Source organism: Rhododendron vialii, chromosome 8a (assembly GCF_030253575.1).
Source record: "Rhododendron vialii isolate Sample 1 chromosome 8a, ASM3025357v1".
Classification (NCBI taxonomy): Eukaryota; Viridiplantae; Streptophyta; class Magnoliopsida; order Ericales; family Ericaceae; genus Rhododendron; species Rhododendron vialii.
Window position 1 is genome coordinate 1,910,512 of NC_080564.1, and position 140,997 is coordinate 2,051,508.

General features: G+C 37.8%; 13 protein-coding genes, 3 long non-coding RNA genes and 2 other non-coding genes across 27 annotated transcripts; 8 read left to right on the forward strand and 10 right to left on the reverse strand.

The window, feature by feature from the left end:
* The first annotated feature begins 7,955 nt into the window (after positions 1-7,955).
* On the forward strand, positions 7,956-10,319 carry LOC131298290 (DELLA protein GAI-like). Its single transcript, XM_058323669.1, has one exon. The coding sequence runs from the start codon at positions 8,237-8,239 to the stop codon at positions 9,944-9,946; it is 1,710 nt and encodes a 569-aa protein (XP_058179652.1). The 5' UTR covers positions 7,956-8,236; the 3' UTR covers positions 9,947-10,319.
* A 6,988-nt stretch (positions 10,320-17,307) lies between these two features.
* Positions 17,308-37,057, forward strand: LOC131298288 (valine--tRNA ligase, chloroplastic/mitochondrial 2). Of its 5 annotated transcripts, XM_058323664.1 has the most exons (29): positions 17,308-17,552; positions 18,021-18,105; positions 19,133-19,259; positions 19,393-19,476; positions 19,806-19,900; positions 20,911-21,002; positions 21,342-21,395; positions 21,998-22,050; positions 22,146-22,213; positions 24,158-24,233; positions 25,626-25,709; positions 26,459-26,607; positions 26,704-26,821; positions 26,936-27,052; positions 27,300-27,517; positions 28,326-28,415; positions 28,874-28,985; positions 30,901-31,011; positions 31,114-31,251; positions 32,100-32,150; positions 32,227-32,339; positions 32,562-32,709; positions 33,637-33,741; positions 33,863-33,964; positions 35,330-35,402; positions 35,526-35,692; positions 35,967-36,097; positions 36,196-36,248; positions 36,768-37,057. In XM_058323664.1, exons 1-27 carry the CDS (start codon positions 17,414-17,416, stop codon positions 36,093-36,095), a joined length of 2,898 nt encoding a protein of 965 aa, XP_058179647.1. In that variant the 5' UTR covers positions 17,308-17,413; the 3' UTR covers positions 36,096-36,097; positions 36,196-36,248; positions 36,768-37,057. The 5 variants fall into 5 exon arrangements, with proteins under 5 accessions (XP_058179647.1, XP_058179646.1, XP_058179648.1 ...); XM_058323663.1 differs by having other exon boundaries at positions 35,967-36,248; XM_058323665.1 differs by lacking the exons at positions 17,308-17,552; positions 18,021-18,105 and adding an exon at positions 18,264-18,282 and having other exon boundaries at positions 35,967-36,248.
* On the reverse strand, positions 31,268-31,924 carry LOC131298297 (uncharacterized). 2 transcript variants are annotated; one of them, XR_009190486.1, is made up of 2 exons: positions 31,670-31,924; positions 31,268-31,629 (listed from the first exon to the last, which is right to left on the reverse strand). It is a non-coding gene; the product is annotated as an uncharacterized LOC131298297 (long non-coding RNA). The 2 variants fall into 2 exon arrangements; XR_009190485.1 differs by having other exon boundaries at positions 31,268-31,637.
* On the forward strand, positions 34,912-35,019 carry LOC131299373 (small nucleolar RNA snoR100). Its single transcript, XR_009190759.1, has one exon. It is a non-coding gene; the product is annotated as a small nucleolar RNA snoR100 (small nucleolar RNA).
* LOC131298291 (pentatricopeptide repeat-containing protein At1g66345, mitochondrial) lies at positions 37,003-39,941 on the reverse strand. The gene has a single exon (XM_058323670.1). The coding sequence runs from the start codon at positions 39,386-39,388 to the stop codon at positions 37,706-37,708; it is 1,683 nt and encodes a 560-aa protein (XP_058179653.1). The 5' UTR covers positions 39,389-39,941; the 3' UTR covers positions 37,003-37,705.
* An 814-nt stretch (positions 39,942-40,755) lies between these two features.
* On the reverse strand, positions 40,756-45,995 carry LOC131298292 (uncharacterized). Its single transcript, XM_058323671.1, has 6 exons — positions 45,340-45,995; positions 43,835-44,148; positions 42,863-42,921; positions 42,601-42,729; positions 41,767-41,902; positions 40,756-41,575 (listed from the first exon to the last, which is right to left on the reverse strand). The coding sequence occupies exons 1-6, from the start codon at positions 45,722-45,724 to the stop codon at positions 41,237-41,239; spliced, it is 1,362 nt and encodes a 453-aa protein (XP_058179654.1). The 5' UTR covers positions 45,725-45,995; the 3' UTR covers positions 40,756-41,236.
* Positions 45,996-48,572: 2,577 nt separating this feature from the next.
* On the reverse strand, positions 48,573-51,779 carry LOC131298295 (histone H2B-like). Its single transcript, XM_058323674.1, has one exon. The coding sequence runs from the start codon at positions 51,349-51,351 to the stop codon at positions 50,968-50,970; it is 384 nt and encodes a 127-aa protein (XP_058179657.1). The 5' UTR covers positions 51,352-51,779; the 3' UTR covers positions 48,573-50,967.
* Positions 51,780-55,115: 3,336 nt separating this feature from the next.
* LOC131298296 (uncharacterized) lies at positions 55,116-56,900 on the reverse strand. The gene is made up of 2 exons (XR_009190484.1): positions 56,604-56,900; positions 55,116-55,875 (listed from the first exon to the last, which is right to left on the reverse strand). It is a non-coding gene; the product is annotated as an uncharacterized LOC131298296 (long non-coding RNA).
* A 2,217-nt stretch (positions 56,901-59,117) lies between these two features.
* LOC131298298 (glucan endo-1,3-beta-glucosidase 2) lies at positions 59,118-62,949 on the reverse strand. The gene is made up of 4 exons (XM_058323676.1): positions 62,718-62,949; positions 60,242-61,495; positions 60,094-60,118; positions 59,118-59,598 (listed from the first exon to the last, which is right to left on the reverse strand). Exons 1-4 carry the CDS (start codon positions 62,770-62,772, stop codon positions 59,448-59,450), a joined length of 1,485 nt encoding a protein of 494 aa, XP_058179659.1. The 5' UTR covers positions 62,773-62,949; the 3' UTR covers positions 59,118-59,447.
* LOC131298299 (uncharacterized) lies at positions 59,681-60,072 on the forward strand. Its single transcript, XR_009190487.1, has 2 exons — positions 59,681-59,872; positions 59,903-60,072. It is a non-coding gene; the product is annotated as an uncharacterized LOC131298299 (long non-coding RNA).
* A 3,604-nt stretch (positions 62,950-66,553) lies between the features above and the next one.
* On the forward strand, positions 66,554-73,513 carry LOC131298300 (uncharacterized). Of its 3 annotated transcripts, none has more exons than XM_058323679.1 (13): positions 66,554-66,752; positions 66,862-67,097; positions 67,844-67,889; positions 68,857-68,899; positions 69,001-69,340; positions 69,614-69,647; positions 70,155-70,879; positions 71,033-71,081; positions 71,168-71,287; positions 71,671-71,775; positions 71,922-72,013; positions 72,114-72,267; positions 72,990-73,513. In XM_058323679.1, the coding sequence occupies exons 2-13, from the start codon at positions 66,874-66,876 to the stop codon at positions 73,254-73,256; spliced, it is 2,199 nt and encodes a 732-aa protein (XP_058179662.1). In that variant the 5' UTR covers positions 66,554-66,752; positions 66,862-66,873; the 3' UTR covers positions 73,257-73,513. The 3 variants fall into 3 exon arrangements, with proteins under 3 accessions (XP_058179662.1, XP_058179661.1, XP_058179660.1); XM_058323678.1 differs by having other exon boundaries at positions 66,555-66,752; positions 66,827-67,097; positions 68,815-68,899; XM_058323677.1 differs by having other exon boundaries at positions 66,556-66,752; positions 68,815-68,899.
* A 9,772-nt stretch (positions 73,514-83,285) lies between these two features.
* LOC131298301 (transcription factor MYB20-like) lies at positions 83,286-85,938 on the reverse strand. The gene is made up of 3 exons (XM_058323680.1): positions 85,583-85,938; positions 84,759-84,888; positions 83,286-84,076 (listed from the first exon to the last, which is right to left on the reverse strand). Exons 1-3 carry the CDS (start codon positions 85,713-85,715, stop codon positions 83,479-83,481), a joined length of 861 nt encoding a protein of 286 aa, XP_058179663.1. The 5' UTR covers positions 85,716-85,938; the 3' UTR covers positions 83,286-83,478.
* Positions 85,939-97,606: 11,668 nt separating this feature from the next.
* On the forward strand, positions 97,607-103,588 carry LOC131298302 (ADP-ribosylation factor-like protein 8c). Its single transcript, XM_058323681.1, has 7 exons — positions 97,607-97,855; positions 101,198-101,279; positions 101,382-101,414; positions 101,512-101,633; positions 102,424-102,585; positions 103,113-103,275; positions 103,309-103,588. Exons 1-6 carry the CDS (start codon positions 97,818-97,820, stop codon positions 103,228-103,230), a joined length of 555 nt encoding a protein of 184 aa, XP_058179664.1. The 5' UTR covers positions 97,607-97,817; the 3' UTR covers positions 103,231-103,275; positions 103,309-103,588.
* A 2,087-nt stretch (positions 103,589-105,675) lies between these two features.
* On the reverse strand, positions 105,676-108,982 carry LOC131298304 (probable inactive receptor kinase At1g48480). The gene is made up of 2 exons (XM_058323682.1): positions 107,465-108,982; positions 105,676-106,603 (listed from the first exon to the last, which is right to left on the reverse strand). The coding sequence occupies exons 1-2, from the start codon at positions 108,810-108,812 to the stop codon at positions 105,981-105,983; spliced, it is 1,971 nt and encodes a 656-aa protein (XP_058179665.1). The 5' UTR covers positions 108,813-108,982; the 3' UTR covers positions 105,676-105,980.
* A 7,166-nt stretch (positions 108,983-116,148) lies between these two features.
* Positions 116,149-117,006, reverse strand: LOC131298305 (uncharacterized). The gene has a single exon (XM_058323683.1). It carries the CDS (start codon positions 116,846-116,848, stop codon positions 116,456-116,458), a length of 393 nt encoding a protein of 130 aa, XP_058179666.1. The 5' UTR covers positions 116,849-117,006; the 3' UTR covers positions 116,149-116,455.
* Positions 117,007-118,659: 1,653 nt separating this feature from the next.
* LOC131298306 (15.7 kDa heat shock protein, peroxisomal) lies at positions 118,660-119,518 on the reverse strand. Its single transcript, XM_058323684.1, has 2 exons — positions 119,163-119,518; positions 118,660-119,070 (listed from the first exon to the last, which is right to left on the reverse strand). The coding sequence occupies exons 1-2, from the start codon at positions 119,293-119,295 to the stop codon at positions 118,775-118,777; spliced, it is 429 nt and encodes a 142-aa protein (XP_058179667.1). The 5' UTR covers positions 119,296-119,518; the 3' UTR covers positions 118,660-118,774.
* Positions 119,519-124,042: 4,524 nt separating this feature from the next.
* On the forward strand, positions 124,043-140,209 carry LOC131298307 (uncharacterized). Of its 3 annotated transcripts, none has more exons than XM_058323686.1 (18): positions 124,043-124,263; positions 125,283-125,393; positions 125,551-125,738; positions 126,963-127,067; positions 128,419-128,519; positions 130,489-130,567; positions 131,504-131,515; positions 131,628-131,693; positions 132,901-132,969; positions 133,069-133,125; positions 133,862-133,939; positions 135,794-135,891; positions 135,988-136,033; positions 136,806-136,933; positions 138,318-138,426; positions 138,873-138,935; positions 139,394-139,459; positions 139,668-140,209. In XM_058323686.1, exons 1-18 carry the CDS (start codon positions 124,152-124,154, stop codon positions 139,836-139,838), a joined length of 1,659 nt encoding a protein of 552 aa, XP_058179669.1. In that variant the 5' UTR covers positions 124,043-124,151; the 3' UTR covers positions 139,839-140,209. The 3 variants fall into 3 exon arrangements, with proteins under 3 accessions (XP_058179669.1, XP_058179671.1, XP_058179670.1); XM_058323688.1 differs by having other exon boundaries at positions 124,043-124,262; positions 125,294-125,393; XM_058323687.1 differs by lacking the exon at positions 131,504-131,515.
* On the forward strand, positions 126,200-126,307 carry LOC131299350 (small nucleolar RNA snoR100). Its single transcript, XR_009190736.1, has one exon. It is a non-coding gene; the product is annotated as a small nucleolar RNA snoR100 (small nucleolar RNA).
* Positions 140,210-140,997: the final 788 nt, after the last annotated feature.

Genomic DNA, 140,997 nt, shown 5'->3' on the forward strand with positions numbered 1-140,997 from the left:
GACAGAAAATTAACAAATATGAATCCTTTTAAATAAGGACAAAATCTCAAAGTGAAATGAGCACAAAGTGTAGAAATGTTTGTATTTTATATTTTATAAATGAGAGGGGTAAAGAGTCTGATGAGAGTAGTGTAAGTATTGTAAAAAGTATAGTACAACATCACTTTTTCCATCCATTTTCTAACGGAAAGTTAACGGCAGGGGGGTCCCTTGATATTGTCGGGTAAAGGAGGGGAGGGCAGTGTCATTTCAGAAACCTCAGGGGAGGTTTCTGTTCGTGTCAGAAACCTCAGGGGAGGTCAGTGAAATTTGCCCAAATTTATTCGAAAAAGCTATTTGCACCGACGGTTCCGTAGGGAAATCGAACCGACGGCCACGCGTGGCTGTCTCTGGCTACTGGACGGCCAATCTGAGCCGTCCAAAATTTTTTTTAAAAAAAACCGAGGGGGCCTTCGCAGGAATCAATGGCATCCGATGTGTGTAAGGTGCTTTGATCTGAACACTCTTTTTTCGTGTACATATGTATTTTTTTTTTAAAAATTGAACGACTCGGATTCGCCGTCCGGTGGCCGTCGGTACTTTTTATTTTAGAAAATAAGCAAACAAATGGAGTAATACTCCCTCCATTCAAATAAAAAACGTGAAAACCAATTTCTAGAGTATATATATACTACTGCGTTACTTTTTCATAATTCTTCCGTCCTAAAGTGGATGTCAATTTTTGATATCCGTGTCAATTTTTATTTCTTATATATTTCAATATGAATCTTAAAAAATATATAATATGAATCTTATTTGATAGTTCTCGATTAGTTCTGTTATACAAAATTTTCAAACTCATAAAAAATATTATAAATTAAAAGATATAAGAGATGAAAAATGATACAAGTTTCAAAAGCTGTCCTTCTTTTCGGGACGAAGGGAGTACTTTTATTAGGGGGAGAGGAAAGAGTGATTTCTGTATCATTTGAGGCCTCTGTTGACCTCTACCCATCCCGCGCTTTCTTTCGAAAGGGATCATGCCTCTACCTGCGGCCTTTTTTAAAAAATTGTAAATAATATATGAGAATTTTATTAATTGATCTTCAGAAGAAAAAATATTTAATACTAGATCTTAATCTTCCTTTGCAATAAAAAGAGTACCTTCCAACAATCGTGCCTAGTTATTACCATAATCAATCATCGTAATTATTAGGTTACAAAATTGTTATTCTTTTACATAGACTCATGTAATTTGGCGAAAAATCATTTGCAGACTTATACTATTTATGCAAGCAAATGTTGATTTTTTGGGGGTGTATTTTCTTCCTCATGAATGAGCAATTGAAGTATGTCAACAAACATCTTAACTTGTAATTTATTTTTGTGTGTGTATTTCTATTATTTGATACCATTTCCAATAAATCAAGTATTAGGATGTAATGTATTCCGTATTGAATACGGCATTCTACTCTTCAAAGTACTACTTTAATTAAAGTGATCGTAGTAAATTGAGTTCATTTGATAATCATGCAAATATGACTTAAAATTCCAAGTGCCACGAATATGTGTGCTAGAAGTCATGATAAAATTCTAGGTATTGGTCTTTTTTTAGTCAACTTGTGTGTCTCAACTTATTTTGAAATTTAGAAGTTTTCAATTTGACAAATTTAATAACTCCACTTCTACTAGCTGAGGTGGTGATGCTAGTAGACTGGTAGAATTGACACCTCATCCCCTATGTAAATATCATCACTACCGGTCTAATAACATCATCACCGCTACTATCTATTCGCTATCATATCACAAGCGGGACCATTTGGCATTGTAATTAATCAAATTTGTTTTAACTCATCAGTTCAATTCTCATCAAATCAGCTTTCCACTTAAAAAAGTTACTCCATTTTTTGGGTCATGCTTAAGTCTTAACTTATGGGAATTAAATTCAGTGGTTTCCCACAACGCCTAATTGCTCGTGTGAACACAACCTGGAATATTGTAAATTACAAACAATTTAAATTACTACTACTATTTGCACATTCACGAGATTATTGCCTCCTTGCTCTTTATTGCTCCAATTGGTAGTTATTCCACTGTAACTACGTTAACTAATCACCTACCTTAGTTCGTTCTGGGGACTTAAAACCTTAGACACGGTCTTCAATAAATTTTATCTATTTATTTCTATACACTCATTATTCTACAAAACCCCCCAAACAAACAAGATCAACTAAATGAACTGGCAAAGCAATTGATGATGGGTTCCCTTAAAAAGTTTGTCTATAACTTTAAGAACTTTATAAACAAATATTATCTCCGCTAAATAGACTTTTACGTTTATGTGTATGAGAAAAATGACATTTCAAAAATCGTGTTTTGTGGTCTTTAATCCGTTTAGGCCCCATTCCAGAAACCTTTTTAAAAAATAAGCAGTTTATTTCATATTTTTAAATTAAAAAAATGTAAATGAAAAGTATTCATTTTTTGATTTTTTTGCACTGATTAAAAAATCTCAATGAGATCTATCAAATAAAATCCATATTGATAGAAAAATTATTTACGTAAATACATAAATTTTGAACTTAAAATTATATTTTTTAAAAATAAATATTTAATTTACTTTCTGGGACGGGCCTTAGTCCATTTAAATAGTATAATAGAAGAACCCCAACCTGAGATGATAAAAACCTACGGGGAAGAGTCTCTCCGGGAGACCGATCATTATCGGGATTCATCGCACGTCCGATATATTTTCACTGTGTTCGGTTGCTAGTTTAGTTTTAATTTTAGTTTTGTTTCCAATCATTACCATATATCTTTCTTCAATCATTATCCTATATCTCCAATTATTAATTTCATTTCTTTATCTATCTCTCTCCAATCATTACTCTTCTCTCCAATCATTACCCTATTTATCTATCCATCCACTACTAAAACTAAATTAAACTAAATTACCAACCAAACGAAGCCTGGTTATATACCCAGAAGAAAAGATAGCCCCCTCCACCGTAATTTTGGAATAGCTAACAAAAAGAGAAATACTCATCTCCAATTTCTCGATTATTTTTTCAATTAATAAAAAATATCATTTTACATTAGATATAAATTTTATAGTACAAACTCAGGACACTACATCAATGCTGAGAATCCATGAGACAATCAAGTTCAACAACTCAACCAATACAAAAAATAAGCCTATTAAAGCATCCGCAATGGTACAAATCAAAATCAATAATCAAAATGTGTCACGTCAACATTTGATTATCCATGTAATCCATAATCAAACTTAACAATCTCTACCTCCACATTGGTTATTTTTGTATCTCTAACAAAAAAAAACCCCACAATACACAAATGCACATTTGTCCAATCGCAAACGAGTTTTAATCACGCACCCGACCACATCAAATTATTCGTCTCATCGAGACGATTCCAATATGGGGTGTTTTTGAGTTATTGAGTTTTGAGTTTAATTGTTGAGTTTGGTTATTGGTAAAAGTTGTTAAGTTTGGTTATGGAATGAGTGGAATTTGGTTATATACTAAAAGACTTGTAACTTTGGTTATTACAATGTATGGAATTTTTTGAGCATTGTTGTTAAATTTGCTTATTCACATCCATTTGCTTGTTACAATACGGATGCTCTTATAGAGTAGAAAAAAAGGAAAATCCCTCTAAGAGCATCCGCAATGGGAATAATCAAAATCGATAACCAAAATGTGCCACGTCAGCATTTGATTATCCATTTAGTTCATAATCAAATCTAACAAACTTGATATCCACATTGATTATTTTTGTATCCCTATAAAAAAAAACCCCCACAATACGCAATGCATCTATGTCCAATTGCAAATGAGTTTCAATCACGCACCCAACCACACCAAATTATTCGTCTCGATGAGACGATTCTAATGTGAGGTGTTTTTTAATTTTTTTAGTTTTGAATTTGGTTATTGGGTTTGGTTATTGAGTTTTGGTTATTGGTAAAAATTGTTAAGTTTGGTTATTCAAATATCAAAATTTGATGAGTTGCTAAGAGGTTGCTAAGTTTGGTTATTACAATGTGAGCACTTTTTTTAGCAAACATTGCTAACTTTAGTAACTTTTTAGTTTTGATTATTACATTGTGGATGCTCTAAGGTAAGAATACCCAAACGCAAATGGAAAGACTCAAACTCTTAGTAAGATGCAAGAGTTATGACGTATTTGGACTTCAAGCACAATCAAAGAAAACGCACAATGATACATAAGATCGATGCATGATTCATTCCCGTTCAAAAATACTTTTACGTATATCTGTGCGTTATTTGTTCCGTTGCTTTCTGGTTGTTTGATTGGTTGGCATTTCGGTTGGTGGATTTTCGATTAGGAATTCCTCCCTAAATATCGAATGCGATCTAGGGCTTTTTGGGTAAGCATTTTTCTGTTTCGGAAAAGACCCCAAAGGAGACTCAAACAAGACCCATCCCGGTCCCCCCGCAAAACAAACTCCGTTAACTTCTTTTCAACGTCGTTCGTACACAAGTCCGTTAACTTTTTAACACCCCCACTCTACCCCTCAATTCTCTTCCCCCGTCGCTCTGGTACGAGCGTGTGCTACACTCGCTAAGCCTCTGTTGTTCCCTTCCGTTAAAGTTAATTGGAGTGTGTAGTCACGTGCTGTGGATACGCGTCAGAAGTAGTAAAGTTGACCCTGCCCCCCTCCTGTTGTTCATGTGGGTCAGGACCATGTACCAATAAAATGCTGTACTATTTTTCTTTTCTTTGGTGGTAAATAGGAGTGTACCATAATGTCCCCTACTGTTTTTTATACTAAACTTTTTCCCTCACGCGGTTCAATGGAGCGTGTCCAGCACCAATGGAGAGGAATCATGTAGCGGAGGAAAGTGTGAAGAAATAGGAGGACCGGTGGTGCTGCAACACCAGTTCTAAGGGGGCCGCAAACAAACCGAGCTGTTTGCGAGTAGCTATCGAGGCTCCGCTCGCTAAGATCGGTTTGTCTCGTTTATCAATTGGGTTGAGCTTAAACTTGAATTCTAAGATCTTATGATGAATGAGTTGAGCTTGATCTCTGCACTTTTTCACCCATGTTCGTAAGTCATCATTTTAGTTTTACTGAACTTTATGAAAATGTTTTTCGCACTGGTTCTTACCGTATATTTTCGTGTTAAAATACTCCCCTTGCCCCCATGTTTTTAAGTCCCTTTTGAGGATTTTAATTATGTAAGAGAACATAATCACATGTCTAATCACTACATTTTTTCATTCTATCCTTCAATCATTGTTTTTTTTACAAAATTTTTTTTTGGTGCTATTAATTTAAAAATATAAGGGTAAAATAAAACTGTCATTGATTATAACCCTTTTGGTTCGGAAGTGGGATAGTATTTTTAGGACAGTAAAAAGTACTAATTGCGACTAAAAAATGCGGACTATGGGAATAATATACGGGGTACTTTTAAATATTATGGACATAAGTTTAAAATAAATTTATAAAAAAAAAAGAGTGTGAAAATTATTATTTTTCTTATCCTTTGCAATTTTGCAAATGCATACACCAATTGCACAATTACTATCACGTTATTGTTGTAAGAAAAGAGAGAGAGAGAGAGAGAGAATTTGAATATAAATCCGACCTCATGACACATATAAGATGACAATGACCGATTAAACTTCTTTTTATTTAGTGATTGAGAAGATCTCGTTTTTATTAATTCTAAGATTGTCACCTTGACCATTAACACGTGCATAGCGGCATAGGGTTTGATATAATGTATGCAAAAAGTAAACTTGTCAAAATATGATTTTATTCCTAATTTTTAACATCTTTTCAATCTTACTTTAAAAGTCTACACACACATACAATCTGTGCACAGATTGTGCACAGATTTTGTTGTGGGGCCCACCACGGGTTCCACACAAATCATCTGAACCGTTCATTAAATGTAAAATATTTTTTCAAAGGTCCCCGTAAAAAATAATCTCAATCCGATACCTATAGATACTCGATCCAATCGTATAACTTTTCATTATCCGAAAATCTGAATGAAAAGTTAGATGGTTGGATGAAGCACATATAAGTATTGGATTGAGCTTATTTTTTACGGGGACCCTTGAAAAAATGTTTTACATTTAATGAACGGCTTGGATGATTTGTGTGGGACCCATGGTGGGCCCCACAACAAAATCTGTGCACAATCTGTGCACAGAAATCTGTGTGGATAGCACAGCTGTAAATTATATCGGTATTAAAAAGAACCTTTTAAAAGGAAAATAAATCAAGTTGAGTTTATTAAGAGTGTGATAAATACGAGTAAATTTCTGGTCTTTTTGAAATGAGGAATCTTTGAAAAACTATCAAGATTTATGTACAGGATTAATTTTCAGACTTCATGCTAAGTTTTAACCCTTCCTTTTACTCTTTTCTCTTAAAATAGTACTAGTACTGGTAATTTTATCATTCCCCAGCAGTAGAGCGCTAAGTCAAATAATTTGCGTGTATGTACTTGAGCGAGAGCAAGAGCGAGAAAGCATCTTCGGAACATATTCCAAATTATACTACTAAAATCCGGAAGACTGATGATTAAGAATGCTAGCGCAACGTGAGAATTGAGAGCGAGAGTGTATGACATTATGTACCTAGGGTCGAGCGTGGAAGCATGACAAATTGGTGGCGCGTGGTCAAGAAAAGCAATCCTCTGTGATCAGATGGAGCCCACAATTCATTCTTACCCTTGATCAGTATCCCAACTGATTAATAACCCGTACGGACCCCACCCCATCCCTTATGATCCTGAAACAACTGCATGGTCTTTGATATGCGTGAGGCGTATGGTATCGTGGCATCTCCTCAGCATTGCGGTGCTGACACGGCTCTTTTGATGCTTTCAAGTTGTTGCCGGGCCAAATCCCCCAAAATAAATGGATTTTTATAAATTTAAAAAATCTCATTTCATTTTCAAATAAAAATCTGAAAATGTCACCATCGAGTTAATTATTATACTCTTTTCGTGATAATTGGTTAAATATTTTATTTAGAGATCTTGTAAAATGATACTCCTCTGTCGGCGTTTGTTGGTTTATTTTCAGCATTCATATTGTGTTTTAAATTGTATGTATCTTTTAATTTATAATTAAATTTTATTGATTTTAAAAAAATTATATAATAAAACTAATTGAGAGCTACCAAATAAAATTACCTTGCATATTTTTAGAGATTTGTATCGAAAGATATGTACAATATTTTTAAAGAGAGTGTAATAGTGGAAGTGGACAAACAAACACATACGGTGGTAGCAGTAGTTTGTATATAAAAGTCAAAATAAAATTAGGAAGTTTCCTCACCTATTAACAAAAAATAACAATATAAAAACATTGAGATAATATTTTATCGCCAATGATACAAATAAAAAACATTTGTAGTGCCTCGCTTGCTAAAACATACTCAAGAACATCACATACGACCCTCTTGCTAATTGATTAATACTAGTACTTTAAAACATATATAGGTGACGTTCCTTTGACACTTAAAATGACATATTACTAATTGTTAATAATGTCTGGCAGCGCTTCAAAGACAAAGTTAAACATGTTGTATCTAAAAAATAGTCATTCTATTAACAATTCAGTGAACTGTTAATAAATTACCCAAATATCAAAATGAACACAAATTTCAATACTTTTTTTTAAAAGTTTTATTTATTTTTTACACGACTTCATATACTTTCCATACCTTAACCACAGCTCAATTAGCTTTTTTTTAATATCTTCTCTTTAAATAGGAGAACAATAGCATCTACATAAATTTTTATTTTTGCCCAAAAAAGAGTTTAGCAAATAGTACTACTAGACTAGATGTGAAAACAACCGAATGTGTATAAAAATAAAAAAAACTTTTAAAAAAGATGTCACCATCAAGCAATCGATTTAAAAATAAGAAATAAAAACAAATTATATAAATTTAAAAAAGAGAACATTATTATGGCGTCCGTTCTTCCTTATCTCCTCCCCAGTTCCTCTCTTGGAGCTCGCGCCCTTCATCACGAGCCCTTGCCCACTACTCTATCAAGTATCAATCCAGTCTCTCAGACTAGAATAGAAAAACCCAAAAACAAAACCCCAAAAAAAATCAAAATCAAAATCAAGAAAAGTGTTGCGAAAAACCACGCAGTTTTGCACTGGTGGTTCAGAAATCCGATTCCAAATTTCATGTTTCTAGGAGAGCGAATCCATTCAACACCCCCACCTCAAAAAAGAAATGAAGCGAGATCGTGAAAGGGGCCAGAGTTCTTCCTCTCCTTCAATGGCTTCGGCCAAGGGCAAGAAGATGTGGGAGGAGGACAACGGCGGCGGCATGGACGAGCTCTTAGCGGTGTTGGGTTACAAGGTAAAGGCGGAGGACATGGCCGACGTGGCCCAGAAGCTGGAGCAGCTCGAGATGGTCATGGACCAAGAAGACGGGATTTCCCTCTTATCCGATTCAGTTCACTTCAACCCGTCCGATCTTTCCGGGTGGGTCCAGAGCATGCTCTCCGAGCTCAACGCCGGTCAAACCCAGCAGTCGTCCACCGTCGTTGACGACTCCTCCCTGTTAATCTCCGCAGGCGGTAATAACTCATCCTCCTCCCCTTGTTTTCCCCAACCTCGGATTTTCGAAGATAACTCCGAGTACGACTTGAGCGCCATTCCCGGTGGTGCCATCTGTAAACAGAAACAATCGCCGGTGTTATTACAAAACCAGAACAATAAACGGATTAAAACCAACAGATCTGACGACCCTGTGTTACTACCCCCCGAGATTTGTCCCAGTTCGACGGCGGCTCGACCGGTGGTCCTTGTCGACTCGCAGGAAACCGGAGTCCGACTCGTCCACACCTTAATCGCCTGCGCGGAGGCGGTTCAGCAGGAGAACCTCAAGCTCGCTGATGCTCTAGTGAAGCACATCCGGTTACTCGCGGTGGCTCAGGCCGGGGCCATGAGGAAAGTCGCGACCTACTTCGCCGAAGCCCTAGCCCGTCGGATTTACAACTTTCACCCTCAGGATCTGAATTACACCGACCTCCTCCAGATGCACTTCTACGAGACCTGCCCGTACTTGAAATTCGCTCACTTCACGGCCAATCAAGCGATACTTGAAGCCTTCGAAGGAGAAACTAGAGTCCACGTCGTCGATTTCGGTTTGAAGCAGGGGATGCAGTGGCCGGCGTTGATGCAAGCCCTGGCATTACGCCCCGGTGGCCCCCCGAAGTTCCGGCTCACAGGTATCGGCCCGCCGCAGGCGGACAACACCGATGCGTTGCAGGAGGTGGGGTGGAAGCTGGCGCAATTAGCCGAAACTATTGGGGTTGAATTTGAGTTTAGAGGATTCGTAGTGAACAGTTTGGCCGATTTGAACGCTGAGATTTTGGACATACGGCCGAGGGAGGTGGAGAAAGTGGCTGTGAACTCCGTTTTCGAGCTCCATCAGTTGCTGGCCCGGCCCGGTTCGATCGACAAGGTTTTGGATTCGATTAAGAGGATGAGGCCGAAGATCGTTACGGTGGTCGAGCAAGAAGCGAATCACAACGGGAGTGTTTTTGTTGACAGGTTCAACGAGGCGTTGCATTACTACTCGACGATGTTCGACTCGCTGGAGGGGTCCGGGTTGGCTCAGGCGAACAGCCAGGACGTGGTGATGTCGGAGGTGTACCTGGGGCGGCAAATTTGCAACGTGGTGGCGTGCGAGGGGGCGGACCGGGTGGAGCGGCACGAGACGCTGAGCCAGTGGCGGGCCAGGATGGGCGCGGCCGGGTTCGAGTCGGCCCACCTGGGTTCGAACGCGTTCAAGCAGGCGAGCATGTTGCTGGCGCTGTTTGGCGGCGGGGACGGGTACAGGGTGGAGGAGAAAGACGGGTGTTTGATGCTGGGTTGGCACACGAGGCCGCTCATCGCCACCTCGGCCTGGCAACTCGCTGCCGGCGAGTCTTGAACGTGTTGACTCGGGGTGGTTCTGCTTTTCTGGTCAACGGGTTAAGTCCAACCCGGCTACTTGAGTACTGAACCGTCAGCGCTTGGAATGGGTTGATGAGCTGGATATGAGAGAGAGAGAGAGAGAGAGAGAGAGAGAGAGTGGGGGGGAAATTGGCGCGGTAAAATTTCATCCTTCAAGTTTTTTTTTTCCTTTTTACCTCACAGTGACTCTTCTCTTCCATTATTGTTGTTGCGTTTTGGTTTTTTTGCTGCCGTGGTTATGTACTGTTTTTAGGGTCTTTCTTTGTTTCCTATTTCAAGAGAAGACGAAGACCTGTGCAATGTGTATTTACCTGACCTTTCAATAAGACTTGTGCCTGGTTTTTTGATCATTTTTTCTAAGCATTCGGGTCAGTTTATGTGCACCGTGACTAATCTTAGGAGACCAAGAATTACCAACGCCCGCTGATCTTATTGGTTTACGAGTTTGTTTGTCCAAAAAAATTGCTTTATTTCCCTTTCAAAAACTTCTACTGGATTTGCTTAGGAGTATTTTTTTGCAAATGCAATTGCTATCTGGCTTGCAGTACAATGTTCACTTGCATTGGAAATGGACGTTTTTTCTTTTTTCTTTTTTTTAAAAATAATACTCTGGATAACTTTTTAAAAAGAGTCTTGTGGGTTCTACGAAAGGCGAGGTGCATGTATCTGTCCATGTCAATGGGACATGTGCATGTGTTATAATTTAATGAAATATTCATCCTCAATAATGGATGTCCAGAGTGTAAGAACTGAAATGAAATAAATTAGGGAAATGATTATATCACTTCATTTTTTTTGTTAACGTTACTTCTTTGCAAGTGTATTTTTAATTAAAAAAATACTTACATTAGAGTAGCGTTAACAAAAAAATGGAGTGACAAGATCAGCATGAATTACTCCATATATGTATCATTGGTTTTGTTTCATTTATTTTTAATGAGTTTTATTAGTAGTATGTTATATAGTATACTAATTGCTTGGGCTTTGTTTGGATTAGTTTTCTTTCCCGAACTTTTAGTAGATCTCATATGGACATCTTAATTGACATTAAATTTTCAGGCTTATTCTGGTCAGACATGGCTTTTACTTGATGGGGTAGTTAAAAACTATATTTTGTTGAAAATCACAAAAATTATACAGAAACTAAGGTCCCGTTCTGCTAAGGTTAAGTGGAATGCACCCTAACCATATTGAACAGAAGTTGTAGGGAAGTGCTACAATACACATTCTTTATTTGGGTGTGTATTATATGCACCCTCATTGAAACACACTAAAATGTTATGATTCCCAAAATGTTATGAATGTATTACTCAAAAGTTACGAATCATATGATGAAAAGTTACGAATTTTTAGTATAAAAGTTACGATACGAAATAAAATGTTATGAATGATCGGTCCTACAAGTAATTTTTTTATGAGGTGGCACAATATGAACCATACAATAGGTGCATATGGTACACACCTTAAAATGGTGTATATTGAAGACTTTCCCGAAGTTTGTAATTTCCAAAATAGGAGGAAAAGAAAGAGTTGCCCTTAGCAAATGGTACAATTTCAACCAACATTGGAGATTTTCAACCTAATGGGTTTGGGAAAGTGGGTGTGATTCATGAGAAACCAATTAAAGAGCGTATCCCAAAGTTGCAGGTTCGAATCCCACTAGGCCAATAATTTCAAAACTTGGAACTATTAGGGGTTTTTTGGTCCGTTAATTTTAGTTTCTTGATTTGTCGAGGTGCGCGCAAGTTTGTCTGGACATTTGATTATGGAAAAAACATACGGAGATTTTCAAAGAAATGGATAAGACGAGGTTAATTGATGGTGACAACAGGTAACTTTAGAATATTGGTGAAGATATTTAATTTAACTCCATGCTTATCTCATGTTAGCTTCTTTTTTTTTCCGGGCAAAAGTAATATTTTATTAAAAAGAGGAAAAGAGATTTCAACAAAAAAGTTGAAAAATTCAGCCAGAGCGACAAAATCCAATACAACACCTGGGAACCTAAAATGCTCAGATTAAAATAAAATATAGCTCAAACATCCTAAATGGCCTAAAAAGCTCAAATTAAACATTAAATCCCAATTCAAAGAAAACTCAAAACCTAGCACTAAGATCAACGCCGCCGCCCACCGATCAAACAAACTGTCGGTTAGCCACCACTGAAAACCAACCTAGCCACCCCAATCGGAGATGCATCTCGGATCCCACCACACCAAACTACCGCAGAAACTACACTATACCATTAGACAAGTACCGGACCGTCCATAAACGGCTACGACAGGAGCCACGCCAACCGCTCCCATGTTACTCTGTTAGCTTAGGCCATAGCCCCAGAGAGAACACCCCATCCTAGCATAATCCTTCAAAAAAGTAGCATTCCGGCCCCCCCCCCCCCCCGGCTGTAGTTCTTGTAATTAAGCTTGGTTCTGCTGATTATGGACTTTCTTCCTCCATTAATGGATATGAACTGAACCCTACTATAGTTTTCCAAAAACGGTCCAAATCCTAAGTTTTGGTACAATTAACATTTAATCAACTAGCCATGTTTGCACTTAAACGTTCGTAATGCTATATTTACTGGATTTTAAATAAAAGAGAATGGAAAATGAACCCCTCACAGTGCATTACATGTGAACTTTTATCAACTTCCTTCTTACAGTATTTTCCTAACGCAACAACATAAAAAAGTAGGGCCCGGATTGCTCTCAATAAACGGACCGCACCGTTTTAGGCTAGTGGAGTCCGCCACGAATTCTACTTTGATTATTCGAAATACTTATTCATTGATTCTGATGTTATATAAGTATCATCGACGTACAAAATCAAATTTGATCCATTAATCCTAGCATATGATTTCATCACGAACATCGTCGTAAATACTAATCACGTTCAATTAAGATCCAAAAAATACCGTGAATTGAAGCCAAATTTCTCAACCGGAGGGAGGACATAGTATTATTTGTGCCCCACTCTCTGTGGGAGGAAGTGGCTGAATTTTTATGCAAATTTCCTGCAAATCAATTTGGACCCCAGTGTCAATCATCCCGTCACTCTTTGTCGGCAAGTGGCAACCCAGCAAAGCAAAACTATCCCTGATCATTTCATCCGTGAACCAGTAGGCTCTCTTCCATGTGAATCATGCTCCCGACTGCATCAATTTGTTTCAAACCAGGTCCACCAAGCTTCAATTTTGGAGCAGATGTTGTACTGCGGTACTACCACCAAACACGCACTCACAATTAAGGCGGCAAACGGGTCAAATCGAGACGAGCTTTAGTATGTTCAGGTTCGTTCGTTATGTTTTAAGCGAACTCGAGCCAAGCTTGAGCTTAATGAAAAAAGAGAGGCTAAAATCGAGACTTAGGTTTGTGAGCCTAATCGAATCGAAGACTGTTAAGTTCGAGTTTGGCTCATTTATTGAACTAGCCTCAAATTGAGACTTAGGTTCGAGACGTTTAATACCCAAATCAAGCTCGAACGAACATTTACCGAATCGAGTCTCGAACAGTTCACAAACGACTCTGTGCATTCGCAGCTCTACTCACAAGGAAACAAGAGTCCGGGTTTTTAGTGGATGAATTTGTGCGTCACGAACAACAAAAGGTTGCAGTCACAAAGATGGCCTCACCTCATGGAAGCGGTGGTGTGAACCTGGAATCATATAGCCAAGCAAGCCAGTGGCGATTCCGGGATTTTCATAAGAATGTGTTAAAAAATTACTTTGATTTTACTATCTCTGTTAACCAAAAATTTATACACAAGATCTCAAACATTATGTATAGTGCAATAAAAAACGCGAACATTCAAGAAAACACAATTGTCCTTTCATGAGTTTTGAGCAAACCAATATTACGCTGACGCATTAATCCACTAATATCCTTATGAGGAAAATAGGTAGGCATAGACCTCTTTTCTATAGATGTATTCTTCTTATTTCATTCCTATCGTTAGAATTATGTGACAAGATGTTTTTCATCGTCCTGAATCCGGATGAAAATTGCTCAAGTCAGTGGGGATTCAATTAGAAAAACCGTAAGTGATACTATCAACAAAAGGTTTCGTACGTAGAAGATGAACCTTGCAACATCTTTCAATTTCTTTTAAAGAAATTTGTTGTTACTTTCATAAACTGAACATATATAGAAAACTAAAAATAGTTAATTGAGTTGATAGTCTTTTAGAGAGAAACAGAGCACGATACTAGCTAATACCAATAAGATTATCATTTCTTTTTTTCATCTTTCTTTTCTTAAATGTTTGTTATTGTGAGGGCAGGCTTTGTTTGGGCTATTAGGTGTTCAAATGTGAGTTACCTGAGACGATGGACTTTCATAATGTATCAACTATCAAGCATTGTGTTCAAAAAGAATTTAACATAAAATTACTAGTAGCAAATATTACAGGGAAAAAAGTGTAGTGTGTTCAGCTGCCACTGAACCACGCAAAATACTTCCATGTACTATTTTTTTTATTCAAAAACGGAAAAAGAATCTTTTTGATATTTTAATCATTTCAAGGAGAAATAATATTACAACTTATTGAAGATGAGTTTTTTTTTTTTTTTTTTCCTTTTTCCCAAACTAAATTCCTGGAAAACAAGTTTCGAAATCATCAGCGAACCAAGTTTTTCCCCCCTCTAATAGAGAATGAGGCTAAGGAAAATAAATGTGATGTAATATAAAAGAATGACCTGTCTCATAAAACGAAAAATAAGTACTTTAAAAATAAAAACTCTAACGAAACGGGGCTTGTGTGATAAAACAGATTGTAAAAACTGCAAAGACATTTTCATTGACAGATCATAATATCTATTTTAATAAAGCTATGGATACATATGAGTTTGTATATACCATGTATATATAGGTTTTGTGGGGCCCACCTTGGGTTTCACAAAAATGATTCGAATCGTTTATTATTTTTAATTTTTTTTTATGAAATTTTTTAAAAAATCAACTCTATCCGATATCTATTTTATGCTTGTTGTTCTTAAGGCAGCATTCGCCTGAACAAAGGAGGTGAGGCAGAGGCACGGGATGAGGTGGGTCTCAAATATTGAGTGCCCCGGCCTGTTGTGTTACTTATCAAAACAAACCCCCCACGTGGCCACATGTGGTCGCCTATGGGTTTTGGGACAGGGGAGAGGTCCCCTCAAGTGACAATACAGGCCTATTGTGGCCCCCCCACCCCCTAGAATATAAAAAGTGGTAGCTAAAATTTACCCCCCTGATGTGATGAATTCTACTCTATTAGTAGGTCAAACTTTTGGTGGTGAGAATTAAGAATATTTCTCTTTTAAGTGGGTGCACTTATGAACTGTTAAATTCCCTTAAATAGTTTTTTTTTTGGGTCATTGCAATGGAGAGTGGTTTCGAAAAATGATGATGGATACTACTGGATAGTGGTCAAAGCCTGGTTTCTGGTCAGGGACTCTAAGGATAAGGTGGAGACCCGTTTTTTCCTTAGGATCATGAGCGATGAGAGATTTTTGAGGATGTGTTATTATCCGGTTCATGTTTGGAATCAAATGCATTGGATTTTACAAAATGCTATACGTGACACAATTTTAGAAGCACAAAAAAAAGAAGAAGATAGAAAATATTTTTGCAAAAATAAAGTGCAAAAATCATCCTGGTTTAATATAGGGTGACCTGGTTTAATATAGGGCGACAATTTTAGGATTACAACACTTTGTTTGGTTTCGAGTTATGAGAAAAAAAATTGGTGTAATGAGTGGAGATAAATAGATAAAAACTTATTGAGAATCGTGCAGAGAGTGGATAAAGATAGATAGAGAATTTTTTTGAGAATTGTGCAAGGAGTAATTTTTTTTCCTCAAAACTTGCAAAAGAATTCGGCTTCGTTTTGGGATCTCAAAACTCCTGAGTACGGTCTCCAATAAATTTTCTTTACTCTCAAAAATCATCTTCAAAACCCAAACCGCACCATGCATCGTGTTCGTCATTTGCATTTCGTCTTCTGACTACTTTTCTAAATGCAACTGTGACAAATTCTTTTCACACCTCCCTCCTCTTTTTTCAGTACCCACACCTAACACAGTAGAAATTTATTTCTCAGTATGTGAGGGGTGGTTTTTGATTACAACGCTGCTACCCCATATATATAAAATAAGTACATAATTTACACAGTTTTTTTTGGGCCCCAATTTAATAAATAGTTAGATGATTGGATCACTTCAATTCAATAGTTATAAATACTTGATCCAATCATTTAATTTTTCATTTTGATTTCAGGATAATGAATAGTTAGATAATTGGATCAAGCATTTATAGATATTGGATTGAGCTAGTTTTTAGCAAGGGCCATTGAAAAAATATTTTACGTTTAATGAATGCCTCAGATCGTTTGTGTGAGACTCGAGGTGGGCTCCACAAAAAATCTGCATAGAATATGTTCCCTATTTTATATGTGTGCTTAGACTGATTATCTATCAGTCAAAGGATGAGAAAGGGAAAGGGCTGTGTAAATAAATTAATTAGCAGCAGATGGTGGTTAAAACCCAAGTTCTCTACCTGGGCTTCCTGTGGCCCATTGGTAGCCGTAATGAGGTCCAATCCGATACGTTTATTTCCAATCCAATCCCATTGATTCAGATAATTAGGCCCAGTCCAAAAATTTTGAGCTTCCTGGCCCATTGATACATGTCACTACTATGTTTAGAGACCTTTTTTTACCATATCCTAACTATTTTATCCTAAAGGTAAAGGAGAGTGAAAGTGAGATTCGAGCCCTACCAAAAGAAGCGTCACCTGCCCTACTAACTGGCTACGAGGCAACTTCACGATTAGAGACCATTTGTTTGACGGGACCAATTGTAAAGAGTGTAAGATTATAGGACACATAATCTAGTCAAGAAACTAACAATACCACATCTTTCATAGTATTTCATGTGGTACTATCTTTCTTGTTGTTGGGATAAAAAAGCTACCCAATACTGTAGATTTGGCCCACAAATCACAATGCGATCCTCTTCTATAACTCAATAGGTTGTTATTATTGAAAGTGTGGAAAAGTAAAGAGTTTACTCAATCAAGCAAGCAAGTTTGGCTCACACCATCTGTAACAAGTTTTTGAAAGGGCTATTTTAGTCTATGATCATGTCTATAATCTTTTTTCATTCGAAAACCAATAATTTAAAAAAAAAAGAATCCAAAATATAAAAATGAAAACTGATTTTCGCGCTCTATTTTTTACTGATGGCGCTCCAATTTTAACGTGAAGTTACTATGAACAAAGTGGAACTCCAACAGTAAAAAGTGAAACGTGAATATCAATTTCCTAATGAAAACCCACAACTCCAACTCCATACAAGGCCGGGTTTTGGACTGGCCCGTGTAGGATTTGGGCCCGTTAAGGGTTGCCGCTAAACCCAACGTGATAATCCCAAACTGCCGCAGCAGTCGTCACTCCACCGCTGCTTCACATGGCGTTCTCAAATCCTTCTTCCCTCTTATCTTCTTGCTCGGTTCACAGACTCAATCCCCTCCTCTTCACTCACCGCCGTCAAACCATCATACTTTCTCGTTGGCACATCAATCGCTCGCGCCCTAGGTTCCTCGCTGGTAATGCTATTGCCTTATTCCCTCTCTTTTTAATTCTTTTGCGCGCACCCAACTAATTTCGGGACCTGAATTTAATGACCGGACAAACCCTCTAGTGCCCGAAGTTTTGGCGAACATCCAACCTCATAAATTCCGAGCACTTATTAGCCTTCTCATTCCCACTTGGCCAGACCCTTGGGTTCTCTTGTTTTTTACTGAGCAAAAAACAGTAAATTCCAAGAAAGCTTTTTGTATAGTTATTGCAATTTGCAGCCAATTTGAGACTATGTAGAGCTTTTTTTTTTAGTCTAAGATTTATGGAATTTTGCAATTTTTCGTTGCTCCAATTCTGCTGATTGGAAGTCGGAAGACTGTGTAAACTGGATTTGTTGGTCTTGGAATTTGTTTTACTATGTTTTTAAGAAAAGTTTATTAATTGAGTGTAATTCTACTGATCATGAATTTTTGTTTTTTCAATGGAAATTCCAGTTGCTGCAGCAGAGAACGGTGTTTTTACTTCACCAGAGATTGCAAAGTCCTTTGATTTTTCTTCGGAGGAACGGATATACAACTGGTACTTATAATTTTATGAATTGTGGAATTAGAATTAGTAGATTATTGTGCAAAGGAATGTTTACTTTGGTTTTTGGTGACTTGGAGAATCTGGACTCTTATTGGTTCGGGGCATTGCTCCGGCTTTAATTGGGCCCCTGCTGGTGGACGGTGTGATTAGTTGCCAGGCTTATTCGAGGTGTGCGTAATCTGGCTGGGCACCTAAGTTATAAAAAATAAGGTCTCCTATTTTACCATCATGTTGAAATCCATTTACAATTCTAAGGCAGAAGAAGCTTCAACACTATCTTTAAAGTCCTATACATTTGGGAATGTCTGCCCAATTGGCTCAGGTTGTGAATTTAATGGTTTTGAAAACTCTGAGTGTTGTTTTAGCAATGTGCTGCAGCCCAAACAAGCTTGATGTATTTTTGTTATTTATAGATGAATTATAAGCTACACAGGCAGTTTTTTGACATTGGATTTGTGCTGGAATTAAAAGACTAGTGGTTATGCGATTAGTTGAATAGAATTTGTTTAGGGTTGCATAAATTAGTTGTTTTAGATGCAAGTGTTGAAGTAATTTCAGTTCTTAGTCTTCCCAAGACTTGGAATAGAATTTGTTTGATGTCTTGGAAATCTAAGACACGTGAATGAAAGCTATAATTATACTGCACTATACATTTGAAGTAAATTGAATGAAAAAGATAATTCTTTTGGATTGCAAAACACTAAAGTTTGGCATGAAATACGCGATGCTTCTGTGTGCAGATTTACTTGCAAACTAGTGGTGACACTGTCTGTCACTCTACTACTAGAGTAATCTTTTTGTCGTAATCAAGCTGCTTACCAGTTTTGTGCTTCTATCTTCAAGTTTATGCACACCTGTTCAAAGAAGAGTATAATTTCATCTGTGCTTTCCATTGCTTACCCCGTGTAATAGATGTTATTACAACCCATGATTTGGAAAACATGTTGTTACTGCTTCTGATAAAGTCCAGTGACAACTCATTGCATATATTGTATTAATGTGTAAATTTTGGTGTTAGGTGGGAGTCTCATGGGTATTTCAAACCAAAATTTGTCAGAGGAAGTGATCCTTTTGTAGTTCCGATGCCACCTCCTAATGTTACTGGTTCGTTGCACATGGGGCATGCTATGTTTGTCACACTTGAGGTTGAGGAAGTAGTTGCTGCACTTGTTTTCCCAATTTCTTTCATACATGGGGCTTGCTGTGAATGAATCGTACATTTTTTTATATGGTTGTTCATTGGGTTCTAAGCATTTTCTAATGAAATTGATTTTTCAGGATATTATGGTTAGATACAATCGAATGAAGGGAAGACCTACACTCTGGCTTCCTGGAACCGATCATGCTGGTATTGCAACTCAGGTTTGCCTCTGGAACTATGGGATACTATTTTCACTTCAATTCACTCCTTAATAGATGTCATCTATACTTTGGGCAGCCTGCCTTGTTTTGAATCTTGGTGAACTAGTGGCACTATAATTCTTGCCTACATGTTTGTTTTAAGTGTTGAATTCATAACGTTGTGTACATAATGCATAGAGAAACATTGCCTTCTTTTGGAGGAATACTTCATGTACATGTTGTATTTTGAGGGTTACTATATTACTTTTGTGGAAATGGAGACAGATTTTGTTTTCCAGAATTTTTGTTCGCTAACATCTCTCATTGAAACTAATAGTGCTTACTTTCAGTTGGTTGTAGAAAGAATGCTGGCAACTGAAGGAATAAAAAGGAGTGAGTTGGGCAGAGATGAGTTCACAAATCGAGTTTGGGAGTGGAAAGAGAAGTATAACTCCTTGTTGATGTCTTAGGCTTATTGCCTTTAATTACTTATTTTGATTTCCTTGTTGATGTTTTTTCTTAATATAAGACTTGGTAAGCATAGCAAAGTCCACTGAAAGTGCTCAACCTCTGTAAACCAGAGTCCCGGACATATTCAAAGCTAGCTATGGGCCTTTGCAAAAACTAAGCTCTTTTATGAAACAAGAGAAAATCTTGTTTCATAAAAGCCTTTCCAACACAGAAACATAGGATGAAATATTTATAGTAGGGACATTTTCAATCTATGTACAATCAACTCTATATCCGCAAAAGTGCTTGCGTTCCGCTTCTCATTTTGCCCTGAATCAAAGCCATAGGTGTCATCCTCCCAGCCTTTGTCACCCTCTTTGAATAGCACTCGTTTTCCCAAAAACCAAAGAACGCATGTGCTGAGGCAAGAATAGTCTAATGGGCACCAAACTGAAACGGAAACTCCGTAAGTCTCTTGTAATCTCTTAGCAAAGTAATGAGTGATGCAGTGCGTCCTCGGATGTGCAGCACATGCAACACTTACTAGTGAGTGTTTCTTTCCTCATGCCTAAGTTTCCAAGATTAAGGATGGAGTTAAGGGCTGCTCTTCAAATGAAAAAGAACACCTTTGCTGGGACCTTGTTTCCACGTACTTCTCCAAGTAAACAAGTTCTCTTCTTTCCCTCCCAAAAAGAAACTTTTCCTTTTTTCCAAAAATGTTCTCCAGTTCCCTAATAGGAAGAGAAGGAGACAATTCGCTAGCGAATCTCCCCTTTCCCCTTTCCCCTTTCCCCTTTCCATCTCTCCTCCCTATTCCAAAACATTGAACTTACACTTGGGTAACCATATTATAGGTACATATGTAGCAGATACCTACTTTTTGTTTCTCATAAGTGCTAATTTTTTATTGTTCACACGTGCTGGCGTTGAAGATTGATCAGCTATATGTTCCATTGTGCTTTTGTGTTTTCCCTGATTGATGATATATTTAGTCGTTCATATTAGGTACGGTGGAACCATTGCAAATCAGATCAAGAGACTTGGTGCTTCTTGTGATTGGTCCAGAGAACATTTCACCCTTGATGAGCAGCTAAGTCGTAAGACAGTTCTCTATTCAATAGAGCTTAGTGAGTCTAACAAGGATGCGTGCGGTCTTCCAATGATTCAGTGCTGTTGGGAGACAAGAATGAGAGTGAATCTAGTTTCAAGAGCATGCCTTGCTTAAATATGAGGGGTGATACTGCATTATATGTATTGTGCTGAATTAAATAATCATTGATACGGTTTTCATTGTTATTTCCATCATGTTTGTCTACCTTCTGCTAAATATCCTTAAATCTTGTCTGTGACTGTTTACTTAGTAGTGTAGACTAGGTGTTTTACTGTGTATTGTAAATTTTAGGCATGTTCTGAGTTCAAGATTTTAATTGTTGCAGGCGCTGTAATTGAAGCTTTTGTTCGGCTTCATGAGAAAGGCCTAATATACCAAGGTACGTAGTTAATTTGATTTCTTGGTGCTGTGCGGTTAATATTGACAAGTTCAAATCTCTCTCTCTCTCTCTCTCTCTCTCTCTCTCTCTCTCTCTCTCTCTCTCTCTCTCTCTCTCTCGCGCGCGCGATTTTGGTGTTCTAAAATGATTCCATGTACAATCCTTAGTTTTGGTCTTTTGGATGACTCCTTTTAATTTCATGTTTGGGAAAGAAGAATGGCTTAGCAAAAGGTATGCTTAGGATAGATGTGTTACTGATATTGGTAAATAGGTGTGGCTGTGGGATTCAGGAATGACCGCCTGGAACAATTTATAGGTAGGGTTTATGTAAAAGGGCTGGAAATAGTAGGTGGTGGCCTTTTATTGATGTGGAAAGTGAGGTAGAGATGCCACCCAAGATGGTAAAAAATAGGGTAGAAATATATGTTCAGCCTACTATTACAGTTATTGGGCATATCTAGATAAGCTAATGGTGGTGAGTGGAGCTGAATTCCTAATGGAGCAGGAGAGTCTCCTCACAAGCAATTGGCTTAAGATTTGGAACATTTTTTCCCAATCCCATTGATATTCTTTCTCAAATGAAGTGATGGTTTCTCTTGCAGGATCTTACATGGTCAACTGGTCCCCTAGCTTGCAAACTGCAGTCTCAGACTTGGTATGTTGAATCTGGTGTAATAGGTCCACTACTATGGTGATGCGTTGATGTTTAATATCTTGGCAATTCATGTAAACGATCTTGATTGTGCCTAGGAAGTAGAATATTCTGAAGAACCTGGTACTCTGTACTATATAAAGTATCGTGTTGCAGGAGGCTCAAGGTATGTATTTGTAAGTTTATTAGTTGCTTGTTTTGTATTTTGTTCTTGCTATTATATATGTAGTGATGGTAAACTGAACGGTCATGTCAAGTATCGCTGGTGTAGATTAACTGGCATGTTCTCCAGCCAACACAATTTATTGGTCTATTCTGAAAAATTAGAACTAAGAATTGACTGGGAAGTTGTTCATCAGGTTTAAACCTAGGTGCAGCAGAGTTGGTGCCAACTTTGCTTTTATGAGTTTAGGTTTCAGTTCTACTTCAGGTGGCTTTCATTTCGTCATTGGTAGAGTTAAAAATAGTTTTTTGATTAAGTTTGTCACTAGAAGTAGAAAAGAAAAGAAAAGAAAAAAAACTTAGCAGGACATGCTTAGGACACGGCCAAGATTCTTCATAATTTTTTTAAACTCATTAAGGACACAGCCAGTACATGCATGTCCTTTATAACTTAGGTTCTTAGGATGCGGATCATGCTTGTTGTTTATTGGCATGTTCATAATTGAGATATCAATTTAGTTGCAATAGTTTTTTTAGCAAGGCTAATGAATTTGTGAGTTGCACTTCTGTGCTGCATACTATGTATGAGAGTTGCTTTAGATGGGTATGATGTTTGAAAATGCATTGAAAGTTTTTTTTGGGTCTTGAAAATAGTGGTATTTCTTGTTGCTTTTGGTGTGGTTTGAATATTACATCGTATGCCTAACGATTGAGAGTATTATAGAGCGTAGATGATATAGTTTCTGTCGTATGCCAGCCTTTTCTCGTACCCTGATTGTGGAAATAGGTGTGTCGTGTGTCTGCACCCCTATTGTATTCGCGCTTGTTGTCCGTGCATCTGCATGGGGAGTCATTCATTCTACTGCATTAATTTTCTGGAGGTCGTGACCTGACATGGTGGAAGGTCCTTTCTCCCTTCAATGTTGTGGCTCCACGGAAAAGTGGCTGTAAGTTGCTTACCTACTGCTCCTGGACCCTGTTGTGAGCAGGAGCCTTGTGCACTATGTACAGCCTTTTTGTACTTAGCGTTTGTCTTAAAGAAATAGGATAGAAGAGGTGAAATTGCATAACTACCTTTTAAACTGCAAATGGTTTCCTTTGCCTTTCTTTCTCAACAACTACAATATCTTTTTTTTTGAACGGCAATTTTTTTATTTATTAATCCTTGAAATTGTTACCTAGATTAAAAGGACAAGGAATGATGACATCAAATCCTAAGCTAAGCTAAGGACTATCCTCTGCCCACCCAAGACCCAAATCCCAGGTTAGTAAGAAACCAACCCTGGAAAACACCCAAGGCAAAGCCCCATTACACCCATTGGGCCAAGCCCAGAAAACCTATGGGTAGGAAACCCAGATCTACAACAACTACAATATCTTAGTATGCTTATGATCATCCTGATACCATACACGTCAAAACCTTCAGATCCCGTTCGTTTAAGGGTTTTGGATTCTAATTATTATCCTATTTCTCTCCAATTATTACTCTCATTTTTCTCTCTCTCTCTCTCCCATCATTACCCCTATTTCCAATCATTACTCTATTTCTCTCTTCACTTATTACCTATAAATCCAAATCCAAAATCCCAAAACGACAGGGCCTCAGTCTTTTGAATTGTGGACACATGTATAGTTATCAGAATTGCATGATACGCGATTCGTAATGATTGATTCTTTGATTCAACACTTAAGCGGTTCGAAACTGTCATAGGATTCACAAATAGAAGGTAATTCGTAACCTCAATTGCAGATGCAGAGGTTGACTGCTGAGTCGGAGATTGCTCTATACTGATTAACTTACTTACTTAGGCTTACCTTTCCTCATGAATTCTATTTCCAATGTGTCTATTCGCTGTAATCTACTATGACATGTCTGTGTGATATTCAACAGCCTTATCAAGATTTCTGTCTCATGCTTGATTATGTTATCATTTTCTTCACCTTGTAGAAGTGACTATGTCACGATTGCGACGACACGCCCAGAGACTTTATTTGCCGATACAGCTATTGCAGTGAACCCTCAGGTAGGATTTCCAACTACCATGTAGGAGATGGGCAGGCTGGTTTAAGACGACCCTGCTCTTTTGATTACATATTAGGCAGGCTGTATGTTTTCGTACTCTTTGTATAGCAAAATTGAACTTATCCCGTGGAATGAAGGGTGAATTCTCTTTTGTTTTCTCCTCCAGTTCCCAGGTTCCAAATCTCGTTTACATGTTGGGATGTTTCCTTAGTTTCGATTGGAAAATTTTGAATTTCTTATCCCATGGTATGCAGTTCTCGTGTCTTAGATCTAGTCATAATTTTTTTTTATCAGCAAAGAAAGGTTTACATACCATTAAAAAATGATGCAAAAATAGAAACCTTGTAGTGATACACCAGGAGCATCTAGTAAATAATTATGACTACATCTAGTCATAATTATTTACCCTTTCCATAGCTTTTTCTTGAAACCAACAAGATTAGTTGAGATTGAATGCTAGGTATTATTATTTTAGGTGAAATTAGGTGTTGTGGCTACTGTGCTGTGGATGGCGGTGGCAGTGCTCCAGCTCCAGTGGCTGCAGCAGCTGATTAGTCAGGGTTAGGGTTTTGTTTTTCTCTGGGCTTGGGCTTGGCCCATCAGGTGTTTGGGCTTCGGCCCATTAGGTGTTTGGGCTTCGGCCCATTAGGTGTTTGGGCTTCGGCCCTTGAGGTGTGGGCTTTTGCCTTTTGGGTGTCTTTGATTGGTTCCTTGCCAATCGAGGGATTGGGTCTCGGACTGGGCAAAGGATTATTCTTAATTTTTTAGGAATACAATGCTGTTCTCCTTGTCCTATTAGTCTTTGTAACAATTTCAAAGATTAATGAAATTTTTTTTCTGTTTAAAAAAAAAGGTATTACTATTTTAGTGTTCAATGTACCTTCCTAGTATTTTCATTTTGAAAGTTTTGGTTGTCTGTTTTGAAAGTTTTACTATTTGTTGAGAATGTAGTTTTATTCGTATTTTCTGCCTGTTCTACTTTAATAAATTGGGTTTCATATGTTTTGAGTTTTATTTTGGAGGTAAGGTAAAATGACTTTTCCTGCCTCCTGAAGGATCAGATGAATGGGCTAAGTGCACAAAGCCATCGTAATATTGTATACAATTAAACAATGTCAATGTCATGACGCATACTTTTCTGATGTTAGACATAGTGTTCTAATCTTTGGTAGATGGTGATGACGAAGTTGAAATACCATCTGCTTTAGGTTGGCTGTTCAATTTGTGGACATGATAGAACTTTGTTTGAGGAGCCGTCAGTCCTTGTCTTTGGCTCAAAGAATTAGTGTTCCCCATTTCTCTTTTTGTCTGGTGTTTGTTAGCTTTGTATGATTTCCGCAGCTTTTGTTTGACAAGGTTCCCTGAATTTTTTTTAGTGATAACTGCAATGCAGGATGAGCGTTACTCGAAGTATATTGGAAGGCAGGCTATTGTACCGATGACATTTGGTCGTCACGTCCCTATTATTTCTGACAAGGTAAAATCGCTATTGGTCATTGAGTTATAGTATTCTTCAGCTGTCAACTCGAGGCTGCTTTTTCCTGAACCAAATGATTTCATTGCTTAGCATATTTTGAAAATGACCTAGGATAAAGTAACTAAGACATGAAGATTTATAAGCGCATGCGGAAGCCTCAAAGTGAGAGCACAATGATGGTTTTTATAAATAACGACTTTGAATTCCTAGAAATGCCGTCTTTTGGTGAATCTTGCTTCTATTTCAGGCCAAAAGAAACACAGGAAAAAAAATGGGAGGGTTTCTGAGTTGATTATCTTTTTAACTTGCGTAATTGAGAATTTGAGATCTTATGTGGTGCAAGAGTGGAACATATGTGTCTTTCTTATTTCCATTTGTGCCTATAAGCAAAAGGTCGTTAAAAGGAAGCACTACTCCTTCACAAAGTAATACATTGTAATTTGCTGAAGGGTCATGCTAACAACTGTCCACTGGACAGTTACTTTGGGAAGAAAAATGCCATAATAGGCAGAGTTTTGAGGAAATTTGTGCACATTCTCAGGCATTCTACACATTTGAAAACACTTTTCTCCCATTTCAAAGCACTTTTTATTAATGCACATAGAAGCTGATGACCACCTCCCATTGGATGGATAAGCATTTCATTTCGCTATCGATGTCATTATTCGATGTTCTTTCTCTCGTTTTTCTATCTTTTTACATGTTGTGAATACTTGGTTTCTGAATGTAGTTTCTCGCTGATGTCACAGTACGTTGATAAAGACTTTGGGACTGGTGTGTTGAAGATAAGCCCCGGTCATGATCACAATGACTACCTTCTTGCACGAAAGCTTGGTCTTCCCATACTTAATGTGATGAATAAGGATGGCACGCTCAATGAAGTTGCTGGATTGTACTGGTAACTTTGTGTTGGTACATTATTAGGTCATTGAGACACTAATGACTAATGGGAGCAATATTTTTAAATCTACCTAATCAACATTTCAAAAATCAGTGGCCTTGATCGCTTTGAGGCACGGAAAAAGCTATGGACAGATCTTGAGGAGACAGGTTTAGCTGCCAAAAAGGAGCCCCACACACTGCGAGTTCCCAGATCACAACGTGGTGGAGAGGTGTGTTTCTACAGCTATCTATTTTTGTTTTTTTTAATCTAACCAAATAAGCTCTGTAGAATAGATGCGTATTTTTATTGGGATTGTTCTCACCCATAATTTTCAACTCATCAGATAATAGAACCTCTAGTGAGTAAGCAATGGTTTGTAACCATGGAGCCCTTGGCTGAAAAGGCCTTGAAAGTTGTTGAGAGTGGAGAATTGACAATTATGCCTGAAAGATTTGAGAAGGTATGTGAATTGACAATTATACATCATGATTACTTTTGGCTTCATTTTCTGTTTTCTTATTTTTTCAGTTGTCACCATCTCTTTTTGGGGTACATCAGAAATGTCAGTTGTCGCCGTCTCATCATTCCGGTGGCTGGACATCATTCCAGTCTACCTTTAGTTGTTTCTTGTACCTGAACTGCATTGTATTTGCTCTGAACACTACCATCATTAGCTAACATTTGTTCATTTGGTATTTTGGCTATAGATATACAACCATTGGCTATCGAATATCAAAGATTGGTGTATAAGCAGACAATTGTGGTGGGGACACCGTATACCAGTTTGGTACATTGAGGGAAAAGACTGTGAAGAGGATTACATTGTTGCTAGGAGTGCCAAAGAAGCTCTTGACAAAGCTCGTGAGAAGTATGGAAACGTTGACATATATCAGGATCCTGATGTTCTTGACACTTGGTTCTCAAGGTTGACACACGAATCCAAACAAATCTGTTGGCACACTTTATTCTACTTATACGAACAGCTAAATAATTAGCTGAGGCTATGTTTTCTAAATCTGGAGACTCTTCATCCCAAGTTGGTGTTTAATTGTCCTTTTATAGGTAGGATTTGAAGTTGAATATACTTTTTGTCACCTACTTGGGTCATTTTTTTAGCTACCCAGTTTTCTTTAGATAAACAGACATTCAAATTGTCAATCTTCTAACAAGTGTTCCCTCTTTTGAAACTGTGTGGATTATTGCATATTAAGCTGTTTTTTATGGTGTGCGTGCACGTGCGTGCGTGTGGATTTGTCCTGTGCTTAATTTTTACGTATGTTTTGACCAATTTGTAGTGGAAAAATTAGTTGTAGCATGTGGATGTAGGAATATTACTGCAGAAATGTTTAGTCAATTATACGTCCTTGGTTCCAAAGCTCTCCATGTTTCATAAAGAATTTTTTCCTCTAAGCTCGTGAAAATTTTCTTAATGCGAGTTAATTGAATCACTGCTGAATACCATTATTGTCTTAGATTTTCTTGATATTGAGTAGTAGTGGATTGTTGCATTTGGGGACACAAGCCAGTTTCCTCATTCTCGGCATTTACTTCATCGAGAGATTCCAATTTTTTTCTTTTTTGTAACATGTAGGGCTCGCATAACTATTCTAGATCTTGATCAGGAACAGTAAATATAGGTTTCGCACATACTAGTTATGTATGTCTATCTTTGTAAATCATTATATAACTGCTGAAGTGTTTGACTAAACACATCTTCTTGCTTTTGTCTGTAGCGCGTTATGGCCGTTTAGTACCCTGGGATGGCCAGATGCTTCAGCTGAGGATTTTAAGAACTTCTATCCAACCACAGTACTTGAAACTGGGTATTCTCCTCCTCTTCTGTATTCTGACGAGTGAAATTCTTGCCTTTCCTTTTTCTTTAATGCTGTTTGTAGTTTCATTATGGTTCATGATTTGAAAACTCTGGCCCAAACTCAAGGCCATTCATGTAAAATACATTGAACTACCCTTTCCAAGTGATGGAAGCTTTGGGATGTCCTGTAACTCAAAACTTAATTTCCATATAGATAAAAGACTGTCAGCCTGTTGGTAATATGTGGTAAACGAAGTACATTGATGTTAGACTTTCATACATTTTTTTGGTTCATGGCTGAGGACAGTAACTTTAGCACAGGCGGAACTTTTGTGCAATGGAAGATACTGAATTTGAAGAGCAACCGTATTTATGTTATTACCTCTATTTTCTCCACCTCGTTTAGGAGGTTGATTTTCCTTCTTTATGCTTTCCTCAAGACTAACATCGACTTCCACATTTGGACAGGCATGACATATTGTTCTTTTGGGTGGCACGCATGGTGATGATGGGGATTGAGTTCACCGGGACAGTTCCTTTTTCGAATGTTTACCTGCATGGGCTTATACGAGATGCGCAAGTGAGTAGAACGCTTATGTCAGGCTACTTGTTCCATGATGAATTGTTAATGCAAAGCTATTTTTTAAGCAATTAAAGAGAAAGAAAACAGTTTTTAAGGTCATACCCTGGGAGCTTCATATGACATCCTTCATTATTGCTGCCCTCGTTTGCCTTCATCATTATGGCAATCATCTTAGCCTTCGTATGGAAAACCTGGTTGATAGATGCTCCCCTTCAAATATCTAGCAATTCCCGTAAACATTAACCTCTCTATGTAACCAATTCATATCTAGATGATGACCATTTAGTTGGAAGTAATAGACTGGATAATGTCAGTAATAGATACAGTGGTTGACTTCATAGAGTTCCCTCCTATCTTCCTGACACCAAATAAGTGTTACTTGGTGTTTTCTGCCCTCCTACCAGTCAACTAGCTATTCCATGCCATTTTTCTTATGGCCGGCGATGGTTTGGTGAGTATGTGCTTAGGGACCCATGCTTGTTGTGGGCTTCTGTAAGCCGTGTGTTAGATATGGGAGAATTTGGGAGTGCTTTAAACCTCTGTCCAGTGTGGCGTGTCTATGATGGGGCATGATTTCGCATGACAAACTTTCTGTGAGCTTGCCCTTTGGGGGTTGTCTGGTCCACGGGAATGTGAAAGACTATGTTTTGTTTTTGTCTCCGTCTGAAGAGATTGTATGTGGTGTGTGTTGGAGCTTAAATAGAGGTCTTCTATAGCTGAAGTACATGAGAATTGTTTGGAAAGTGGATCATTCATGTTTCGATAACTTACCTAACTACAGGTGATGTGAGTTCCTCGTACCTTTTAGCCATTATATTTACAGGATTGAGGTGAAGATGTTGGGGTTTCTCTTAGCCTAAGTGTTCTGCTCCTTTTTTTTCCTTCTCTTAATCTCTATGGACCACATGTGTCACCTCAAGGAATAAAACATGCATTTTGTAACCTCTGAGAAAAGTGGATTTGGGCAATGTGAAGTGAAGCTCAAATTTATTGTATCATGCAATGCACTGCTACATCATGTTGGACCGGGGGAGTTTGGTCAATGATCCTTTTTACATTTGTTGCAAGTTCAACCTTATTCTTAACTGTAGCGCACGCTGTGTACCACCTTGGTTTGCAGTTAGAGTGGAAAACGATCATGACCAGATTTCTGTCATTGCTTGCTTCTTTTACTCTGCGATAATATTAAAAGTTTTAGCATCAGAAAGGGCTATGAAGTGTATTAATACAAGTGTAACTTTTGAGCTCATCAATTCACCAGCTTAGATTTTGGATGTTAAATGGCGGCTGAATTGTTTTGAGCTTTTGGATTCTCGATGTCCCTCAAGCAGTCTGTTCCTTTCTTCCACGTTGTTAATACTTTCCTGAGTTGCACTTGTCTCCTTGTTACCACGTTACTTCGAAATATAAAAATGCATTTTTACTTTTCAAGCTGATGAAAAGCTTTTTAGAATCCCATAGAAGAGTAACTTCAAGCTTCTCCCCTCCATTTCAGAAGCAGACGTGATGGAGCCTAGGTTTCCAATAGATGTATGTACTGGAGTACTATTTCCGATTTGTTGCCTGCTATACGAGTCGGGAGATAATATGTATATTTAGACTTGCTTGTGAGATGAACCTATGAAAATGAGTCTCTTTTACTTTCATGTGTGGGTAAAGTAGTCACAGCATGGTGCTCTGTACTTGAAACTGCATGTAAGCACAACTCCAAATGATTTCTGGTTTCACATCAACCTACGATTGTTAGCTGTAGAAACAGACATCATTGTTCTCTTATTTTAGTCTCTTTTCAACCTTCATTTGATGTCATAACTACCCAATACCATTCCAGATTTGACATTGACTCGCTCTTTGCTCTTTTTTCCCTTTGTAGTCGTACCTGTTTAAATTAGTTATGTGCCATTATCCTCAGGGGCGGAAGATGTCTAAAACATTGGGAAATGTCATAGATCCAATTGATACAATAAAAGACTATGGCACCGATGCTTTGCGATTCACACTTGCATTAGGAACTGCTGGTCAGGTTTGTCTTTCGTCTCAAATAATACCTGCATGTCCATGGCTTGCTGTATGTGCACATGCCTGGTTTCTAACCAATACAAACTATGCCACTTACTTCTTGCAGGATCTGAACTTATCAATGGAGAGATTGACTGCCAACAAGGCGTTCACTAACAAATTGTGGAACGCTGGCAAATTTGTGTTGCAGAATCTGCCAAGTCAAAGTGATAATTCTGCTTGGGAAACTTTGTCGTCTTATAAAGTGCGTTCTTTCTCCCATTAAATTTGTCTGAGAACTTACCTTAGGTGCAAATAACGTTAGGTTAATAAGGTGTAAATTATGTTCCCAATATAATCATAAAGCATCAAAATTATATGGCAGATGGTACTGCTTTTTGGTAAGGTCTTAAAAGCCGACATTCGGAAGCTCTTCTATTTTTCTGGTACTGCTTTTCATGTCTGTCTATAGGGCGGAGAGGCAATTGTAACTTTGTAAGCTTATAGTAATCTTATATATGGTTGGACATGAAATAGGTACCCTATGTGTTGATAGGGTTAGGGGAGCCGATGGCTAAAGCTTGGGATTTATTGGTTTTAAGTGTTCTTTTCCAATCAAGTGCATCTCTCTCTCTCTCTCTCTCTCTCTCTCTCTCTCTCTCTCTCTCTCTCTCCCCCCTTACCTTGTGGTATCAGGGAATTGCTCCACTCTGGTGACACAATAGCAGATCAGGCCACATGCTCTTTAAACCGGAAAGAATGATGTAACTACTAGTACTTGGTGTCAGCATTTGAGTGAAATATGATTTGTTGACAAGTGAGATAGAAATGAGCCTTTTCCTATATAATAATGAACCATAACGTGTCATAAGTTATTCATTTTGTGCCATGTGATTGATTAGGTGTCCTATGTATTTATGAAACTGGGTCAGGTTTGCAATTTAATAGCCAAAATGACTTGTGCATCGGGTACGGCTGTACAGCATTCTTTCATGCATATTACCAGTTGCTGGGGAGTTTCTAGTTCCTTGCCCGTCACATGAGATCACTAGGTAGGGTAGGACATTGCTCTAGGCTTTTGTTGACAGTTGACACAGTTAAATATTTTTGCAGTTTGATCTCGAGGAATCTCTGCTTAAGCTACCTTTACCAGAGTGTTGGGTGGTAAGAAAGTACCATTCTATGCTGTGGAAATCCATGCTTCCTCTGTGATTAACTCACTAGTTTGTCAAATAATCAGGTCTCAAAACTTCATATGCTTGTTGACTCAGTCACCACAAGTTATGACAAGTACTTCTTTGGAGATGTTGGAAGAGAAATATACGATTTCTTTTGGGGTGATTTTGCTGATTGGTATGTTCTTTTTACTGTCTCGATAGCTTCACCGAATAACAGTCATGTAGTTATTAAATCTAAATAAAACTAGTCCTGGTTCAATGAAATTTCCTTGCTGGCATGTCTATGTAAATATACACAGTCTGCATCCATGCTTCTTAGGCCTCTTACACGTGCAATTCGCACTTCACATTATCTCTTTCTTCTTGAGATGATTAATACTTTTCCGGTTTTTCCTAGGTATATTGAAGCCAGTAAAGCTCGCCTTTACCAATCAGAAGATCAATCTGTTGCTTCAATAGCACAGGCAGTTCTTCTGTACGTTTTTGAAAATATTTTGAAAATGCTTCATCCGTTCATGCCATTTGTAACTGAAGAACTGTGGCAGGTAAACTTTTTGATTCTGGCTGTAAGAATTTAAGATCTAATGGCTCCTCCTATTTAATCTACGACACTGTCGGAAGTAGATTTGTATATACCGTCATAGTTGGTAGTATTATGCCAACCATGAACTGTATTGATATGGGATGATGTGGTTGAAATGGAGATATGATATCGATTAGTTGATAAATGGTCCTGATTATCAACACTACTGAAGATTACAAGGTGCACAGAAAACTAGTTATATTTTTTCTACTTAAGAGTTAACAAGTCATGTTAGCGGTAGTTTCCTACTAGCACGTGCCAATAAAGATACAAGACAAGTCGACAGCAATAACAAATATCTGACTTATGCATCTATACAGAACTGTGATGCAAATTAATGTCTTATATTTGTTTATCTTTTTGTGATAGAGCATAAGATTCGACTTGAATTTGTTACAGTAATTTATTCAATGTCTCCAGCAGGCATTTGAAAAAGTTAAATTTGCAGATAATTTGTTCATGATGTTTAACACCAGTGGGTGGACTTACCTTTTAGGCATGGGATGCTGCTGTTACAAAAGTTATCTATGTGTGGTCTGGGGCTTATGTATAACAAACTTAATGAGACCTTAGAGTGAGGAATGAGAAATACCAACAAATAGCTACCATATTAACACCTTTTGGTACTCCTTATAATTTAGAGGTGCATTCATTGCTTCGTAGCTAAAGCGAACATTCATATGTGGCTCTTGAAGCGCATTGCATTTTCCTTTTTTATCAAAGCGAATTTACTGTCTCTCTCTTCCTTAAGAGTTGTGGTTAACTTTCATCTCTGAGATGCTTTTGTTAGTGCCTTGGTACTTTCTTCCTTGATGTTGCATTGTTTCTCTTTTTCTTTTCACTTCTTTGGACGTTTCAGTAATTTCACAAGGTCTTTAATCATCTACAGGCGCTCCCAAATAGGAAAGAAGCTCTTATAGTGTCATGCTGGCCACAGACTTCACTTCCAAGGGACGTAAACTCAGTAAAACGATTTGAGAATTTACAAGCTCTGGTGAGTTCAAAAACCTATTTTTACTTTTCCCTGAACATCTCCTCACTTGCACACTGCCCTTGTGGAAACATTTTTTGTGGAAGTTTAGTAATCATTGGCTATTTCGTTTTCTGAGACTCAGACAAGAGGAATTCGCAATGCTCGAGCAGAATATTCTGTTGAGCCGGCAAGGCGTATATCTGCATCTATAGTTGCAAATTCTGAAGTCAGACAGTATGTTGCGGTAAGTATCTGCTTTTACTTGCTAGTTATTGTGGTAGACTGGTTAATTAGGGAAGAACAGCAAAAGTACTTGTTAAACTCTCACTGGAGAAGATTAGTAAGAGTTTTCTATTTTTTTTTTACTGTCTATTTTAGTTTTTTGGAGGGATAGGGAGGGGACAAGAGGGGAAGAACCAGTGGTGTTTGTTATGTGGATTCAGATTGCAGAATCAGAGGCAAATCCTGTAGGCTTCTGGTCCATGTGATGCTTAATCTAATATGTGGAGGATGGTTTTGGCGGATACTTCAAGGGTATATGCACCCGTGGAAAATAAGTGAGTCAGAACAGCAGAGGAGTTGGCAGCCATTTGTTGGAATTTCCTTTTGGTAGGGTGTGGGAGATTGCAATGTCTTCAATTCCTTTCAGGGTGGTTGAGCCGTTGATGTGCGTTTCTGATAATAGGGCCATGGAGTTTCCAAATGTACTCAGCTGAACAGACATCCTGTTTCTGAACTTCAATGGCCTGTCTATTTTTGGCCAACCGCTTTTTGGTTTGTGGATAAGGAGGAGCATTTTTGCGAGGTGGTAGAGTGCGCTTCATCGAGGCCAGTGCTAGATCATGTCCCTCTTTTTTTTTGGTTGAAAATGGGGGAACATAAGAGGGAGGATTCCCCTCCATTTTGAGAATACGTGGCTTTATATGGCAGTTTCAAGAGATTGTGGGGAGTGGTGGAGAACTCCACGAGTGGGGTAATCCTGGTCTTTATTCTGCCTAAGAAATTGGAGGAGGGAGAGTTGAGGAAGTTGGATAAGAATTTCGAAAGTGAGGGTTGTAGAAGGAATTTGGGTGTTAGAGAAGCATACATTGGCCTCTCGGAGACTGAAAACAATAGGTGGGGACATTTTGGCTTGATTAATAAATTTGTGATCAGAGTTGAGAGCTTTCGTCATAGTGCATACTGGACTATCAATGAAGGAAGCATGGTAATGAGCACAGAAATTGAATTGGGTCTCTAGGCCTGTCCTCTCTTATGCCATTTGGCTTTGATTTGGGGGCATGGTCGGTAGCAAAACAGGTATAGGGGGGCCACTGTTTCAGTGGTATTCTGAGAGCAGCCACTTTGTGCATATTGCCAAAGGTTAGGTTTGTCTCCAATCCTCCCCCGCCCATACCCCCAATGATTGGCGACTACATGGGTTCTGTTGTTATTGTTGTGAGTTGAGAGCTTTAGGTGGTTGGCCGGTAGCTATACTTCCTAGTGATTTCACCAACTTGCTGGCATTTCATTTAGAAAATCATTTAGCTTTGTGCTTGGTTATATACCTGTGTGGCCATTGAAAGAACATCAATGTGAGTATATCAATCATGAAAATTGCTTCTTGCAGAATGAAAAGGAAGTTTTAGCTCTTCTTTCGAGGCTAGATTTGCAGAATGTCCATTTTGTGGAATCTGCACCAGGTGAGTTTACCTGAAGTTACTTCTATCTTGACCTAACTTTGGTGTGTGTTCTTTACCTTTTGACTCTACTTTCACTCATTGATTCAAGTGTATATGTTTGTAACCCCAACAATAATGCCACAGGTGATGCAAATCAATCAGTCCATCTTGTCGCTGGTGAAGGTCTAGAAGCATATCTTCCTCTTGCTGATATGGTAGATGTTTCATCTGAAGTGGAACGCCTCACCAAGCGCCTTTCAAAGATGCAAGCGGAGTATGATGCACTTGTTGCTCGCTTGAAGTCTTCTAACGTATGAACTCTTATTGCATTTATTTCCATAGTATCTTTCCTTCAAGTGCATGAAAAACAAACTTGCTTTCCTGCTTTTACACAATTGTGATTTGCGATAATGATAAATCTGCAGTATCATAAAGGGCACAAACCTTTTACTTTTTTTGGTAAATTGACTAGGAAAAAGACAGGCTGATTGTTCACCCTGAATGCAATGTAATGAAATATGGTTTCTTTTCCTTGTTCACCTTCCCTTACTTCGCCTCTCACAAAATCTATGTTGCTTTCTGCAGTTTGTAGAGAAAGCTCCAGAGGAAATCGTACGCGGGGTTCAAGAAAAGGCAGCAGAAACAGGAGAGAAATTAACTCTCACTAAAAAACGCTTAGATTTCCTCATATCAACAGTTTTGGTCTCAAAATAGGTGTAAGTTGGGGATATTTTGCAGAGCTGCACATTTTCCAATGGAGCACCTGTCCGCAATCTCATTTTTAAGCATTTCAGTTGTGCAACTTTTGTGGCAGTTGCAATCCAGATAATCTTCTGGAGGCTGAAGCGCCCCCGTCAATTCATACAGGTAGCTGCATTGAATCAAAACTCCTTTGCCTTTCTTGTTTTCTTTAATTCAAGATTTAGTACCCAAAGCACTGGGAGAAGTGTTCTAGGTTGACACTCTAGAGTTTATCGTGGATTGATTAACTAACATCCCAAATAGATGGAACCAAAGGCTCTCTCACATGCTTAGATCACCAATTGCACCGAAAGCCGTCTGTGTATATCAACCTATCTAATGTCACTGATCACAAAAAACCTATCTAACATCAAGTTTGGTTCTGGATTTGGTGCACTAATTTATCTCTATATCAAGTTTGGTTCTGGATTTGGTGCACTAATTTATCTCTATATCACTTAATCCGCTATTTCATGTCTGACTAAATTCGTGTGTACCTATTATAGGATTGTCTTTCACTAGGTTTCCTCGACTTATCAAGATTATTCATTTTTTCGTTCTATGGAGTAGTTAAGAGTTTAAAGTAAAGCCTCGCAATCTGAAGTCTCTGGAGCTCACTACTAATCAGTTCTTTTGTTGCCGCAGGTCACAAAGTGACGATCTCCTTAACAGTGATTAAATGGAGCCAAGACACAATTCATGCTAGATTGTGGGATGATTCTGGCGTCGAAATTTTGGATTTGTCCATTTTTTTGTAGTCATTGTTAACTTAAAAGCCCAAATATTAGGCGTGAGGTTTAGGCAGGTTGAGCTCAGCTCCAGGGCTCCTCATGTATTTATTGCATCTTTCTGCTTTAAGCAAATATTTAGGAAACGCAAGAGAATACAAATTCGTAAGCAAATATTCCCATAAAATTTACAGTTCATTCTCACAAGTATACAAGTCTAGCCGTTTAAATTTCCAAGACTAGCATGTTCCGATCATGCAATTATGGATGTCCAATCAATTTTATTTTCTGCACGGTCTAAGAACGGCTCCAATCAAGTCAAGAAGTCTGGATCGGCCAAACTCCCTCACAGCAGGCCCCTCTGGTCCCTCGGAATCTAAATATAGGTTTGTGTCCTCGAAACTACCCGAAGAGGCAAACATGAAAGCACATAATTCCAACCCAAATTAAGAGCAACGTTTAGCCCATAAAGAAGAGTTCGGACTGAACATGCTTGTTACCATCCAGTGTGCTTTATGGAAATTTTCCTCTCCAATATGACTTCTCAACACCAGCTAGCATTGCTATTCAACTAAATTGCGTAAATACGCTTGTGCATCCCTTCAGAAACCCAGATGAAATTCAAAGCCACCGTTGAGCAGATTTGCCTGGAATTGAGTTACAAGTGTGCTGCTTGTTTGTATTGCGTGACAGCCAGTACAAAGTCGCTTGACACCAATATGGAAACCTCCGACAGCTGAAAAAACGCAGAGGGATCGTCTTGGTGGCTGACTCAATCTTACAACCAGAGAGAGAGAGAGAGAGAGAGAGAGAGAGAGGCAGCTGGAAGAAAAGTACTCCACTAAACTGCTAGCCTTACAGACTGTTTGCACTAATACAGCAAACAGGACTATTAGGGTTCAATCCATCTGCAACCATTTCACTATAAAGCTGATGAGCTCTTATCTTATTCCCTTTCATATGGTGGCGGGAAATCATTGTCTCATAAATACATGAAGATAGTGGTATTGATCGATCCTTCATCACCTTCAGATATCTTTCAGCCTCGTCCAAATTCCCACATTGACTAAGGCACCTTACCAAAGATTCAAAAACCATTGAACCAGGAGAGAGCGATTTGTATTCCATTTCGTAGTACAACTTTAGAACTTCCTGCATGTTTCCTTGTTTACAATAGCCAGCAATAAGCTGTGAATACGTGATCTCATCAGGTTGAAACCCTTTATCCAACAGATTGGTCAATATCTCATTAGCTTGCTTTGCTCTCCCCGTTTCACCGAGCTTTCCAATCATTTCGTTGAACGTGAAACAACTAGGAACAAAACCCATCTGCATCGACTTCTCACAAAATTTTACACTCTCTTCCACTTTTCCAACCCGAGAACAACCCTCGATGAGATGATCAAAAGTCTCGTTATAAGGCTTCAAACCCGCATTTTCCATTTCTTGCATCAAGCCAATCGCGCCTTCAACTCTCCCCTCCTTACAATACGCCCCTATGAAGACGGTATACACGAACGGATTTGCATGAAAACCTTTCTTGAGCATTTCCTCATACACCTCCCATGCAGAGTCTAAATTCCCAAGCACCCTAGCATAAATAATTAAAGAAAAAGCAATGGTGTCAAGAATCATGTTCTTTTGCAACATCCTCTTCAACACCACCATTCCTTCCTCTACTCTTCCCTCCTCCAATACCCTAAAAACCAAACTTGTGTTAACAATCACAGCAGGAGAGCATCTCTTCCCAAGAATTCTGTCCAACATGTCAATAGATTCTTGCAACTTCCCTTCCTTACACAATGCACTAACCATGATTTTCACCGTTCCCTCATTTGGGTACGTTCTCTTTTGGATCATATGCTCGTAAACCTTCCAAACCAGATTGGCCTGGTCAGATTTTTGAACCACCTCAATCAATGTATTGTAACTAATCACACTTAAACAAAACCCATGTCCATCCAAATACTGACAAACGTCAAAACCAACATCTACCATCCTCAACTTGGCATAAGTTTGAACCAATAAATCAAACACCAAAGGGATAGACCCAGTAATGCTATAACTACCAAGAAGTGAATCAACAACTGAGAAATCCAAAGAAATACCCGAAACCCGTTTCGACACAACCGATTCAAGCAGGGTTCGAGCATCCCTGATGAGCTTTGATCGGACTAATAAGTGAATAGCAATGCAGTAGGTTGAAACCTCGTGTTTGAATTGCTTTTGCTGAGCTGACCAGTGGAAGAAACCCAGAGCCCGTTTTGCATCTATTGGTTCCTTCAGTTGTAATAGTACTTTTTCGACCATCGAATTCGTTAACTCAACTGAACCGAATTTCCTGCTCAGTGAGTCCCAGTTAAGGCCTTTACGCAGAGAAGTACATATGGTGTTCACAACTGCATCTGGGTCTTCTTTTAGAGTGTGAACGAATTTGGGTATTGTTAGAAAACGGTGAGTGACAAGGAGGGGGTGGGGAGAAATGGTGATTGAATTGGAAGATGAAGATCGAATGATACGAAGCAATGTTTGCTTCATGGATCGATGGAGTACTAGATATTCAGGGGAGAGAACCTAGGAGGTTGGCAGGCTGGCCTGGTGGTAAGGTCGGTACTAGTTTGCTCCGTGGTATCATATGAATGTCAGATTGGGCAGTGTGGAATAACATCAAACACCTCACCTGCACTTTCCGATTGGCTCGCTGTTACTTGCAGCAGTGATAATTGTGGTGATGTTCATGTTCATGTTCATGCTATGGGAACATGTAGATGATTGGCTGCTGTCGGACTGTCGAGGTGATTAATCAATGGGTTACTCACGAAATTTGTGGAATTTTTATGGTGCTTTGGTTAACATCGTGAGAACCCCGGTCGATAGAGAAAGGAAAGGAAAGGAAAGTGGGAGGAAAATTCTTCCTTGTTCTGTTATTTTCCTTTTAGTTTCCTCTCCAACCAAATAAGGAAAAATTATTTTTCCATCTTTTCTTTTATATTTTCTATAGATTTCAAACAAAGCCGAAATGTTTGGGCTCTCCAATGTTTCAGTTGGATAACTTGGATATGATGTTTGCGGGATCCTTCATCAATTTTTTTCTTTCAAGCTCAGTTTGTGGTGCAATTTATTGGATCTCACTAATCAACTTCCTTATTTTTACGGAGTTATTGAGCAAGAAAACAGGGATTCGGTCAATAGAAATAGGCTGACAAGCGCTTACTTGCACTTGGTTAGGAATCTTTTTAAAAATCGAAACTCTATCTTTTGTCGTCCACCCCTTTCGAGAGCATATTAGCCCGTGTTCGCTCTGAGTAGGAAGCTTTTCAAAAATCGAAACTCTTTATCTTTCGTTGTCGTTCACCCCTTTTGAGAGCATATTAGCCTGTGTTCGCTATGGGAGGAAGTTTTTCTAAAATCGAAACTCCTTATCTTTTGTCATCCATTCCTTTCGGGAGCATATTAGCCAGTGCCGAGGCCCGAGAGCGAGCAGATACCGGAGCACCCCTATGCTAGTTTGTTCACTTCACCTGAAAAATGAATGGAGAATTATTCATTTTATGTAGAGCTCCCTCATCTCACTTTGATAATAACATCTGTTCAGTTTGTAAAACCGGATTTGTTGCTATAGATGCAAAAAAATAATAATAATAAATTCACTCAACTATATACAAGTTTGGTCAAGTCATTTAAATAGGCCAAATGGAGAGCACATTAACCAAGACAAGTGGTATTATTGATCATATATAGGCCAAAAAATAACACCTTTAGTTTGTCAAAATCAAAGTAAAATCTGGTATGAGCAATGTTACGGACACAAGTGAATGTGTCTCGATTTGTGCACATAGATGTCTGTTCGCAGCATTTGTTAATCCATTTTACTCTTTCGACAGAACGGTAATGTGCATCCACTGTTTTAGGCGGGCAAAACTAACCCTCTGCATGGGAGGGGAAGTGCTTCTGTTTTCCATGCACAAACTAATACACCGGCAATCAAATCAAACAATCTACACATTATTACAAAACAGATTAATAGTCTTTGAACAACGGGAGTTGGGGTTGGTGCTCTACGAAGTGAACATTTCCGATCATCGGAACAAGACCGCGTTCGAGGGAGACAGCACGGTGCTGGCACCAACCCAGCCTTGAACAAAAGCAACATCTTCTGTGGTTTCTCTATTACTTAATATACAAAAACTACCCCTCCTCATGGGCAGTAAACCCCCCACCCAGGGTTGACCTCAACTCAGCCTATGCTTTTAACAAGATAATGCAAAAACTATACCATTCAAAGAATTGACACCGAGAAAACAAAACAAGAGCGAAACTCTCTTCAAGATCTAACCTCTATAAACTATATCCCCAACAGAACGATTTACCATTGCAAAACAGTTGTTATCGGTGAGTACTTCTGTCTTTCTCCAATAGGAGTTCCCCTGACTCATTTCTCTTGAAAAGCTCAAGCACTGTATCCCAGTTGGTTCTTCCACTACGGGGTGGCGACTTAGGTTTCCTCTCACTTTTGCAAGACTCGGCATCCTTGCCGGCACCTTCCGAGGAGTTTTCCTTCCTGTTTAAGGGCTCCTCTTCAGAGTCGGTAACGGCATGAGGGATCTTCAAACTGACGGCTCTTTCCAAAGCATCCTTGTGTTCTTTTCGTATTGTATTCAGCCTCTCGAGTTTTTGTACTTTTGGGGCAGTTGTTATGGTCTCGGAATTATTCTCCCTCATCGTCTGCAAAAATGGCACAAGTTTAGCAGGGTAAAATTTTCCAGCAAAATATCCATTTAAAAGAGTTCCTTTTTTGTCCGCTAATTTCATGATATTGATGTACAAATATGCTCAAAAAGAAAGGTCGCGCACTTAGTGTGTAGGAAAAATGAGACTAAGTTAAACTGGACTGGTGCATATTGCTTGCCACTTACATCTAGAGCCTTCTCCGCTTCTCTTTCTATCCATATAATTGCATGATCTGATGTAGCATTGCACGACAAGACAATGTGTTCAAATCTTCCATCTACTGGGATGGCAGTTCTAACCTCTGGAGGATATCTACCACATCTGCGTGTACCAAGTGAGGACACAGTTTCAGGTCAAGCACAACTATTTCCCCAGCAAATCAAGTATAAGTTGTCTATGAATAAATACACGACAATTGACACAGTGCCGAAAAACTATCAAAAGTTTAGGATTTTCTTCTGGAACAAAAACCAAGTCTGAGAATTGGACAAAAGAAATTTTTTGATCTTGATTTAAACTGGAACATAAGAAGAAGGAACCGTCATCAGGAATTGTATAATATACCATGAACCATGAGGTCCATGACCATCAGAGTGTATCGTTAATCATTTCAAAGGAGCAAAATTATAATCTATCCACAAGGAAGCAGCAATAAGGTCTCTACTTAAAACTGTACAGAGAGAAGGCAAGTCCAATATGGAGAATTTTTCTGAGATTTCTTCCTCATCTGGACACAAACAGCCTTGGGGCAAAGCAGGCAAACTCGGATATCTCCTAAAATGGCATAATTTGCAAAAATTGGTGCCCCAAAGGTGTGCCATTTTTGGCTTTGGCCATTTATCTTGCCACTTTTTCCCAAAAATGGCACAAAGAATGGATTTACCATTTGTGCCACATCATCAAACCCAACAAACAATTCCAAATGACATTACACTATTGCACCATTGATGAAAGTTAGTAGAAAAAGGGATAAAAAGGGAATTTTGCAAATAATAAAAATGGCTCAGAGGAGTTGTTACCGGCAAAATTTTCTCTCTACAATATGATACATTCTTCCAGGGGCGTATAGTCTTCTAGGATCACTAAGCTTCCTACCTTCTGGTATGAAGGTATCCCTCAAGCAAATCCCAAATAGTAAGCAGGGCAAACTGTCCAAGGCATTAAGGCCTGGTTTAAGAGATAATTATAAAACCTTACTCCTCTAAGAGGTAGAAAACAAAAACAAAAGATTGAAAGGCTTCATACGGCCATTGGGATCAACATCAAACGAACACAACTCACCAGAAGATCGATCTAAATATATCCTCTAAAGGGGTTGCCGTTCTTGGTAAGAAATCATCCTGGATATAGTGGCAAGGTTAGTTCAATCAATTGGAGAAACTAAATAGGATTTAAATGCATGATATGCAGGTTTGATGCACATTACCATGAAAAAATAAGGCGGCATGATTCTTTAAACATATGGACAGGTAGAGGCTACGTCACAGTAGTAGACTGTCTCAGGTAGAATGAAAACTTAAAAAGAAAATGACAAAAACTAAAATGTATGAGATACAACAATTGGGGACCATTAACTCAAGCCCTTAACCTGCATAGGTGGTATTGTCCCCAAACACAGTTTATGAAGCCTGCTCAAAGCTTCGCATAGTGAAAAGCACAACTAGAATCTAGATATAGCTCCTTTTATTTCAGTTATTCATTTTTTTGTCTACCGAATTGCAACACTTTTGGGCATGTGTATCTAAATTTGACCCAAAGGATTGACAAATCCAAACTGTTCTAAGCATCCAAAACAAGAATGGAAAAGTAAAGAGGAGCCTTGGGATGAGAACCAAAAAAGAAAGGGAGCCATCTTTTGAATGAAATGGGATTACCCAGGAAGGTATATCCTAATATCCCATATCCAGTGATGCGGTATCCTCTTCAAACAGTTTTCACAATCCTGGGATCCTGTGTTAGGGAAGATGGTGGTTACTTGAGTGAAAACGTAGCCGCAAAAGTATCGACTGAACACCGGATAGAAGACGCATCAAAGATAAAAGAATCAGTTCCATTGTTCAATTGTATCGTCAACTTGAAAATGTTACTCTTATACTATCAACGTGGGGTTTATTACGTAACTCTAGGACGATACATAGACACTTGAAATAAAAGGGACTACAATAACATTATCTCCAAAGTTATTGTCCACTTGGGCAGTTTAAGGAACAACAAAAGCACAATAATCTGAGACGAGAAGGGTCAATTCCTCACCTGCAACACCACGGAATATATAACATCAGCATACTTCACCGCCAAATTGAGTGACATACACCTTGCTGGGGCCACGGCGTAACATCCTATTTTATTTCTTGGAATTCCGCCGAGCTGGTCGCAGTGGTTCACCACAATCACCGTCAACAACGCTGCAACACCAGCGCCCAATGAGTGGCCCGCAAAAACCATATCGTATGACGACCCATTTTCAACCCAGAGTCGCCGGAGAGTCTCAGATTCCTCGTTCAAAATCCAGATCGCCGACCTCAGTAGCCCGCGGTGAACATATCCTCCGTCAAACATCTGTATACCTGAAATTCAACAGGAATAGATTACTACTTAACATATTTGTCCTTCACCTAGTTGGTTTAGAATGAGTAATGACCTATAATATACATGTTGCACCTCTCCCAAACTTCATACCATTTCTTATCCCGACACTGAATTTGAAGGATGGTACTATCAAATCGACTCCAACCACACTCCTCTAAGTCTTCCTTTATCATTCAAACCTCATTCATTTCTATCCAAAAACTTTCCCACTTTACTCCAATATTTACACTCCTTTTCAAGATTCATTTGTTAGCCAATCTCCCTCCAAAAAGTTATCATTCATACTTCAAATTTTGTTATAAGCACATTTGATAGTCATATAATTTTAAAGTAAAGATTAGTATCTTTCCAACCTGTGCAAATTTCATAGAAAAGAAGAAAGATAGTAATGTACTATCAACTAAAAGTCGTAGGCATGTGAAGATCAAAATCTCCATCCTCCAAAGTAAGGGACCATCATGTACATTCATGTTAATCTTCTACAGTTATCGGACGAGACTTCTAAACGACAAGTTTGGAGCCAGACAATAGCACTCCCCAATAGGAGAAAGGATTTAGATTTCTGTTAAACAGTAATCACCAATGCATTCATGTTCAGCTTGCATGTGCCGGAGGTGGAACACGAGGCCGAGTCAGCCTACCACTCAATATATACTACCAGCTCGGCCTCGACCCTGCTCGGGGCACACAATGCCGAACACGAATGACGACGTCAGCGCGCCACATGGGGCTCATAAAAGTAGTACTTTCGAAAGTGTGTTGAAGATGCTGTAGGGAAGATATGCTGTGGAGAAAATCTTGAAGCACCACGAGGCATCGGGCGATGCTCCAAGAACGTTGAATAATCACTCCTCACATCTAGGAGAAGGTACGACTCTGTCCTACTTTCCGAATTTGTCTCTCAAATATTTTTTTTTATTCAAGAAAATATTTTCTATTGTAGCCTAGAAATACCTAGGGGAAAGGACTTAAAAAAAACAAGTATTGCGATTCTCATACAGAATTTATCAATTTTTTCGCGGGGAAAAAAAAATATTTTATTTTAAAAAAAGCTGAATAATTATTTCGCGGGTAAAAAAAGTTCCGGAAATAGCATTCAGCCGTATTTTGCGCAAACCATAATATTAAATTAGAAATTCTCAAAATATCGCGAAAACATTCTTCAGTACCTAATCGATTATCAAGCAGGAGCTTGTAATCGCTCTCTTTCGCCATATTGAGTCCCCGTATAGCAAGCACAATCTCACGGTGGTCGTGATCAACGTAAATCAAATACGGCGGCGCGTTGCCCCGAGTCTGCTCGTACGTCACGCGCTTAACAACCCAATCTGGATTAAGCTTGTAGCCGCCTTTGGGGGCAAATTGGGGATTTCGCAGGTCCTCTTCGTAGACGGCGAGGATTATGCGGCAGATTCGCGGGACGGGTTCGAACTCGTCGGCGGAGGCGGGCGGCCACGCGGCGCTGTCGTAGGAGCCGACGTAGGTGCACCGCTTCCACGCCCACCGCAGGCAGCCGAGCACCACCACGCACTCCACGCCACACGACACTGACATGTGTGATGTGTGTCTCTGTAGCTGCTGTTGTTTTGCTCTTTAGAGAGAGAGAGAAAGGGAAGTCATTTGCTGTAATTTGTAGCAGCGGTAATAGTATAGGTATGCATGCGTGTGTATAATTGTGAGTCTATTGGTTATGCTGGGGAATAATATCACGTGGGGAAGACGGTGGTGGACTGGTGTGCGGGTGGTGGTGGCGGTCTAGAGGGGGAGAGATGGTGGAAGAGAGACAGAAGTTTTAAGAGGAGAGAGGGGTTGCTCGAATATTCACACGAGAATAAATTATATACGGAATAAATTATTTACACCCCAAATTATATACGTTGACGGTGTAAATAATTTAAATCTCTTCGCATATCCTTCACATAAAAACCAAAAGGTGCGAATCTTGAATAAATTAAGTTGTTGGGATTATTTTATGGAAAATAGATTCTCAAAAAGGGTGAGGTGAGGTAAAATAAAAGAAAATAAAATTTGTTTTTCTGCGTGTGTTCTTTTGACAAAAAATCTTATAGAAAAATTAAAATTACTCATTTTTGCAAAACTTTTGCAGAAAAGTGTTCTCCAGTGAAAAAGTTAAAGTCATGAGTCCTATAATTTTTCTGATAACTGAACACATAGAAAATTACAAGAAATTTGATTTTTCAATTATTTTCCATCTTTTCCGTGAAATAAACGGAAACTAAGATGTTAGAGAAATTTCTTAGAGGATCATTTTACGTATACCTCAACTGGTTTTTGAAAGACTAATCTTGGAGGGGGCTATTTAGAGAGGGGGGCTATTCAAAGACAACGCGAAGTTCCGACTTTAAATTGAACCCATTTGAATCGATTGTAAATTTGTAATTAACAACTTTCTAACTAAAATCTAGGAAGTAAACACAGTAATTTATTATCCTTAATTTTGTCAAAAACTTTTTGCCCCCACAATTTCCTACGTTTGATTCTCATTTCGGTAGATTGTAACATAAAACTCCTTCATCCATTATGTCGAGAGTTCAACTTTTGTCAACCCTTTCTCCTACCCCTTAAATTAGATACTCGCAGTCAAAACTGGCTTGACAAGTACATTAGGAATTCAGGATAGTAATCAAAACTGGCTTCACAAAAGAAATAAATACACAAGAGTGAGCATAATGGCCAATAAACAAATCAGGTTATTCGTGTTTGAGCTCGTATTCATTCTTGAAAATAAAAGGTCGTTCATGATTGATTAGCTACATCAACAAACAAGGCTTGAACCCTTTTTAAATATTCGTTAATCTTTCAAACCAAGGTAGAGGCTACTAATTGGATCGTTCAATGCCGTTCAAAAAAAAAAAATGGATTGTTCGACTTACTATGCGTAAAAACTATGAAGTTAATCAAAACCAACTCGTGTTTGACAGGATTTAAAATAAATCTCCAACATTATAAGTATGAAGTTAAGTTGATTTGTTGCTGTATAAACATCGGAGCGGTTCCTAGGACACCTAAAAAATATCCAAAAAAAATATCCCAAATCTCAATCTCATAATTCCCTTCAAATTTTGATGATCCGAGCCGCTCAATGTGTTCAGAACATGATTTTAAGAGTACCCGCGAGAAAATCGGCAAAAAAATGACCTGAAATGGCAAGATTTGAGCAATTTCTTATTAAACCGTTCAAATAAGAAGATAGTATTGCCTATTAAAAGAACTATTCTTGTCAAACTAGAATAGAGTATTTTGGAGCTTCCTTTTCCCAAATAGATCCTAGCCAATTCGGCAATTCTTTTTTTATTCCAGTTTTTGACTATTTCAAAATAATTAATGATCGAACGCGTGAAATGTCTCGCTTGTTGATCAAGTCATAATAAGGGAAAACCTTTCTTCTTATTTTCTAGTATATCATTCAGTTGTCCAGACCTGTTTATAAGCACCTTCACTAATGGAGATTATAATTCCACCGTTCCAAGGAAAGATTAATTCTACCGTCTTATGGACGGACGTCTATTTAAAGCGAAATAAAAAAATTCCGTTCACATTGACCTCATAAGTGTTTGATTTGGCAGAGTCTATGGGGCCCATTTTCAATCCTTCTTACCCATCAAATCAAAATATACTCGAAATACGCGTCAACGTAAAGGGAGGGAAAAACAATTGACAATGTCCAAATTCCAATTTTATTCTTTGTTCAACTGAGATGGCTGCTGCTTTTTTCCCTTTTGATCATTCGTTGGACATTTTTTGACGAATTTGGTCCTGGTCCAAGGTGTTCTATACCATCTTGAAGTTTATCAAACCAGAGTTGGGTTTAAAGTTTAAACCAAAAACATTAAAATACCTCAAAAATTATACACAAAATGAAAGGATATGCTATTTTCGAATCATCAATGTTGAAATGCAAAGCAAATGTCACCATCATAAATTTTATTTTCCATTACATACGACCAACGTTCCGAAAGAACATTCGAACAATGCCCAATTGCCAAGGTGCAGTAAACATTGGACCTTTACTTATCGCGTGCGTTTTTATGTTCGGATGCTTCAACCATAGTTCACCAAACAACCATTGTTATTTCTTGTTTCTTCAGCCCGTACAAGAAAAAGGAAATCGCTTTCCAATCGCACTTGTTTCATCCACACCCGCACAGAAAAAAAAAATTTGCTAGCAAAGACAGGCACAACTATAACCTCCAATAAGCAACCGACGCTCTATTTTGGGCTTAATGGTGGTAACAAAGCACAGCCCGGTGTTCTATTCCCAACTTGACAACAATCTAATCGGTACGTCCTCATGCAGTAACATTTCTGATATGCTGGGGCTAAGATCAAGTTAAAGGACTGCTGTGTTTTTTGCCATTTCATTGTTAGGCAACAAAACAAATTGACAAAGATGGAAAGATTGATTAGTGTTGTAATGTACAAATTGAAGAAATATCCAGTTTCCAAATAATTTTACCAAACCCGATTTACACTTGAAGAAGATCGCCTAATTTCAAGAGTAAACAATTACAGCACAAAGTCGAAAACAAATATTTACAGCCCCTTCAACAGAAAACAAACTACAAATCCAACAGTATCAACACTGACAAGTACATACAAAGCAAGATACAAAACCCGATTTGCACTGGATAATGTTCCAAAAAATCTACTTCCAGTGTGGAGACTGGAGATTCATCAACTGTAAACAGGAAGGTAATCCCTTCATTATGGATTCTAGACAAAGCTGCAAATCTTGCCATGAATGTGTCTTGAGTTAATGATCTGCTGAAAATGATATCCTGCAAAGATATGTTGATCGGACAAGGAAGAAAGATTCACAAAACAATTGAGTCGTGCACATGCTTGTTGATCCAGTTTGACAGGCAATGCCTAATCTGCTCCAAACAATGACACTGAAGACACCATCCAAATACCTTTTTTGAGGGGCTATGCTACTTAAACACACAAGCTTACACAAACACTCACATCAATGTCCCACACTTACATGTGAGTGAGTGTCCGAGCATGTGATTGTATTCGTGGGAATGTGGTCCGGGAAAACATCATCATTCCCAACATTATAATGGTTCATTCCTATTTTGAGGGACTATGCGACTTATACACAAGTTTCACACACTTGCACATACACTCACGTCAAAGTTCAAATTGATGTGAGTACGTGTGCAAGTGTGCATGCAACTTGTTCATATACCTAGCATGATTGTTTTCCTCGTGGAATTGTGATCCATGAAAACATAGTCCAAGAAAATGCACCAACATTGCATTCCCAACATAATAATGGTTCATTCTTAGTTACTACTACCAAGCAAGTTCTTATATCCAATCTTCCCAAAAGAAAAGGGAGTCTTCAAGGACTTGTTTGATGGCCTCTCGTCTTCAAGGACTTGTTTGATGGGAATGAACAAACATGGTGATATCTTACAATCCCATAGCAAGGAAGAATTCACTCATTAGAGGAAACAAATACATCCCAAAGTCTTCACTTACCTATAGAAAAGAAATGTTTTAGCTAGATCACAATGTCACTTGCTTGTCTACCACTTGTAGCTAAGTTCGAATGTCTATCGCCAAACATATGTGACTTGCCACAATTTCATTACCTCTTATGAAAAGGGAACTCAGCTTTCCTGTTTGACTAGCCCGTAGAATGTTTCCTTTTAATCTAATGATATTGAAGTTTAATAACAGACTCATAATAAGCTTGAGCTATTGGAAAAAGTGCCTATTATAATGCAGGAACTCATGATGTCGCCACAATGTCCTACCAAATGGTCAATGCATTCTATCAAAGAAATAGAAGTGCATATTTAATCATCTGCAAAGTCAAGCGTGGGGTACTTATCCAAGAACCAACCAAAAAATAAATATAGACCAACACAAAATTCTGAAGATCTTCAAACATAAAGGACTGAGAGGAAGTAGCACCTCATACCTGGTTTGAACCAGCTGTAACCATGGCAGAGGATTTGATAGCTTATTCTCCTGGCGCAGCTGTGAATTTAAAATGTATAAGGAAGAAGAAGAAAGTAAATTTAACTGGAAGAAAACACTCATCTTGTATAGAACCTTATCACATGTATCCACAATACATTGGTTGTTGGCCAATGTCCTCGCTTCACAGTCAGATTCGAATAACAGGGAAAATAGAAAATATGCCAATTTTGGTTTCTGTGTGACAGAACAAGGATCCTGCACTTAAACTAAATGTTGCCTGCGAAAGATAACCTTCTAAAGCCTCTCCTAGTTTAGAAGACCTTCCTGAGTTCCACAACAACTGGTTGAAATCTCCCATGCTACTTGCTTGGCTCAGGTGGTTGCCAATGAACTCCCCCCTAAATCACAAGGTCACCAATAGATAAAATACACCCTCATTATTGGAGCACAGGATGTGAAGTTTTTTATTTTCTCCCTACTTAAAAATCTCTGCAATACGTTGGGTTTAAAAATAGAAAACATGGCGGGTGTTTTCAATGCTATGGTTGATACGAAAAATGCAGAGATGCAATTACTGGATCAATTCAGGTAGTTACTACTCTTGAGCAACCTAAATGGTCTTTGGAGGTGTTCCAGTTTTAGAAAAAGTGCCTTTTTTTTGGTCAAAAAGAAGGCTGGTTCCAGATCTGGAGTGTTCCCTTTTTTTTAAAAATATTCGGCCAAAACGACGACGTTTTGGTCGAAGGCCCCCACAGTTTCCGAGTGAAATGACAATACTGTCCTTGTCCCCTTTTTCTCTCCTATGGCTTCAGTGTAGGGCCACCACAGTAGCAAATCAGCCACTACTGCAGCCCTCCCTCGTCTCCCTGGATCTCCCTGGACATAATCGTCGGCTTCTTGTTGTACCTCGCCAGCCTCGACGCCTCCTGGGCGAGCTTCTCGAAGATATCGTTAATGAAGCTGTTCATGATCCCCATGGCCTTGCTCGAGATCCCGATGTCGGGGTGCACCTGCTTCAGCACCTTGAAGATGTAGATCTTGTACGTCTCCACCCTCTTGTTCAACTTCTTCTTCTTCTTGTCTCCGGCTGCCGCGGCGGAGGCGTCCTTGGGGAGCTTCTTCCCGGCCTTGGGCTTCTTCTCCGCCGGGGCCTTCTCGGCCGCCGAGGTCTTCTTCTCCTCCGTTGGCTTCTTCTCCGCTGGCTTCTTCTCTGCCTTGGGCGCCATCAGAATTTTCTAGAGAGAGAGAGAGAGAGTCTGCTCTGGTTGTGCGTGGAAGAAGGGGAGGGGAGAAAGACCAGGTGTTTGGGAAAATTGAATAAGTTCAAGGGGCAATATGGTCATTACGTCAATAATAAGTTTAACAAAGAAGAAGTTTCTAAGGGAAAGTGGAACAGACTTTCGTTTCTTGCACTGTTCATGACCACAAAAAGAATTTTTCAAAACAGAAGGGAATCTGGAACGGCCCCTTTGTCTCGCATGCGTGTCTAAGGTTGGGCACCAATTAGACAAAAAATTCCATTGGTTTCAAATTCCAACAGTTAAGGCCCCCACACTAAGCGGTGGAAGAGTGTGCATTGATATAATTATTAACTTGATGGATTAATATAGCCTTTTTGAAACATTCGGTTAATTTGTAAGATCATAAAAACACAGGCACCCAGAATAAGACATGCCATTTTTCTTATCCTTCTCTTTCTTCTCGGCAGGTCTGTGGATGAGCTAGAAAGCCATTTTGACTCCCCTTTAGATGAATATGGGGGATTTTATGATACAACTTAACGATCCTATGGTGCCTACTGCCTAACAACTTGAAATGTAAGGTCTGAGCACAAAAAAAAAAAACTTTAAATGTAAGGTCAATAATAGGAACTCAACACTTGATTTTTGGAAGGTAAGTAAGCATCTTCTATTCTTCTTCTTGGACCAGATTCATTGTGAACAATAGCCCCATGCTCCATTTGTTTCTACTCAATGCTTTAACCAACCAAAACAAAACGAGGGACAATGAGAAAAAACAAAAACAAAAACTAAAGAGACAAAGGATATACCCATCTCAAAAACCACAATGTATTTTACTGATTCAAAACACACAGACAATAACCATCTAAGAAGAAATACCACAAGACAGTACCTAGGTTAGATTCGGATACCTACAGCTAAAATCAGAATACCCATCTCCAAAAGAAAAAACTTCACTGATTCCATATAGAAAAAAACATATGACAAAGATGGGCTTGAAAGAGCAAGAATCAATTTACCTATTTGGACAGTCAGAAGAAGGGTTGGTAAGACAATTTGCCGATGTCAAATACAACTTTAGCTCCTCCTTGTCATCCTACATATATGATATACCTTTAACAAAGCCTAAATGAATTGAGTAACTTATGCACAGAAAAAAACCATAAGAGAGAACACAAAAAATGTCACTAAAAGTCGAAAACGATAAAGTGTTGTGTGACATCTGTCAGTTAGCTGGGGTATGGTATAAAAGCAATATTGCCATAGTTGGTAGCTCGGTCAGAAAAACAGATCCCACGATCTTCAAGTATCAGCGCAGAAATAAAGAGTAAAACCATACAAATTTGGACATGAAAAAAAAAAGAAGGGAAAATCCATTGAAAGGTGTTGTTTCGAAATCCACATCTCCAAACCTGATTTTATCACTCAAACAAATTATCCAACTATTGTTGTTTTCCCCAATAGTCCTTTTGTCCCATATCAACACCATTCAAACCATTAGAATAGGGGAATGCTAGGTACAAAGAAAACTTACCCCGAAAGTACCCCGAAAACAGCAATCAATGATTGAGAATCACTTTGATGATTGTGTGACACACATCAAAGTGAATCTCTCTCTACCTTTAACCGAACAACCAACTTCACTACTAATCCCTCATCACTACCAACCCCAATCAACCTAGAACATGCATCACGAGGCCAAAGAAGAAAACAAAAGCAAATAACCATACAAGGACAGAAATCTAAAGTTGCTGTCCGAGTTTACAATTTTTACCTACGTACACGGACTCATACAAGGACACAAACACGGGAATTCTAAAATAATGGGATGAACCATCTCGAAACTTGCCCCACCAACGTGGACGAACATGAGAAAACTCCATGGCCACAACCGTTCCTCCAGCGAAAGGCCTAGCCTAAACCTTCCAGGGAATTGGCCAATTTTGACGATCACGCCCCATTTTGTGGGTAACTTTTGTGTCTAAACTAAACTCTCAAAGTTCCCTACAACTTCAGTGAGATAACCTAAATCTGGAAGTCATCTTTTTTTTAAAAGGAAAAAAAAATGAAAATAAGGTATGGATGCAGTGAGGTAAAAATAAATTTCTGTCACTCTCCCAATTAACTTAAATCGATAGGCTATGTACTTACACACAAAAGTTGCACACACTTACACAAACACTCACATCAAAGTCACTTTGATGTAAGCGCGTGTGCAAATGTGTGCAGTTATGTGTGTCCCTATCATGATTGCTTTCCTTGAACGACTATGATCCTTGAAAACATAATCCAAGAAAATGCATCATCAGGGCATTTCCAACGTAATAGTGGTGCATTCCTATTTTGGGGGACTATGCTACTTACGTACACAAGTTGCATACATACTTGCACACACTACACATCAAACACTTAGCGTGAGTGTGTGAACAAGTATGTGCAACTTGTGCATGGCCCTAGCATGTTTGTTTTCCTTGTGGGAGTATGATCCATTCAAACATCGTCCACGAAAATGAACCAAAATTGCATTACAAACATAACAATAGTTCATCCCTAATTCCTACTACGTGGCTAGTTCTTAAACCCAATACTCCCCTAAAGAGAAGGTTAAAACAAGTCTTCAAGGCTTGCTTGATGGCCCCTCTTGAAGAGGAGATTGGACTCCAATGAGTGGCAAACATGGTTATAACAATCCCTGTACATCTCTAACTTAACAACCAATGTCACTATTAATCCCTCGCCACTACCAGTATAATCCCATTCCCTTCCTCACAATCGATCCATTCAACATACAACACGTGTCAACGCGATCATTGAGAAATACTTCAGCAAATGAAACTCTTTCTAGAAAACTTTATCCATCACTTAGATAAAATCCCTAATTCTAACCTATTCATTGTCACACATTTCTACACTTCCCACAACCCAAGAACCGAGGTACTTGAACTCAAATATACATAATGTCCTTCCCTAGTAGTAATTCTCAAAAAGACAACACCATGGAAGAAAACAAACCGACTATAAGAACAAAATACTGAAATTCCACTAATTGTTCTTATAGTTTGAAGTTACATAACTAACTTAAAATACCTTATTCCTTTGCCCTTATACTTTGTAGTTACATAACCAACTTTCATTGATCAAAAGAGAATGTGAGTATATACTAAGTTTTCATAATGCAAACAAAAAATAGAATTCTTTATTCAAAAGCAAAATGTGAAAATCAAAACCCTTGTCATACCAAATCAAATACAAGTGCAAAACTGTACCCAATTAAATCAATCAAGGTAATATAAAACATGAATGCGGAGAAGGAAACAATACTTTCAGCCAAAAATGCCAAAGTTTTCAACATGAGATTGTTGAGGGGAGGAGAAAAATCTTAAGAACTCTCAAAAAATGCTTGCATCTCCTTCCTAAGAAAAGTGATGCATATCCCCTACACTGTCAAGAAAGAAGAGTTATCAAACACCACCAAGCACTGAAGTGGAACTTGATCAATCTCCTTATATAACAAAAAACTTCTCTTTGTGACTGTTTGTATTCTTAAAGTGATATTCACACTTCACTATTCTTCAAAGAAACACCTCATTCCTTGTCCTTGTCAAGGATAATCGCGTGATTAACCCTCACTTATCACTCAAAGTGTGAAGAAACAATTATTCCATAAATCTATACAACAAAGAACAAAAAAAATATGGAGTTTAAACAAAAGTAAAGTGTCAAAATCACTTCATTTTATAAATTACGTGTTTTCCTCAAATCAAATCCAAACACCAAAAATTATCCCTAAAACTTATAGGACACTACAAGTTACGAAACATAGATCCAAACAAAGGGTTCCGTGCTCTCAGTCAAAGGGCCAAAGTTTTCCACATAAGAAAGCTAGGAGGAAGAGCCAACCCTCTCAAAGATTCAAGCCAAAAATGAAGGGAACCCTACTAGCAAAGTGCTAAACAATGCCTTCATCCTTTCTCTGGAAGATAGAGAGATTGAGGTCTCTCACACTGCTAGAGAGAAGAGTCATCAAACACCACAAAGCACTACACTAGTAGAAGCATTAACCCCTCGTTTTTAGCTTAAATCCAAGTGGGTCAAACCCAGACCCAACAACCCTCTCTTCGGTGTGGTTAAAGCAAATCAATCATCATCGAGCACCCATAAATATGAAACATAAATCTAAAACAAGAATAAGTTAACGAGCAATTTTTAAGGGGTAGAGTGAAGAGCTTACAAGAAAAAGCAGGAATTGAGGAGCATAGAAAACTGCCAGAGAGAAACGAACAAACACTACCACAAGATAAAAACCCGATATCGTCATTATTGGGATTTTTATCTTGTGATAGTGGTGGATCATTTCTCTCTTGCTCAATTGTTGGAGCAAAAAAGGATATTTTCCCAGGCTTCCTTTTTTCTTGTTTCCATCTCCATTATTGGAGGTGGCACATCAGAGCATATTTTCTAAGACCACCAATATGATGGCAGAATTCATTCCAATGGGATTTGCGACAGCTGAGAATAACATAATAAAGTCTTTAAGTACCTGTTTGATGGCAGCTGAGACTAACGTAATAAAGACTTGTTATTATCACTTGAAGTGTGAAGACACAATTACACAATAACTCTATCCAACAAGGCGGATCAAAAAAAAAAACAAAGAAAAACAGCGTCTAAACAAAAGTGAAGTCTGAGAATCACTTCTCCTAAAAAATTACTTGTTTTCCCCGAAAGAGCAAAAACACCTAAAAAATTAATCCCCAAAACCTACCTATATGACACTACAAAACATAGATCCAAACAAAGGGGTATTGTGCTCTCAGTCAAAGGGCCAAAGTTTTCTACATAAGAAAGCAGGGAGGAAGAGCCAACCCTCTCAAAGATTTAAGCCAAAAATGAAGGAAACCCTACTAGCAAAGTGCTAAACAATGCCTTCATCCTTTCCCTAGAAGATAGAGAGATTGAGGTCTCTCACACTGCTAGGGAGAAGAGTCATTAAACACCACAAAGCACTCTACTAGTAGAAGCATTAACCCATCGTTTTTAGCTTAAATCCAAGTGGGTTAAAACCCTAACCCCTCAAACCCTCTCTTCGGTGTGGTTAAAGCAAATCAATCATCATCGAGCACCCCCAGAACACAAATTAAACACATAAATATGAAACGTATATAAGAAACAAGAACAAGTCAACGAGTAATTAGTACTCCAATCGCGTAGAGAGAGACGTAGAGTGTGGAGCTTACGAGAAAAAGCAGGAATCCAGGAGAATTGGAATCTGCATGTCCAGAAGTTCCCGAGTGTTTTTTTTGGATTTGATTTCGCATCTGTTCTATTTCGTTTTGCTATTTGTTTAACAAAAGAAATCATAGCAAGATGCAATCGACTGAATACGAAACTATAAAGTTGACAATTCTCGACTAAATTAGGTTTGGAACAGAAGGAGAGGGGAGGGGAGGAATTCAGGAAACGAAGAGAGACCTTTTTTCTTTCTTCTTTTATGATCCGCAAGAAGAGAAAACTTGGCTGACGTTTCGGGGAGGCGAGACGGTAACGACTTGTTTATATACTGAGGAAGTTAGGGTTGGGCTGATAATTACGTATTCACCATCCGTACGAAAAGTCGGGGGGACATTCCGGTTACTGCACGGATGATCCAAGCTGTTCAATATTTTTTTTAAATGAGCGGGCAACAAGAAAAATAAACTCGATTCGATTTGTGTAGATGCTTGGATCAAGCTTTTTCATATTTAGAAAATCGGAAAATCAATTCCGATTTTTCAAAGATAAGAAGTTTGATCTGAGCTTCTACACATATCGAATTGAGCTAATTTTAAATATTGACCACTCGATTTCTTTTTAAATTATTAAACGGTTCGGATCATCTGTGCAGAACCCGTAGTGGGCTCCAAACAGCTGGCCACCGCATTTTGGGTTCGGTGACCGTAGTGCTTCTCTATTCCATGCCCCTGCCCTGGGACACCACGTCGCGCCGTTGCGGTTTGACGGTTTTCTAAACTCTTTTCTATCACATAATTATACGGGCTTTACAAAATTTTTGGTGAGACCTACACACGTGTGATGGATGAAAGACTTTAAGGTACCACCTGACATGCCCCAAAGATGTTGAATAATTTATAGAATTGAGTGATTATTCAGTGCTCATGTCCTCTTGAAACAGTGAAGTTTGAACCGAATAGAAGATGAGAAGATGTTTTAGGGTATCACCTAGCGATGCTCCAAAACATTGAATAATTTATAGGATTGAGTAATTATTCATTGCTCATGCCCTCTTGAAGCAGTGAAGTTTGAACCCTACAGAAAATGAGAAGATGCGGCATTTAGTCCATGTGGTTATACTCCATGATTTTTAAGAGAGAAGTCTAGGGTTTGAGTCTATAGAAAAACGTCGAACCTCCTAAGCCCCACTATACAATATTGGCAAAATAAAAATTACTCTCTCCGTCCCATTTTTATTGTCCATTATTCTGTTTGTCTCTTTTATGTATTTTAACTATATCTTTTAGTGTGAATCTTGAAAAATATGCAATATGGATCTTATTTGATAGATCTCGATTAGTTCTATAATATAAAGTTTTAAAATTATAAAAAACATTATAGATTGAAAGATATACGCAATTAAAAAATGGACAATAAAAATATAACGAAGTGAGTACATGATGCTTGTCAGGCAACCACTTCACTTTGAGGGGAAAAAAAATACTCCATCCGTCCCCAATTTTTGGTCATAATTAGCACTTTTCGGTGTATCAAAGAAAATTTGTCCCACTTCAAAACTAAATAGAAGTAATAGAAAATGAATTTTCTCTTTTACCCTAACATTTTTAAATTAGCAATGCTAAAAATGCAAGAAAGCATAATGATTAAAGCGTAAAATGATGAATTTCTTTTTTTTTAAATGCAATGATTGTGTTCCATTATCCCTCACAGTATTTAGTTAGAATCTCCAAAATGGACTAAAAAATAGGTACAGAGAGAGTAGTAAATTCTAAAAAAAAAATAGAAGAGTATTGGAAAAAAAAAATACTAATAATATGTCATTAATTTTATGATAGGAATCACTTTCCATTTTCCATTGTCAATCCTTGTGTACCTGTTTAAACCTGAATCCGGTATTGTTTAGCTCAGATTCTTCATGAACAGAATTTCAAATTGGGTTACAATTTTTGCACTCCACTTTTTTATAAATGCACTCCAAAGCACTAAAAGACAAGTTTTGAGTGCGAAAATCATTGTGGTTTCAAGTTTGTACGTATTGTCTTGGCAAAAATGAAAAGGAATAGCCATGCCCAAGTCTTGTTCAGGCCACAATATCAGGCAATTCCAGGCTGCTTCAGTTGTACCGGTGAAATTTTGGTTATTTCTGTCACTTAACGCCGTTCAATTTCCACAAAAAATGTACACAACTTCAAAAGTCGAGCCCAAACTATCCACAAAGTTGTAAATTTTTTGTTTTGTAGCCCTTGCAAAGGTAAGAAAATCCCAACTAACGCCTTATGCATATTTCAACCGAATGCAGGCTATTATTATTGAGCTAATACTGTCGTGACATTCTGTACTTCAAAAGGCAGCAATTTCAACTGCTTTGTATAGTTCTAAGATTCAATTCAAGTAATTCACAAGTCTGTTCAACTGCAACATATTCACATCGAGGATTGTTTCCCATTAAGAGAGACATTTATATAAACCAAATGGGCTGGATAAAGAGCGTTCTACAATGATCAACGATCAATCAGAACTGAAGGAATCATAAATCAACCTTAAAAGAATAATTAACCAGTCAAAACACATCCCCATCCGAGCCCTTCAACTACTTGTTTTGTACAAGACTAATAGGACAGCTCTCCAAAATCACCAGCTCGTGCTACTGTTAAGATCAACACAATCCCCCTCCCACCTTTTTTCTTTTATGGTGGGGAAACAAAACTGGAATTGAAAGTTCCAAGGGGACAAGGAAAAAACTGGCCAGGAGCAGTACATCCAGACAAAGCTCTCCATGGGCACATATTGAATAAAAACTGCCATCTAGCTAAAATTCCCTACTGGCAAACAATCCATTAACATACGAATCAAAGGAAAACCACAAACAATGATAGGACTCCGACTAGAATAACCGCACATGTTGAACCACAGCCATGGAAGTAGTGGGAAGAAGAACCTGAGCTCGAAGAATTCAATGCCGGGGCTGTGCTGTTTACGAAGGTTCCATTGCTGCCACCACTGCATTGACCAAAGGGCAAGAAACGTGAGTTGCACATTAGTTGCTAATACTTGTTTTCCTTCTACTTGTAGGTAGTGTTTTCCTTCTACTTGTTGGTAGGAGTTCATTTGCAATAAGAGAAATTGGGGACATGAATAAAGCAGGTACACGTAAATTATAGAACTGGATTTTGATTCTCTCCATTTCACAACTAATGGCATGAGAAATGGACACCAAAACTCTTAATTTCAAACAGAAAACTATTCCGTAAAGTTAGCAACTACGTAGACGTCTGTTCAAAAAAATATTTTCTTTCTATATCAGCTAAAGTCACTTGTTTCGGCTTTAAGACCCTTGGTTGCACAAAAAAGTTATTTTCCCATTGGTATTTTGATGTTAAGTTGCAGCACTTTGTGTCGAAAGAGAGATAAGAATTCTGTTTATGAAATGGAGAGAAGGTCTAAATCCATACAGTCACCAGAAAAGGATTGTTCAGCAAAAGAAAGGAATATTACCTTCCAAATAGACAATAATTATGACCTGCATTATTGTGACAACAGAGAAAAAAAATCATGTAAGTAAAAAATGTCAAAGTAAAAGGAACAGAGCACAAACAAAACAAAGCAGACAGTTTTTCTGCTGACTATGTCATTCTAATCTTACTTGGATTCGTGGTAGTGATTGCAGCCACCCCATTAAAATCGCAAGTCCCAGGAGCCTTCCCCATTTGATGATAATAAGTGTCAAAAGCATAAGTCGCGTGCGCAGCCACATTATCCGGTTCGTAGCACGGTTGGCCCTGCAAAATAGGTGAACAATCCACCTTCCCGGGCCCACAAGCCCAATCCAAAGCCGCCTGCAGCATTTTCGCATCAACACCGTCCTTTGCTGTACAAAAAGTTTGGTTCGTAGTATCGTTCGCTAATACTGATCCTGACCCGGTCAGGTGCAAAATGTAAATGGGTTTCCCATTTGCATCAAACAATCCCCAGTTTTGCTCGGACAAAGGCCCTGGCTTGTTATCCTCGTTATAAAGCTCATATATGTAAGTACTAACAGAAATTCCAGGGTGTTTGGGGGTCCCGGTTTGGTTCAGCACGTGTTTTATCAAGTTGCTGTTGTAAGTGTTGGCATTGTCTAAAGTGGCATCAGGTTCGCTAGACTCGCCTTTAGATGGCCAGCCAGACTCAGACACTATGACCGGAATGTTAGTGTAATTGAGGTAAGCCATTGCAAAGTACGCCGCGTCAACCATAGCATCAAAGACATTCGTGTAGTGGATGAGTGTGTTGGCATCAACCGCTTCTTTGTTTGAAGCAAGCGGACGGAAGAGCGCGTAATCTAAGGGAATAACACCGTTAGATTGCATGTAATCATAATACGGGTAAATATTTAGCATGAGGAAAGATCCCGTTGATTGCAAGAAACTGAGCATGGGTACTATGACTGGATTCCAAGACCTGTTAAAGAAGGCTTGTGACGGCGGGAATGAGTCAAGGATGATGGAGGACGAAAGAGGCGTTGAAACCTTGATTTGACTATCCAAATTGGAAGCCACTAGGGCCGAGTGGACAAACTTGAGGGCGCTGACTAAAATACGTGCAGCGTTTGGGAGGGTGGTTAGGACCTCAGAACCGACACAAATGGTGGTAATATTGGTGTCCGGGTAATGTGCCACGACATTTTGGGATACCCAGTTGGCAGCAGTGGTGTTTGATTGGCCAATTCCTAGGAGCTGTTCATTGGGAACCGTGATGGCAACTTTAATGCCGGTGTTGGCAAGGGCGAGAAGCATGCCGCGGTCAGCATTGTAGAGGCGGACATGGCGGATTTGCTGGGCTTTGAGGAGAGCTACAACTTGAGTTGGGTGTGGCATGTCTGAGAGGTCTGTTCCTATGTTCACGCCAATAAATGCATCTGCAACAAGAATTTAACCGTTGTAAATTCCTGCACACTTCTAAAATAACACAAATGGAAGCAATATACATGTTTTCATCCTTCTTATTTTAATTGCCACTGAAGCAATATTCATTATTAAGGATCAAGTGACGGGCCTTGTTACTACTTTAAAACGATATACAATTAGGTCGAGTTGGGCTCTTTATTTATTCATGCCTTCAAAGATCAAAGTCTCCTAGACATAATGCAGCATGGTGGTTTTGTCATATCTTCACCATGTGGTCCAATCTCATAAACCCTAATTATTAGTACCTTTAAACTCCTTTTCCTTTATGAAGACTGAAAACATAGAGGGGAGGACCAAATGAGCTGGCCAGATTATGCTCTTTCATCAATCACCACCAAATCTAGGCAATGAAGAGAAAAAATAAATCTGGACTCATCAAATGTCTGTCTGTGAAAGAGTAGAGTCCAAATGCAGGGATCATACAAAACAAGGCTAAATCAGGCCCTCTAAACTTAACCAAAAAAGCTCCTGGTTGCTAAATAACAATTTTCTAAAACTTGCTAGGCGCTACTCGGTGGAAAAGTGGGGACTAGGCGTTGGACCGTCACCTAGCACCTAGGTGGGTGCTAGGCGGGGACTAGGCATTGGACCACCGCCTAGAGTGCTAGGCGGGGAGTAATTTCTGAAGATTAGAATAACAACAGAAGTATCGTTTTTCTAATATCCCTACATCTCAACCTTGATAAAGCACTACACGTCAGAGAGATGAAACAAAAAAAAACGACAGGTTTCTACAAAAGCCCCTTCTTGTGGCTATGAATATTATTCTCGAGTCAAAAAGTAGTAGTAGTCAAATGAATGTAAACAAAACACCCATCAGTCCCCACACCAATAAAAAATAGTAAAGTGCAATGCTTATCTAAATGTGAATATAAATCCACAAAATCAGGCATCTATTCATACTATTAGAAGGGTCTTGGATATGCATTATATCAGCTTAAGCACCAGAACAAGGGCATAATATATGCTCATTTCTCTCCAAAATCAGCTGAAGTACAAGAACAACAAAACATCGTTTTTCTTTGGTGAAGATCTCAAATCACTGCGTTCCACTACTGTATAGGCAAAACCCACCACATAAAACTCCCCGAACAAACCAGTAGTTAAGGAGAAACAAGAGAGAGAGAGAGAGAGAGAGAGAGAGAGAGAGAGAGAGAGAGAGAGGGCACTCACCTTGGTCAGCAGATACAACAGAGATTGCTAAAAGCAGAAAAACAAGCAATCCCATTTCTAGATCTTCCCACTGCAATCCCTCTCAATAATAGTACTTAGAAAGCTACAACCCACAAAATTTTACGGAGAGGAGAGGGGAGCTTGTGCCGAAAAAAAGAACCAAGAAATACAGTAAGAGAGTGGACGAGATATGGAGAGGTGTATTTAAGAGAGAGAGAGAGAGAGAGAGAGAGAGAGAGTGGTGGGTTCATCAATCACGTGGAAGTGTTGTCAGAGGATCGAACGGCTGAGGAATAATCTGCTATCTATTTACCAGTCCAAAGATAAGAAGTCGGGTTGGTAAAAGTTACTCTTTGGTGTGCCTAGAAACGAACAAAACCACTTTGTTGGTAGCCGTTGCGGCTTTTCGGCTGTTGGGTAATTCGAGCATAGAGAGGCAGAGTTTGGATCTCTTTGATAAGAACGAAAACGCAAATGTTTTGAACACAAACGTTCCAACAAAGATAGGAACATAAATGCTCTTGATTGAATCAAAAAAATATATGTATATACAAGTGTTCTTGATTTGCGGATGAATTTTATGCGTATTATGTTGGCTCACTATACATATGTATGCACAAAGGTTCCAATTGGTGTTTGATAAGTGTATTCGTGACACAACTTCTACTAAGCTTTGTTGCTTCGTCTAGTTGTAGTTGTTGATGATGTTATGCAAAAAATATATTTTCAAGAGAAGTAGAGTGTTATAGAGTAAATGCAAAAATATATTTGTAATACTATGTGTTTGATTGACGTAAAACTTCACATGAAATAGAGTGTTATAAGGTAAATGCAAAAATGTATTTGTATTACTGTGTATTTGATCAACGTAAGACTTCACATAAAAATTAGCTTCTTTTTTTTTTTTTTTGTAGTTACGTGTTTTTCAACCCAAAAAACTAATATTTTAAGTTGTGAAGTTAACAATTTTTCAGTATTTGGTAAAATTATAGAAACATGGATTCGACTTTGTTAGCTCTCAGCACAATTTCTAATATATTTTCTCTGTAGTTTTATTCTTATTTATCTATCTCTTCCCCATTCATTATTTAAAAAAAAAAACTCTCTCAAAACTTTTTTTTTTATAATGCAAGGTTTTTCGGTCCAATTTGTCTGCACTTCGAACTAATCATACAATCTTTCTCACACTCTTATGCGTAGGGGTGGCTTGGCTCCAAAAATTATTGGCAAGAAGAATTGAACCTAAAATCTTATGATGAAACAAACAACCAAATCTCATGCCAAGCCAACTCACCAAGCTCTCCCAAAACTTAAACTGAACAAACTCTTTCTTACTGTGTCCTTTCAACTTTTTCCATAAAATGAACCGGGTCCTAAGGGGTGAGGGGCAGAGGAGAGACCTAAATCACATAAAGCACGGACGAGTGCCGGCGTGGGAGTAGAAGCGCAAGCGTAAAAGTGTTCCTAGAAAACTTTAAATTATGTTTTGTTCTCTTTACAATTTAAAAAGAACTTTTCAAAAAATACCATCTAAATTTCCCTTACTTTCAACATTTCTCTCTTTATCTCTCTACTTATTACCCCTATTATTTTTTTAAAAAAATTTCAGAAACCAAATCAAACATAGCATAAAATTTTTGAATGTGAAAATTAAGAACGCGAGGAGTGCTAGGAATAAAGAAAATTGGTAAAAAAAATACCCTTAAAGTGTACATGAACGGCTCAAATTGGTAAAAAAATACCATCTAGATTGACTGCGGGACTGCTGTGGACTGGGGAGAGAGAGAGTTTGCCTACCTCGGGTACCAACCACAAATTGCTCACTCAGACAGCTGGTTCCCAACGGCCATATTTTGTCCTTTTTTACTGTTGCATTTATTTTTCACTCAGAGTTTTATTAACCTTTTTTATTGTACTCCAAAATTTTTTTGCTTTTTCAAACTGCGAATTATTACAGGGTTGGCTCCCTTTGACCGACCTTTCTTGAAATTTTTTTTCCTCATATTTCTAATTAGCAAACCAAAAGGAAAAAAAAAAAACATAAATGGTACAATTTATATCATAGCAGAATACTTAAAAATACATTACATATGTTCAAAGAGTATAAATATTTTCTTCCAAATTTCGACTTTATTTATACATTGGTAGTTAGTTGCACTGCAATTCTAACAATATTATATGTGAAAACAAAAATGTCATTTACCGGTGCCACCCTAATTAAGAGTGGAGAGAATTATAATTTCTAAATTAAAACTTAAACTTGTTTCCGATAATGGTGAATGATACCGGACAAGTGTATTATTCTTTTGCCAAATTTTTGTTCCAGAAGTCGAATACATGTTGCATACGTGGGTTACATTAACGTCCCATTTGATGCTGGTTATATTTTTCAAGAATTTGTTATTGAATGAAAGTAAAGCCGACTTTGGACTAAAACTCGTGAAGCCACCACTTTAGGCCCCCAAATTTTGATTAGTTTGAGGTCCTCCGATCTTATTCGCCCAAACAAAGTTGATGCCTACACCAAAGTTAAGTTAACCTGCTTCAAATTTTAAAGGTCCAATTCAAAATAAAGCTCAAGTGAGAAGGTCTAAATATGAGATAATTCTCTGTCTTATTGTGCAAGTCTGATAGTTGTTTTTTTAGTAAAAGATGAGCTTTTGATCAATATTAATTCAATAGTCTCTATCTCTTTTCCACGTGGATATCGAGAGGAAGAGGACTGCTATGTACGAAAAAAATATATTCAAAAATCACATAGAATATACTTGTAGAGGTATTTTATGACTAGTCATAAATACCTCTATAAGTGTATTATGGGTAATTTTCGAGTACATTTTATTTGTACCTAACACTTTTGGGATCTCTGGCTATTGGTGGATTCAAGTACTTATCTCATTTATTTGGTCAAGCAGAAAGTGAAAAGTACTTATCTTGTACTATGTTAAAATGCGGAAATGATTTTGTCACTTTATTTTTTTGTTAACGCCGCTCACCTGCACAAAAAATACACTTGCAGGGGAGTGGTGTTAACAAAAAAGAGAGTGGCAAAATCAGCAGCCAGCGCTAAACAGCTTGTGTATTTTTTGCTGCGTCAAATTTTTAAAGCAAAAAAGTATTTATTTTCAAATAAGTATTTTGTTAGCAATTTTTAAGCTTAAAAATATTGGATTTATTAAAATTTAAAAATATGCAATATGGATCTTGTTTAAAAGATATCGATGAGATTTTTTAAACGATGCAAAAAAATTGAAAAATGATTTTCGTAATTACTACATTATTTTTAAGTTTGAAAATTAAAAATAAACACTTACTTATTTTTTTAGAAGGTTTAGGTGCCGTTCGGCTTTCTTTTTAAACCTTCTTTTTTCAAAAGAAGGTAATTTCAAAGTCAAATATAATGAAAATATTTTTTTTTGTACCATTTAAAAGATCTCAATAAAATCTATTAAACAAGATCCAAGCTGGTAAAAAATTATTTACATAAATACATAATTTTTAAACTTAACATTATATTTATTTTAAAAAAATACTTTTTAAAAGAAACTCGAACGGGCCTATGTGGAATGGGAGCCTAAATAAGTACTACAGTAAATTTTGGGAAATGATATTGGCACTCCAAAAATTGATGCAGGCACTCCAAAATCAATGTAATTCCAAAGCCATTTTCTTTTGTTTTTGAAGTGCCTGTATCAATTTTTGGAGTGCCAATATCATTTCCCTAAATTTTAATGATTGTAACAAGGCTGAAAAAGAGCCAGGGGGAAAAAAGAAAAAAAAGAAAAAAAGAGAGAGGAGAAGATCAAGTTCCAAAACAAAAAAAACCGGGTCTCCAAAACCAGGTTCACCAGTTTCAGTTTCGTCTTCCAATGAAAGATGAAAAAAACCCTTCCCATTCTCCCTCCCCTTTTTTCAATCCTCTTGAATTCCCTCTCCTCCCTCGCGCCAAAAGCGTGACAGTACTTTCAGTTGAAACCCCCTCATCATAAAGCCCTCCCGATTCGTCCTTCCCTCCCATGCCGAACACCACCCAAGGTACTCTCTCTCTCACTCTCTCTCTCTCCACATAAAATTTATTCGTCCGCGCTGTTTTTTCCTACAAACCCTAGGTCGATGAAATGTTTGATTTCTTATCTGACTGAAGGTTTGGCCATCGATGGTTCGACCAATCAGACCTGAAACTCTGAAAAAGATGGCTCCTTTGCCCGGCTACGATGGTATTCGAATCAAATCCGGAAACGGAGTCCACGATAACAATGCCTGGTCGGACGAGCACGACTGCGTTCCGTTGAAGCATCGCCTGAAAATGCTGCTCGCTGCTACACGCCTTTCGGATTCATCCGATTCCGAATCGTGGAAAGCGAGTAAAGGCCCCTCTGTGTGAGTTTTGTTTATGTTGTTATAAATTCCTGTTCCTACCTTGTTTTGTTGGGAGTATAAAGATTGGGGGTGGGGCTGATAAACGAACCAAATTGCTTGAGTTGGAGCTCGTATTTGCTCGTTAAAAGTTCTTTTGGGATTGGTTTATTGTTAGATAATTGTCCCTTATGGAAGGGAGATCATCTTGGAGTCTTGGACCTCTCCATTCACGTTCAATTGGTTTTGAGATGGATATAAAGTTTTCACATTTAATACACAAACATATGAAGCTTGAGTATATGTTCGAATGTCATTAAACTTTTGAACCAATCTCAAACAAACTACTGCTCAGCTCGTTCGACTGATGATTTTGAAAAATTCTAGCTTCTTGATATCAGTTCGTGATCGGCTTGCTAAAAGCTTGGTGAAATCGGTTCAGCTAATTAATAAATCAAACACGAACATATTTTTGAAACTTGTTAAGTTTTCAAACAAAGCTTGAACGATCAACTGTTCGGCTCATTAGAAAAAGGAATGCTGCAGCTCACTAGGTGCGTGCTGGAGCAGGTGAAGGGTACCTAGACATATTTGAAATTGTATTGAAACGTGCAAAAATTGTATTGTTGTACTTAACAGGTGAAGGGTACATGGAAATAGTTGGAATTTTATTGAAACTTGTTAAAATTGAATTGGATTTAATTGTTATACTTCTGGGATATTATTTGAGCGTAACCACTCTAGAAATTATTCCTTCTGATTATATGCAGTCCCCCAATTGATGTTGTTAATAAGGAAGATCAACATCTTTTGCAGGTAATTTAGCTTGATGAAGTTCTATAGTATTCTTGTTATGAAATTTGTGGCTGTATTAAGCATTTGTTGGATTTCTTGTTTCTGTTTTCTAGTAATAGTACATTCTGTGAGCCTTCTACCTCTTTGGGAGATGCATGGACTGGAAAGTTGGTTATTTTGCATAACACATCCTAGTACAATTCATATTTGAAATGCATATCAGTATCCTGGCCTTATGTCACATTAATTTGTTTTTTCATTTTGTATTCAAAACACTTGTTATGCTACAATGTCATGCTGGGATTATCTCCATATTCAAATTTTCTTTGTTGTTCTCGTAGCCACTTGCATTTTGATGAGGCTATGCTGACTCTTGTTGTTTCACGTTGTGCTCAGTTGATAGAATATTGGTCTGTTTTCTTCAGTTCAATATTTTTGAAATGTAAATTTGACAGTACGGTGCATTTTTTGTTTTTTGTTCATGTGAGTGCAGAAATTGTGACCAATGCATGCACACTCACTCTTAATGGCTGTACTGATGCCTGTTTGAAGGTTTCATGTACGTTGATTGTAGTCTATGGAATGTACTCCTAATTTAATAGTCAAGGGAATAAAATTACACTTTGGAGTTATTGAACATTGAGAAATCAGCTGCAGAAAGGTTATTTACTTTAAAAGTGTCATATTAGACACTAATTTTGCTACTACTATTTTTCGTGTTTCTGTTCTCCTTATTACCAGCTCAAATGGGATAATGCCTGTTGTATCAACACTAGTTTTCATTAGTGAGACCCCTGCATTATTCAGCTTCTTTAGCTGCCCATTGTTTGTCCCTGATAAATATGGTTGAACCTTCGTTTCACTAGCACAAAGTGTCATTCACCGTTATGAGTCTGTTTGGTGTTGTTCGTCTTGAAGTTGTGTATTACAATTTGTCTTATATAAGGGGCTTGTAATGAATGGTTTCAATCCTGCTTTTTCTGCTCAGGAAGAGAGCAATCAGATGTTTTCACCAGAACAAAGTCAAACTGGTAAAGAACATGGATAAATTATTTAAAAGTTTGCTACTGCACAATATCAGTGCACTCTAGTTCATCAATGATTATAAAATGCCAAAATGAACATCATGCAGGTTTGCTTGGTGATAAAAGTTCCCAAGGGACTGAAGGGAATGAGAATGTGAGCTCAAATGGGATAAAATCTATTGAAGCTAACGGTGACACTGTTTTAGTGGAGAAAGTAGATGCCTGTTCAAGCACTTTGACCCCATGTTCAGTGCTGTCAATGTATCATGTCAAAGCAGAAGTTGATTATCCAGATCACAATTTAACAACTTCACAGGGGAATGGTGTGGAAGGTGCTTTGGATACCGAATTGCGAGCAGTTAACTTAAGGAAAGAGATTGCCAATGACTTGGTGGATGATCTTGATCATATTGTTCTGAAAGAGAGGCGAAGGTTGCTGCTATCAAGGTGCTGTTCCTTGTTTGATGAATTGCATTTCTTTTCGACTTTAGGGGTCCTTGTTGAAAATTGCAGAAGATAGTAGTTGGACAAAGTCCTTAAGCTCCCATAAAAAAAAATAGAATTAAGTCCTTATGCAGATGCTTTAAATCCATATCCAGGTAGTAAGGAGGTAAATGATATCCTGATTGTTCTCTTCTAAACTGTTCTCATCTTCCTACTGTCACCCATTGGGGAGTGCAGGATCTACTGACTTTCTAAATTCTCTGTTTTACTTACCAGGAAGTCGTTGGAATTGACAAAACCAGTGTTGGAGGTAATTCTTCTTCCTTCATTTGTCTTGTAAAAGATGGTCTCTAGTATTCAGTTGAGTATGGAAGCCGAGATTAGACATTATATAGACCACTATTCGAGCTGTAGAGTTGCAAATCTTTTATGCACTGAACTTGTTGCCTTCATTGAAGCCCTGTTTTTTTTAACTTTTACTTTTTCTTGACAAATAGTTTTTCTTTTCTCAAACCTCAACAATGTCAGGAAATGGGAGACATCTCGCTGTTGACTACTAAAAGCTGCTATCCAATTGCTTTAAGGTTTCTGTCTTGATTGAAATCATGCAGATGACATTGCACTTTTTTTTGAAAAGAAACATGGAAATATATTGTCTGCCCATTTTGATGTGTTCTTTCAAAACCCTTGTCTTGTATGTATGAATCATATTGTTGATTGTGCATTTTTTTGTAGTGCGCACGCGAAAATTGAGTTTTAGGAGTCAGGTAAAGCTGTAGCTCTTTCTGATTGAGTTGTCTTGTCTTATGTTGTGCAGGGTAATAATTCATGGCTGTCTAACGCAGTCGTGGGTGACACGATTCAACATAGTATCAGTAGAGCAAAGAAAAAGAATCACAACGGTGATGCAGAATCCTTGGTGGCTGGAAATCATACTCATGCTCCAGCAATAAATGCTTCTGATTTTAACATGACTTCAAAATCTGGTAAATCGAAGGGTATTATTGCAGGATCATCCTCTACAATACTAAATCATTCTTCATCAATGCGGTCTTGCCAGGGGACCAAATCTGCTAAACCAGGAGTTGCTGGAATAACAGAAAATGACAGGACATGCTCATCTAAGAAGGCTTCCATCACCAATGAATCATTTGGACATGATTTTGCCTCTAACCCTCATCGCATGCTGGGTTTAGCATTATCATCAACCTTTGTAAATATCAAAGCTGAACCCTTGGATCATGGTGATGCACATAAACTGGAAAAGGATGCTGCATACAATTCCCCCTCTAATCGCGTAGTATCTGTGAAGAGTGAACTGGAAATTCCTGAAGCATCTTATGGCAATGAAGTAGACCATATGTTATTGCGAGACAGGATTAAACTGCTGGCATCCAGGGAGCCTCCTAGTTTAAATAGTTCCAGAAATTTCGAGTGCTTGAAGAAGACTGTGCCTTGTGTCGTAGACTGCAGTCCTATTGCATCTGAATCTGCTAAACCTATAAGAATCAACCGTCCACGGAAGAAAAGGAAAACTGCCACGTAATATTAAAACTCCTAAAACACATCTCCTTCTATATGTATTTATTCTATATAAACCGCTTTATAATACACCTTCCTGCATATTTTTGGTTTGAGTTCCCCCCACCCCTTTCGTGGTTGCAATTTTGAGGTTTCTCCTGCATTGGATTGCAGTGATTCGGTTGAAACAGCAATGGAGGAAGATGCTCCTGGACTTCTGCAGGTACTATCATGTCATAGTTGTGTTTTCTTTTGGAATTGGGCAGTTGTTTTCTTCGTGATTGGGGCTTCATAGGTTTCAGTTTGTAGGTATTAATTGAGAAAGGGGTGCTAGTGAACGAAATTAAGCTTTATGGAGAGCCCGAGAGCGGTGAAGCCATTGATGACAGTGAAGACAGCTTTTCAGAGCTTGAAGATGTGATATTGAAGGTTGGTGACTATTCTGTAAACTGCCCTCATGTCTTCGTCTTTGTAAACTTACGAGAAACAAAGTTGGAAAATCACATTGTTGCATATAAATTCATTTGTTTTTTTAATTTCATTCCCAGCACTGTGGATAGGAGGAGGATGAGCTAATCATAGAAGTTCTAGAAATCGGTTTTGAATGAGCATGATCTTAGAAATCATTCTTGTTAGTTACAAAATTTTTATTTTTGAACAAGCATCACATGGGAAGCACAATGGTGTGCATTTAATGAGTAATGAGACTTTTAGTCGTTAGTTTTCAGTTATTTGTTGTTTTGATTGTGCATATTGATACTATTAGTTCTTACTTTCTGATGTTACCTTGATTTCTTACTTCGCGGGAACAGCTTTTCTCTCATCGCCAGTCCCAATTGAAGTTGCCTCCGTTACGGTGCACAAAGGCTGAGAAGGCTAGTTATTGCTTAGCTTGTTTAATATCGCTGGTGGAGCAAGTAAGATCATTTCTCTACCTTAGTTTATATTATAAAAAACAAGGAAATTAACTGATGTAATTCCATTTCCTGTTAATTCTTGCTAGTTGTTGGTTCTTATAACTTCTTTTTCACGCTTCTTCACTCACTCTTCCTGAAATTTTCAGGCAAGATATCTACAATTCCTGAAATGGCCTGTTGAATGGGGGTGGTGCCGTGACTTGCAGTCATTTATATTTGTGTTTGAAAGACATAACAGGTATATTTGGCAGCATCAGTTTTTTTTTTTTTTTTAACCCCTATTTTTTATTTCTCATTCTTCTGGATTATGGAGTTACTCCCATGGTTCTTAAATGCAGAATAGTGCTGGAACGTCCTGAATATGGATTTGCAACATACTTCTTTGAGTTGGTAGATTCCCTACCCATCCATTGGCAGATTAAGCGGTTGGTGACTGCAATGAAGCTTACTAGCTGTAGCAGGGTTACACTAATTGAGAATAAAGCATTAATGGTAATGACTAGATATGTATTTCTTCACATGAATGGGGATAGTGGTGATCGCAATTATTATATGTAGCGACCTCATAAATACTAAGCTTTTGCCTCATTAACCAGTTTATCGACCAACTATGTTGATATGTTTGGAACATGCTACAAAAGGCGTAATGCAGTGCACAGTGTCATTCGTTTCAGTTCACTTTGAGTAGACACAGAATTTGACCATTATTGATAGTAATTTGATTTATAATTCTGGGATTGATCATTCTTTGTTTCTGATGTTTTTAATTGGAATGATGCCTTCCCTTTGATAGACATGCTTTTTATTGTACGTGCTTTTCAAAGAACCTGTAAATCTCTGGATTCTTGTATAATGTTGTGCTTTTCAAAGGGCCTGAGCCATTGCAATGATGAAAACTCAGCTGCTAGCGAGAACACAGGCTTGCTTTTTTGACAGCCATGTGGTGCAAATAATGCCCGAGAATGGATCTGTTTGTTCATTTGATCCCTCCGGTTCACTACTTGCCTCTTACTATAGTTGTGCTATTAGCATATTGGAAGATTACGTGGCATATAAACTGACTTCTAACCCACTACTAAACTTCTTGTATTGTTGTCTTTATTTTTGGCAGATGTTAATATTGATATTTTTTATCATAGAAAAAAATTGGCAGATATTATGGTCGGAATAACAGAACAGCTTTATGGTTCTTACGATGTATCTCTATGATTAAGGTTGGAGAGGACTTGACTGAAGGTGAAGCACGCGTATTGACCGAGTATGGTTGGATACCAAACACTGGCTTGGGAACCATGCTCAACTACTGTGACAGAGTTGTTCATGACAAGAAGAATGAGAGGGACAGCTCGGAGTGGAAGTCAAAGATTGGGAAGTTACTTATGAATGGGTATAATGGTGGAACTATTGTTCCAACTGATATCCCAAAGAAGGTTATAGGTTACAGTGGTGCTCAAGGTCCTGAAATCAAGTTGGAGCTCTAACCTAGAGGTTAGTTGATTCATTCAAGAAGGTTGTATATGCTCGTTAAATATGACGTACATTTTAAGCATGACTTTGGTTATGATAGAAAAACAAAAACAAAAAACAAAGCATGACTTTGGTTTAGTGTGTTCCTTGCAGAATCGTGGAATCATCTTAGTAGTATTTTGTTGCAGTTATTAGGTGGATGCATGTACATGTGTTGGGTTTAATGCTTTAATAGTTCCTTGGCAATTAAGCAGTGTTTGCGATTTTCATATTTCATGGCTTGACGTTGTTGACACAACTGGAAAATGATGCTTGTATTAGTTTTTTTTCCGGAAGTGATGCTTCGATTAGTAAATTGGTGCGAACACTTTTGCTGTCAAAAGTTAATTGTATGGATATGTTACGCTGCTATTTGGTTTATCACGTTTCGTGTATTGGTGGGGAATTTAGTCTCTGCTACTCTAAAAGCTCTGCTGGGTTCTACTACAATTTTCTTTATCGATGGGAACCTTTTCTTTTTTTTTGGGTGCAACGTAACGTCTCTTGTACTTTCCTGTTTCTGGGCTTTTTGGTCTCGAGTTGAAAGGAGATAGTAACCACTCCTTTAGTGAATAGGTGAAACATAGATATTCATTCTGATGGCTTTCTCTGGTGATTTCTTGTTTTGAATCGAAGGATACGGTTGTATCTGCTGTTTAAAGCACGCTACTTGTTGATAATATTATTTCTAGTTGAAATATGGGCTTTTGCAGCTATTGTTGTGTTGTCTGCTTCCCCCCACCCTCCTTCAGAACGGGTAATTTTCGTGTTAATGATGCAGATATTCCCCATGTTTGAAGCGATACCTATTTGGTTCAAGTATGACCAATGATTAGGTAAAATTGGGTGGGACTACTTTTAAACCTTTGCCCATTATAGGGTTAGGTTGCACTGTCCATGATCTAAAGTTGTTGGGACAGCTAAAACTTTGCTGATCCCAGAAGGGTTCCTAAATTGGAGAATTGGGCCTGACCTTGGGACGAGTTTTTTCACCTGATGGGACTTCATGGGTTAGAGCCCAACCCAGCTTTTTACTATCTACAAGGTTGTCTACATGTGTTGTATTCATACAACACTATGGCCTTGTTTGATACATGGATTATGTGGTTGATATAGGACCAACTGGACCTAATCTTTGGTCGTTTTATGTTTGGTTCTTGAAATGGCAGTCGGGATTAATCATTCCAGGATTAATTTTTTTATCCTTTTACTTGGGGTACTATATAATCCCAGTGGGAGGTGAGATTGAGCTGGATGGAGAGGGTGCGAGATACTCATTTTCATGAGGTATGAATAATTACACTATCTTCGGATGTTCCCTAGCCAATGGAAGTCCTAAAAAATTACAAAAATACCCTAAAAAATTACCAAAAATGCCCTCTCTTTTGGGGGAATTATGCTTTCATCAAACATGGGATTGGAAAGAATTAGTATCGAGACAAATAGTCCAGGTACTATCAATGCTAGGACTGTTAATTCAGTCTATTTAAATTTGCGAATCAAATGAGACCAATATGTATGGTGTTGGTAAATTTTGGTAACCTATTCAATTTGTTAGAATTTGCATCGTAGTTACTTAGTAAAAATGGGACGCTACCTTTCTAAGCACATATCCAAAAGAAAAGATACAATATTGTGAGTTTTTCTTCTCCCCTTCTTGTGCTTCACCAACCAAAAAATTAAAAAAGGAGCCAACTGAGCTTTGCTCCTAACAAACTCTAAAAAAAGCCTTGACCTTCACATTGATGTGTGAAACAATGATTGAAAGACTGAAAAGCACAGACTGAAGGTGGGGCTTTGTGTTCTTAGATAATTTTATTACATGCGTCAAGAACTATGTAGAATGTGGGGCTTCGTTTTCTTAGATAATTTTACATGCGTCAAGAACTATGTAGAAGCTTGGTGTGTTTGCAGAGGATAAGGCTCGTTTAAAAATGGATGGAGCACTACCATAATAAAATGATTAGGATCAGTATACAAAAGCTGAATCTATCTATTTATAAAACTGGAAACATAGTTGTGGTGGCGTGAGCTAAGTCACATAATGCGCGTGTGGGAGCGGAAATGTGAGGGTGAAAGTGTTCCTTAAAAACATTCTAAACTACTAAATTTGCAAGAACAGAAATTGACAGCGTAGGCGCAACGAGGATTGAAAGTGGGAATGGGTGACTCTACCAAAGATTATGTGACTAAAGGGCGTGAGTCCTTTTATTCTTGTCCTTGTGGGGTTTTAAAACTTATCCTGTTCTCTCGTTTTTGTTTGTGCTGGCAATCGCCTCAGAGATACATCTGTGGACTGTGGTTCCATTGTGCTCCATTTACCTACCACTCTCAAACTTCAGGGCCATGAGGCCCATGATAACAATATTATTAATCACTTAACTTCGTAGGGCCGAGTGTTTGACTCAATATTTAGAGGCTTTATATTTTGTAATCTCACCTAACTTAAAAATCATGTAAAGTATACCTTATTTATCATCGGATTGATCTCGCATGAGGAGGATATAGTTTAGTATAAGCTAAATCTCGAGTAGCATAGGTTTTTAAACGACATGAGGTTTTCGATTCCAATAGTAAGTTTTCAAGATTGGTACAACGTACTGAAAAATTTCTTTAATCAAGGTTATTTTAGGGAAATGATTTTGCCACTCATTTTTTTGTTAACGCCACTCTTCTACAAGTATATTTTTGCACCAAAATATACTTGCAGGAGAGTGGCGTTAACAAAAAAGAAAGTGACAAAATCAACAGCCTTATTTTATGTCCCCAATATTGTTTTACACACACATCCTGGTATACTACTTGTACCAAAAAATAAAAATAAAAATAAAAAGAGGCATATGTTACCCTCAATTCTCAAAATGGGTAAACAAAACAAAAGCTCAAGCTTACCTTAATCTTACGTTAGCCTTGCATCACCTTTTTTTTTAATCAGCGCCTTGCATCACCTTAAGTTGATTACTAAATTCATTTTCAGCAAAGGAGTGTCTTTTTATTATATTGCTTAATTTGTCAATTGAGGAGACAGCAAAGCATTGCCAAGATCCGATGAACTGCCCCCACTATAACTGGTTAGTTTGGATTTTGAGTGGTCGTTGTATTGCTACTGCTTTGGGTGGTGTACTTTTGTGTAGAGAGGAGACAAACTCTCATTCTACTACTATTTATCTACACATGATTCATGATGATAGGATGCCAGATGAGAGAGAGAGAGAGAGAGGTCCCAAAATCCACTAAAAGGGCCAACATAATCGACACCGACACGCCGCCCCATTGAAGCCATTGCCACCAGTACCATACTACATTGTCCTCTGCCACCTTGCCCTATTCTCCCAGCTGCGGAAAAAAGTACCAAGAAGCGTGACTTGAAAAAGTTGCATTTTCTATTCGCCAACCTCTTTTCTCCTCCGCAAAGTGTAGAAAGACACATTTACCGACACTCTTTGAGGCTTTCACACCGACACCGCGCTCTGCATGAGACCCTCAAATTATGCAGCGTCTGTACAATATATATATATATATATATATATATATATGTATGTGTGTAAAGTATAACTGTTACAATTATTATTGATCTCCTCGCACTACATTTGCTAAACTTTGCCGGGTTAACGCGAGCATAAGCGGACTACCACTTGCACACACATACGTATACACACTATGTGCGCGCGCCTCTTATGGTCAGTGTGAGCCCGTGTGCAAGTGAAGTGGAAGGGGAACCCCATCCCAAGATGAGCGTATGTGGGCGGTGGAATTGGGCCTTAAGAATAGTCGAAGTGTACATAAGTTGGCCGGACTCCCAACTTATAAAAAGAACGAGTGTACGTGCCCAGTAAAGAAGCCTTCCGAATATGTTCATGTTAGGGGTCATGCTATTCTCCCATTCCATGTCACTCTTCCACTACCCTTTCTTTTTCTATTTGTAAGTATTTTTTGTGTGTGTGGAAGATATGATTGTAAAGGACAACCTTCTTTTTCCTTCTTCAACTGAGAATTGTACTCTTCATATTCTTTTGACTTAGTTCCGCTTATGATTACAGTCTATAATAGTAATGCGACCGACTTTCATTGTGGTGCCATTTTATATCAGTCTCCTCCTCCTAATAAGGGTGATCTTAACTTAATAAAATGCAGATCTATCCTTTCTCGATAAAATTTCAATGATCTGAACCGTTCAATGTGTTTAAAACGTGATTTTAGGGATACTAGCGAGAAATTGGAAAACAATATGACCAGAAAGAGCTTGATCCGAACAGTTTTTTCGTAAAAATGCAACCGTTCAATGTGTTTAAAACGTGATTTTAAGGGTACCAGCGAGAAATCGGCAAAAAATATGATCGGAAAGGGCTTGATCGAAACAGTTTTTCGTAAAATGTATTGAACAGTTTGGATCATCAAAATTTGATCGAGAACAATATCAAACTCATTTACAAGAATAAGGTCACCCTTATTAGAAGGGCCGTATGTCCTATCTTCTATATAATATGAAGAAACGGTTTTTGAATTTTCTATATTCTGGACCTTCCGATTTGTATATATTTTTTCTATAACTGAGATTTACGGATAGTAAGACTAGAAATATACTTGAAAATAATGAATATTTGGAAAAATGATGAAAGAACAACTAAAATTAATATTTTCTAATCTTATTCTGAATCCTTATTTTCGAATTTTCTTTACTTTCCTAACAGTTGTCTCTTTCTCCCTCACACGTTAATTCAAAGACGGATTTAAATTTTGAATCCAAAACTGCTTTCTCTCTTTCACACACCTTTAGCGCTCTCTCTCTCTCTCTCTCTCTCTCTCTCTCTCTCTCTCTCTCTCTCTCTCTCTCTATATATATATATATATATATATATATATACATATATATATATATATATATATATATATATATATATATATATATATATATATATGGGAATGACTTCGGTGTCCCCGGTCATTTTGGGGACACCGTAACTTTTGGCATAACAAAATCACTATGAACATAACCAAAATCTATTATGAGTATAACCAAAACCATTATAAGCATAACAGAACCATAACAAGGCATAACTTGATTGTTATGCCTTGGTTGGGTTTGGTTATGCCTTGATTGGTTTTTTTGGATATTCCTTGGTTATGTCTTGTTTGGGTTCTGTTATGCTTGTAATGGGTTTTAGTTATGCTCATAATGGTGAAGTTATGCCAAAAATTATGGTGTCCCCAAAATGACCGGAGAATGTGTTCAGATTGCTAAATGTTTAATTAGTTGAGTAATTGAGGGGAAACAACTGATTAATTATATATTTGGTTATTTAATTCATTGTAATATGTTGGTGGCAGCAAGTGTATTGATTTTGTAGCATCTTGATTCTAAGTCATAGTTTCATCTTTGCTTTTATCGGGTTGAAAGTTGAAAACCAACGAAAGTATACATGTGCTTGTATTTCCGTATTAGAGTTAATTTTCTTATTTAACTTAATTTTCTATAGTACATAACACAAGGGTGTAGGGCTCATCCATACTTAACAAAAGACAAGTTGTAGCAATGGATGATTACTTTGATCCAATGGTTTAGGCACATTCTTCTCCTTTCAATAAAGTGCTCATACTTTTTTGCACATATTACACAATTGCCGTATGAGTTTATTTACTTCTAACAACAATACATTAATGTCTCTGTGATTTTTCAAAAAAGAAAGAAAGAGAGAAGAATACCAAAACTTTCAAGATTCTATGCTAATTTGAAGAATATATACGTAGGGAAGCGTTCCGGGAACACAAAAAAAGACACTCAATTTCAACCATTGAAGCCAATGGCTGAGATTAGAAGTTCACAAAGAATTACTCGTGGCTGCAAATAATTACTCCTGACTGCGATGAATTACTCTTAGCCGCAAAGAATTACTCCTGGCTGCGATGAATTACTTTTGGCCTTTTCAAGGTTAAGTGAATCAAAAACCCAAAGAGTGTGATGTTGAGAAAGTCCTTTTAATAGAAGGTTCGGTGAACAAGTCGTTTATGGAGGTGAATCGCATTGTCTAAGAGTGCTTTAGACGGTTCGGATGTTAATGAAACTTTTCGAGCTCTTCCTCGGCAAAGTTTCATCTAAATTCGAACTGTCCAAAGCCGGAACGGACTGTCAAAATTGCGCAGCTCCATGAACAACTTGTTTACAGCAACTCCATAAATAAGTCTATTTCGTGTGATATGATGTCAATTTTGGTACATGTTTTGGTGGTCATTTTCATATGCATAGCCTAATTAGTGTCATGTTCTTTCCATGATGGTTGGAAAAACATCTTATCTTTACGGATAGATCATTTTAGGGTTTCCTGTTGAAGCAATGCAACACTTCGATCTCATCCTACTTTTAAAAGTTGTTTTTGCTCGGCACATTTTTTGGAGTGGCAAAGGTCCTACAAAATTTGGCGGTAAATCGAAAAATACGAGTAGAGTGAGGAACTTTTTTAAGACCGTTGGCATGATGACCGCCACCCTTCCATCCTTAGATGATATCGGCATATATAACGTGGTCAATCACTCAAACATTGGCGTAAAAGTTTAGCCGTTGGTTCACACGATCAACTTAATTGCTTCCATTGGAGTGGCATAATTAGTACTCAAAAAAGCTACGTGCACAGCATGCTGTGCACAGAGCCCTTTTTCTCCCGTCTCGGGTCGCACAAAGATGATCAGAGCCGCTCATGTTGTTCAAAATATATCGTTTAAGGTCTCTGTAAAAAATGAGCTTCATTCAATATCGTTAGAGGCGTTAACAAAACATTCAAAATCACTTCAGAATTTAGGCGTATATTCTGAAGTGATTTTGGGTGTTTTGTTAACACCTCTAATGATATCGAACGAAGCTCATTTTTTACAGAGACCTTAAATGACATATTTTGAACAAAATGAGCGGCTCCGATCATCTTTGTGCGACCCGAGGAGGGAAAAAAAGGGCTCTGTGCACAACTGCTGTGCATAGCATGTTGTGCACGTAGCACAGCTCATTAGTACTATGTCAAGAGGAGAGAACTTAATTATAAATTATGAAGAAATGGTTTTGTCACTTTTACTGCTAATTTGGCTTCATTTAAAAGTCAATCCACGCAAGGTTCACACACATAAGATGTGTCAAAACTCATGTCTTTTTCCATTAATTGCTTAGGTTTGATACTCATTAACACAATAAGAAAAGAAATATATATATAGTTCGGCATCATCTAAAAGTCCATCTATATCTATCGGTGAACCAAAATAAAATGCCTTTCGTTGTTGTTTTCAGAATCATTAATTACAACGCCGTTTTTGGGAGAACAAGAGAACCCTCAATATTCTATATTTCTTGACAAATAGTTTTTGGATTTTGGAAACACACTCTTAATGCATTTCTAAAAAATGGGTGTTTTCCCAAAAATTAGAGATACATCCAGAAATATTTTTTAGAAACAAAAGAGTGAGGGTTTCAAGTAAAGGGCGGAGACAACATGGGTGCCGTCAAAAGCTGCTGTAAACAAGGTCACACTGACCTTAATGGCACCTCTAAGATCACCGGCTTGACCTGGGGGGCCATGCAGGCTGCAGCCATCAGATAACTGCCCTTTGGATGAGCATTGAATCTGTCAAATTGATACGCATTTCAACTAGATTATTCGGAGAGGGGAATGCTAGGTACAAAAAAAACTTACCTCGAAAGTACCCCGAAAACAGCGATCAATGGTTGTGAATCACTTTGATGATTATGTCACACACATCAAAGTGAATCTCAACCACTAGTTGATCATTTCGGGGTACTTTCGGAATAATTTTTCTTTGTCCCTAGCATTTCTGATTTGGAAATGCTGGGGACACGCCCCTCGGTCGCTATTCAGACACTCCTTTCTCACAAGCAGTGAGTTCCACACATCTGTATACTCCACTGCTTATGAGAGAGTAGTGGCCGAGAGGCGTGTCTGTAGCATGAATTGAGAGAATCTCGTCCCTTTGTGATATTTAAGTTGCTTCAGTGTAACTTTATTCTTCTTCTCCTTTCAAATAAGTTAGATAGATTTTTTTACATTTAATATATGTCTCAGGGAATTAGATCATTTCCCTTCCTCAGTTTGGATTGAAGATACTCCAAATTTGTACCATACATTACTATAATTAACAATTTAAACAGGTAAAAGTCATTCGAACTATTGATTATATAATGTATGGTCCAGATTTGAATTATCCAGCCTAGTCCAAAATCAGAACCCATGTCTCAAATGAATTACTCCTAGGTTTTTTTTTTTTTTTTAACATGAATTACTAGCTAGCTAGTTGCCAAGCATAATTGTTCTTCTTTAATAATATTGTGTGGTTGGACCCTTGTCACTGTTACTCATATTTTACGTTTTTTAGTTTACAAGGAAAGAGATATTCACAAGATAAAGGAAATAATTTTATTGACGTGCATGCCCAGACATATATGCATATGTAAGTTGTAGCTGTAGAAGAATATAACTACTGCTGGTGGCCCAGACTTTGGGTTGGTGCGCTGCAATGAAGTAGCACTATGCTGCGCACTTCCAAGCCACCAGATTGTGCATCCAACGGCTCGGATCTCATCTCGGCAACCAACGATCGAGAGCCGTTCATTGCCGAGATGAGATCCGAGCCGTTGGATACACAATCTGACGGCTCAGAGGTACACCACACGGTACTGGGCACACCACTGCACAATACCATTCCCCAAAATTCAGCCTGCTGGGATGAGTTTGCAAGAAAGCAACCACGATTTTTTATGTTTGAAAATTGACTCCATAATATTCATTTACGCGTTGAAAAATTCTTATCTAACTGTTGGTATGACTTATTACTGCAAGCTTTTTTATTTTGCTTGTTGCCATTTTTAGTGTCATGACATGCAAGGCAATTTGCTGGTGAATTAATGGAATATTAAAACAAGAAGCACAATATCTAATTAATAAGGTGCTTTTAATAATTATTTCTTATAATTTTCTTGAGGACTTAAACTACCTACTCATTGGCTCATTGCATGATCAAGCAATAAAATGGATATCCACATAATACGAACTCAAACTCAGCTCGAGATTTAGAGTACATGATCAGCTCAAAAGGCAAATCCACAAAATCTGTCAAATGATGAATCATCAAGGTGAGATAGTCTAATTAAACTCAAGATTTTTCTACATAGAAATTGTGATAGAATTAGTTTTTGACAAATTTAAAATCCCTTTTTAGGGTAGGTTAAAGTCCACATAAACCACAAACAAAAGATAAACCTAATCCAAGTAGGGGACATATTTTTGAATTTGAAGACTTGGGGATCATCCTCCCCTAGTTCAGGCTCTTTGTGGTTTGTACCATATCTATGTCGAAAATCAATGATTAGTTGGCTTCCTTACACCAATATTCTCATTTCCTTTTTCCAAACTATTTAGTACGCAGTTATTTAATATATATTTGGACCAATGGGATATTGCCCCAATCAATCGTTTAAAAATTTTCCAAGTCAAATACATTTTATAATAATTAACCACCACGAGAAATTCATAACTTCAAGTTGTCAAAATTATATTATATTAATCAACTACTCAGAAACATAATTATTAATTAAGCAATACAAAAAAAACTGTGTCATGTGTGGTCCAACTACTATGCATATATTTGTGACTTTTTGTTGAATTCCTATACTTGTAAGTAACGCGTCAAATGCACTTGGCGCATTGTATAATTAAGGGCCAAACAGAAGTCTTGGGTTTGAGGTTCGACTCTCGCATGCGTGCTACTATCGATTTTTGTGGTAAGCCAGTCCATATAGAGCTTTTGCTCTGAAGCGAATAAATGGGATTTGCAAGTTGCAGCCTAGAATTCCAAGAAGCAAAGCCTGATTACCTGGTGTAGAACTGAAGGATGTGTGTCTATCGGTCTATCTACTATTGAAGGCAAATGAATTGAATCGTTAACGTTCTACTAAGATAAAATTGACATAAAAAGTTGATTATCTATAGGTGTATATACAACGAATGCTATGATCCATTTGAACACATTTTTTTCATGTATCAACTAAAAGATTGTTTCACGCAGAGATAAATATGTACACACAAAAAGAAAAGAAATTACAACGGTGGGCCTTTTTGCCCACCGTCTTGAATTTTATTAGCTTTGTATATAAACCAAAACCAAATTACAAAGAAGCCCCTGCAGATAAGAAATTTCTCCAAATCACAACAGCTCAAGTACTTTCCAAGATTCTTGAGCAAGGGGAGTGCCAATAGTAATTGCATTCCCATTCCCATCACCATTCATCAACAAATCCAAGCTGCTGCTGAAATCACCATCACCATCCCAGAAACCAAAATCAAATTGCCAGTCAAAATTTGGTAACTCCAAATCTTGAAGTAAATTGGTTGAAATTCCACCATTGGAAACAGAGGAAGTAGACGAAGAAGAACTGGTTATTGTTGTAGATATTGATGATGAAGGAACACAGTAATCAGGCACCAGATTAATCTCATGGGGCTCGATTAATGGGACTTCATCTGTGCAAAACCCATTGTTGACCAACTCCATGGGGCACTCAGGCGAGCCTGCTTCCATGCTTTTGTTCTCCATTTTGGCCTCATTGGTCAGTGGCTGAACCAACGTTTCTGTTTCCAACTTTTGTTCATCTTGAGGTTGATTTTCGGTTGGAGTGGGGAGTGGTTTGTGGGTAAGAGGATCGATTCCCATCGTTTTTAGCTTTTTCTTGATGTGGGTATTCCAGTGGTTCTTGATCTCGTTATCGGTTCTTCCCGGGAGATGTGAAGCAATCTTGGACCATCTGCAAAAATCGATCCGGAAAATGGAAACAAGATGAGCTACGGACCAAGAAAAAACTCATTCGGAAAGGAATTATGTTTTGTGCAGCACTTGTCTCTGCTAAATTTGAATGGAGCAATGCTGCCCAACACAGAATTCTCAATACTTTTATGAAAATCAAATTACAAATCTTTCTTTGTATGTTTGAAGTAGAAAATGAAAGAATATATATATATATTTTTTTGGTCTCAAATAGGACTCATTCCTGCCGCGTTCGTGTCTGGTAATTATTCAGCACTCCGGGAGCATACTTTTTTCTCTCACATAACATGTGGAGCCTACATATGAACCCCACATGTTATGTGAGGAGAGAGAATACCCCGGAGTATATTGAATAATTTTCCGTTCGTGTCTGCCATTTGACGTGTCTTCATTGATCAATGGGTAATGCTCGGAATGACGGCGATGTACCATTTCGTGCTAAAACACCCACAATTTTTTTCTTATTGGGTTATGCTAGGGTGTTCCAGGTCAGCTTCTGCCCCTCGTACTGATCCCTTTACAGCCCATCCCACAGCCATTTTATATACTTACACATGGGATAAGGCGACCCAAACAGTTACCGGTAAGAAGAATCGCGGAACAAGAGACGGCAATATGAAAAAAAAAATCATAAAAGGAATTGATTGGAAGAGATCGCAAACCTGTTGCCAAGTTGAGCATGGAGATCAATGACCATATTTTCTTCATAATCTGACAAGAGACCCCTCTTCACATCAGGCCTGAGATAGTTCGTCCATCTCAATCGACAACTCTTTCCACACCTTAACAATCCTGCGGTTGCACCCACCAAAATGTTATTCAATGAAACCCAACTAATTTTTTAAAAAAGAAGGAAAAAAGTTAAAAGTAAAATACACAAAGAAAATACATATATAAAGAAAGGAGAAGTAAGAAGATAACTTATTTCTTCGGCATTGAAGCTTGCAATGTTATGTATCATTACAAGTTATTTAATGTTATCTTTAAGGAAGCTTTTTCTAAGACATGCCTTATATATATGTAATTTGTTTATCATAAACTAGCTAACTTTTCCCAAAAATTCAAGTTAAATCCCTGTTAAGAGAAAGAATAATCCCTCTGATCCTCTGGTTGGTGGCAGTTTTCAAAATTATTTTTGTAAATAATTTTAAAAGCAAAATAGGAGTAAATTTCGTTGTTCTCTCATAAATGGAAATTTGCAGTATTAACTTCAAGGCCTAAGAATTAAAGAAGGTGCACGTGAGCGAGTCCTAATACTCAGGCATAAAGAGAATGGATTTCTTTTCAAAAAGTTTCAAAAACAGTCAACCAGGTATGTTCACTTCTTAAAAATGAATTCAGAAAACAGATTATGAAAACTCTCTCTCTCTCTCTCTCCCCCCCGCCAAAAAAAAAAAAAAAAAAAAGTAATTTACAGAAGGAAAATATTTCTCTGTTACAAACGTTAGAAATGTTGGTTGTGGAAATTGGAAAAGGATGAGGAGACCTGCAAGTTTAGGGAGAGATCTCCAGCAACATTGGCCATTGGTGAGGATGAAGTTGATTAGCTTCTTGTCCTCTTCAGCTGTCCATGGCCCCTTCTTCAATCCTATTTTGTCACAACAAGGTTGTCTCCCCATAACTACTCAAAACTTCTATCAACTCAGACCCACAATATATTGATTTGTACCCGGTTTTGAGCTCTCAATGAGAATATGAGAGAGAGAGAGAGAGAGAGAGAGAGAGAGAGATTGATTTTGTATGAGAGGAAATAAGGCAGAGAATAGGGGCAAGACTAAAGAGCACCAACAATCATACTTCATATATATACAGTTTCTTTTTGAAGGGATATAATTTTTTTTTTTTGGGTACTTAGGAAAGTCTGAAGGGATACTTGTGATATATATGTAAGATAAAAAGTCAAAAAGTGAATTGCTTTTCCCACCCCCGACACCACACCCCCTCCCGGTCCCACACCCTTTTTCCACTTTTACCCTCCCTCAGCCCTTTTAATTACCTCCCTCCGCCATTTTAATTCCCTGGGCTCTGCTGCCCCTAAACGGCAATTCCCTGGGCTCTGCTGCCCCTAAACGGCAACGTTTGGGTTAAAAAAAAATTCTCACCGTCAATTTGCAATCCTATGAAGCAGAAACGTAATTATGAGAGCCCTAGAGACAAAATTTGATTATGTCTCTTTAGAATAATATGATCAAAATAAAAAGATCTTCACACCCGTTCAAACGCATTAAAAATTGAAGTACTTAATTTTTTAACCATATTTTTTAATATATAAACGGTCTAAAGTGCTCAAATTTTCACTCCGTTTGAATCGGTGCAAAAATCTTGTTGTTCTGATTATATTGACAAAATCTTTGCACCGATTCAAACGGAGTGAAAATTTAAGCACTTTAGACCGTTTATATATTAAAAAATATGGTTAAAAAATTAAGTGCTTCAATTTTTAATGCGTTTGAACGGGTGTGAAGATTTTTTTATTCTGATCATATTATTTTAATTTATTTCTTTATTTAATTACTCATATCTTTTTAAGGCCTTTCAACAAAACACCTTAAGACTTATTTTTTAGTTTTAAGACTCTCTTAGGATGTTCATTGAAAGGCCTTGGAACCAAAAATTTATTACGATCATTTAAAATGAAATAATCAGAAAAATAACATCTTTGCAATGGTTCAAACGGATTGAAAATTGAAACACTTATTTTTGTAACTATATTTTTTAATCTATAAAGGACAAAAAATAAAAAATAAAACAGTCGTATAAATATGATCAATTGAAACATTTTTTTTTTCTTAATTACTTTACAAAGCCTAGAATTAGACTTGAATCTATTATTAAAGAAAAAAAATTCAAACTAAAAAGAAATAAAATGAAAAAAAAAATCAAACTGGAAAGAAAAGGAAAAAAAAGAAAGAAAGAAACCGTAAAGAAAGAAAGAAAGAAAAGGAAGAGAGAGAGAGAGAGAGGCGGGGGTAATTCCGGAAAAGAAGAGGTGGGGCCGGGGGGGGGGTGTGTCAGGGGAGGAGGGAATAGCAGCTCTCAGTCAAAAACCCAATGGCTCTCGTAACCGGAGACGAGGAAGTGTGCTCCTTCTAAGGTTTTAGGTTTGAAACTAAAAAGTGAACTTTCTCGGCTCAATAAATTCATTAAAAAAGTATTTTTTCACGTAAAATTTAATTTTTTATTAGTATCATTAGTTGTGGATCACGCGTACGAGTGTGAAATAAATGGAAGTCCCTTAAATTTTGTGAGTAACTAAATAGTATAACCCAAGAAAATAAAAAAAACAAATTCAGTAGTCCAATAAGTTTTTGCAACCTAATTTACAACGTCATTTAAATCCTGCACATCTTTGTCATTGCTGAACTGAAATTAAGTGCTAAAGATTCTTTTAGAGGCCGTCTATATTGGTCTTTTGTTCTGACATTTAATCGAGCCATCGCTAGTTAATGGTAGATTGATCTCTCAAAAATTATTCATGGTATGCGTACGATGGTCGGAGTACCTCGGTTCGTAAGTTTACTACCAATATAAAGCGGGAGTCGGGTGGTTTCTTCTGTAGATGAAAAGACAAGTATGCCCTTTTTCTCATTAAATATGGTGAGCCATGAGTCTGGGATTCACATCAATAAACTTATAACCTAAAATGAAATGAGCGAGATAATACTAGGACCCATCGCATTAATTAGTTAGCTGTTATTATTCGAGATTTGCAGGACTGGCAATAATAAATGTGGTAGGCTATGTGGGACTCACATCAACAAATCCGTAATTTAAGAATAAAATGAGTATAAATGTACCTGGATCCACAATATCAAAATTAAGATAGCTAGAATATTAATTCTTGCACAACAATATTGGATCCAAGAAGTATAGTTTGATGCTCACCATAAACAAACCGATGAAAACAATCGAGATTGATAAGGAAGAAGATTGAAAATACTTACTAATATATAATGAGTCTGGTCTCATGGGATCCCTCGCTAAAATAACATGCAATTATGCAAAGTGAAGTATTAGAGGTTTACCGACATTAGTAATAGAGAAAATTAGAGCATTAAGAATATTTATCCGGTTTTATGAGAGGAAATTGACGAGAAATGGGAGAACCACCGATGCTTATTGAGCAAATTGACCTCATTAATCAACAAGATAGTATAATGATAAACTTTATAAGGAAATCTTATAAGCAAAATTCACATCGAAAGTAAAACTTTACGATAGACTTATTCAAGGAAACCGCTATAAATAGTCTGTTCACGGAGCCGTGCGATCTTGACCGTCCGTTTTGGCTTTGAACGGTCCGGATGTTATTAAAACTTTTTCGAAAAAGAGTAACCCGGATGTTAATGAAACTTGTTCGAGGAAGAGTTACTCTTCCCCGAAAAAGTTTTATTCACATTCGAACTGTCCAAAACATTCTTGAACGATCGCGATTCAACTCTGTAAACAACTGTTTCACTCAACCATGTGCTAAAAAGTTTTTCTCTAATAATTTGTGATGTTGGGTATTGAGCAAGTACAGTGCAGACAGCAGAGCACTTTCCATTTGTTGTTCTTGTAAACCATTGGGTTAAAGATTAATAGTAGAACTTTGTCCATAGGTGTCGGTTGATAATTTATTTACTCTCTTTTTTTCTATATCGATTAAAAAAAAAGATTTTTTTTTGGTTTTCCCTGTTTAAAAAAAGAGAGTAAATTATTACTCCGTATCAAAGAACTTCTGTCCTGTTAAAAAAAAAAGAGTAAATAAATTATCAACCGACACCTAAGGACAAAGTTGGTACCATTTTACCCTCACCTTAATTTTAACGTATTTTAATTTTGGCTGCACACGTGTGCTATCTCACTATCAGAAAGCGCCACCTCATCCGCTTTAATAGTTTTTGATTGAAGTGGAAGCATGGGAACTTGGCCCCTCATTCCTCGGCATGGGAAAAAAAAAGGCAAAAAGTAAATCCATAAAGATATGAATTAAATTAAAGAAAGGGTTTATACTATGCTGTAATTATACTCAAAATACAAGAATACGTTTCTACTCTATGATGGTCCCACACCCGTATTTGTTAGGCAATTAATAATTGTCCAATTTTGGGTCCATAAAAAAAAAAGAGAAGAGTTACTAAAAAATTATGCCCATTGGAAACAAAGATCAAAAATGCTAGGGGTACATATGAAATGTACATATTATGTACATATCAGTTTTGTGGGGCCCATCTCGGGTCCCACAAAGATAATTCAAATCACCCATTATTTTTCAAACATTTTTTTATGGAGCCCTGTAAAAAATTAGCACAACCCGATATCGGTAAGGATTTTTTCTTAATTTGTGGTCACGAAACTACTCAACTGCTTAGTTTCGCCCCTACAAATTCAGAAAAAATCCTTATCGATATCGGATTGAGCTGATTTTTTACAGGGCTCCATAAAAAGATGTTTTAAAAATAATGAGCGGTTCGGATTATCTTTGTGGGACCCGAATTGGGTCCCACAAAATATATATGTACATTGTATGTACATATTGTATGTACCAATAGCAGCAAAGATAGATGGTCTAGATATACCTATGAGCAGTCGACTTCTATTGAGAGATTTCGCATGTTCTTGCATGCGAACTTCTAATCTCAGTCATCGGATCTCATTCGACAGTTGAAATGCATTGCACCTCAGTTGTCGGATCTCTCGGGTGAGATCTGACAGCTGAAATAGAAATTCGCACGCAAATAGCATTCGGAATCCCTCACTGGAAGTTTGTTGTACCTATGAGTATTTTGGGTATTCTATCTATCTATTTATTTATTCAATATTGATTGGGGTATTGTTTGTGTAATTTGATGGCTGTGATGGTATTGTGGTTTAAGTAAAATACATGAGGTTGTATTTCTTTAAAGTAAAGAAAAGTGTGACCTTTTTTACGTTAGAATGAACGAAAAATTAGAGAGAAGGATTCCATAAATAAATAAATGAATCCGGATTCGCATTCGGATCCTCTATGAGAATTCTCTGTGTGAGAGTTGTCATCCAGACCTTTAATCTCGGCAATTAATCGTACGAATTGAAAAATAAACTTTTTTTTAAAAAAAATTTATTTTTAATCCGAACCATTGATTGCCGAGTTAGACGATCCGAATCTCATAAAAATCCTCGCAAGATTCTCACTGAGAGAATCCTCATGACGCTTTAGAGAGTTTAATCTGACCCCACTTGGAGAAAGCTGGGCTTGACTGGAACCCTGAGGACCCAAATCGAAACCCAATGCAAGAGAATTCTTCACGGCCTGGATTGGATCCCCAGACAAGCCGGAGTGCAACGTCCGTACGTTGGGGGGTTTTTGGTCGGCGGCTTATAAAAGGAGTATAAGCACGAGGGCGGCATATTATCACGTATGGGGCTGCCGAGAGTCAAAAAGAACGGGGCTGCTGAGAATTTTGGTTCCAATAGTTTTTCTTCTGAATTTTGTTCAATTCAAGTTATTTGAAATTTTGTTCAATTATTCGCACTTCAGTAACTCGTTTTAATTTTTGTTCTTTATCAAAGTTGTTTGTTGGTTCTTGTTTAATTTAGATCTTTTGTTTATTTTTCATCTCGCGTTATAGAAGCATGTTTCAAATTAACGTTTCTCTTGTTTCTTATTTTATGATGAGCGAGTAATCGTTTAGGTAGGGTCGCAGGGTGATTAACACGCCGTGGTCAGGACGGACCTTGCTCCTATTTCAAACAATAAAAAATAATAATTTTAGATTGGAAAAATACTTCCCGCAAACGAACCCGGGTATTGTCGGAGCTCATGTGAATGGGGGAATGGGGGTCCAAAACTCATTTTCCACTGCGCATGGGTAAACGGTGACCGTAAGAGTCTCGCATCTTGCAGGATATCTTCTTCAATATAAAGTTGAATGTTTTTAAGAATACCGAATGGAGCAGATAAGTTCAGGACTGGTAGCGAGCGCCGGATTTTCTACGACTGTGCCTCTCTTTTTTATCATTTGAGTAAATTATCTGTTAGTATTAGTTAATTAATCAACTAAAAGACAAGAAGTGGCTACCTAAGAGCTAATTTTAATACTACAACCCGAGGTTCCACAACACATACTTCACCGTCCTTAGTGGATTCGACTCCAGTTTTACCGGGTATTGTGCTACGTCGGTCTCCGCCCTACGCCTGGGGCTACCCATTAATTTAGGATTAGGAAATCGTCAAGCAATCCGCATTATTTATTAATTTCAAAAAAAAAAAAATCTAGTGGCCTCATGAAAAATCATCTCAATAGGAAAACAACAAGTGCTTGTAGGTCGATAATGTTCAAAGGAAAAAAAATTGGAGGTGGTTTTGCCGGACGTTTGTGTTTTGCTATGTGATATATTTGTAATTTATTCTTGCCGGACGTTTGTGTTTTGCTATGTGATATTTGTAATTTATTCAATAAAAATTAGTTTCGATAGTGATTTTTCACCTTTGGATTCCTCTTGTCGAGATGAATCAATCATCCAAAAAAAAAAGTTGACGGAAATCAAAGAAATGCAAATATAAACCTTAAGGGTGATATTTATAATTTATCCAACCAATTTAACGGAAAGACGCGACGGCATCAGCCACAGGGACCTTTTTGACACAAAATTGAAACGTTGGGGATGAAATTATTACAATTAGTATGTTGGGGACCAAAACGGCATGCAAGTAATACATTGGGGACCAAAATGTCAATAAGTCCAAATTTAATTGATATTTTTTCTTCTAGAAATGCAACACAAGTAATATTCTAGTGATATTCATGCGTTTTTGAGATAATATATATTTACATATGTGGAGATTTTGTATTTTGTATTCGTATGTAATGATTAATAGAATTTTATATTGGTTTGGCTTTCTCGTATTGTGATTGTTGCTGTAAAAATTGTTAAGTATTAACTCTTTAAGGACACACTTTTTTTTTATTAGGCATTGGATACTAAAAACTCTTGGGCCGGCCCTGGCTGCTCAAATATTTGAGCTTGATAGCTTGGGCTCAATTAGTATTTAAGAACTTGAGCTCGGTTCGAGTACTAAAAGAGCCTCTATGAACGAGCTAGCCAAATATCTACATGAGTTGAGGTCCCGATAACTCGTATGCTTGATTTGTTTACTAAACAAACCAAAATTCTCCTCTAGCTTGGTTCATCTTGAACTGATTACCGAGCAGAACTTAATTGAGCCCTTAACTAACCGAATCTAGAGTTATTATTTGCGAACCTCTCGATTCGTTTGTTGCTCCTAATTATATATGTTGTGTCTTTCACCTTCTATTCCGTTTTCTTGAAAATGGTTTACAATTGGCAATAATGGCTTTCATCATCTTTTTATTGTAGTTTGAACCAAAAAGGAAGTTAGCTAGAAGCTAGCGAAATAAGAGCATGTACACCGGTACTATGTAAAATACCTACTAATTAAAAAAGGTACAATTTCTATTTTACCTACTCATTTTTTACTTTCATACCACAACAGTCTCTTTATAATTTCCTCTCCATCCATTAAATATTAGAAAACACTCCTACAATTTGCAGTATATATGCATATCTATATATCTATATCTATTATACGTTCATATACTGCAGGCCTCCGTCAAGAACAAGGTCGTCACCAGGTCAGATCGAGGTCGCCAGACCTTCGTTGAAGACCTCTGTTGAGATCAATTTCGATAAACCGTAGAGAGAAATTGAACCACTGTTTCGTTGCCAATCGTTCGAAAACCATTGTTGCAGCCTGTTTTTTGTTTGGGTTCGAAAACCACTGTTCGAAACTGCCCGTTTTTTATTTGGGTTTCACGATTAAAAATGGTTTGGGTTGGGTTTTTGTAGAGAGAGAGAGCAATAGAGAGAAAAATCGATTTTGGATTTCCCGATGAAAAGAAGAGAGGAGAGATAAATAAACAATAAAAAAAAAAATGCATGTGAACACTGCATCGATAAAAGTGGAGAGGCATGGTTCAAAAATCTATTTTAGCTCCCCATTTACCTCATCTGGTGCAGCCTCTTTTTTGTGTTTTCTCTCCCAAAATAGCTAAAAAGGTATTTTCCCACCTGTGATGTACATGCTAAAGAGAAGAGAACAAAAACAAGCCCTGGCTTAAATATATAACCACATGGATAAGGACTAGGTTCAACTTATGTACAGGCTTCCAAATCGCCTTTGGGTGCTCTTTGTGAGTTCTAAAAGTCATGCGTTTGTTGTCTCGAATTTGGGAGAGAGAACTTATTTTTTGGGACCGCTGGAGAGTTTACATTGGTCGTTAACTTTAGGGTTCCCGTATTAATTGAGGTATGTGGTGGTGCAACTTCGAGGCCATTAAAAAACATACACATAAAATGTACTACCTATATATGATATATTACATGACTTGCCTCAGATTCAATTCAAATTGTGTTTATAATCTGTCTACGAGTCTCTAAGTTTGACCTGGTTAATTTGTTTTTATCGGGTACAATTTGACTCTCTACGTATGGCTTTCCTATGTATGGGATCTTCATAGCGCTATTTTTTACGTGAGATATATAATTCTTGCTGGCTTGTTGTGCTCTCTTCTTTCATTGTGAATTCCGGTCGAAATATGCTTAAGCCAAACTACGTATATCTTTTGTAGTTCGTAAATGTGTTTGCTCTATTTTCTATTCTTGTAAAACCTTATTGTAAGTGAATTTCCGTTTGACCCCAAAAAAAAAAAAAACCCTTATTGTAAGTAGGAACATTGGGCACTGAAAACGACATTTAATTTGGACCTAACCAGGACATTGTGGCTGATGTATGTTTCCAAGACCTCTGACTTCAGTTTCGTTAAAACCCAAATCGATAAGTTTTGTTGTCTAGTAAGTGATGACCTTTCCATCCACGCAACAAACAGCTACAGAAGAAGATGAAGCTGGCCTTTTTCATATTATACTTAATATGCACAAGATCATCATGCATAGATAAGATGATCGATCCATTATTATCTTGTGATTCCCAGCAGGGCTCACTTAGGGGAAGTGAAATCTCGACTAGCTGCAAGGGTTTAATTGTAGAGACAAAGATGTTTCGAATACAAATGTTTCTAGAGCCATTCGATGTATGTGGATCGATCATCTAAGACTCCGTATATTTGCGTCTTAATCTTTGTCCGTATCATTTTTAGCACCCTGGGAGGGCTTGTGTTGTGCCCCGGCCCTATTAAAGCACAGCATGCCTTGCTATATATGCCACCAAAAACAAAGGTTCATCTCAAGCTCAAAGTTTGATATCATAATCGCTCATGTTTAGAGTTTGACGAGTAAAACATCTTGTAAAAATAAAGCCTATCGAATGTCGGTAACTACATGAAGGAAGAACGCAATTAGTTTTGAAGTATAACGTACCCTGTAATTATACTGTTGTTTACTTGTTTAAAAACAATGTACTTCGATCGGCCATGGAATTTCAGATGCCCAATTGACTACATCTTTGTACACGGTGTTTTGCTTTGTCGAGGTCTGTAATGTCGTTTGTTAGATCAAATTTTCGAGCTCAGGACGAACTCCATTTTGCACTCGGGAACCAGCTCCCTTCCTCCCCTGCATGAATTCTATAGATACAAAATTACGAACGTAGACCAATATATAATTTTCTAATATGTTGACGTATGCGTACGTGCAAGCTAGTGTGACTGTAAATAATGATTAGCTAGCTGGATGTAGCTGGGATATTCAGATCATACATTTTGTTTTGTTTTGTTTTGTAGTGGTGTTTCGGTTACACTTTTGTCAAACCTGTTTCGCCAAGGAAAATAAGTATTTATTTGTTAAATAATTACTAAATAAGTATTTATTTTTTGAATTAAATGTGATGTATTATGAGAGAATAATTTGTCTCATAAAACAAAAAATAAGCACTTAAAAATTTCTAGCGGAACGAGGCTTTAATCTCTTTTCTATAACATTAATTGAAAAAGGACCCGGCTTCTCTGCAGTCAAACTGTAGAGAGCCTATGCAGTTGTATCACAGTCATTCATTTTTGTACTCAATAGTCCAAATTTTAAAAAATTAGTTTTTTTTAATCTCAACCGTTAAAAACACCATCCGACGGTTGCGAACACTCCAACCATTCCTCCGGACAAGCTTTGTTCTTGAAAAAGATATTTGAGGCAAAACTGGGGTTAGGTTAATACTCTGGGCAGGTCACCAACCCATTTGCATGTCTTGACCTCTTCCTACCAAATTCTTAGCCAAGAGAATTATATGATATCTGGTGGATATAATTAAGTTTCTGCAAAATTATCACCTTAACCACTTGTACTTTAATCAAGTTGATAGGATAGGAAAATGGGGCTCGTTATGAATCATCTGTAGAACGCTTATGAAAACAATCTCTATAACTCGAAGGTATTTGCAAATAATTCTACAATGGTTTCAATGACCTCATTTGTTTTTTTGTAGGTCCAAACATGTCAGAACAGGTGTGAATGTTAAGTCTCGCATCGAATAAACATAGAAAATGTTAGAGTCTATCGGACGCTTTTAAGTGGTTCCGTGTTCATTCAATTTACATTGGATCCAAGTGATGTGTTGTGAACTATTATGTGGATACTCTCCAACAAATTAGGCTTTGTGCAAGCAGTGGCGGGTCAATATTGCATCGCACAAACTCCCAACATACACGTCATTAACGAAGAGAACAAGTTGATCTGACATCGAGAGCGGTTATGTCATGTCAGATCATAATGGTTGATACGGCGCCCATTACTCTGAAAACAAATTCGAAGGAGTACTTTCAATTGGGTCACGTACATACGAAACCTATTCAGTGAATAGTTTGAATCAACTGAGACCATGTGGTAAATCCTTTTTTCATGCTAAAACTTGTGTGTCGGTGCCTCCCTAGGTTCATTCCAGTAAGTGCATTTGGTTGGTTTCAAGTTTCAACTTTGAATGCAATTTGTTATGAGTTTGGAAATTGAAAATCTTTCCTTGGTTTCTTTTAGGGTTCACATCAAGATTGTGTCATACTTTTTTGTGGACAGTGTGAAGATAAGACAGCTTTTTTCTTGGATTTCTGAGCTTTATTTCTTTTCCTTTGGACTTAATTTGTTTCTCAACAAAAACAGCTCAACTTTAGAATATACTACTGTAGTAATTTTCTATAAGTCTTTGCAACAACAGTACTCTTGGAATTTTTTGATGTCATTGAAATTTATGCGTGATGGGAGACAATAGGAAATTTTGGTCTCCGATGATAAATGTCCCGGTGAATTTTGATAAATTCAGGCACTTAATGCGTTTTTTTTTTTTTTTTTGTCCCTTCCAAAAGATGGAAATTTTGCGTCGAGTTATTTTTATGTTCAATCTTGCAGTTTGTATAACATATTACTCACAAAATTATTTTTATGTTCAATCTTGCAGTTTGTGTTTCCCTCGTGCTTTTGAGTTTTGAAAAAAAAATAAAATTGCATGTTGATACCTGGGCCGCAGCTGATTTAGAAGGCCACTGAGAATTCGGCCCATGTTAGGCCCAAAGACCAACTTGAGGACGTGGCCTGAGATTTTCTTTGGTCTGAGATTTTTGAATTAATCATCGTTCTCGACGAGACGAGTCTGAAAAGTAATAAAAATTTATGATCAAAAGTTTAAAAAAAAAAGCACTAAAAATGAAAAAAAGTATCAAACAACTATCTTTTCGCCTAAAGTATCGTCTTATATGAACTTTTTCCATCATCGGTCTATATTTTTATACTTTTTCGATTCATCGCTTCGAGACAAACGATTAACCCTAAAAATTATGACAAAAATCTAAACAAAAAGTTATAAAAAAAAAATAATTACCGAAATAAGTTTTGGACAAATAAATTTACAAGAACGCAGCCTTAACAAACATCTTTCTAGTCTTTTAGTCCTAGAGGTAGTCAAGGGATCCTTGAGACTTTCTACCATTCAAGGATATCTAACAAAACAAGAATGGTATTCGTTAAAAGCTACTGTGAGATTATATTAAAACAAGAATCATGTTTGAAATCTATTTAAAAAATTATCATACGTACTTCTTAAATAACATTTGAACAAGCTAATGCTTGACTTGCTTAAGTTATGATATTTGAAAATTTCAAACTTCTTGTGATTGGCTCTTTGAGATCTACTTATATTAGAAAAACAAATAAAGCTTCAATATATTTTTAAAGTTTTGCTCATTTTTTAAACAAACTTAAACACTCTTTTTTTGCTTATTCGACTTGTTTATCAACCCTAAATAGGTTTTCGGTTTCAAGCCTTGATAAAAAATCAAAAATTGAACAAAAATTTTGGAACACAACTATGTTCAGAACCGTTTGATGTATGTCGTCGGCCCACGTATATTGAATTACTCTGAATGTAGTAATATTCAAAGTGACGTTTTAAAGTTGCGTTGCTTGCATTGTTGAAAACCTAAACCAAAAAAGAATTGGCTTCCTTGCCACGTATAGGTCCGACCCAAGTTCCACTGGTTCGTCTTACCATGTTCCACCGCGCATTCTATATTTAGCTCCTTCTGAAGCACTATCATGCATTACGGCGGTATTCACCAGAAAAACAGACATTACCCGCGACAAGAAGTTTCGTTATGTTTTGTTTCGACTCTCTCTCTCTCTCTCTCTCTCTCTCTCTCCTTGTCTTCTTGGTTTTGTGAGAGAATTTTAACAGAAGCTTAAAAGGGTTTCCTTCAAAAGCTCCATCGGACTCTCTCGGATATCTCTGGCTTTCTTCGAGGATGGGCTTGTGGGATTCCCTCCTCAATTGGCTCCGAAGGTAACTACTCCCTTCTGCTACGGTTTTGAGTTTTCTATCAGTTTCGTGTAGTCCATGAGATTTTGTATCTGCTGTTTTTAGATTCTTTTCGTACACAGTTTAAAGGGTTCAACTTTGCCCTTTGTTTGTGCTTAATAACAAAAAAATTCCAGCTTATTAACAAGAAGAAAAAACTATGTTTTGCTTTTGCATATGTTTGGTTTTGGAGAAGTATGAGGGAAAACTAGGCAAGATTGGAACCTGAATTTCCTGTTTTGCTTCTTAGGATAAGAAAAATAAAACAAATTAAAACCCAAGTCGCTTGACCTCGATATTGTTGATTCTATGCTTTTGATTCTTCAAATTGGGGAGTGAAAAATAAACCCACGGCTCGGTCCCAACCTAAGTCACATAATGCGTGTGCGTGAAAATGTCTTTCAAAAACATATCAAACTACTAAAATTCACAAGAGCGAGGATCGAAAGCGGGAGTTCAGAGCGAGGATTGAGAGCTGGAGCAAAGGGTCTCCCATCCAAACCTCACACGTTAGTGCAGGCGACAAACAACGGCCACTTGGTTCCACCCTGTGGCATATCTTTAGAGCTGGCCTAATGTAAAGGAAATACTCTCTGTGCGGTCTCTTTTGCTGTTGGCACCGATAAATAGATGTCGAAAGTGTGTGCGTGCGGGGGGGGGGGGGGGGGGGGGGGGGGGGTTAAAAAAAAAGTGGGGAGGCTTTCCATTATGATCAACATTCAGATAATGTGGACCCTAGAGATCAGCGAGAACCTCCGCATAGCTTGACATCAATATCATTAACAGAAATAGAAAGAAGATTAGAGTTATTTGTTTTGCTTGGTATGTTCAATTGGCAACACCATTAGAGCCTTTTTGAAGAGTGATTTTGATTGCATTGGCACAAAGTGAAGTATTAGTAATGCTTTTCTTTCATATTTCCTTTTCTTCCTTCCTGTTAGGTTATGGGAGTAAGCAATCCACCCCAGTTAGCTCTGGGGTGTAACCTCTTATTCTGCAATTCAAATAGCGATGTAATTCCCCATTCCTCTGAAGTAGTATTTGAGTATAGAACAGAGGCATTCTAGGCTGACCAAACGAAAAGAGAGAAGGGGGGCAGCTGCTGAAGCTTTATGGAAGAAAAGAGAAAAAGAATGTTCTGGGGGGTGAGGCTATGTATGTAGAAAAGGGATTAGTCTCTCTATCAGTGGACCAACCGGCAAACCACCGCCCATGATTAAAGATTGGACCACCAAGTTAATCAAAGCCAAGGTCTTGTGTTAGACGAGGCTAGTTTCTTGGTTGGGGGTGGTGGTGTGACTGGTATCTCTAAGCAAACAACCGTTCTGCAGACTAACCTACCCTACTTAAGTACAAATTGAAGCCCTCTCTAACGGGAAATTATTAATTGCTCCTGGAGTACTGCCATGTGGTGCTCTAGGAGCCTTCTCCACCACTACTAAGTGTGTGGCTCCCACACCAATGTGTGGTGGAAAATTTCCTGGAGCACCATGTGGCAGTGCTTGGTGCTCCAGGAGTACTGAATAATCACTCCTACCTAACACCAATAGGTTAAAGGAAAGATGTTGAAAGATCCACCAGAAATGGTCTTCGTTTCTCTTGTTGACCTTGTATAATTGGTACTCTTATTGTGAAATTTTGAAGTTACTCAAAGAGGAGACTGGGAATTGAACTGGGGTTTTTGTTGAGGTTTGAGAAGGGAAAGATATTGCCTTCTATATCAGGTATAGAAGGGAAAGATATTCCCTTAACTTTCTGGTATATGATCCAGTAGCGTAATATCAAGGAACGTGTGGGAGGACAAAATAAGCTATGGAAACAGAACAAATTATTAAATTGAAGGAAATGCAGCATTCATTATGGGGAGCGCTGAGACTGAAATGGGTCAAGCACCTAGCTGGGAGATCAGTTGGACATGTAAAAGGTTGCTGTTAGACCAGAACAAGAAGAATGGGTTTTAGCTGCTTGTATTAGAACAAGGGTACACATGGTAGTTTTTTTTTTTGTTGAGAATTTAGAATGGCAAAATGTAGTGCAGAAGGGTGCAAGGAGATGTACATAACTTCCTTTCAAGAATTGGGTGGGTTATGCATTCTATTTTTGAGACTATGATAGCAAATCAATGTGCCGACGCAATCATCTATGTGTGAGCAAGCTTTACTCTAATTGGGCCTTAAGGTGGTAACATATCCAGATGTCCATAAGGTTATAGGTGGTGTGCACATAAAGGTTAATGGCTGTTTTGGTCACCCTTGTACCTATTTGCAGCGGTTTAGTTTTTACGCAAGTTTTAACCAAGTCCTCTTCTTCACCGAGTGTAGTGATGCAAGGGGTTGAGATGATCACCTGTTAAAATGTGTTCAATACTTGAAATTGGCAGTTAAAAGGTGTTTAGCCATGCCTCTTCTTCCTTTTTACTTTAGCAAGTGACTCTGGGATGTTGGAGATGGTTCTTTCGTTGTTTGCTGTATTTCCTTCATGTTCGTTCTTACAACTTCTTAGTGAACCATTTATTCCAAGAGCATGGGGTAATAGATTAAGGAACCTTTTTGTCTTCTTTTTGCAGCCACATTGATAAGACCGTTAGTAGGCCATTCAAGAACACATAGTAGAGTGATTTCTGAAGTTCTGGCATGTAGCAGGGTACTTCGATGGTTTCATTTTTATTTTCACTTAGGATGTGTTTTATGGTGGTTTAAAGTTGTGTTTAGAGATGATACATAACTTTTAGGTAGGTCTAACTAAACAAAGTGGGCACGTTCTTGATTTATTTGTTGCCCTTTGCTTATTATACGACTCTTGGACCAACTTTTCAGAAGCATGGGAGGGTCTATTAGCGTAGTGGAAGATGACTTGTGTGTCTCATACCAGTTTCCCGTGCTACAATTCGAGAACTTGTATAGGCTGCTCACAAGATGTGATGTTTTCTTGTTCACCTAAAAATATTAAGCTATTTTTCGGTTCTGCACATCCTGACATTTTGACATCCATGGTGAAAGAAACAGCTTTCTATTTGCATGGTTGGAAATCTGTTACAAATTTATACAGCACGAACAATTACAAAATTTTCTTGCATTATATGGGTTCATTTCATAAAAAGAATGTTGTCAGAGAAGTTGTGAAGTTTTCGCCGTTGTTATTCTGCATTATTTGCCACGTTAAAGCTGTATTCTTTCGTAAAACACTTCTTTATAACTTGTCTCAATTCAAGTATGTTATTATGTAGCAGGTTATGGAAATGGTTATTTGAGTTATTAGAACTCCTGGCTTTTATAGCTTTCCTATTCACTTTTGCCATTTTTACTACTTACCTTGTCTTCATTTCAGCTTATTCTTTAAACAAGAAATGGAACTCTCCCTTGTAGGCCTTCAGAATGCAGGGAAGACATCACTTGTGAATGCTATTGCTGTGAGTAAGCGAGAATGTTCCTGTACTTATATTTGCCTATGTCCCATGTAATACGGTTGCTTTTCTGAGATCTTAACTCATCTCTTGGTTACTTTTCATCAGACAGGAGGATATATTGAGGACAGGATTCCAACTGTAAGTATCTTTCCCTGTAACTAAAATCAATTGTTGGCACTCTTGATACGTAGCATTGAGATATCTTACTGAAGAAACAATTATATCCTAAAACCAGGTGGGATTTAATATGCGAAAAGTTACAAAAGGGAATGTAACCATTAAGCTTTGGGATCTTGGTGGGCAGCGGAGGTTTCGCAGCATGTGGGAGCGTTACTGCCGGGGAGTCTCCGCTATTGTGTTAGTCATTGCTCTACACCTTCTTTTGCTCTTTCTGGCTTGTTTTTATAGGATCAGAGTGCCTTTAATTTCATTGATACATGCAAATGCCCGTCAATATGAAAAATTAAGTTGATTACCATCAGGCATTTCGCCAGCAGCTTATTATGCATGACTTTTTTTTAACAAAAAGAAAATTCGTGAACCATGGTGATATTGTTTAGTTCTACCTTATGAAATTGTAGCTACATATCAACACAGTTACCTGTTCTGCTGCAGTCATGGATCAAAATTCCTATTTGTTTCCATTGAAACCTCATAAGTGTTTCCATTTCCTACGAGACGGAAGTGAAACGAAATGAATTTTTGTATTTGGTGGATCCTTTTTCCGAATTAGTAATTCAATCTATAAGTCTGAACATGTTTGATAATCAATCATTGGTCTTTTTATGCACTTAGATATGTTTTACTTCATCTTTGAAACATTTATGTATTTTCGAACATTTCTTTTATTCAATTTCTGTCTCTTTTGAAATGCTTCCGAAACTTTAGTGAAACGTTTCCGTTTCTTCGCCTGCCAAAGCAACACACCAAAACAAAATTTTGGTCCTTGGCTGCAGTAAAGAGTTGAACATTGTTGAAAGAATAAAATGTTGAGAAACTTTTCAAGATGCTAAAATTTAACTCTCTCTCTCTCTCTCTCTCTCTCTCTCTCTCTCTCTCTCTCTCTCTCTCTCTCCGTGTGTGTTATATGTAGATGGTGTATATATATGCACACACACTTATGTTAATTTCTTGGCTCTCTTTGTAGATATGTTGTCGATGCTGCTGATAGAGACAGTGTTCCCATATCCCGAACTGAGCTTCATGAGCTCTTGACAAAGCCTTCCTTAAGTGGGATCCCTTTGCTTGTTCTTGGCAACAAAATTGACAAATCAGAAGCTCTTTCCAAGCAAGCTCTGGTAGATCAGCTGTAAGTTCCACAAACCCTGCAAATGACTGTTGTCCTTTTTTTGGGTAAATAAAAGGTCATCTTCTTGATTATGCTTTCTATCTTTCATCAATCTCTTTTCTTCCATTTTCCGTGGATCATCTGTATTACGTACCCATGTCTGCCACTGGACACGTGGATAAGGGTATGAAATCTGTGTTGGAAGCATTCGGTTAGACATTCACCTAGAAAACATATTTTGCAATTCGAATTTATGAAATCTGTGTTGGAAGCATTCGGTTAGACATTCACCTAGAAAACATATTTTGCAATTTGAATTTACCATCAACTATTCGAGGAACTCCAATATTATGCATGAAAGGCCCTAAGGCACTATGTAAATACTATTATCCCAGACTATAAAAAGAGATACTAAGAAATTGGGTGTATTTTCGTGTCCTTGAGTTGGAAATTAGATGAACATGACACTTAGACATGTACCGATATCTGTACCTAAGTCCATGTAAGGCTTTTCGTGTTTTAATCGCTCGTTTTTTTCTGAGTCGCAGAGGTCTCGACTCAATCCAAGAGAGAGAGGTGTGTTGCTACATGATCTCATGCAAAGATTCTGTAAACATTGATGCGGTCCTTGATTGGCTTATCAAACACTCAAAGACAGTAAATTGATCAGAGGGTTTGTTCTATTTTACTCAGATGAAGAAACAGATCAAGGTTACGACATCGCGGTTCAAAAAAAAGATCAAGGTTAAGACATTTTATGTGTCAGTACTTGTTTGGGACCAAGAATCAGAATTCTACTTCCTCAGGGAAACAATTGTTTGTTTTTAGTTGCATATATTTCTCTCTGTAATAATCATTCCCTGGGTTATTTTGGTTTGACATGGCTCTTCTTCTTCTTCTTTTTTTCTCTTTTTTATTGGAATGTTGTCTTTTTCTTCTTTTCTTTTTAGTGATTCTGTAAACTGTGGAACTTAAGTTGGATTTGTTGTCAATACAAGTAGAGGAAAAGAAAATGATTGGGTGATCTCTCAGTGTTCTTTTCAATAGGACCTTAACTATTGCATGTTTCTGTTTTGGTCCCTGTAGTGTTCCCTTTTACTGTTGGAAGGGGGGGTGTATCTCCTAATTAAGTAAATGAGCATCATCAACCACTATTTCATGAAGTTTTTTGGACTACATAATTAAGTTTCTAATCATTCTTCTCTCTCTCTCTCTTCGAAACCTTGTAGGTGCTATGAATTCTTGTGAGGCCAGTTTATACGAAACTTTATCGTATATTTTATTGAGTCTATATTAGTGGATGGTGGGATTCATTCTTGAAAAATTAATCAAGATGCAAGCACCCTGAGTTATTGAAAAGGACTATGGCCAAAGAGGATTTTATCTCGGAACTGAAGGAAGATATTTTTTTATACTATATATAAATGCTGCTGAATATTAATGGAATGGATGAGTAGTAGTATTTTTTCTAGCATAAAATAGGAGCATTCGTGATCTTTAGTACACTTTTCTTATTTCTTTCCAAATTCCAACTTAACGGTATGACTTGTAAACTTAACGGTATGAACTGTCACCCAAATAATTTCATGCAACCACATTAAGGGCCTGTTTGGTAGATTACTAGTACTATTTTGTAAGACCATGTGCTTGCAACAGCTGTCAGAGAAAATCCCATTATTACTTTTTGATAAATATTTATCATTTTCCAAAGTTGAGGGAACAAAATAGTCCTACTAGTCGTTACCCCAACCACCATGGGTTTAGCAGTCTTACGTACATTTCCCTAATTTAATGAGGGCAGACCATGAATCTTTACCTAACAAACCAAAATAGTGTAGGTAGGTTATCATGTCTAAATCCTACGTTTTTTTTATACCCCGGGGAAAGTGTGTTTTTCCCATCCTTAAAATTGGTGTGCAACCCGCAACGAGTATTGTCTCTAGCATTATATAGTCATCTGCAGAAAATCTCTCAGCAATAATGTAAAGGCTAAAATTAAGATCCCATTGCTTGATACGAGTGCTAAAAATTATACTCGTCAAATTAAGATCTCACTGCTTAATACGAGTGCTCAAAAAAAAAAAATTTGGTCCAACTTGTTAATGCAAGTGCTGAAAGGTATGTTTAGTGGCACCAAATTGCTATGAAAACTCAAAACTTCTTTTAGAAAGTGGGCAGAACCCACTGCTAACTTTGAAAACAAACTAGCAAGAATATATCAGTCTCAACAGAAGAGGTTTAATTAGAAAGCAAAACTGAAGCTTATGAAAATAACTCTTGGCGTAGGGCAATCCAAAGATTAAAAGCAAATGCTATTGCCAATTTATTTTGGTCAAGCGGTAGAAAAGAATAATTACAAGAATGAAATGAAACTCCCTACAAATACGAAGGGGAGAACACTCATACGTAAGTGGAGAGATTCAAACAACTGACCTCTTAATGAGATGCAAAAATTTTGACCAACTGAGCTAACCACAATTTTACTAGTATTTCAATACGGGAGATTGATTTTTTTTTTTTCCTTTTTGGTATTAAGGAGGGCCCAAGCCCAAAGAAGAAAAATACACTAAAATATTTCTCAACACCCTTTGCCCAGGTAGAAGTGAACCCAAGCCAACTGCGCCTGAATGCCATGTGAGGAGGGGAAATTGATTTCAGAAAAAAGAAAAGAAAAGAAAAGGTCCTGGCCTGAAAAAGAAGAAAAAATTTGGGTAGTTCCAACATTTTTATTAAAGCTTCTGAAACAATATTTATTTGGCAAAAGGCTTCCCATTGACTGACAAAAAGCCAGGTTTACCAATATCAGCGGAGAGATTTCTTCAGACCATCTGCAGTATACACATGTTCTCCCAGTTTAGTACTATTTGATTAATGAAAAATGCACCCAAGAGAATAAACTCACATGGCATTACTCTGGATTAGTTGACATGGCATCTCAATCCAGATTCAAGTGTGTGTGTATGTTGAGAGAGAGAGAGAGAGAGAGAGAGGGAGGGAGATGGCAATGTGGACATGAAACCTGAAACCACTTTACAAAAGCAACCAAACACCACTATTTCAACAAAAAAATTAACATTTCAACAGATTCAGAATCAAAAGGAGGGGCAAAAGTGACAAATGTTGGCAATTATTCACAGTTGATCCACCAAGACAGAATAGCAGTATCAGAAAGAAAGAAAAAATTCCTACCAACACAAATACACAAACTGGGAAAATACAATGGAATAGTACATGATTTGTATCCGGTAAATGCAAAATGAAAACATGCCACAATTGATTCTCAATGACAAAATGACCCCAGAAAATTAGAAACGAATCAAACCCCCAAATCAAGGAGCAAATTAAGTACCTTAAACCCAAAGTTACAACAAGAAACGAAAACACAAAATGTTTTCTTTAGCTCTGCAGCTTGAAGATCACAGTGCATCCGAATCATCACCACCACCGTTGATCACGTCGCCAAATGGGTTCTGTTGCTGATTCAGGCTATATCGACAAATATCCTCGATTCGGCTACTCACCTCGCCCATCGAAGGGCGTCTATCTGGGTACTGAGCAACACAGTCAATGGCCAATTGCAAAAGCTGAACCATCTCCTCTTCAACATTGTTATACCTAAGCAATTCCATGTCAAACACTTCAGAAGTCCACTCTTCCCGAACCACAGACTGGACCCATCTCGGCAAGTCCACCCCCTCCTCATTGTGTGTAGGAGCTTTACCGGTAAGAAGTTCCAAAAGCATTACGCCAAAACTGTAGACGTCGGCCTTTTGGGAGATTTTTCGGGGGTCGGTGACTTCTGGTGCACGGTAGCCATCAATGCGGTTGGGGGTGGAGTTGGGTCCGGCGAGTTGGGAGAGGCCAAAGTCGGAGACACGGGGTTGGTGGGAGGTTGTGAGGAGGATGTTTGATGACTTGATGTTGCCGTGGGAGACTGTGGGGTCCTGTGAGTGGAGGTGTGTGATTCCGCGGGCGGATCCTAGGGCAATGGAGGACCTTGTTTCCCAGTTCAATGGCGTTCTACCAGCTCCTCTGTTTCCTGTAATGGAAAAGTGAAAAATGTAGGTAAGAGTAAACAAACAAGTAGTTAAAGGAAGTTCATTTGCCAAATCAGTTTAGATTCTACTATGCATAGGCCTCTAGTAGATAATCAAGATATATAGTTCAAGAGAATAGCAATGAAGAAATCTGAGGAGTTTCATATTAGAAAGAAGAACCTCTTGCATTCCATGCCACAAGAGAGTCCTCATATTAGCAGTTTTTCTACATTGGAAAATGTAGCAATGCCCTTATAACGCATATTTTTTGGCCACAACATGAATGTGGTTTCGTGTATGCATAAACTTCATGGTGGGGACATTTCAGGCTGGTACACTACTGTGGAGGAATGCAGATCCAATAGGCAATAAACTGTTTCGGAAAATATGCGAGGCAAATTTATGAGGCAGGGAAATAGGAATAATACATCCACTCTCATTTTTGCGGATCATATGTCCTAAAAATAGGAAAATCCGGTCATTTTGCAAAGATCTAGGTTAACTAAAAAAAAATACATACCAGAAACCTAGACAATCCCAGATCAGAAAAATGAAGAACCAAATACATCCCAGATGAAGAAACCCACTCAACATGCAATTGGATTTCAATAGTAAACTTTGGCTCCAGAAAGCAAGCCTTCTTTCTGGCACACATAATGTACCAATCGCTCGATAGCGAAAAGCGTTTTAACTAGCAAAGTCCATTTTCCCTTATTGGAAGCTAAGCAATTTGAATCACAATGCAACAGCTAATCAAAACTATCAGTTACCCAATTCAGGAAAAGAATGAAAGCAATTATAAGTTCAAAAAGAATCTACTAATCAGATCAAACTCCAGTTAACAATGTGGTAGAAATGCTCACCATGTAGATATGCAGACAAGCTCCCCATAGGCATGTAATCATACACAAGAAGCTTCTCATCCCTGCTATAGTAATAAGCCCTAAGTGGCACCAGATTCTCATGCTCCATCCTCCCAACAAACTCAATCTTCTCCCTAAACTCCTTCTCCGGCACCGCCACATCCCTCAACCTCTTCACCGCCACCACCATCCCTCCTTCCAAACCCGCTTTATACGCCGTCCCAAACGTCCCCTTCCCCAAAACCTCCGCCGACGCCTTCAGCAAATCGTCCAAGCTGAATTCCCTCCCAGTTTTCCCAAAACACACCAAACCTTTACTCACACTCACATTCCCACTAGCATTCCCATTGACATCATCATCACCCTTCTTCGCACCATACCCATTGCCAGTCAAACTATTCACATTATTCACATCCCCAGCTGACTTCTCTCCTAAAATAGCAATTTCCGTTCGATTCAACGCATCGACCTCTTTCGAATCTAATTTCTCAGTATTCCTCTTTTTCCTGCACAACAACAACAAAATCGCGAGAATGACAAGTAATCCAATCGCCGATCCGACCACGATTCCCGCAATCGCGCCCCTGGAGAGTTTTCTCCTCTTCTTACTCTCAACAACCCCGGCAATAGCACCGTCGGTTGGAGGACTTCCACTACAAGCCGCGAGCGGCCCGCCGCATAGGGAGTTGCCGGCGAACGCGCTCGCGGGCTGACTGGACAGAGACCCTGGCACCGCACCAATCAAGTCATTGTGAGACACATTGAACTGAACTAAGCCACGTACGTTGCTTAAATCAGGGATAGATCCACTGAAGTTATTGTACTGTAAGTATAATGTGGCCAAGCGAGTGAGGTTGTTGAGGGACGGGGGGATCTGGCCGGAGAAGTTGTTACCGGCGAGGTTGAGGCGGACCAAGCCGGTGAGGTTGGAGAGGGAGTCGGGGATAGGGCCAGAGAAGTGGTTCTGTTGGAGGTAGAGGGAGCGGAGGGAGGGGAGAGAGAAGAGAGAGACGGGGAGGGGGCCGGAGAGGCGGTTGAAGCGGAGGGAGAGGGTGTGGAGCAAGGTTAGGTTCTGGAAGGTGTCTGGCGGGATTTGGCCGGAGAGGGTGGCGCCGGGGAGGTGGATCTCGGTGACGCGTTGGGGGGAGGAGGTGGAGCAGACTACGCCGAAGAAGGAGCAGGGGGCGGAGGGGGAGGAGAGGTTCCAGTGGCTGGTGCGGCCGCCGACGGCGGAGCGGAGGGTGAGGAGGGAGGAGAGGTCGGCGGAGAGGTCGGGCTTGACGGCGTCGGGGAGGAGGAGGAGAGAGAGGGCAATGGTGGTGAGGAGGAGGAGAGGGTGGGGCTTCATTTTCTTGGCTCGAGGGAAAGTGTGTTTTGTTCTTTGGGGGTTTTATGATGGTGGGAAAGTGGGTTTCATGAAGCTCTCATTGTTGTCTTTCTCTCTCTCTCCTGCTTGATATTTTAGAGAGAGAGAGAGAGAGAGAGAGAGAGAGGAGGAGCAGGTGAGTGTTGGATTGGGGTATTACCCGTTGGAAACCCTGGTTTTTGTAATTTTTCTGGCATCACATGTGCGACTGAGCTCCCCTCCAGTGCTCCTCCCCTCCCCCCCGGTCCAATTCAGTTTTACTCACATTTAAGGTTCTTTCTGGGCCTAGAATAATGATCGAAACGGTTGTATTTTTTAGAAATCTCCAAGAACATCAATCTCGTTGAAAATCACGTTAATCGAATATAGTTTAACATGATTTCAAAATGCATTAAGTTTCGGATAAATGTGTGAATGAATTTGCGATCAGTGTGTATCACAACTTTTTTTTTTTCACAAGCTTAGGCATTTAGTGTGTGTTGTGCTCCGGCTACTAAAACAATGTGTTGTGGAAAAGAAATCTGAGAAATTAATGATTTCCGCCAAAAATCACATCACACGAATACTTGTTTTTACGTATAGATCAAACTTTTTAAGTATTGCCGGCAGTTGATAACTCGTGTGGAGTTGAATAAGTTAAAGTCCAATTAAATTTGGGTAGTTGAATAGTATAATTCATCGCTTTTAAGAGATATATTGGAGTATCTTTTGTGAAATAGTGTACTATTCTATATTTAAATTTTCCTTTCGCTTAGTATAATATATCTCGCCAAGTTAAAGTATATTTTTGCATAGAGCTTTTTGTCACTGATACAGAGTTTGTCACCGTCGAATAAAAATCTTGTAGCCTCCCTTGAGAACAGCAACTATGTAAACACATATACGTAAATATTGATTTCGATCAATGTGAGTATTGGACGCATTTATTTAGAAAAATAAACTCGCACAGTGAGTTGGAACCCACTTACCTTAAGATACACGGGTTGCGATAATGTATTTATTGATATTTGATCAACATAATTGTTATCATGGTTAATGTTCTGGATGAGTTGGAACCATTTCAATAATAAAAATAAAGTATGAATAAGACCTGCAAAAGGCGATGTACCACTGTAACCGGAGAGGAGTTGAATTTCTTTGGGAGGGTATCCAAATAAGGGACAAGATTCTTTTGAACGGGGCCTATTGAAATGAAATTTCAACGATCTGATTTGTTAACTTTTATATTTTGATGAGATACCTAAATTGTTTCTTCAAATTAATTCAGGTTGATAAGCCATTAAAATGTGCATTTATCTCAAGATAGAATGCACAGTCAATGCTCTTCAAAGCACGTTTGATTTTTTGCTAATATTGTTATGGATGTTCAATTAAGTTATTTTTGCATGAGAATATCTTAAAAGTAATTGGATGGCAGCATAAATGAGACTTTCTTGTAACAATATAGGGTGGGAAAAGGCCGTCGTGATTGTTATGGGGTCTTATATGAGTACGTAACGGAAATAGTCTTAGAGCTTGAGGCCTCGTTTTCGCTAAGACAGATAAGTACTTAAAAGGTGATGTATTGTGACAGATTGAAATTCAACTTGTGAAGCGAAAAATAATTATTACTTAAAAAATAAGAATTTGGGCGGAATTGGACCGGATAATCATTCAAAAAAAGCCTGGTCCATTATAATAGTATGGGTACACAATTGGAAATTTTTAAAAAAAGGGATAATAGTACAAGTGTAGAGTGGAGCCATGTGGGGCTGTTGTTTTCTTGGAGGAAAAGGGCTGCTTATCTGTGCAATGGAAAATTGGAAATGCAAACAGGCTGGTCTAAGTTCAGTTCACAATTTTGCCAGAATGTTGGGGCATTTACAAATTAATACTTAATAGTGTTTGGTGACTTGAAATAATACTGTTTGGTGGATTCTTTTAAAATAATTTAAACAGATGTAGAAAAAGATGGATAAATTTGAAAAATGTCAGAAAAGATGAATAAAAAGTTATTTTCGATTTTTTCATCTTTACTTAACTTCTCTAACTTTTAATCCTATCTGCATACTTTCACGTCTCTCTCGCCAAGCCCCATAATAAGTTCAAAGTATTTAACGCGAATTTAACAGAAATTTACGAAAACTGAAACAATAAACACTTTCAATTATCTAAGACAAACAAAATCCACCTTAAAATGAGATAGTGGGCCCCGTATGAAACACCGGGAATTGTCTATTGTATAAAAGCGTGCCGGCATGCAAAACAAAGCTGGATTTGTGCTTTTTTTTTTTTAATTCGGATTCTTATAACAATGTATTATTGGTAAGTGGGTCTACCTTCTGCTCTTAATTTTATATTAGTAAATTGAAATAATGTGCCAAAGTGTCGGTATCCAATCAAAATCAAAGGGAAGATTATCTAACAACAATATGTCAATGTGAAGGCAAGAACCTCTATGCCGAAAATCAAAGGAAAGATTATTAAATGCATATTTTTGCTCCGAGCCCAACTATGGTACATCGTTGGCGTTGGGTGATACCAGATCGCATGAGATTTATTATGGAATTTCGAAATAATGATTTAATTTATTTGAAACTTTCTTTTAGTGGGCTTTTGCAAAATATCAGCTTATTTGAATATTAGCAAGAGCTTAATCAATTCGTTGATTTTTGTTTTTGCAAATTCAGATGTAAAAATCGATCACGCCCTCATTGATGTCCAAATAAGCAAATTTTTTAGAACTCCTAAATTTGAAAACAAGTTTTAAAAAAATTGAACGTCTCCGATTATTTATGAGTACCCATAGCCTTTTTCTGTTTCAGTATTCTCAACGAAGCCCATTCACGGGTGCTTGTTCATTATAGTTTTTTCTTAACATCGGATCCATTGGAGATGCTGTGTAAGAAAAGCTTGTTAGTGTTTCCTGCACCAAATTATTGCAGTCAATCTAGTGAATTCAAAAGTGAAATCTTCCTAAAACAATTATTGCACCAAATTATTGCAGTTAGTCTAGTACAGTAAATTACAGAGTGCAATCTGGCTCAAAAACAATCTCCGAACTCTATGTATATATCTCCTCTCTGTCCCAGGTCATATCCTCTGTAGATATTCCCATGTGACACAAATAATGTGGAAGGCCCATAGTGAATGCAAAATACATGGAAACACAAAGAGAAATTGGAACAAAAATTTTATTTTATTTTTGACCAGTCAAGAACTCAAGCTGGGTAAGGAGAGAATAGGATAGTGGTGAAAATAGGAATTTCTTGCAAATGTGTTTTAAATAGTTGATTTAACATATTCCATTCCATCTAATCGCATGTTCGGGTCATATAATATTTTTGCAGAAATATTCTGCTCGACATCCTAATTGAGTTGAACCACATTTTTACTCTCAGAATTAAACCCTTTTACCTATTGGTCTTGACTAAACCGTACCATTTCGACCAAGATTATCAGTCAATTCAATAGCCGGAAATGCACAAAAACACACACCAGTACATACATTAATGGGTAAAGATGGACAAAATAATGAGTTTGGTGAACTTGACCTAATGTAGGGCATCAAGAATTGCTGCTAAAGCACAGGATCTCTGCACGATTTTCCTTTTTAATATGAAGATAGAAACCACTATTATGACCTCAATGTCTCCACCCACTGCACCATTATGAGAGTTGAAAAAGCACGAACACAATAAATTGTCCAGAATCCTATCTTGAGGTTCAATACAATCACATGAAGATTGGAGACAAAATGAAGGATTTGACCCAATTGGAAGCTGAATTGTGAGATCTCACAGTTGTAGAAGATAACTGGTCCCCAACCCAGCCTATATACAAGAAATTCTCTTAAAGGGAATCGTGATATAATTCCCAACAAAAAAATAATAATAATAATTCAAATCTAATGATGATTTGAAGAGATAGAAATGTGATCCCTGGTAGACTTAGGCCAGGATGGATGGATGCGTAAAGAAGGTTAATTCAAAGGTATGGCAAAAGATGAGGAAGGAGCATAAGTGGGAGACAATGATACTGGTAAAGATAAACAGTGAGTAGAGACATTAAACAGAAACATCATAAGCTGATGTAACTAAGAATCCGGCCGAACAAGTAAAATACCATACAAGTCTGTCTGGAAAATCATACTGGGCTAAAGGAAAGACCGAATGGGCAACTTGAGGAGGGAATTTGGGATCTCTTTTTTCCTGGTTAGAAACAACGGAATAAAGAGATCTGTCATAACTAAAGAAGAGCTGAATCTGAAACTTGGGTCTCAAAACCATAGGAGTTGGTGATGGTAGGTTTTAAATAAGTAAAGAAGATGCTTGGAGGTCTAAGAACATAGACATGGTGATAAGACCATTGCAGAGAAGGACAAGGCTCGAGAAGGTAACATGGATTACATGCTGGCCTAACAGTAGCCGCATGGCTTTGAATACAGTCCAACACCACTACGCCAACGCCATATGGAGTGTATGAACCTAGTAATGAACACAATTACCTACACTAGCTAGTTGACTAATTATCTTCTCCACACTACTAGGTCAAGAACTCAAGCTGGGTTAGGCTATTACCTAGGCTATTACCTGGGGAAGGGCGATCTTGCCACAAACTCTTGACCTCCTAGCGAGAAACAAGGATTCTGGCCAACTAAATATTCTTATTCAGAGGCAATAAATAACTTTAAATACAGAGTTCCATGGCAAGAGCTACATGCCATATGAAACGATCCAATAGCTTCATAACTAGTCCACTTCTAGAGTGAACTAAGTAGAGTCTCACTCCAATGCCAACAAATTTAGGCAGGATTTCAAAGTAGCAAAAGGAACAAAACCATAACTAACTGAAATTGCTAACTTGTAAAAAAGGGAATCTCCCAACTATTAGTGTCAAATATGCAGGGGGCAGCTGGCCCTTGGCTGCCTCTGCCATTGAAGTCTGCTCCGAGAACAACTCTACTTGTACAAGAAATCATCGATAGCTTTTGCGAACAGAAGCACAAAAACCAATTACCTCAACATGCATACAATGCACACTGTAAATCTGCAATTCTCTTTAATGAGGCTACGAATGACTGAAATAAGAGGACTTCTTAAATGATTACAGTGGTCATTCACATGAAAGATACAACAGCATATAACCAGCTTGGACCTTTCATCTTGACTATATATTTCTATTGAAAGCCCCAACAGCGTGATAAACAAACCAAAACTACTTCACCAATAACACTGACAGGGAAGACCATAGTACAGGTTACTTTAGATCAAGATCCTACATGTGGGCGTGCGATGATAGGTAACAAATGAATGCCATTGCATGAACTTTGACCCACAATAACAATTTTGGGTATGAGATGAATGTAAAACTAACTAATTGTAAGAATTTCTGTTCTGCACATTTCCTGTAATTGTTTTCTTAAGGCGCCATATTATCTGAGGGGCTTATCCAAATTTTGTTCTAAGGACACATGATCCATCAAACAAACACGGTTCTCTCTCCAGTCCAGGCAACCTGTTTTGGACCTAGACCTACTATGTAAATTTGATCCGAATCCTATGAAGCAACATTAGCTTTGGCTCCAAGATTTCTTTTCATATGAGGCAACAAATGTCGATCCCGTTTGTTGATTTGATTCACATTTGAATCTTAGGAAAATTGAGCCATATTATTTTTGCGTGCCTCGCACAAACTCGATCAAATTGCCAAAATAAGTTCTTCTACAGTAGCCATTAGCTTTACTACTGGGAATCACACCCTTAGTAATTAGTCGCCTACTACTAGGAACTACATTGTGATGCTCGCAGTCCCAGTAAGCTACTAAAAATCACATCCTTCTGAATTAGTGAATTTACAAACCCACATCAGTGGCGATTACTCTCAGACAAATAGGAACCAGGCTTTTCCTTCCATTGACCCATGTGGTAAGTAATATTTCTACACACTAGGAACCTATTTTTCCTTCATGAGACGAGTGGTCCAAAAATCACAAGCAGACATTTATTCTCACCGAAGTGGCCAGTGGTCTGTATACCAACCAGGAGCCTTTCTTTCAGAACTTCAAATTGTTCTTCCCACGTCTTGCAGCCTTATCAGTACTAGAAACCTTCATAATTCCAAAGAATATGGCAAAAAAGAGAGACTTTTCAATTAACCATCACTTTAGAAAACACCAGCAACCAGGAACATGTAGTTTTTGGATCTATCATGTAAATTTGATCCAAATCCAATGGGACAGCATTAGTTTTGGATTCAAACTCTTTTTTCTCGAGACACTTAAAATTGAGGCAACAAATATTTAACCATCATGCAGATTAGATCTATCTTTAAATAGTGAGGAAATATAAAATCACCATCTCTTGTGTCCCTGAAACAAATTTAATCAAGTTGTCCCACTGTCTTCTTTTGTAGCCAGTATAGCCTTGCCACTACAAATCACACCCATAAGTGACCCGTAGCTGGTAGCCTGCTCCTACGAACTACAATTTGGGGAAGCAAAACGTACCAAAATCACATCTTTCAAATGGTAACTTTGGAAATCCATATCAATCAGTTTCACACTAATAGGAACCATAATTTCCCTTCCTTTATCCCAAGTGGCCAGTAGTATTTTCCACATACTCGGAACCACAAATTTTCCATTACATGGCCAGCGGTCTCAAAACACACTAGGAACCACATATTTTCGCTGATGTAGATTTTCTTTCCGAACTTCTATTTGTACTACAATAATGGCTTTTATATTGTCCATACAAAATTTCACGAAAGACTTCCAATCCAGGTAACGTGTAATTTTTGGATCCATTATGTAAATTTGCTCAAATCCTACGAGGCAACATTAGTTTAGGATCCAACTTTTCTTTTCTTTTCCAAGACATGTAAAATCGAGGCAACAAATTGTTTATGCATTATGTAGATTTGGTCTATCACTAAATCGAGTGAATATCAAACTGACCCATCATAACTTCTATGTCCCTACAACAAATTTGATCAAATTGCTGCAATAATTCTCTTCTAGCCGTGGACATCACGGGTGACGATTCGTCTAACAATGAAACTCAAAACTTTGGATCTTAAAGCAAATCTGAATACCCGTAAACATTTGCGGATTACCAAGAAACCCTAGATATTCATCCAATAATGAAATTCAAAACTCTAATCTAAAACCAAATCAAAATACACGTAAACAGTCGAGGATTAACAAGAAACCTAGATGTCCACGGCATCAACAAATGGTCTGTACTTAAAAACAAGCACAAATGAAATCGTAAAGCCAACAAACCGAATAGCAGAGTAGAAACACACCAGACTTGATCGAATTAATAATAGCGGAACAAAAGTGAAAACTCTGATCTCAATTGATAACAATAATCGACTCGTCCAGAATTTCACAAGTAAAAACTCGTCTAACAACGAAATTCAAGACTTCTGATCTAAAAGCAAGAGAAAATATCCGTAAGCATTCGAGGATTAACCAACAAACCCTAGATATCCATCCGCTGCATCAATAAACGGTCTATACGTAAAACAAGCACGAATCAAAACCTAAATCCAACACATCGAAACACAAGAGTAGATCGAAGTAGTAACAAAAGCGCTTATCTCAGATCGAGAAACCGACAAACCAGGAAACAAGATTCGATTCAATCGCGAGCCTTGAGCTTCTCGAGCCGCTTGTTCAGGAGATCGAGGCGAACGACGAGGCCGGTGACGGAGTAGAGGAGCCAGTAGAAGACAAGGGCGGCGGCGATGAGGAGGGCGTTGCGCTGGCTCTTCATGATGGACTTCTGGTGGCGGAGGTATTCGGAGGGGCTGCAGTTGTCGGACTCGCAGGAGGGGCGGGTCTCGTACTTCCAGTAGATGTCCATGAGGAGGAAGAGGCAGAAGGGGACGATGGAGAGGAGGGGCTTGAGGAGGGACCGGGTGACGGTGATCAGGCCCTTGCGGAGCGGGTCCAGGCCCGGGAGGGTGAGGAGGAGGAGCATGATTGCTTCTGCGCCCGCCGCGTAGCCGAGGACAACCCACTCAAGCGCCATTTTTTTGGGGTGGGGTGAGGAGTGTGGGCGGGGGACGAGGAGAGGGCAGAATGACTTGGTGGGGAAGGAGAGAGAGAGAGAGAGAGAGAGAGACTGTTGTGGTTTTCTTGAGATTCTCGATCGGATACGTGCTACTTTCTTTTTTTTTAATGACGGTGGACCCTCTTTTTTACTACTATTTGACCCTTTGACTGTATTTTTTTCTTTTGATGATGATTAAAAAAAAAAAATTTCTCTGATTTTGATAAGCTTAAATGTACAATAAACATGTCTTATACATGCTCTTATAGTGAAAAATACATACATTTTTTTCAATATGTTTGCTTTAAATGCGAATGAATTATGAAATGTCCAATTTCTAAAGATAATGATACGAATCATGTTTTGCTTTCTCAATAATTTTACTCTAAATTTGTCGGCATAGATGCTTTTCATGTTTACAAGAGGTTTAGAATGTATTTTCTCTGTCCGGATTTAAGACAATATTTTTAAAATTACATAAAATATAATAAAATATAAGATATAATCGATTAAAAAGTAGCACAAACTTCCAAAAATGACTATTAAATTCGGACGGAGGAATTAACTTTTTTTCTACTCTTTTTATTCTCTGATTTCTTTCCTTCTTTTTTCTCTTTGCTAATGGAGTAACCACATAATAGTTTTGTCCCCGTTCCAGAACATCTTCTTAAAAAATAAGTATTTATTTTACATTTTTAAACTAAAAAATAATGTAAATGAAAAATAATTTATTTATTTATTTTACACAGTATAAAAGATCTCATCGAGATCTTTCAAACAAGATTTATATTGAATATTTTTAAATTTCATTAAGTCTCTTATTTTTTAGCTTGAAATTGTCTTCTTAAAAAATAGATACTTAAAATCCGTTCTGGAACGGGGCCTAAACTTTCTCATAGTACTTGTTGCCATGCTACAATTTGTTCGTTTTTCAAGTTCAGTCAACGATTTTAATTCTTCTGTTTATAACGATTTTGGTTTTGCTAACCTCCGTCCACTAGGCGGAAGGTAATATACACATAATTTTAAACAAGTTCGGTTATTAATGTATATCTCATGAATATTAATATATATTTACAAATATCAATATACCTTTTTTGAATATCAATGCACATTTTATCAATTATTTTATATACTTTAGGCGGATGTTAGAATAATTTCTAAACGATTACTAATTATGAAAATAACATACAATTTAAGATAAATCATTTTTCTATAAACTCCACCCACTATGCACATTCTCTCTCTCTCTCTCTCTCTCTCTCTCTCTCTCTCTCTGTGTTTTGTGAACAGAGGAAAACAGTTGAATCATTTACGAGTAACTAAATTATCATTATAATACTAGCAAGATTTCCACTATACTGTATCCAATTTTCATATACTATGCACTCTCTCTTGAGTCCGGATCCCCTGACAGGCGGAGGTGACTTGCCTGTTCCACCGCTCGACTGTTGATCTCGCAAATCAACGGTTAAAATAAATCAAGCATTTTTTTTTCAAAACGATATTTTTATTTTAAAATAAAATATGCTCGACACATCTCAACTGTTAATTTGTAAAATCAACGACCGAGAGAGGAGTCGGACAGAGAGAGTCGGCCAGGGAATCTCAAGGCCCCCCTATCTCTCCCCCCCTTGGCCCCTCCACAGTGTTGCGAATAGATGAAAACATACCAAATTATTGAATCATAGACGAAAACAGTTATGGCAAGATTTCCACCATACTGTACCCAATTCATATAATATAATAAATCTTTTGGATTAGAGATCACAAAACTCAACTTCCACTAATTTTCAGGCAAAAAAACCATGGATTTTATTCCCCAACATTCATACATACAAGAAAGTGCACCACTTATTCATTCATTCATCACCATCTAGAACCCAACTTCCACAGGAGATTTTTCTACAGCTTGCTGGAGATGTTGATGGTCCTCACTCTACTGGGCTTAGGGGAAGAATCTTTAGGCACTACAATTGTGAGAACACCATTCTCCTGCTGGGCCTTGATCTGGTCCAGCTTTACATTCTCCGGCAATTCGATTTCTCGGGAAAAATCTCCCCTGCCTCCTCCCCTCTCGGCCACGTGCCAAACGCAGTCTTTGTCTTTCCCCTGGGATTCCTCTTTCCCAAAACCTTCTGCTCTCACCACCAAAATGTTCCCATCTTCAACCTGCACCTTTATTTCCTCCTTGTTGTAACCTACACAAAGTAAAAGAAATATTATTAAGAGGAAAACTAGTTATCTCGTAAAACCCATCGAAGTTCAATTCTGGTAATTGAGCTAGAGGTACCTGGAACGTTGATTTTGAATATGTGAGAATTGGGGGTTTCTAGCCAGTCCATAAGGGCCGTCGATCCGGGCAAGGTGCGATAGACCGGAGGGCTCCAGAATAAGCGCCGGAAAGGGTCGCCGAAGAGAGCCATTGATCTGGTTTTGTTCGACAACTGGGGATTGGAATTGGGATATGGATTGGGATTAGTTTGGCTTGGGCCTAGTGTAGTTTATAAACGCAAAGCTTTTAAAAACAGACTCAAGTCAGAGAGATGGGTCTAGAGAAGGTCTAGAAAGTTCACCCCCCGTCTTTATCTTTGGTACATGTTGGAGGAGAAGGAACTATTTCACGTAGCTTTCCATGGATAGTGATTTAAGAGAGTGAATCGTGCTTGTCTAAAGTATATTGAATAAACTCTCTTCCGGAATTTGTTTTTTAAATTTGAACTGTTCAATATCAAAATGAACGATTGAAATCAAGCGGCTTCGTAAATTACCTCTTCACAGCGGCTCTGTAAATAAATCATACTCGAAGAAGATGATCAGGTAGAAATGGCGCCGTGTGAAGTTGGACTACGGGCCTTTTGGTCTAGTAGTAATTTTTTAGGAGTTTTGTTTATACGATAATTTTTTTGTTATTTTCTCTTAATTTTTATGAGATGAAATTTTCATCTTGACAAAATGAATCGGAGACCAAAGTTTAAAAAAGTTAATACAATACTGTGAAAATATGATATATTTTTCAATTTTGATACATGATTCATACATTTCTGATTCATCTCATTGAAAAAACAAAAAGACAAAATTTTGACCGAAATCTTAAAAGATCAAAAAATTGCCAAAAAATCTTGCCTAAAAGCTGTAAAAAGTTAAAACCCTACGTTCATTCAATTACTACGAGTCTGTTTTGGGAGCCTACTTTTTGGCTTTTCATTTTTAACTTTTTAGCTTTTGGAATTATGGTTAGAATAGAATTTGAATCTGGTAGAGTGTTTGGATAATATGTATAGAATGCATTTTGCAACAGGAGTAGTGTTTAGGAGATATGTGATGAAAATGAGTAATGAGTTGGTGTTTTACCATGTTGCCCTTGATTATTTATTATGGGATATAATGTGTATAAATAATGGTTTGATCAATTTTTTAAAAGTTATATTGTGAAATTGTATTATTCTTAGTTAATTGATGAACGGTTTTGAATTATTTGTGTGAGACCAAAAAGTGCACCTCACACGCCGTCACCAACTATTTCGGTACCGCTAGCTTTATTGATTTTTTTGTTTATAGATAAATTTGTAAAATGGGGTATTCTGGTGGTGGAAGATGGACATGGGCAAACAATACAAATAACATATGTTAACATGAGGTTTCTTGGTTATTATCTGAAAAAGTGGAGGGCATTATGATCTCCAATCACACCACCTGAAATTGAGTTTGAAAATGGGAATGGGAAAAGGAGCTCCATGCCTCTTTTTAACTTCTCCTCTAGAAACATAAAATTAGAGAACTCATTTTGTGGATAGTCAGCCAAACACCCAAAATGTGGAAATGAGAAGTAGAAAAGGCAAAAAACAAGCGGCCAAACACTCTCTTGGATGCCCCATTTTCACCATTTCACATTCTCATTTTAGTGTTCTGAGTCTTCTGACCGTTTGGATGCACAATTGAAAATCCATTCTAGCAAGACGTGTTTTCCATTTTTTATTTTCCAAAACAAAAGCCAAAAAGAGGCAAAGAGCTCCTTTTTCATTTTTTTCATTTTCAGTTTTTTCCCTCATTTTGTATCCTCCCCAAAACACCCTCCATTATTTGCAATAATTCCCACAAAATCGAGAGAGAGAGAGAGAGAGAGAGAGAGAGAGAGTTGAAAGAAAGCGATTATGGCACTCCAGTACTCCACTTTGTCTTTTTTTTATTTGAAATTATAACAATCTCCTTTAAAGTGGATGAACACTAACAAAATAAAAAAGTAATTTGATAATTTCACTAAAGACAAAAAGTAAAGTACCAATGACTAAATATGAAATGTCAAAATCACTTTTGAAAGTTGAATTGCCATTTTCCTTTCTCTCCCTATAAGTAAAGTACCAGTGACTAAATATAGAATAGCAAAATCACTTTTCAAAGTTGAATTTGTTTTGTTATTTTCCATCATCTCTCTATAGGAATTCAGACTAGGGAGGAGAAAATTTTATTCGGTCTTGCTATTGTCAGCCCACTAAAAAATAAGAAAAACACTTAATTTTGTGTATTTTTTGCACTCTTTAATACACATTTACACACTTATTATTGTCAGTCCATTGGGCTGATTTTAAAATTTTTCAATTTTATTTTATTTTACTTTCCTTTCTCTTTCACAAATTCCAAACAAAAACATTTATGACTTTCAAGAAATTTTTCGATGCCAGATGAGTATATCGCATGTGGTACCCATTCAACACATTCGGAACGTCCAATATATTTTTGAATGGATCGGATTGAAACTCTCTCTCTCCTCACCCAAACTCTCTCTTTCATTTTTCTTTCCAAATCCGAGCCATCAAAAAACACAATGAACAACTTGGATGAGCTGAACGGGCACCACGTGGTACTCAATCGAACTTTCCCTTGCTTCGTGGGAGCTGAGTTCCTATAGCACCCATTTTGGGCTGCAAATTGCAGCGCTCCCAAACTGTGTCGTTTGGGGCATGTTAGGCCTGTAGACAAGGTTCCAACTTTTTGTCGACTTATGAACCTGTCAACTTTTATCCCATACATCACAACTTTGTTACAATCAATGAAAACTTGCTTCAAAAACATATCAATACCAAGGCTTATATATTGCCAGCCGATCAAAAAAAAAAATACATAGATTATACATTTGCCAACAAATTAATAATGTAAAAACACTACATGTTTCATCTCTTTTCACTAGAAATATTTTTCAAAGAAAGACATATAGATCCTTCTTCAAAAGCAAATAAATAACTCGAAAAAATAATCATCATGCAAGAATGACTCAACCCAAAAAAAATGCAACAATGTCTTTCTCTGCAGCTGAAGGGGTTTCCTTATTTCTCCGTAGCTTAAGGGGTAATTGTAACCACCATATTTTTTTAATGATTTTAAAGAAGAAAATTGAAAGAATAAATTATTATTTTTAGACAATTTAGAAATTTGGATCGTCACCATTGGTATCAGAACCAAAGCTTAATGAACGGATCTTATATGGAATGAGTGGATGATTTTAAAAATTTGCGTGATTTTATGAAATGAAACTATTTTAATGTGTTTTGAAATTATCCACCGAATAGTCAATTATGTTGAACTTAGCCTTGATCCAAAACGCCAATCTAGTCTTGACAACATCCACCGCTTTCAGCTTTGCTCCGGAAGCTGCTTGTTGTATTCACAAAATGATTTTGTAGTACTTGCTTCTATATGGTCCCCTCATGCACGTGGGTCGTGGCTAGCTAGTACTCCACTACTTAAATTATCTTTTGGTAAAACTCTTTCATCTTAAATTATCTTTGGTAAAACTCTTTCATCAAGTGGTCCCAAGTCAAGTACTTCTTTCTTTCTTCTTCTTTATTTATTTATATTTATATTTATTATATATATATAGCCGTCGGTTTCCTTGTCTTTTTTAACCTTGTTTAATTTGCACGGCTTCCTTCTCCGCGCATAAAATTCTCGTCTTTTTCCCCTCCCAATAAGTACAGGATAGGCCCCTTGATAGCCAGGCAACTGTGCTGTCTCACACAAATAATATGCACACAGATCGCAAACAAATTTTTGTGTCGAATCCATTACAGGTTTCATAAATAATTCGGGTCGTTCATTAAATGGATAATATTTTTTTCAAAAATTTTTATAAAAAATCAGCTCAATCCGACACCTAAATTGGATGATTGAATCGGGAACGTATAGATATCGGATCGAACTAATTTTTCGTAAAAGTTCTTAAAAAAATATTTTACATTTAATCAACCGTTCAGATTATTTGTATGGAACCCTTTAGTAGGCCCCACGCAAAAAACTGTACACGGTGCATATTATCTGTGTCGACAGCCTTATTGTTTTGAAGGTTTTGCAGAACGTATTCTCTTTTTGAACGGAAGTTACAATATGCAAAGCTGGGATATGATTGGAACAAAGAAAGAAAGAACTGCACAAGGAAGTGTGTGAGTAGATCTGCACAAGAAGAAAGCAAAAACAATTAACCTGTATTTAGACAGAACTAAAAACCCATAAAACTGCAAAAAAAAAAAAAAAAAAAAACAGACTACAAATAAGGAAACTACCCAGCTTTGTTGTCAGATCTACATCTTGCGGGTGTTTTGTTATGTTTTTTGGTACGGCAAGGCTTGCAAACGTACCCAAACCGGCACAAAAAGAAAGAGAAACTGTGTACTTCTGATGATCTCTTCTTCTTATTTTATGCCGATTCAGGTGCGTTTGCAAGCTTTGATGGACCAAATGATCTAAAACCCCTCCACCGGTGCCTTCGTTTCAAGTACGGCATGGCTTGCTTACAAACCTAAATCGGCACAGAAAAAAAGAGAGAGAAATTGCGCACGCATCTCTTATCTTTCTCTCTATGCCGATTCAAGTGTATGCAAGCTCTGACGCACAATAAGAAGATGCTCAAGGTTACCTACGTGGAGTATTTATAAAGCAGAGAAGTGTTTCTGTGTGTGTGAGTGTGGCGGCTGATCATAGTAGCGGCAGATGAATCGTGGCCGTTGGATCGAAGGTGTGTCAAGAAGACTGGTATACTCAAAACCCTAGTGATTGTAGTTACATAAATACCCTTAAGATTAACTGGTTTGGACAAACTTGCCCCGGTCGAGTGTGGGGGCTGTTTGGCTACAAGGTTTCCTAATCCCCTATCTAAGTAAATCGAGGATTAGGAGGATTACTTTGCGTACAAGCTTTTGGGGGTTTAGGGCTTATTGATGCAGATCTTGGAAATCTAATTAGTTTATTACTCGTAAAGAATTGCACCACCTGAGGGCCGACGACGACGATGTCTCTCCGGAAATCAGCGTTTGGTTTGCTGAGAAGACTCCGTAATCCTCATCGAGCAGTCACTGCCATTGCTTGGAGTAGACCAACCTACAACGCTCTGATCCAAACTGGTAATTGAAACACCGGTGATTATGTGTATCAAATCAATATGTATGTTTGGACGTTATCAGTTTGCAGTAGGACTGGGCAGTGGGCCCAATAATTGCACGGCAAAAGTACGTAGTGTTAGTTGTAGTTAGTGATGTTTAAACCCAATGCATGGTGCCTACTGGGCTACCACTCCACTTGCTATTTGTGCCGGGTTTTTGAGTTCGAGCTGTTGGAGAATTATCAATCGTTTAACAGTAATATTACCAATAATCTACTATACCCACAACAAAATGAATAGGGAAAAAGCTTTTGGTTTCACTTATTCTGCCCGAAGGGGTTTGAAATTTTGAGAGTAAAATTGGGAACTCTTTGTATCAGAGTTTCCAAGATTCCATTTTTCTGTAGATTGTGTAATTTGCAATGTCAGTCGTGAAAGTTAGAATTCATAGGACTTCTAGGCCAAGTTGGATTGCTTGGAGTCTTATAACGAGGAGATATGCATCTTACTGGACTGATAGTGAGTGGATTGGGAATACTTCATTCCCAAGGTGTTGTTTTCTTCATGTTTGCGGGACTAGTTGCAAAACGGATATGTGATTCCTCCACCAATTGTTGCATTCAAACAATGGAAATGCAGTGGCTTGTAGTTCTGTCCCATGCTTAATCCGATCAAACAGGCCCCTAAGACATTAAAGTTGGTCTTTCATGTTGCATTAGACAAATTCCATTAGAGTGCATTTTGATTACAGGTGCACATCCGCATAAAAGAATGATTACAGGCACAAACTACACTTGTTATCGGTCCATACTTCCAGTTCACTGTATGTTTTCGTGTTAGTTATTAGAATTGTATTTTCCTTTTGGAGACATGTTTATATACTATTTAGGGCGCACCTTCTAAGAGACGTTAAAAGCCTTAAATCGAAGACACATCTGGCTTACCTGTATAAATAGAAGTGCACTATCATGTTTATCTTAAAGAACTTCTGTTTTTATTATTGCTTTGGACACTACCTGGTTTGCTCATTAACCTACTCAGTGTTGCTTCCGGGCAAAAAGGAATTTTCCTCTGACTATGGTTTTGGACGTCATACTTGGAAGAGCCAGTATAGAGATTGTGCCCTGTGGATTTGCCTATCCGGACAAGCTGGTATGCATTATCCGGTTTCTCTTGCAGTAGTTTTTGGTTAATATCATCTGTGCTTCCAGTGATTTGTCGATCTTAGAATATGTTGATATTGGAGTATGGTTTCTTAGTTCTTTGGGTTACTCATACATCATCTAATTCTCTTCTTTTTCTGCAACAGTAATTCTGTGCGTGAATTCCAGCCCTGCCTTAGCAGAAGATGTTTTGATTGAACCAAGTTCTGAAAAAGATCTGCAAGAAGCTAATCTATCTGGCTTGCGGAAAATCGAAGATGGATCTGTGATTTCCAATATACACACATCGAAATGGAGAGTTTTTACTGATCATGGAAGGGATTTATTTTTACAGGTATGTGAAAGTATTTTTGTCTGATACCTCTCGATGTGTGCTGGGCTTAGACACTTGTCGGAGATGCATTGACTCCTTTTAAGGATATACAGTCACATGTAGGACGTGTCCAAATGCCCTATTATGTTTGTAATTTTTCTAAAACCGGACGCAATTTGAACATGTTGGAGATGTTTGAGCAGGCCCGGCCCCGGCCCTGGGCATAGGCCCACCAGGCCATGGCCTTGGGCCTCCAATTTTTGGCCCAATAAATATCAGATTATGTTAAATATCATATATGTTCTATATTTCAACATATGCAAGTGTGGTTCAGTGGTAGGAGGCCTCTCTTCTAACTTGAGGGCTTAGGTTCGACTCTCCATCTCTTCGTTTTTTTTTAACGTGGACATAAACAAAAAAATGGCATTTATTTGCTGGAGGTGATATTGGAACTTGTTGTGCATACCGATGCTCTGGAGTATCAATGAAGGAAGCATGGTAATGTGCACGTAAATTGATTTGGGTCTCTAGGCCTACCCTCTCTGATGCCATTTGGCTTTGATTTGGGGGCATGGTTCTACAACAAAACGTCCCTGTAGCTCCTCGGTTCTTGGAGGTTTAGGGGGAACCACTATTTCAGTGGTATCCTGATAGCAGCCACTTTGTGCATATATTGCCAAAGGTTAGGTCTATCTCCAATCATCCCCGCCCATACCCCCAATGATTGGGGACTAGATGGGTTATGTTATGTTGTTGTTGTTGTAGGTGATATTGGAACTCACGACCTTACCAAAAACCGTTACAAGTGGACTGCCACTTCACCCTAAGCCTTATCATGCTTATATTATCAAACAACTAATGTAAATACATAACAATAAGAGGCCTCATTTTTAAAGTTCACCTAGGGCCTCCAAAATCTCAGGGCTGGGCTTGGGATCTAGGCTCAAATTCGAAGACATGGGTGCAAAGAATAAAAACAATTGGTTTTGATTTTTGTAGACAATGCAGATAAGTTTATCGGCTATGTGTATACGGATATAATAGTTGTTTCTCATAAACATTTGAGTAGATATCTACATCGATTTCCTTGTCGCGTCCATGCCTTGCTTATTTAAAATTGTTGTGTTGTCGTGTCTATGTGTTATTGTATTTATGTTTTATATTCATACATGTGTTTCATGGACCATTCTTAATAGATTCCTTAATTCTTGAATTCATAATCGTGTTTTGTCATCGTTCTTGTAGGGAAAACTTGAGGAAGCGGAAAGGTTATTTTTGTCTGCACTACAAGAAGCTAAAGAAGGGTTCGGTGAAAGGGATCCGCATGTGGCATCGGCATTCAACAATCTGGTGGGTCTACTGTAGAGGTACTTTCAATAGTTTTAAGGCTGTTATTGTTGTTTTCTTGGCCCAAATCTTTGCTTGAGATATCTAGAACAAACTCTTGTATTTGACCAAGTCTAGCGGAAGATGTCCCATATTTTTCCCAAGCCGAACCAATCCTGCTTCAAGCTGAACTACTTCAATCTAAGCCCATGCTCAACTCAATGAACTTTGTTGAGGCTTGGGCTGCATGGATCTTATCATCATCATTCTGTGTTATAGACGAGAACATCCAATTCTATCACCTTCAAATCCTAGTGAAAACATTAACCCCTCAGGCCTCAACCATGCTACTAGACACTACTTGTGGTTTTGGAACAGGGGTTGTGGAAATAGTGATGAAAGAGGTAAATGGAGTAGATTGGGAGAAAGCAATCATGGTTCATGTCCATTGCATCATTACAGTCAAATGAATAGATCTGCATTGAATTTTTTTTTTTGGGTCAAACGGAAATGCAGATCTGCATTGATTTATTTGACTACCTAAACGGGAAAAAATTATTCCACGTGTGCCTTTGGCTATGTGAATAGATTTGAATTGATTATACCAACTTGAAATCATCGTGTATTTGGAGATGATTTTTGACTGTATAGCCTTTGAAATCATTGGGTTCTACTGTGTTGTTATTCGTGGCGGAGTGCTGGAAAAAGATTATTGCTAGTTGCTGGTGCTGTTTTTTCCTTTTTACTGATGGATTTTTGTTTTCCACTGGCTGCTATGAGCTAAACTTTCCTTTCCTGCTCTTTCACTCAATGGTTCTTTATTATCATCCTTGTTTAAGGCTGTATGTGCATATATACATACATGAGCACCGACATATCGCAGCATACTTATACTGCAATTATGGGATATCTCCTCGCTTTTATTAGTGATGGCCAATTATTAAACCAGAGCCCAGAATTCAGTTTTGTTTTGTGATGTAGTGTCCAAGCCACCCAATGTCTTGTGATAACAAGTGGAGAGTGGGCCTTCTTGGAGGTTCCATCAGTTGGATTTAGTGAGGTTATTATGAGTGTGTATAAGGATAACAAATGGTTTCTTGGAAACATATGCTTACCAATTTGTTCATGCATCTAGCACAAAATGGATTCTTTTATTAATCTTAAATGTGGGTTGGCTAGCCAGGAGAGAAATTTCCTTTCATGAGACTACTCCGTTATTAGAGGTTTGGGATCATTTCTAACCGCCATAGTCAGTTGTTAATTGTTGGTTACTTGCTCCTTTTCTATTGTCTAGAAGTCGAACTTACTGGTTGGTCTTTTATCTATTCAGTATCTTGTAAGAAGTCAGTTTTTTTTTTTCTAATTCTTATTGCAGGCCGAGCTTTATAGAGTTAAAAAGGTATTTGATAAAGCAGAACCATTGTATTTGGAGGCTGTGAAAATACTAGAAGAATCATTTGGACCGGAAGATATACGGTACAACATGATTTCTATGTTTGTGAGAGGAAATAATGGAATCCATTGAGTATTCGTGTTGCTTAATTTTATTCATCTATACCCGTTAGTGTTGGACTCCATGTATTTTGAAGGAATGCGACATAATGTTCATATTTGTGGTTTAGATTTCTCTGTCTATTCTGTATTTATTTAACAGAAATGTTTATGTTTGCCACAATCTATGGAAAGATGTAATGCCAACAAGAAATGGGGATCAATTAAGTATTACAGATCGAGATAAATTGATTTGAAAAATACAAAATTGATATCCCTAAAATCTGTACTCTGTCAATTTGGTGCTCCAAATTTTAATTTTTTCAATTTCATCCCTAAATTTTCAGTTTGAGGAAAGTTGGACCAACTTTGTCCACCAGTGGCCTAAATCATTATCTAGAATGTGTTTTATGAGCCGTGCTATCCACATAGATTTTTGTGCACAGATCGTGCACAGATTTCAATGTGGGGTCCACTGCGGGTCCCACACATATAATTCAAGCCGTTCATTAAATGTAAAACATTTTTTCAAGGGTCCACGCGAAAAATCAGCTCAATCCAATACTTATAGAGGCTCGATCCAATCATTTAACTTTTCATTCGGATTTCAAGATAATAAAAAGTTAGATGATTGGATCGAGCATCTATATTTATTGGATTGTACTGATTTTTGGCGGGAGCCCTTGAAAAAATGTTTTACATTTAATGAACAGTTTGGATAGTTTGTGTGGGACTCGTAGTGGACCCCACATAATGATCTGTGCATGATATGTGTATGAAAAGTCTGTGTAAACAGACTTTCTGGTGTTTTATATAGACATGATCCCTTTAGTATGCTTTTCGTGATCAGTTAGTCCCTGAAAGTTGAGTTTCATCAATTTCTTGCCGAAACGTTAAGAGTATGGTTTGGCCAATATCGATCTTGGATGGACTAGGGTACAGATCTCTGGTATGGGTTGTGAACACATTATGGTTTTGTTGTAATTGGTCTTTAATTTTAAGGGAAGTATATTCATTTTGCCTTAATGATGTTTTCCTAAGAGGTTATTAGGATTTGCCTAAATAACTATATTATTAAGGTTGCAATAATTATCTTTTGCAATACAATTATTCCTTTGCCTTTTTTTTGTATTTTATCATGGCATCAGAGCAGCCGGTATAGTTTTTACCAGCTGCCGCCGGAGTTTGCACTTAGCAATCTTCTCTCTCTTAGTTGCATCTTTCTCTGTTGGAACTTGGAAGTACCCAGTGAACAAAGTAGCATCGCCAAATCTCTATCTGACCATTGGTATGTAAAACTCACCATTTGTAAGACCCAGCCAACCCGAGACTCAAGGACCACCAGTGACCCCTCTTCGACCATCGACAACACTAACTGAACCTTTTTGTGACCTCGATCCGCAACTCAAAACCTTGGATCTGGAATACCTAGCACCTAATTCGATCCTAGAGACTGCCCCGACCATAGGCGACTCCAAAAATCGACGACACTGGCCAGCGGTCAGGAGCTTCCCTGACCTCTTGTGACTTATGGTCCTCAATATCTTCCCGAACCTTTGGGAACAGCCCAGCTTGCGATGAAGGTTCCAAACTCTTTGAAACACCTCCAAAATGAGTTTTGTGATGATTTTCTCATTGCAAAAGCTTTCTTTACTTTGTAGGTATGTGCAACACTTTTCTGACACACATCCAGCAACCAGTTAGCCATGTCGGTGCTTCATAGTGTAGAGTTTATGCTTATTTGGTGTGATTATATATGTTTGTCTTATTTTGTAGCTTCTTTTAGTCAATTATTTTAGTGCTTATGTTTATCGATTGAAGAACTCATCTTCCACTGTTTGCTTGGACTTGACTTGATTTTTTACAACGGCTTATATTCTCCTTTTATGTGGAGAAAAACAAAGTAATTGTATTTGTTTGAATCGTTTCAACCTTTTATCTTCTTACCATACAGGGTTGGAGCTTCCCTTCACAATTTAGGACAATTCTATCTTGTGCAGCGGAAATTGGTAAACGCTCACACGTGCTATGAGGTAGATAGACACATATTTTTGAATTGATGAATTCTATACTTCTTTTGTTGCATTTTATTGACTTTACATATTTTCAGGTGTGTCAAAGACTATAAATAGCAATATGAAGTAAATAATACAGTGGTTCTAAAGTAAGAGTTAAGCCCAACATGTTTAGTGGAAAATTGAACCACATGATGGGCACTAGGGTGAGTTCGTGTTTCTTGTTTTTGAAGGCATGCTTACTTAATTTCACCCCTAAACTTACATTGAAAAAATGCCAAGAAGTGGTAGATGGGGAAACTCAGTTTCACTCCGTACCTCACCAATGTTAGGGCAGCACCCACCCACACATTGTTATTTTTGGCAGATTCTATCTGATTTGCTCTTTTAGTCTAAACCACGTAAGGATTATGCATACATTTCTCAATATAGGGGCCTTCATGTTTTTGGGCTAGACTACAGGGAGGTAAAACCGTAAATTGTAATAACAATCTCTTTGCATGTGTTTTTGTGTTAAGTTACCAATTATCCTAGACATTTAAGCTCTTAGGAAATGGGTCCAATGTCATATATCAAGTTATCTAAAGCCTTCCCTCAGGTGCAAGGCCGTCTTGCACATGGAGATGCACACCTCCATACGTTGGGCCAAATAGAATGCAAAGGGGAGAAGCAGAATACAAGCAACAAATGCAAATGGAGAGATTTGAAACCAAAACCTCTCAGAACTCAAAGCTCTCATACCACGTTAAGTTACCCATTATCTCAAAAGCTTGAGCTGTTAGGAAATGGGCCCAACAATGTATATGTTGCTGTCCAACCTTTTGATATAAGACCTTTTTTTTTTTTTTTTGTATTTTTCTTTAGAATGTTATTTTTTTTACAACACAGTTGCCTTTACTAACAATTTGTCTTGTTCATTCTTTTCCTCCTAATGTGTCATTGTTGCATGGGCAGCGTGCTTTAAAGGTATGAAGAAAGTGTTTTTCTGTCCATTTTGATATTATACTGGTATTACACATGCATTTTGATTATTATGTTTCGCATCTGACTTCTTATGTTTCACTGGACTATCATTCAGATAAAGAAGCGTGTGCTGGGACATGACCATACAGACTACGCAGACACTATGTATCATCTTGGAATAGTAATAGTTCTAAGTCTCTGTCCTATTTTGAATTTGTATCTTCTGTTGTGACATCGTTCATGCTTTAAGACGGGGGGCACTGTGGAAGATAACTCACTTTGACTGTCTATGGCCTATTCTCTCGATATTTATGGGCCAGATGTGAAGAGGGACAAGGGGCATGTTTGAGGATGTGAAGATGTGTTGGTCCAACGTAGTTTGGGGGATCGAAATGAAAATAAATTCATCCTATAGCCTCAACATATTTACCTTGGGATTTCCCTAGTTCAAAGGCAATCCAAGCAAATCCAAATATAAAATGTATATTGCTGACAAAGCTAGAATCTTACGAAACGTTCTCCTTGTTCTCTTCCCAAACTCAAAAGGATGCAAACTTTTTTTCCCCTGAACCATACTTTGTGACCTTGACAATGCAACTTGATTTTACTATGATCTGAGGATCTCCATGCTACATTTTAGGTGTTCTGGGAAAAATGATACTCCCTCCGTCCCTTTTTAAATGTCCTACTTCGTAACTCCAACTTATTAAAAAAACATCATCATTATACCTTTCACATCAACTTTTTCCTCCACTTTTCCTACTTACCCATCATCGTTATACTTTTTACTCACTAACTTTTCAAAATGGAATCTACTTTTAGGGACAAAATAGATAATGTACCAACTTTTACCCACTAACTTTACCAAATGGACACTTATTAAGGGACAGCCCAAAATGGAATATTGGACTATAATAAGAGGACGGAGGGAGTAGCAAATAGGAACTCAAAAGGTTTGTTTAAACTTGGTTCTGTTTTAAACGAGCCTAACATATTTTTTTTGTTTTGCTCTACTAACATGAGCCTGACATGTTGCTACATTAAGTTTTCCTCTACTAACATGAGATGGCTTTTTGGATTCTATTACTTGGTATAAGTTCCGTTACTTATTCATTAAGTTTCATTCATTAAATAAATGTAGAATGCCAGCAAGGGTTGATTATTACATTTTATATGGATTGGTGTTGTTATCACGTGATGAAGTCCTTATTACTTATTGACTAAAATAGACTGTGGAAGAAAAATGAGAATTTTCATTTTTCTGAAGTTCAAACACTATCTTGGTGTGGATCTTCTTTTTCTGTCTGCGGGAATTTTCCTTAAGAACCATTTTTTGTTCATTCTTTACTTGTTTAGAGTTCAGGAAAAACTTCTGATGTAACTTACAGGTGCTTCATCTCCAAGGGAAAGAGGACGACTCTGAGAGCCTTATTCAGGATTCTATTAGGATAATGGAGGTGCATCATTATCTCTTTTCAATTAGATGACGATTGCCTAGTTTCTACTGTTACAGAATTCATTTCTCTTGTACTTGTGTTTCTCCTATTGCTATGTAGGAAGGTGGTCGTGGGGAATCCGGTATATGCCTCAGGAGATTGAGGTATCTTGCCCAGGTTATACTTCTTACCTGGTATCTAAGGTTCTGAAAACGTGCTGTGTCCATTATTTCACACGGGATACATTCTTTTGATAGTTTGATCCAACTAGCTGAATTTGTTCTTCCTCCCATTGTTTTCAAGCGAGAACAATGGTTGTTAAAGTCCAAGTTAAAAGATGAACTAGAGCTACATCTGATCTATGCTATCTAACCAACCAAGGTGCACAGTTCTTTACACCTTGGACTCGAACAAAGCTTTTCTGGTAGTCTTGATTCAGAAGCAGCTGATGTGATGATCGTTATAGTGCAGAAAAGTACAGTTCTAATAAGAGAAACGGAGCAGAAATGTCAATATCTGAGTAGGAGATCTACATGTTTCACCATTCTCATCCTTGCGGTTATATGTAACTACTTCAATTAGGCTTTTCTTATCGTGATCTTGTTCAAGATCGTTCCTGATCTCAGCTGAACCATGTGAGATGTGTCATTCTTGATGAATTATTCTGTAGAATGAGTTACAAATGATCAAAAACAAAAACAGTTTTTGTTTCTATTGAAAACCTTACGGACTTTGGAATGGAAGTGCTTTGCTTATTGTGGATAATTTCCTGTATTTTGTTTATGTATCATAATCGCATAATGTCGATTTGTTAATTTGTCATCTTTGTGTGATGTAGTTGTTAATGTTGCCTTGTCTCCCTCTTATATTAGTCTTGTTTTATAACAACTGACATTCGTGCTATTTCTTCTAGATGTACATAAAGTCCAACAAACTTGCAGAGGCTGAAAATGTACAGAGAAAGGTTCTGCACATTATGGAATTATCAAAGGTGGCTTTTGTTTCTCTTTCTTTCTTGCATTTGTCGGGGGTTTTTTTCTTTGCTAAATAAGTTTGTCAGATGTTGCTGCGTGGGTGGATTCCCTAGTCAGCTGATATTTTTTCCAGTTCTCATGCTTATTTCAAGGTTATTTCTTTCTTTTTGCTACTTTAGTTCACTCTTTCACCACGCCTCCAATTGCTGGTGTGGTGGAATTTAAACTTTCTAAAGATCAAGAATTTAAGCTCTCATGTTAATTGTTATCATCAATGTTGGCCCATCGTTTCTTTTTTCCTTTGCTTATCTGTGGAGCCTTTTTTCCTGCCTTGCTTGCCATATTGGTTTATATTCTCCTTAAAGTGTTAGCCCAACCCTTTCAAAGTGCCATCTTGGCGGTTTCGGTTAATGTCTTGGACTCTTGCTCATTTACCATGCCAGGAAGCATTTTGGACCGTCCATGGAGATGCGTATTTCATAAAAAACCTTCTTCACGTCTTATGCAGGGCCAGGCGGCCAGCTAATGACATTCCACTACGTAGACATGGATATTGAGTCACATGACAACATCCTTTTTCTCAGAGAAATTTGATAGGAAAAGCAGTAAAGGAATATAATATGAGATGGAGTGATTAGGAGGGAAGTTAGTATGGGCTGTTTACAAAAATCTAAGAGATTCCAATAATTTGAAGAAATACTAAACAAGTGATGAAGTTAATGCGGGACAGATACAGGAGTTCCGTCAGTATATAATAATCTAATCTGGATGCGGATTTTCAGTTGGTTTGTAGAAAAGTCGGGGGTATAATATTTGATCAGTTGGTTTTAGAAAATAGGCGCTAGACAATTGAAGTAGACTGATTATTTGAGGAGAATATCTTCAGAAGATATGGATGAACTATGTACCAGGTGGGCAGACTTTATATAAGAAGTGGCTTAAATCTATACTATATACTAAGCAAATGTAGTTTCCAAAAATAAAATCAAGCTCTCTCCTTAACTCTCTCTCCTACGTGGCATTCTCCTAATAAAATTCATTTTCTTCTTTTTTCTCTAAACTTTTTGAAATACCAAAAGTTAAATATAAAAAGTTAGAAAAAAGCTTTCAAACTTCCTTTTCTTGCTCAAACATTCTCTCATTATAACGTAAAAAAACTTTACCCGTAGCTATAAATAACATTCAACATGACAGATTTTTTTGTTGCTCCTGTCCATAGCACGGGTAGGACGCTTGTTTGGTAACTAAGAAAAAGTAGTAGATGATATGAGAAAGTATCTTGTATTTTGATCTTTTAGAAAGGTATTGCAAAATTGGTGTTTGCAGTGGTCATTTGAAAGTAAAATATGCGTGTAAAACAAACCAAACTAAGCCTAGTGTCGTAATCAATTTGTGTTGGCGACATGCAGGCCTTTTTGGCCATTTTGGTCTGGCAAGGGCTATGTGTCGAGGTAAATGTGGTTAGATACCATTATCCTTTCCTGACCACATGATTGCACGGCAATTTAGGTCCTTCCCTTCCCTAGCACTTCCATTAACAGGAATCTTTTCGATGGAACGCGTTTTGCGGTCCTTTACAAGATAGAACTGAAGGCATTTTGTTGTTCTGTTTCTTGAATTGTGGCCATGATTTTGGGTACTTGCAGTGACAAGGTGTTTGTTGGCCTTTTTTGTTTCTTTTTTCTTCCATTATAATTTGGCGGCAGATACAATTCAAGAAGTTTACGTTAATCATAATTTGAAAAGAATCCTAATGCCACAAAATACTAAATAATAAAAATTGTAGTAATAATAATAATATTCATTTGAATTTTGTAGTTCTGGTTTTCCAATATGTTTTTCAGTAGTTAATTTAAATGGTCTAAATGCAGGGATGGAATTCCTTGGACACAGTAATTGCAGCTGAAGGCCTCGGTTTGACCCTTCAATCTGTAGGGAACTTGACGGAATCCAAAGATCTTCTGGAAAGGTGAAAGTGTAGTTGCTTAGTTGACAACTATATAAAGGCATCATTCCAAATAAAGCCATCATTCCAAATAAAGGCATTTTACTGTTACTGCTGCAGATGTCTCGAGGCCCGAAAAACCATTCTTCCGCAAGACCATATTCAGGTTTTTGAGTGATTTCATTTCCACCTGAATGACTGTTCCAGAAGGCTGTCATTTATGCAGCTCCATCCATTTACCTCTTGATGTTCTCATTGACGTGATTTTTCGTAGCAAATTGTAAAGCATCTAGTTTTACTTGGATGTTTTGTTTTTTTTGCTCCTTTTAAGTGACAGATGAGAACGCATGAGACAACCCAAGCTAATCTTAGTTCAACCCCGGTTTGTACTTAGCTTGAAAAGCAATGAGAGGTTTTGATCAATTTATGGAAGTCTTTGAACCATGTGGTTCTTCATCTCAGGAAGGTTTGGTGTGTTAGCAATTTCGGATTGCCAAGGGGAATTTTCCATGAATGCATAACTTAGCTTTCTCTTATGCTCCGATGCTTAGTTGTTGTGTGACGTGGACTCAGACACCATCAATGTTTGCCATCTTTGCTAGGCCAATTCAATGTTGTTTTGCTCGCACACACACTATTGTGGATCAATAACAGCATATAAAATTTTCAGGCCAAATATTCATCTAGATCAATGGATGCTAGGGCATGAAATGGGCTTATGGACAAATCATACCCGTACATAGTTGATATGGTGCAATGCACTCAAGTTTACACACATACTTGTTATTTCCTACATTGTGTATATGGTGCAATGCACTCAAGTTTGCACACATACTCGTAATTTCCTACATTGTTTCTTATCTTGTTCCACCTGTCCTAACAAGAAAAATATAATCACATACATAGTGATGAAGTTTGCTTGCTCTCTTCAATGGCAGGTTGCTTCCAACATGCTCTACATTGCTCGGGTGGAAATGCTCAATTCCGACCGACTAAGGATGATGAATATGTCTGAAGCCATTGCTGAGGTTGATAAAGCAAAAGTTTGTTTAGTCCACTCCATAAGGTTTGTCCTATTAGGTCTTGCGGTATTCATTTTTCTTTTCGATTTTCAATTTCTGTTTGAACTCAAAATCCTTTGGTTGTGGTCCATTCAATTTGTCTTTCTTACCTTGGAGAGCCTTATGAGTTTCCATAAAAAAAGAAGGCCCTTTCCCATTTAGCGTGGTTAGATGCTTTGGGAAAGGCACGGTTATGTGACTTGTGTCTGCATGTGTTCTTTACATACATCTCCAAATTAAGCCACCCTACCTTGTTAGAGCAAATTGGTCGACAGACATATTACCTGTGCTTACCTGACACATGGAAATATTGCCAATTGTCATGTCCAGATTCTCCAGAATGATACCATCCATAACCAGAGCATATGCTTTTCAGGACGTCGGTCTGTTCATATGTATCTCATGGTTTCTTCTTGTAGCATAAGTGGTTGGTTAACTTGATTGAATTACTAACCCAACTGTAATTCAACCAGGTTCTACAATTCTGGTATACTGGTTATGGAGTAGCTATAAAAAACATAAAGTCCACATGAAAACATAATAGACTGGTCATATGGTTGCTTATTTAGTGTGCTATTGAAGTTACAAAAAGGAGAGAGGGAGCAAGGTGGTGGGCTACATTCAGGGGACTCGAGAAGTAGATTACATACCAATTCTAACCCATGATATCCTCACATTCTGCATGTGTGAAAGGGCTTGCTACCTTAGTTTTGGTTCACAAATTATGATTGTAGTCACTCGAAGAATCATAATACCACTACAATTCAGAAAAGAGTTACTTGTAATATGACAATCCTTTTCTTTTACATTTTCAAGGCAAAAAAGGCTCACCAAAAGATAAACAGAATACATGAAAAGTAAAAGCAAACAACCTTGCTCATGAGAACATGACTCTGAACGCTTGTCATTTTCTCTTAATTTTTTTTTATAGTTTCTCCCTTCCTGTTTCCCATTTTGTTCTGCTCTGGTGTGGATATTGTCTGTTTCATGTGTTTTCATCCTGCTCTGACTGTTTTATGTGTTTTCATCCTGCTCTGGTAAAGACAAACTTGCAACTGTAGGTTGCGTTTGAGTTTGCAAGTTCTGTATTGTCCTTTCTATTTTAATTTGACTCTTTACACCAGTGTAGAGCTTAACAGATTTGTCACATTTAGTGTTTCCCATTTTGTTCTGCTGGGCTGTGAATAGTCTGTTTCATGCATTTTCATCCTACTCTGGTAAAGACACTCGCAACTGTAGGTTTGGTTGAGTGATGTAGAGTTTGCAGGTTCTGTTATGTATTTTCATCTTTAATTTTTTTTTTTTGATCTTTATTTTCATCTTTAATTTGACTCTTTACACAAGTGTATCGTCTTACAGATTAGTCACATGCAGTTTTTAACTTGATAGGATAGCTCAGAAGATTTTGAATAAATCAGCGAAACAAGAAGACAGGCAGCGATATTCTGAAGTATCTAGACGAACTGGGAAGGATGAGCAAGCAGCTCGGGTGATACTGGTTAGTTTGATGAACATTTCTGTTGCTAAATGAGATTCAGTCTTCTAGTAAATTGTTTTCTTCCTCTGTTTATCTCGATTCCCGATATTGTTGTTATCGGCGAACATTAAAAACTGAAGAATGTGGTAACAATTACAACCAAGAAATGTTTTTTGTTACGATGTATTAAATTGTGAAGCTGGCTTCAATAGGTTTGTAATAGTTCTATCCACTTGATTATTTCTCGTAATGCGCATGTGTTGCTTAAGAGAGGTTAAACTTGAAACCGGGCAAAATGAGGGCCTTCTATCTTATCTCTCTTGGGTTTTTGTAGTGCTATTTGGTATATGTTTACGAAGTGAAAGAAGAGATAGGATGCCAATTTTATGTGGATTTTGATGCATGACAATCGGTTTATGGTGACCAGACATTATGATGGGACTAATTGTGTATGGATGTGCCTACAGTTGCAATCACTTAATGCTCTTGGATTGTTGGAGATCACCAAAAAAGGAATACTGGAATCAAAGGTTAGTACTAATGGCTTCATGAGTCTATACAACACCTCTCTTCTTCAACAAGGTTCAACTGTTCACTTTCTGGTGAGAGAAAATGTAAGCTCGCCATTGTAAGCATTGGACTGATCTTGCTCACCACTGTGAGTTGTTGACCAATTGAAAAAACATGGTCTTTCTGACCTGGGTACTAATGTGCCAAATATATATGTTCAAGGATTCAGTGAAACTCCTTTGCCGTTTGATTTGTTTTGAAAACCTTCTTTGTCAATGAGGCACTTCAACCTTTCTTGAACCATTAACTATGGCATAAATTATTGCTGCATTCATAGTCATTGGTCTCAAAGTTGTATCGATTTTAGGGGCTTCTTTTCCTGGTTGGTTCATTATCTTTTCCTGGTTGGTTCGTTAATGGAATAAGAGCTGTAAAATGTGCCCTTGGGCTAAATTATCTTTGCCCTCCTTCTGTACAGGGGGAGCATTCACCTGCTGAAGAGACTGAGGACTCTCTCCGACATTTCATTTCCGCTTTCAATATGGTACGTCGCATTCAATTCATTGCAAAATGTCGTGGTAGCCATTGTCATTGCTATGCTGGAATTAGATATTGTATGGGATTAATCACTATCCTACTTATTTATAACGGACCGCTGCATCCTTTTCTCAACAGAAAACTTTCTATTTGTTGCTAAGAACTCGAAATTGACTGCTAATATACGTATGACTGAATGCTTTATTTCTCTGCAGTTTCGAACTGAGCGGTTGAAGAAGTCTTTTTCCTCCGAATTAAGATCAGAGTACCTCTCTTGTTTGAAGAACTTTTCGAGTCTGATCAGCAATAGCACAAGTGATAGCATGCAAAGAGGGTTATTGAAAACGCTGGAAGATGAAATCAAGCGTGTCGAAGGTGAACTTTAATGAAAAGGAAGGTGCAAAGGTTAACGTGGCAGCTTACATATGGTTCAACCGGACAGAGAAAGCAGTTGAGATCTGGCACTACTAGCTTCAAGGATACTGGCAATTTTAGATTGCAGTAAAGCGAAGGGGAATTTTTCGCATTCCCTGTTTCGTTTTTATTCTGGTGAATGTACTATGTACCCATTCATGTATTACTAGTAAATAAGTCAATAAAAGGGTTATCCTATAAATTTGCATGGATAAAGACCAAAAAAGAAGAGTGTAGCCTAAAAAATGAGTGCGAAAATCACTACCCAAGAGTAAATTATCTTCCTTTTGTGAAGCTTTTGCCAACTTATGAACTGGTATATTATTGATGGTAGAACTTGTTGGAGATTCTGGTGCCATAACTGGGTTATTGAAGTTCATAATTCAGTTGTGCTTGAAGCACAATACAATTCGTACTTGAGTGTAATTGGTCGAAGTCTGGTAATAAAAGATGATACTCCGAAAAGGTGGCGTTTCTCATTGGTTCGGATTATCACGACGCAAAAAAAGGACATGGGTTTTTACACACTTTTTGCAAAACATCTTTTGTAACGGTAATAATTACTATTTGCGACGTATTGTCCAAACACAATAGGCTTTTCCCACTCCACGATCTGTGACCCTTGAAGGCAACCAATTTGCTTCAAAATTGCATCAAGTGTCGAATGTAAAAGCGGCTATTTAAACTACCAAAAAACGTTTTGTGTTTTTTTTAAAGATCTTGAGAGCAAATTTGACACTATCGTTACAGCAATAATGTTATGGGTGTCAAATTGACACATCAACCTTCAAAAAGAATTGACATCTTCACAAATTACGATCAAAGATGTTCTAATTGGTGTTCGATCTCTTGTTGTGTTTGAATACAGGTAAGATAATGCTGTAGAAATTGACTTCAAATAAATAAATAAAAAACCCTATTATTATGGCTTACAATTTTCAAATCAACACTATCTTGTGTCAACCCCATACAAATATTATTTCCTCTTGCTTAACGCAAAAAGATGTACCTCATCAATATATCTTAATCTATAAAAATATCATCACTACGTACATCATCCCAATACACTTCTTTTCACATCAAAATTTTTTATGCCAACCAATATATTCTTATAAAATGGCAATTTATTAT

Coding starts and splice junctions, on each gene's coding strand:
- LOC131298301 (XM_058323680.1), bottom strand. CDS start 85,715: ATGGGGAGACAACCTTGTTGTGACAAAATAGGATTGAAGAAGGGGCCA. Junction 84,889..85,582: donor ATCTCTCCCTAAACTTGCAG/GTCTCCTCATCC, acceptor GTGCAACCGCAG/GATTGTTAAGGTGTGGAAAG. Junction 84,077..84,758: donor CATGCTCAACTTGGCAACAG/GTTTGCGATCTC, acceptor CGATTTTTGCAG/ATGGTCCAAGATTGCTTCAC.
- LOC131298307 (XM_058323686.1), top strand. CDS start 124,152: ATGTCTCTCCGGAAATCAGCGTTTGGTTTGCTGAGAAGACTCCGTAAT. Junction 125,394..125,550: donor TTGCCTATCCGGACAAGCTG/GTATGCATTATC, acceptor TTTCTGCAACAG/TAATTCTGTGCGTGAATTCC. Junction 135,892..135,987: donor TCCAAAGATCTTCTGGAAAG/GTGAAAGTGTAG, acceptor TTACTGCTGCAG/ATGTCTCGAGGCCCGAAAAA.
- LOC131298290 (XM_058323669.1), top strand. CDS start 8,237: ATGAAGCGAGATCGTGAAAGGGGCCAGAGTTCTTCCTCTCCTTCAATG.
- LOC131298295 (XM_058323674.1), bottom strand. CDS start 51,351: ATGGCGCCCAAGGCAGAGAAGAAGCCAGCGGAGAAGAAGCCAACGGAG.
- LOC131298305 (XM_058323683.1), bottom strand. CDS start 116,848: ATGGCGCTTGAGTGGGTTGTCCTCGGCTACGCGGCGGGCGCAGAAGCA.
- LOC131298288 (XM_058323663.1), top strand. CDS start 17,414: ATGGCGTTCTCAAATCCTTCTTCCCTCTTATCTTCTTGCTCGGTTCAC. Junction 24,234..25,625: donor CTATTGCAGTGAACCCTCAG/GTAGGATTTCCA, acceptor ACTGCAATGCAG/GATGAGCGTTACTCGAAGTA. Junction 26,608..26,703: donor GAAGTTGCTGGATTGTACTG/GTAACTTTGTGT, acceptor TTCAAAAATCAG/TGGCCTTGATCGCTTTGAGG.
- LOC131298292 (XM_058323671.1), bottom strand. CDS start 45,724: ATGTCAGTGTCGTGTGGCGTGGAGTGCGTGGTGGTGCTCGGCTGCCTG. Junction 42,922..43,834: donor TATATTCCGTGGTGTTGCAG/GTGAGGAATTGA, acceptor CACTATATCCAG/GATGATTTCTTACCAAGAAC. Junction 41,576..41,766: donor AAGCGGAGAAGGCTCTAGAT/GTAAGTGGCAAG, acceptor CCATTTTTGCAG/ACGATGAGGGAGAATAATTC.
- LOC131298306 (XM_058323684.1), bottom strand. CDS start 119,295: ATGGCTCTCTTCGGCGACCCTTTCCGGCGCTTATTCTGGAGCCCTCCG. Junction 119,071..119,162: donor ATTCAAAATCAACGTTCCAG/GTACCTCTAGCT, acceptor TACTTTGTGTAG/GTTACAACAAGGAGGAAATA.
- LOC131298304 (XM_058323682.1), bottom strand. CDS start 108,812: ATGAAGCCCCACCCTCTCCTCCTCCTCACCACCATTGCCCTCTCTCTC. Junction 106,604..107,464: donor CTTGTCTGCATATCTACATG/GTGAGCATTTCT, acceptor TTTCCATTACAG/GAAACAGAGGAGCTGGTAGA.
- LOC131298298 (XM_058323676.1), bottom strand. CDS start 62,772: ATGGGATTGCTTGTTTTTCTGCTTTTAGCAATCTCTGTTGTATCTGCT. Junction 61,496..62,717: donor TGTTGTATCTGCTGACCAAG/GTGAGTGCCCTC, acceptor TTCTTGTTGCAG/ATGCATTTATTGGCGTGAAC. Junction 59,599..60,093: donor AATTATTGTCTATTTGGAAG/GTAATATTCCTT, acceptor TGGTCAATGCAG/TGGTGGCAGCAATGGAACCT.
- LOC131298300 (XM_058323678.1), top strand. CDS start 66,874: ATGGTTCGACCAATCAGACCTGAAACTCTGAAAAAGATGGCTCCTTTG. Junction 68,900..69,000: donor ACCAGAACAAAGTCAAACTG/GTAAAGAACATG, acceptor AACATCATGCAG/GTTTGCTTGGTGATAAAAGT. Junction 69,648..70,154: donor TGACAAAACCAGTGTTGGAG/GTAATTCTTCTT, acceptor TATGTTGTGCAG/GGTAATAATTCATGGCTGTC.
- LOC131298302 (XM_058323681.1), top strand. CDS start 97,818: ATGGGCTTGTGGGATTCCCTCCTCAATTGGCTCCGAAG. Junction 97,856..101,197: donor CTCCTCAATTGGCTCCGAAG/GTAACTACTCCC, acceptor TCTTCATTTCAG/CTTATTCTTTAAACAAGAAA. Junction 101,280..101,381: donor CACTTGTGAATGCTATTGCT/GTGAGTAAGCGA, acceptor ACTTTTCATCAG/ACAGGAGGATATATTGAGGA.
- LOC131298291 (XM_058323670.1), bottom strand. CDS start 39,388: ATGAAGCAAACATTGCTTCGTATCATTCGATCTTCATCTTCCAATTCA.